General features: G+C 38.1%; 7 protein-coding genes and 1 pseudogene across 7 annotated transcripts in view; 1 reads left to right on the forward strand and 7 right to left on the reverse strand.

The window, feature by feature from the left end:
* The window catches only part of LOC131908312 (olfactory receptor 4P4-like), a 927-nt gene extending 532 nt beyond the window's left edge, over nt 1–395 (reverse strand). Inside the window, exon 1 of the mRNA XM_059259363.1 lies at nt 1–395. This exon is cut by the window's left edge and continues 532 nt beyond it. Coding sequence (XP_059115346.1) covers nt 1–395 — 395 coding nt within the window.
* An 11,398-nt stretch (nt 396–11,793) lies between these two features.
* Nucleotides 11,794–12,726, reverse strand: LOC131908313 (olfactory receptor 4C16-like). The gene has a single exon (XM_059259365.1). It carries the CDS (start codon nt 12,724–12,726, stop codon nt 11,794–11,796), a length of 933 nt encoding a protein of 310 aa, XP_059115348.1.
* Nucleotides 12,727–38,534: 25,808 nt separating this feature from the next.
* LOC131908314 (olfactory receptor 4C15-like) lies at nt 38,535–39,488 on the reverse strand. The gene has a single exon (XM_059259366.1). It carries the CDS (start codon nt 39,468–39,470, stop codon nt 38,535–38,537), a length of 936 nt encoding a protein of 311 aa, XP_059115349.1. The 5' UTR covers nt 39,471–39,488.
* Nucleotides 39,489–69,037: 29,549 nt separating this feature from the next.
* Nucleotides 69,038–69,961, forward strand: LOC131908315 (olfactory receptor 4C15-like). Its single transcript, XM_059259367.1, has one exon. The coding sequence runs from the start codon at nt 69,038–69,040 to the stop codon at nt 69,959–69,961; it is 924 nt and encodes a 307-aa protein (XP_059115350.1).
* A 14,399-nt stretch (nt 69,962–84,360) lies between these two features.
* Nucleotides 84,361–85,299, reverse strand: LOC131908316 (olfactory receptor 4C15-like). The gene has a single exon (XM_059259368.1). It carries the CDS (start codon nt 85,294–85,296, stop codon nt 84,361–84,363), a length of 936 nt encoding a protein of 311 aa, XP_059115351.1. The 5' UTR covers nt 85,297–85,299.
* Nucleotides 85,300–104,537: 19,238 nt separating this feature from the next.
* LOC131908317 (olfactory receptor 4C15-like) lies at nt 104,538–105,506 on the reverse strand. Its single transcript, XM_059259369.1, has one exon. The coding sequence runs from the start codon at nt 105,504–105,506 to the stop codon at nt 104,538–104,540; it is 969 nt and encodes a 322-aa protein (XP_059115352.1).
* A 27,835-nt stretch (nt 105,507–133,341) lies between these two features.
* Nucleotides 133,342–134,298, reverse strand: LOC131908318 (olfactory receptor 4C15-like). Its single transcript, XM_059259370.1, has one exon. It carries the CDS (start codon nt 134,272–134,274, stop codon nt 133,342–133,344), a length of 933 nt encoding a protein of 310 aa, XP_059115353.1. The 5' UTR covers nt 134,275–134,298.
* Nucleotides 134,299–143,070: 8,772 nt separating this feature from the next.
* The window catches only part of LOC131907799 (olfactory receptor 4C15-like), a 12,865-nt pseudogene continuing 11,756 nt past the window's right edge, over nt 143,071–144,179 (reverse strand).

Here is a 144,179-nt window from a genome sequence, read left to right on the forward strand (position 1 = left end):
GTGATCATGTAGTAAAGGGGTCTGCAAATGGCTACATAACGATCATAGGCCATAACCACCAAGATAAATATCTCAGTGGCACCAAATAAGTGGGCATAAAACATCTGGGCTATGCAGCCATTGTAGGATATAGTGTTACACTGTACCAATAAGTCTATAATCAATTTAGGGGCCACTGTGGAAGTGAAACATACATCCATGAAGGACAGGTAGCTGAGAAAAAAATACATTGGATACTCACGAAGGTTGCTGCCCCTGATGGTGAGAAGAACCACCAGGTTTCCAAAGAGAATTGCAATATAACAAAGTGAGAACAGAACAGAACACATTGTCTTGACCTCCTCATTATGGAAAAGTCCCAGTAAGATAAACTCTGTGATGTTTCCATACCCCATTGCTTCTATGAGCTGGATTATTTAGAGGGAAAAAATACTGTGCCTGAAGCACTGGTCTTTCAAGGCCTTTGTTTCATTTTCAAAGTCATGTTTTTAATCAGTAAGTATATGCATTGAGTGTTTAGGATAATTCAATTGTAAATCTGTTACTATGGATAGAACAGTAACTAAGATACATAGAAGGCTTGAAAGTATATTATCGTTCATGAGAACAAATGCACACAGTGATACTGTAAATAATAAATTAATGGTAGTTGTTGGAGATATTCCAAAACTTTACATACATTTAGTAGGAAGAACAAGGTAGATGTTTTAAAAATTAAATACATACTTGAAGTTCAAAATCAAGATGCAAGTTCACTATAGTAGTTTAAGAATAAATTTTTATATTATAGGTGTATATGTTAACAGCCATGGAATTATCCAATTTTATTCAATAATGAGTAGGTTATCGTTATTCTCAGCCCTTCATAATGACTAAAACTACTGATTTCCAAAAGTATGTGCTAGCACTCTACTTCAGAGGACTCACTATGTCACATTATTGAACCTCTTCACAGCAATCTCAGGAGTGCCATTGAAACTTATCATCAAATAAGTAATAAGGCAATAAAGAACACAAGCAAAATTTTAGAGAAGAAGGTAGATTTCTGCCCAGGTTCCAGAATGACTATGATGTCCTAGATTTCACCTAATTTTCAAGTTGATTTTCAGGTCTGTTCTGGAGGTTCTTGTTGTTGTCATCTAGGATCACCTTGGATGCTAGCACCTGCAGGGACACAAAGTGTATCTATAGGAATGTCCTCACATCACATATTTCAACAACTTGAGTTTCTAAATGAAACCACATGTTTTCACTTTACCAGACACTCTGCATGTGCATAATGACAAACCTTAACATATGTCAGTGAAAAAAGAGAAACTATAAAATATTTTCCTCATTTTCTTTTTATTTTCTATACCTATAGTAACCTGACCTAAAATATGTTACATAGATGCTCAATTCAATACAGTTTTATAAAAGTAAATCAATCAGCCTTATACAAGAATGAAAATGTCAGTATACTACAAAGAATTAGAACAGCAAGAAATCAATGCCCTTTGCACTGTATGGCTCCTGAGGTAAAGCTTCAGGAAAAGTACATTTTATACAAAAAAGAGATTATGAAAGGATTTTATAAATTGACTCAAATTCCACCCATTGATCTCAAGTTAACACATTCTTGTATAATTATTCCCCCAAACTCTGAAAGTGTCACATGAAAAAAAGGTCCATTTACAAATCTAAATCAGGGAAATGTAAATTAAGCAGCAATATAATATTACTCTGATTTGTCAGCATTATGAGCATAAAACTTAAAATATTTTTAAGACAACATTTAATGATGGATTAGGGAATAAGTATTTACCCTGCTAAAAGAACCCCACTAAGGATTCCAAAGAATAGTCATTGCAACCTAGTGAAAATTTGAAAATTGGAAAAGGTTTAAATACATAGTAGTAACAAAGCAGAAATAGAATATGGTACTTTTTTTTTAACTGTGGAGTACAAAGCAGAAGCTTCAGTAGCTTAACTGGATCTGTATGACAGTAAGGAGAACCACATACTGTAGGCATAAAACATAAGCAGTTAAAAAGTTGGCCTAAATGTAATGAGCACGTGTAAGAAGTCACATCCAACTAATTTCTATGAGTACCTGAGTGCTTATAAACGAATTAAGAAAGGTGTGGAATGGCATGATTACATTTGAGGAATAAAGAAGACGATGATCAAAAGATATTATAATCAAACTATATGTTGATTTCCTTACCAAAGATATTTTCCTTACTTCTTTAATTAAAAACATATGCCCATTATTTTAATATGGCTTTGGAAGAATTCATTATATATCAGATGGAATTTAGATCAATAAAGAAGAAATTATAATCTCTCATTAAAACTCTGCAAAAACTTGAAGGCCCTTTTCTTTATTATTTAACACTTCGTTTCCTCTTTTAATAAGGTAATGAAGTTGTAGAAGCATTAGAATCCTAAGCATTCAAATCCACAAATTGTCACACATGATGAAATATAAGTAAATACACTCTTGTCCCACACACAGACAGCCAAAGAAATAGTCCACAGAAGAAAACAAGGAACACATTAGGTGAGCACCTGCATTTACACATATATCCTTAATTCTACATTTGCTCTCAGAGTGAAGAAAACTAAATCCCCTTGTTCTTTAAAGTCAGTAGGATTTGACTAAAATTCATGAACTCTTAGATCTAAAGTTGATATTGTGGATGTAAAATGTAATGGAAAGGGAGAAATTACTCAACGTCAGATTTCCACAATGTGTTGGATTTCTTTTCTCTTTCATAAATTATTCTCTTTAGAAAGAGGTTTTGCCAATTACTCTTAAGATGCAATTGAAATCTTTCGTTGTGCCACAAGGAAGGCGGTCCATCACTGTTATTGCACTGGTTAATTTGCATGAAATTGTCTTTGGTCGTCTCTTAATCATTGCCTATCTTACATAACTCTGACCTTTGATTTTTCTCATGTAAAATGATATTATCTAATATTTTATACCACAGAGGATTCTTGTTAAAAACAAAAATATCCACATTAAACAACTAAGTGTAGACATAGCTCGCTAATATGTTGTAAGAACTAACTAAAGATTAGCCATTTTGTTATTATTTTCTTTTCATGAAACTGCATCTTCTTTAATTGGCTGATTTCTAAAAGGACAAAAATTCTGAATATTTCTGAGGCATTTGTGAGATAAGGAGAGCCCTGAGGGTATATTTTCTTCAGTGATTTTAATGCTTCCCCAAATATGGATTTCCATAGAAACTGTAAGCTGTTTTCACCACTACTTCCCTAGTGAAAGTCTTATATTAATAAGAATACAGAGAACATAACAAGATCTGACATCATGGATGAAGTGATCGAAATCAGCTAAAAAAAATTCTCAAGAAATCCTAATATAATGCCTGCAAAAAAAAATCCCCTTTATAAAGTGGAATAATCAGACAATACTTGCAGAAGATAACAATTTTCTTTCTGTATTAAGATGTTTTTTATTAGATTATATAAAGATTTGTGGGATTTATTATATATTTGTTTATTGTTCTTTTATTTCATTACTTATACTATTTTTAAATGTTTTAGTTTATCATCACTTTTCTATCTCAAGTAATTAAAAGCATATTCTCACTTCCTTTCACAGCCTATCCCACCAGCCTTTAACAGTCCCAAATTTAAAATTAAGACATAATAAAGTATTCCTGTGACTGGTTTTCTATTGTAATACATCCTCTAAAATATTCTAGCAAACTATTAAAATATAAAGTTAGGATATAAATGAAAAGAATTTAAGGTTATCCAAAACAGTTACCAAGCAGCTAAATTCAGAATACATAGTTCATGAAAATTACAATTATCCTGGAAAACAATTAAATAAAAATAGATTGATCTATGATTTTATTTAGACTCAGGGTTTTTAAAAAAGCAAAGGAAAGAAGAAAGAATGAAATAAGAAAGTAAAATAGCAAAGCTTACACTTTTGATTTTGGCCAATTCCTGTCAGCATTTGAAATAATATCTATAATTCATAAATTCATGACAATAATTTCAAAACATATTTTAACATGCAATAACAAGTAGATATTTCAAGAGGTAAAAATGAAGTAATATAATTCACATGCTTTGTGAACTGCTGTCAAATTGTAGTTAAAATCAATGGTGTCTCTAAAACTTACTCTGTGAGTACTAGGAATAAGAATGAGAGGACATCAGATTCATTTGAAAAATTTGAAATGCATCTGGGCTCTTTGCCCTTGTCTTCCTCCTTTGTGGTGATGAAATTCCAAGTCCAGCCCTGCAGGGCTCAAAGCTTTTTGAGAAGCTGCTGTTCAGTATGGGAGAATTTAAGGGCACTGGAGGGACTTGGATGCAACCCCACAGACAATCCCCAAGGAAATTCCTGAAGCAATCTGTCAAAACTAAATTCATATGATTTTAACTGTGTTTAGCTTTTCAGCTGGACTTTTAAAAATACTTGAGATTGTTTAGATATATGATGCACCATACCACATGATTTATGTTAAGTGGGAAAAAAAAACGTAAAAAAATTGCTACTGTCTACACTCGAAATAAATCTTTACACGTTCATTGTGTGTTGATTGTATTCATAACTATAAAGGCTTGAAATCTATTAATAATAAGCAAATTTGCCCTTTTCTAACTGAATTAAGGTCAACCTTAGATGCATTCATTTCAAATTTCTCATAAGACACACCTCTTATAACATCATTCCATGTTTCAAGTTATCTCATCAGGTTTACAATAACTATTTTATTTCAGATCACATGATTCATTTTTCCGTGTGATATCTTTTATTTTATCTCATTTAATGCTATTGTTTTCTTGAATTTTATTTTTAGTCATATCTTTTATTGTTTGAGATTATAATTTCATTATTTCCCCTTTCCCTTTCAACTCGCCAAACCCTCCCATATGCCCATTCTTGTTCCCTTTCAAGTTCTGGCTTCTTCTTCTTTTTTTTTTTTAATTCTCTTATACAATGTATCCTGAATACAGCTTCCCCTCCCTCCACTCCTCCCAGTCCCTCCAGCTTCCCTTTTCCCCAATTCCACTCCCCCACCATCCACCCCCACCCCATTCCCATCTTCCAACAGAAAAGGTTAGGCCTCCTAGGGATATCAACCAAACATGGCACAAAAAGATATAATAAGACATGGCACAAACCCTTACATCAAGTCTGATTGAGGCAACATGATAAGAGGAAAAGGATCCCAAAAGGAGGCAAAAGAGTCAGAGACATCTCAACTCTGTCAGAACTGTTGTAAATTACACACACACATACACACACACACACACACACACACACACACACACATATATATACATATATATATACATATACATATACATATATTTTCCTAAATACATAAATATAACCTGCTCAGTCTATGTAATGCTGCTTGAAATATGTTTTCAGATTGACCATTTAGTATTGGACAGCCAGTTGGTGCACTTTTCCTTGTAGAAAACTTTTTCTCACATTCTCACCATTCCCTAGTTGTCTGTAATTTTAACAAACATCATACTGGACAAAATTGTGGCTACTCTCACTTGTTTTTTAGGAAATTATTTAAATTATATGTTGGCAAAAGTGGAAGTTGTAATTTGAAACACTCATTACAACATAAAATTATGGTTAGATTTTAAAAGAAAATTTTACTTAATGTATATATTTTGATTCACTGAATGGCATGGTATTTAATGTTTCCACAGAGGTACCAGGAAGGAATTTGACCAGGCTAGGCAGATGATAAATAACAAAACTGGAACTTGGTCTCTATTAAAATATTTCATCATTAAGACTGTGTGAAACTGAGCTATAATAAAATCCATGTTGCTTTACTTTACCAAATTGCTATTTCTTTCTTTTAGTCAAATAGAAAAATTATATAACAGTACTCCTCTAGTGACTGTAAGAGCCATGTCTTAAGATCTCAAAAGAATATCCCTGATGAGTTTCCTAGGGTAGCCTTACATACCATAAATTGAGTAGCTTAGCTAATAGAAGTTTATTTTCTCATAGTTCTGAAGGCTCAAGTTTGAGATCACACTAGTAGTGGGATAAGTTACTGTGCAGGACTCGGAGGAGAATCCATGCCATGCACCTCCTAGAGCTTGGGAGTTTATTGGCACCTGTGGAAGTTCTTTGGTTTGTAAAAGCATCATTTCAATGGCATCAAATTTTTTTAAAAAGTCATCATTTGCATAATGCATGCCTTTCCGTGTGCCTATCTTTGTTCCTTACTTTCCCTTTATACAAGGGTTCAGATTAAGGAGTGTTTTAGCATTATTATCTCTGTAAGGTCTCTATTTCTAAACATAGTTGGTCTAAGGTACAGGGAATCAAGATTCATCCTATTGTTTTCTTAGGGACAAGTAACCAAATCACAGTAATATCCATTCTTAAGTCATAACTGGGTGTCTCCTGTCAAATGGTTTCTTACTCTCTCAACTTGTGTTCTGGCAAACATTATTAAACCTTTGGAACTCATTTTAATAGTGAAGTTGTCATCAGGTCTACTCCTGAACCTATTCACTAACTCCTAATATTTCCTGGTATGTCTCATATCTTTCTAAGATAAGTATGTACTTTCCTAGCCCAGGTTTTCCTAACATGTTTCACTGAGTTGCTCTTGTAAGCAAAAGGTGGTATAGGAAGATGCTTGAGTAGAAAGCAAACACGACTGAAGAACAGGTTCTTCTCATAGGCAACAGCCTTGTCTAGATGTGAAGAATATCTTTCTCTTTCAAAAGAGAGGAAGCTGTTAGTGACAGCCCAAGAGATGTAGTCTTTTTTTTTGGGGGGGGGCGGAGGTTTGAGACAGGGTTTCTCTGTGTAGTTTTGGTGCCTGTCTTGGACTTACTCTGTAGATCAGGCTGGCCTCAAACTCACAGAGATCCACCTGGCTCTGCCTCTCAAGTGCTGGGATAAAGGCATGCGTCACTGCCACCTGGCTCAGCCCAAGAGATGTAAAATAGTTCATCAGGTCATAGTCCTCATTTCCCCACACAGATGTTTCCATTTTACTACTCAGGTTTCCATCTTTTCCTCCACTAAAGTGTTTGCTTCAAGCTCAATACCTACTGGAGTTACACATTCAGTCTTATCTGCATCTTTATTGCAGATCCTTGAAATGGTTTAGTGTAGGGTCACAGTCTGCAGGAGATGCATGGCAGCAAACATGGGGGCTCTATGTTCACTGCATGTCCAGAAGTAATGTTAGATAGACCATGAAGAAGGTCTGATGATGGAAAAATGACCCATTGATTCTTGAAGAGTTTTTCTTGAAGAAAACCCAGGTCTAATTGTCAGCACCTGCACTGAGGTTCACAACCTGTTGTGGAATATTGTTTTAACTCGTCAAAGATGTGTTACATTTGTTTATGATGAAGAACATTACTTTAACTGTGTAAAGGAGTGTTACTTTTGTTTATGCTGCATTTATTAAATTATGTAAAGATGTGTTGCCTTGGTTTCACCATACTGGCCTAAGGCACCTGATTGGCCTAATGAAAAGCTGAACAGCCAATAGCATTCAAAACTAATAAGTCTCCCTGTCATGGTTTGGGAGCTTGGTGGTGGCCCAAAATAAAAAGCCTGTTACAAAACCCATTTACAACTCCAGCTCCAAGGTATCCAATTTTCTCTTCTGATATCTGTGAACACTAGGCACATGCATGCTGTACAGATATACATGAAACCTAAACACTCATATACATAAAGTAAAATAAATGAAAAGGATACATTTACATTCAATATGCATTATTTTCCTTGTCTTTTATTCTTCTCTCATATATTGCATCCCAACTGCAGTTGCCCCTCCTTCCTCTCTTTCCAGTCCCTCCCTCACCTTCCCTCTTCCCCAGATCTACTCTTCCTCCATTTCCCTTCAGAAAAGTGCAGGCCTCCCAGGGATCTCAACCAAACAAGGCATATTGAGTTACAATAAAAGTATGCAAATCCCCTCATACCAAGGTAGGATGGAAGCAACCCATTAGAAGGAAAAGGGTCTCAAAAGCAGACAAAAGAGTCAGAGACAGCCCCTGCTCCCACTGTTAGGAGTCCCACAGGAACACCAAGCTATAAAACCATAACATATGCAGAAGACCTCGGTCAGACCCATGAAGACTTGCTGATTGTCGGTTCAGTCTCTATTAGGACCTATGAGACCAGGTTAGTTGATTCTGTGGTTTTTCTTATCATGTCCTTGAACTTCTGGCTTCTACAATCCTTCCTCACCCTCTTCCACAGGATTCCTCCAGCACCTTCTAATATTTGGCTGTGTGTCTATGCATCTGCTCCTATCAGTTGCTGGATAAAGCCTCTGTAATAATGATTATGATAGGCTCCTATCTACCGGTAGACCAGAGTAATCATTAGGAATCATTTCATTGACCTTTGTTTTGCCAGTTGTGTTTGGTTCTATCTTAGGCCTCTAGGCTATCCAGCTTCTGGTTCCTGGCCATGCAGGCTGAATCAGTCATGGGTTCCCTCTCATGCCATGGGTCACTGTCTGGACCAGTTTGCCACTCCCACAAGTTCTGTGCCTTCTTTTTCAGAGCACATCTTGCAGTTAGAACAAATTGTAGGTTGAAGGTTTTGTGACTGAGTTGGTGTCACAATCTCTCCACTGGAAACCTTGCCTGGTTATAGAAGATGGCCAGTTAAGGTTCTATAACCCCCATTACTAAGAGGCTTAGCTAGTATCACCCTTAAAGATTCTAAAAAATTGGAAAATATAAAAGAAATGGACAGTTTTCTTGAGAAATACCACTTACCAAAGTTAAATCAAGATAAGATAAATGATTTAAATAGAGCTATAAACAATAAGGAAATAGAAGCAGTCATTAAAAGTCTCCCAACCAAAAACAAATCCCAGGCCAGGCAGTTTTAGAACAGAATTCTATCACATGTTCAAAGAAGAAATAATACCAACACTCCTCAAATTATATCACAAAATAGGAACAGATGGAACATCACTAGATTTATTTTGTGAGACCACAGTCATCCTGATATCAAATCACACAAAGACTTAACAAAGAAAGAGAAGTACAGACCAGCTTCCTTCAGGAATATTAATACAAAAATACTCAATGAAATACTCGCAAACAGAATCCAAGGACACATCAAAAAGATCATCTACTATGATCAAGTAGACTTCATTCCAGAGATGCTGGGAAGGTTCAGCATAGAAAAATCTGTCAATGCAATCCACCATGTAAACAAAATGAAAGAAAAAAGTCACCTGATCATCTCATTAGATGCAAAAAAAGCCTTAGACAAAAATCCAACACACTTCATGATAAAAGTCTTGGAGAGATCAAGGATATAAGTGATATACCTAAACATAGTAAAGGCAATTTACAGCAAGCTAATACCCAACTTCAAATTAAATGAAGAGACACTCAAAGCAATTCTACTAAAATCAGGACCAAGAAAAGACTGTCCACTCTCTCCATATCTATTCAATACAGTACTTGAAATTCTAGCTAAAGCAATAAGACAATTTTCCTTTTCTTCAGAAACAAGGTACCAAATATTATTCTGTCAACTGGAATTTAGAACTGAAAATCCTGTGATAACAGAGTCAAGATATAGGTATTACATACTGACAACATTCAGATTGACAGGAGACTGAAACTCACAGAATATACCAGGAAGTGGTGTACACTACATATACAAGTGTAGTTTATTGTAGACTTTACTGTCTTCTACAAAAAATATGATCATACTTTGAGCTAAAGAAATTATAAGATGGAGTTATTTCTCTGTCACAGAACCCATGACCTGCATGAGCAAGGACCTACATTTAATCCCAGGCACTCAAAAAGAAAGAAAGAAATAAGAAAGAAAGGGAAAATTTATGGTTTCTAATATAACAAAATTGATAAAATTTTGCTATACAATTAATGGTTTAAAAAAAGTAATAGAAATCTTAAGTAAAAAATAATACATGTTAAATTTTTTCTATTAAAAACCACACAAGAAAATATTAACATTAGCAATATTGTTCGCATTAATATTCTTTAGTACTAGAGTATTAATTAATAATGATAAAATTAACTCTAATGTAAAAATATCATCTAAATGTTGACTTTTCCTTTGCTAATATTATTTTCTTCTGGATTGGATACAAAATTCACTAAAATAATTTATATTTGCAACATGAAATTTCTGTTCCAAAACCTAAAATATTCCCTTGTGTCATCCTTTTTCTGTCTAATCTGTTAATATATCCAAATACGCTATCTTGAAGTGATTGTTCTTTTGGTACTAACCTGTATAGAAATCTCTACCTTAAACTATCTTATATATGCTGCACTAAATCTAATACTTTGCTATAAAGGAAATATTATAATTAGTATGCCCAAGAGAATTCTTAATATTTAAAGATGAAGAGATCAAGTCAGAAAAAGGGAATAAGGATTACAAAAGAATCATTGTGACTGCAGCCCTAACATTGACAGCAGAACATCCCAGAGTCTCAAGAGTGAATTTTTCTCTGTGTATCTTATTAGTGTTCTAGAACAATCTAAATAAACACATGACAAGAGTTTTGAGTCTTAGGGTGGTGTTAGCTCATGCCTTTAATCCCAGCACTTGGGAGGCAGAGCCAGGTAGATCTCTGTGAGTTCAAGGCCAGCCTTGTCTACAGAGTGAGATCCAGGACATGCACCAAAACTACACAGAGAAATCCTGTCTTGAAAAAAATGAAACAAAACAAACAAACAAAAAAAGAATTTTGAATCAATTTCCAAATAAAATAGATCCTTCAAGTGTATGCATTTTCACCTATACTCAAACTTGCTACAATTATTTGAACATAGCACAATTTACTGAGTCCAGAGAATAACTTAAGCTGATGATAAGACCAACGTGTCTTTATAAAAAAATAACTAATTGGAATATATACGCATATACATATACATATACATACATGCATGCAATAGCAAGTGGCGGGGGAGAGGTTACAATTCTTTTCTGGTTTTTTTTCCTTTTTTTAAAAATTTTTTATTTGTTTTATATACCAACCACAGATCCCCCTCTCAACCCTCCTCCTGCTCCTCTCACCCCTGCCTACTGCCCCCACCACTCTGACCCATCCCTCATCCCCTCCTCCAAAAGGATAAGTTCTCCCATCAAGGGACAGCAAAGCCTGGTACATTCAGTTGAGGAAGGATCCAGCCCCTCCCCCCTGCCTCTAGGCTGAGCTTGGTGTCCGACCATAGGTAATGGGATCCAGAAAGCTGGCTCATGCCCCAGGCATAGATCCTGATCACACTGCCAGGGGCCAAGAGGTTACAATTTTGAAGGAGAGCAGGAAGGTATATATGAGAGAGTTTTGAGGGAGGAAAGCAAAAAAAGAACTACTGTAATTATATTAAAATCTCAAAAAATAAAATGCTAAAAATGAGGAATCACTAATCGGGAAAGGTAAATCTTATCAGGCTTTGAACAGGAAATATGATTATGTAGATAGATATATATTAGGTGGAAACTTCAGAAATCTACAGGAAGGTGGGCAGAAAGTTACAAATACAGCCAAAAGTTGTTGAGACAGAAAGGCTGGAAAGGCAGAGAAAGAGGATCGAACATCAACAAATACAAAAGGTCTTCACACTTAATTTATGTTTCACAGTTTGTCCCTCTATGTAAATTGATTCAACACCATTTCACATTGTCTCTTTACTATATGAACTTATAATCTTATGCCCTAAGAAACTGATATATTAAACTAATAATGAAAATAATATTTATTAACTTCTAATTTGATGCTATGGAAAAAGATAGAAGACCTTCATTTATTTCCTATCATCTGAGATCAGTTTCTTCCTCCATAAATTTTTCATGGCATTTTTCACTTCTGCATTTCTCAATGTGTAAATCAGAGGGTTGAGCAAAGGTGTCCCAATTGAATAAAATGTAGCTATCATCTTGTCCATAGGAAATGTGGTTGCAGGGCGTGTGTAAATAAATATACAAGGTCCAAAGAACAGGATGACCACAATGATATGGGAGATGCAGGTGGACAGGGCTTTTCTCCTCCCTTCAGCACTGTGGTTTCTTAGGGAACGCAAGATGATGACATATGAGACCATCAGCATGAGGAAACTCACTGTACAAATGGCCCCACTGTTGGACACCAGAAGTAGGTTGATCATATATGTGTCTGAACAGGCAAGTTTCAGCAGTGGCTGCAAGTCACAGAAATAGTGATCGATCTTATTGGGACCACAGAAAGGTAAACTCAAAGCAAGAAATATCTGAACTAAAGAATGCACACAGGATCCCACCCAGGCCATGGCCACCAGCATCCCACAAACCCGGTGGCTCATGATGGTCATGTAGTGCAGAGGCTTACAGATGGCTACATAGCGGTCAACAGCCATGAGGATGAGGATGAAGATCTCCAGGCAGCCAAAGAAATGGAATGTAAAGACTTGTATTATGCACTCACTGAAAGAAATAGAGGCCTCCTTCATCAGAGAATCCACAATTGTTCTAGGGGCTATGGTTGTAGAGAAGCAGGTGTCAGATAAGGATAAGTAGAACAAGAAGAAGTACATTGGACTCCCAAGTGCCTGGCTTGTCTTGATGGTAGCAATGATCAGCAAGTTACCCAGTAACGTTCCCATATAAAAAAGCAAAAACACAACAAAGAGAATTTTCTTTCTAAATGGATCCTGTGTCAAACCAAGTAGAATGAACTCAGTCACATTGTTACTCAGCCACATTGTTTAGTGATCAGAAGTGGTAAATATGAAATACTTTATCTGAAAAAAAAAGACATTTATTTTGAGAGTGGTATGTGATTCTGTGGAGCACTTTATGCAAAAGTAAGTAATCATCATTAGTGATATTTTGTTATTTTTTTAATAAATGATTCAACACTTCTTCCTAAAATTTTGTGGCAATCTATTTGCATTATTATGTTCCCATAACACTCTGCAAACACAAATCCCTGTTATCACAATTATGGTTAATTTTATAACTTAATGATTATAAATTTAGAATATGTTATCTGTAATATTTTATCATTAACTTTATTTTTCATATGAAGTGGGAAGCCTATCATTACCTCACAATAAAGAATATCATATTTTAAAAATATTGTTATACATATTTTGCAGACATGATTATGTAATATTTCAGCACTCTACAAAACTTATTTCAGGCATTTTAGCCTAAACATGAGAACAATAAATATTTATAACTTCCAAATAATCTTAAAATATCTTGTGATACTTGTTACTTGACATAATCAATGGATCAGAATAAATGTTTTTGGTGACTAGAACTGTCATTAGGATTACAACTTTTAATTCTTGCTTATTGTATTAAAGGCATACTTTTGAGCATCCATAGCCCCAAGGATATAGTTGAATAAGATGAAAGTGGTGGGCATCATTCTTCAATTTTTTTCTTTTTTTTATAATTTGATTTAATTTTACATATTCACCACAGATTCCCTGTCCTCCCTCCTCCTGTTCCCCCACACTCCCCCTAGCCCACTCCCCATTCCCTTCTCCTCCAGGGCAAGGACTCCCCTGTGGATTCAGCTCAACCTGGTAGATTCAGTCCAGGCAGGTCCAATGCCCTCCTCCCAGGCTGAGCAAAGTGTCCCTGCATAGGCCCCAGGTTCCAAACAGCCAGCTCATGCACTAAGGACAGGTCTGGTTCCCACTGCCTGGGTGCCTCACAAACAGTTCAAGTTCATCAACTGTCTCACTTATCCAGAGGGCCTGATCCAGTTGGGGGCTCCTCAGCTATTGATTCATAGTTCGAGAGAAAAATCTGAACTGACCTACTCTAGTGATAGGATGGCCAAACACCCTAACTGTCGTGCTAGAAATCTCATCCAATGACTGATGGAAGCGGTTGCAGAGATCCACGGCCAGGCCCCAGGTGGAGCTCCAGGAATCCAATCGGCAAGAAAGAGGAGGGATTGTATGAGCCAGAATTGTTGAGACCAAGATTGGAAAAAGCATAGGGACAAATAGCCAAACTAGTGGAAACACATGAACTATTTCTTCAATTTTTAATGTTTTTGTGATAACAGTTTTATTTCACATGTGTTAGAATCAGCTGCCAGAAGACTAGAAGACAGATGCAATCCCTAGTAGTTTTAATATCAATATGTCTATAAACACTATGTTCTTGGAACAGGGAAGTAATACAGAAGAGAAAGGAAGCTGTGATTTTGCTGAGAAGGAATGTAAATAGTCAGTAATTGACTCTTTGTTCATTTTGTTTTGCCTTCAAACGTCAATAATTACACATTTTTAAATATCAACATGGAATATAATCTTTCAATAAATAATCAACATGGAATATTCTGTTATCGTGGTTTTTGCTTTTCAGAACAGAGCCTTTTTACTAACTAGTACTTGTCAAAATGATTCTGGATGATTAGATAGATCGATAGAAAATAGATAAATAGATAGATAGATAGATAGATAGATAGATAGATAGATAGATAGATATGTAGATAGATAGATAGTCAGGTAATACTAATATTGAAGTGGAATCTATTTACAAGCCATGTGGAAGACCTATGTATTACACTGTGCTCCTACCAATCTCACCAACTATTTGCTGCATGATGTTGAAAGCTGTTAGTCAAAACAAGGGATATGACAGACAAGACATACACAAAATTGTCATATTTATTTACTTTTCTCTCTCTGCAAATTTTCATCTTTATAATAGACTTGAGAAGCCTTTGCTTTCTATAAATAAAAAAAAATACTCATGGCAAATGTCAATCAAAGTTTCTCACCATAGGTTCTATGATCTTTGGCAAAGATGTTAGGCTGTAAGAGAACTGAGTTGCTCTATTAATTATCAAAATGGGCCTATTCATTCCTTATTTTTGCACTCAAATGGCATGTTTGTACATGAAAATAAAATATGCTGAGTGGACACTGTGATGGAAAAAATGCATTTACCTCAAATCAATTTAGTCACTTCTTGGAGAATACAGTGTTTTGAATGTTTGCTATGAATTCCATTAGCTTTTTTCGTTTCTAGAACAAGCTCATTAATCTCAAACACAAACATAGACTTTTTTTCATATAAAGAATTCAAAGTACTAGATTTAACAAACTTGGTAAAATTTATAGTTCTTGATCAAACATCTAATCATTATTTTCATCAATAGTCAAAGGCCATCATTCTCTCTGGAACTTATTAAATTTATACTTATTATAACCATCTAGACATTTGAAGACTCAGTTTTAAAGAAAACTCAAAGAAGCTTTTAATGATTGTTTTTTAATAAGGAAAATAATCCCTGATTTCTGAAAGACCTTTCCTCATAGGCTTTGTTGTACTAATGTAGGTATTTGATTCATTGCAATTATCTGAATGGCTCTTTAGTTTCCTTTCTTGAATAAATATGCAGGAAATCTATGCTCCCAAAATACCTCGCTCCACTATAACAAACTCAACGTCATATATATATATATATATATATATATATATATATATATATATATATCTCAACATCTTGATACCTAACAGTTTAAGTTGAGCATTGTCTCTTACTTCTTAAAATGCAATACTTCTCTTGTAGATCGAGAGATGTTTCAGTGGGCAAAGTGGTTGCTGAGTATGAGGACATGAATTCAAATCTCTACCATGTAAAATACAAGTCATGTTGGAATGCACTCATAACCCAAGAGCACAGTGCGAACAGCCCTGCAATTCTAGCCCAACTGAACTTCGTAATATTGGAAACAGCTGAAGAAAACATCCTGATGTCCACTTCTGGCTTCCACACATGGGCAAACACACCCTCACGCACATGTGCACACATGCACACCCACACTTCAAATTTAGTTTTTATCTGATTACTTTAGTGCCTTTCTGACTTTAAAATATATTCAAAATTTATTAGAGTTTCCATCTACTATGGATGGAAGGCAAGAAAATATTATCCTAATTTTTTTTTTAAAAAAGCCTCAGGATCTAAATAACTGGTGAAATAACAGCATGATCTGTAAAACAAAATGTTGTATTTTAAACCACTCTAATATTACTGGGGCTCTGACACTCACAAAATGAAAATTTTCAGAATCTGTTGGTGGTGTTTTACATGGGTAATCTTGACATTTTCACATCCTCTTGATACAAATCTGTTCTTCTTGGGTGTCTGTACATATAATCCTTTGTCTATTTTCCAACCGAAATTGTTACCTTTTTCAGCAGGTTCTGAAAGGAATCAGGTATGAAAACTCTATTGCACTAGTCTGAAAACATAGCAGTGCTGGAGAGACTCCAGGATGTGTAGAAGAGACCATCACAATAATAAACAGACATTGAGTTGATGTTGTAGGTGGTGGACAGTGCTGAATGAAAAGCAACCCAGAAAAGATGGAAAACAGAAGTGGACCAGAATGTATAGTGATTCTTCCCATGGCTCTATGCTGTACTTTGTAGTCCCCATGAAAAGCATCACTACTTCTTCATGTTCCTATCCTTGCTAATTCAGCTATAATGCTTGTCTCTCTTGTAGAGAATCTCTACATTCCCTTTATTCATGAGGAGGTTACCATTCTCACTGAAAAGAAATATAGCTTTTTCTTATCCGTAGAAAAACATATTATTTCTCTGGGAGTTCTAGTCCTTGCTAAAGACCAAAATAAAGAGTGATAATCTTCTGGTGGAATGGTACATGAAAAGTAGCTTGCCTAAGGACTCATTATATAATTGAAAGCTCCAACCTAGTTATTGCACAACAGGTTCCTTAAATAATTAATTTTTTCAAATATTACTAAGCAGAGGACATGATCCTTATATTTGGGCAATAGTAAATCATAATAGTGTACTTTTAGTTTAAAAAAAAAGAGTTAACTAGGGACAAAAACAGAGCAAAAAGAATATTTTTATCCCCAAATATTTTCAGGATTTCTCATGCTGACTTTATAGCATTCCTCTCTCACCTTTAGTAAATATCCATATTTATGTGTCATTAATTCATCCTATTATTAAATAGATTACATATTGCATATATTATGTTTAGAGTCTTTTTTATATTTGATCTGAAAAGTCTCTGAAATAAAGTCATTTACTTTCCAAATCTCAGATGTGAATAAATTACAAATTACAATCTCATGATATCATTGCAGAAACATGGGAAAAGTATAGTATTCTGCTCATTTGTAATTAAGAGGTGAAAAAAACTGACATCCTCCAGAAAACTAGGAAATGTCACTAATCTTTGTTCACCTTATTCTTATTGTTGATAAGGCACACAATCTCCTCTAATTTTTGGCACCTATAGCATATTAGTGATATCATGTATTATTCCATCACCTTGCAGGTAAAGTGTTTTGGAAATATTCTGCACTCTTCCATATCAATAGATTATGGTCAAGTTTAACATATGAAACACATCCTTGTTTTCCCCCTATAAATGTTCATCACAAACATAGTATTTATATAAAATTTTTGTCAACATCAAAGAATGTTTTCATCCAAATATTTATATTTCACTTGATTTATTTTCTTTATAATAGTAAGTGTTTTAAAGTGTAGGTTTTTTTATATAGCTTGCTCATAGGGTATCAGAAAAATGCAAATTTAAGACTGGACATATATTAAAATATACTTAATTAACCTGTGATAATGACAGTCAGACCTCAGAAAGCAAAATCTGTCACTTACCAGCTAGAGGGCTCAGGAAGTTAACATCATTGTCTGTCCATTGCCTTTTAAGACAGGTTTTCCATAGAGTACTGGACAAAATAAATTTATTTTTGCATCCCAGAGGGAATTTTTAACACATAATGCTATAATATATCAGTATTCTAAAATAAATTAGTCCCTAAAGTTATCATTATTTTACAGATGAGACACCTGAATGATACTGTAAGTTCAACTTTGAGTTCTATTTAGCCCACAAGAATACCAAGGTAACCCCCTATCTCACTTGAAAATCAGATGGAAACCAAGATGTGGGGTTAGAAGCTTCAGACACATCAACAAAACCCAAAGAAACACGAAATACAAGTGGATAATGAAGAGGATAGCAGAAAATAGGAAAAAAGTAATTTTATTAGTGAAAGAAGAAATGGAGAGTGAAAGAATGTTACTGCTCCCACCAGTGCCTGAAGCTAGAACTCAGGGTGTTAGTAGATAAGCCTTTGATCTCCTGTAATATAATGTGTTATGTTTTCTCGTTTTCTTTATTTTCTTTTTTCTTTAATATTTATACAATATACATTTGGCCATGTTTTCCCCTCCATAAACTCCTTCCAGAACCTCAACTCCCTACCCAGCCAGTTTCATCTGTGTCTGTCAACAATAAAAAAAAAAAAACCCCAAATCAATCAAACAATATAAAATTATACAAAATATCCAGTAATACTAAAATTGTCAAAAAAGCCAAAAAGTCCCTCAAAATACAGATTGTGTGTGTGTGTGTGTGTGTGTGTGTGTGTGTGTGTGTGTGTATGTGTGTGTATGTGTGTGCGCACTCGCCAACTATTCCTGGGAATGGGTTGTGTGACTGAAATATACAGTGACAATTTATTGGTGTAAATTGATTATCCATTTGTCATGTGGTATCAGTTGCATATAGCTTATTGATTAGAGGTGGGAACAAGTATCCATTCTCTCTTCTCAGTGCTGAGATATCATCTGACTTAAACCTGTACAGGTCTAATGTACTCTCATATAGTCTCTGTGAGTTCATATGAAGATCTCTCCTGTGGCTTCAGAAAGACACGGCTTCTTTGGATTCCTTGGCACCTCTGACACCTATGAGGAGAGATGTTTGATATTTGATGTTTGATGAAGGCATTCCATTTATGACTAAGTGCTCAAAAATTTTACTCTCTGAATTATTTTCAGTTTTGAGTCTCTGTGCTAATACCCATCCACTTCAAAATGTAGCCTCTCTGATGAGGGTTGAGCAAGGCACTATATGAGTATCATAGTATATAGGTCATCAAGAGTGATTTTATTGCTATGTTCCTTAAGCAGAATAACTGCAGTAGTTTTAACCCATGGTCCATGACCTATACAACCTCAGAATCTTAGTCACTTTACCAGTGTCAAACATGGGTTTCATTTCATGGACTGTGCTTTAAATCTATTATTTTTATTTTAAAAAGTGGTTGGTTACTCCAGTAACATATATGCCACTACTGCATCAATATTTCTTGCTTTCAAATTTAAATCATGGAAAACAAAGTGGTATAATGATAGTGTAATATGTTTCCTAGTTTATAGACTTATTTTTCAAGGATTCCAAGACTTATTCTTTAAATTATTCTGAAGGCTAACATGCACAATAAGGAAACATCTAATTTTGTACCTTTTCAATTTAATTTCATTTGTTTTAACAATTTATATCAGTAAAAATTACTTTTTCTTTTTTATTATTTTATTTTATTTTTCTATTTTCCCTCCCCTTCTCACATTCCCACCTACCTCCCCCAATCCCACTCCCCATTCACTTCTCATATGGAGTAAAGCCTTTCTTGGGTAGTCAACACTGTCTGGCACACCAAGTTGGGGCAGGACTAGGCCCCTCTCCCCTGCGTCAAGGCTGAGTAATGCATCCCACCATAAAGAATGGGATCTAAAAAGCCAGTTCATGTACCTGGGATAGGTCCTGGTCCCATTGCCAGAGGCCCCACAAATAGATCAAGCCACACAACTGTTACCCACATTCAGAGGACCTAGTTTGGTCTCATGCAGGCTCCCCAGCTGTTGATCCAAAGTCCTTGAGCTCCCACTAGCTCTGGTCAGCTCTCTCTGTGTTTTTTGCATCATGATCTTGGCCTGTTTTTCTTTTATAGACCCTCCTTCCTCTCTTCGACTGAACTTCAGGAGCTCAGATAAGTGCTTGGCTGTGTGTCTTTGCATATGCTGCTGGATGTAGGTTCTATGATGACAATTAGGGTTTTCACCACTCTGAGTACAAGGGAAGGATAGTTCAAGAACCCTATCCACCATAGCTAATAGTCTTAGCTGCAGACATCCTGTGGGTACCTGGTGATTTCCCTAGGACCAAGTTTCTCCCTAACCCCATACTGACTCACTCTGTCAACATATTTCTTCCATTGCTTTTTATCTCTCCCCAAACTTGGCCATCTCAATCTCTCATGTTCCCACCCCCATTTCCTCCCTCAATTCCCCCTCCCAGTTTACCTAGAAGATCTTAATTAACCCTTTCTCCTTCCTAGGCCAATCCATGCATGTCACTCTTAGGGTCCTCCTCTTTACCTAGCTTCTCTGAGGTTGTGAATTGTAGCCTGGTTATCTTTTGCTTTGCATTTAATATCCACTTATGAGTGAGTACAAACTGTGTTTGTCCTTCTAGGCCTGGGTTACCTCACTCAGGATGACTCTTTCTAGTTCTATCCATTTCACTACAAATTTCAAGATTTCATTTTTTTTTAACCACTGCTTAATATCCCATTGTATAAATATACCACATTTTCTTTATCCATTCTTCCATTGAGAAGCATCTAGTTTGCTTCCAGTTTCTGGCTGTTATGAATAATGTTGCTGTGAACATAGTTGAGTAAGTGTTCTTGTGGTGTGGTTGAACATCTTTTGGGTATATGACCAGGAGTGGCATTGCTGGGTCTTGAGGTAGGTTGATTCCCAATTTTCTGAGATAGAGACATACTGATTTCCAGAGAGGATGTACAAGATTGCACTCCCACCAGCAATGGATGAGTGTTCTCCTTTCTCTACATCCTCACTGGCATAAGCTGTCATCAGTATTTTTGATCTTAGCCATTCTGACATGTGTAAGATGATATCTCAGAGTTGTTTTGATTTGCATTCCCCTGATGGCTAATGATGGTGAGCATTTCCTTAGATGTCTTTCAGCCATTTGAGATACTTCTGTTGAGAATTTTCTGTTTAGCTCTATAGCCCATTTTTTTAAATGGATTGTTTGATATATTGATGTCTAGTTTCTTGAATTCTTTATATATTTTAGAGATCAGTCCTCTATCAGATGTGGGGTTGGTGAAGATCTTTTCCCATTCTGTAGGCTGCCATTTTGTCTTCTTTTTCCTTTGCCTTACAGAAGCTTCTCAGTTTCAGGAGATCCCATTTATTAATTGTTGCTCTCAGTGGCTGTGCTACTGGTGTTATATTAAGTAAATGGTCTTCTGTGCCAATGCGTTCAAGCCTGCTTCCAACTTTCTCTTCCATCAGGATCACAGTAAATGGATTTATCTTGGGGTCTTTGATACAATTGGACTTGAGTTTTGTGCATGGCAATACATATGGATCTATTTGTATTTTTCTACATGTTGACATCCAGTTATAATAGCACCATATGTTGAATATTCTTTCTTTTTTCCACTGTACAGTTTTGGCTTCTTTGTCAAAAATCAGGATTTCGTAGGTGTGTGGATTAATGTTAGCATCTTCAATTTGATTCCATTGATCCATGTGTCATTTTTTATGCCAATACCAAGCTGTTTTTATTACTAGATCTCTATAGCAGAGCTTGAAGTCAGGGATGGTGATGCTTCCAGAAGTTCTTTTATTGTATAAGATTGTTTTGACTATTCTGTGTTTTTTGATTTTTCCATATGAAGTTAAGTATTATTCTTTCAAGGCCTGTGAAGAATTATGTCGGAATGTTGATGGGAATTACATTGAGTCTGTAGATTGCTTTTGGGAAGATTGTCATTTGTATTATGTTTGTTCTACCTCTCTATGAGCATGGGAGATCATTCCATTTTCTGATAGCTTCTTCAATTTCTTTCTTCAAAGACTTAAAGTCCTTGTCATACAGGTCTTCCGCTTGTTTAGTTAGAGTTTCTTCAAGATATTTTATGTTACTTGTGGCTATTGTAAAGAGTGATGCCTCTCTAATTTTTTTCTTGGCATATTTATCATTTATATATAGGTGGACTACTGATTTTTTTAGTTAATCTTGTATCCTGCCACATTACTGAAGGTATTTATCACCTGCAGGAGTTCTTTGGCAGAATTTTTGGGGTCACTTATGTATGCTATCATATCATCTGCAAATAGTGAAAGTTTGACTTCTTCCTTTCCAATTTGTATCCATTTGATCACCTTTTGTTATCTTATTACTCTTGCTAGAACTTTGACTACTATACTGAATAGACATGGAGGGAATGGACAGTCTTGTCCTGTTCCTGATTCTAGTGGAATCATTTTTGAGTTCCTCTCCATTTAGTTTGATGTTGGCTATTGGCTTGCTGTATATTACCCTTATATATTTAGGTGTTCCTTGTATTCCTGATCTGTCCAAAACCTTTATCATGAAGGGGTGTTGGATATTGTCAAAAGGCTTTCAGCATCTAATGAGATGATCATGCTCTGTTTTCTTTCAGTTTGTTCATATGATGAATCACATTGACAGATTTTCCTATCTTGAACCATCCTTGCATCTCTGGGATGAAGCCTACTTGGTCATGGTGGATAATTTTTTGATGTGTTATTGGATTTGGTTTGCCAGTATTTTATCGAGTATTTTTGCGTCAATGTTCATGTGGAGATTGGTCTGTGATTCTCTTTCTTATTTACATCTTTGTGTGGTTTTGGTATCAGGGTGACTCCGACCTCATAAAAAGAGTTTGGCAAAGTTCTTTCTGTTTCTCTAGTGTTGAACAATTTGAAGAATATTGGTATTAGCTCTTGTTTGAAATTCTGGTAGAATTATGCACTGAAACCATCTGGCCCTAGGCTTTTTTGGGTTGGGAGACTTTTAATTATTGTTTCTATTTCCTTAGGGGTTGTTGGACTGTTTAAATAGTCTATCTGTGTAGAAGGCTGCAAATAGATCCACATCTGTCACCATGTACAAAACTTAAGTCCAAGTGGATCAAAGACCTCAACATAAATCAAGTTACTCTGGACCTGAGAGAAGAGAAAGTAGGAAGTAGTCTTGAATGTATTGGCATAGGAGATCACTTCCTAAATATAACACCAGTAGCACAGATACTGAGAGAAACAATCAATCAATGGGACCTCTTGAAACTGAGAAGCTTTTGTAGAGCAAAGGATATGGTCAACAAGGCAAAGTGACAGCCTACAGAATGGGAAAAGGTCTTCACCAACCCCACATCTGACAGAAGACTGATATCCAGAATATATAAAGAACTCAAGAAACTAGACATCAAATTGCCCAACAGTCCAATTAAGAAACGGGCTATAAAACTAAACAGAGAATTCTCAACAGAGGAAACTCAAATGGCTGAAAGACATTTAAGGAATTGCTCAACATCCCTAATTATCAGGGAAATGCAAATCAAAACAACTCTGAAATACCACCTTATGCCTGTCAGAATGGCTAAGATCAAAAACACTGAAGACACCTTATGCTGGAGAGGATGTGGAGCTAGGGGAACTCTCCTCCACTGCTGATGGGAATGCAAGCTTGTACAACCATTTGGAAATAAATATGGCACTTTCTTAGAAAATTGGGAATCAATTTCCCCCAAGATCCAGCTATACCACTCGGGCATATACCCACAGAATGCTCACTCAATCTTACACAAGGGCACTTGCTCAGCTATGTTCATATCAGCATTGTTTGTAATAGCCAGAACCTAGAAACAATCTAGATGCCCTTCAACTGAAGAATGGATAAATAAAATGTGGTACTTATACACAATGGAATACTGCTCAGCAGAGAAAAACAATGACATCATGAGGTTTGCAGGCAAATGGATAGATCTAGAAAAAATCATCCTGAGTGAGATAACTCAGACTCAGAAAGACAAACATGGTATGTACTCACTCATAGCAGGATACTAGATGTAAAACAAAGATGACTAGACTGCTACTCACATCTCCAGGGAGGCTACCTAGAAAACAGAACCCCAAGAAAGACACAGGGATCAGCCAATGACAGAGAAATGGATGACATCTACATGAACAACATGGACATGAGTGGGGGTAATGAAGGGCAAGGGTCAAGGGAAAGAGAGCTTAGGAAAGCAGGAGATCCCAGCTGGATCAAGAACAGAGAGGGAGAACAAGGAATAAGAGACCATGATAAATGAAGACCACATGAGAATAGGAAGAAGCAAAGTGCTGGAGAGGCCCACAGAAATCCACAAAGATACCCCCACAATACACTACTGGCAATGGTCGAGAGACAGCCCAAACTCACCTAGTCTGGTGATAGGATGACCTAACACCCTAATTGTCATGCTAGAAACCCCATCCAATGACTGAGGGAACCAGATGCAATGACTGAAAGAACCAGATGCAGAGATCCACGGCCAGGCCCCAGGTGGAGCTCCAGGAGTCCAACCGTTGTTGAGACCAAGGTTGGATAAAGCACAGGGACAAATTGCCAAATGAATGGAAACACATGAACTATGAACCAATAGCTGAGGAGCCCCCAACTGGATCAGGCTCTCTGGATAAGTGAGACAGTTGATTAGCTTGATCTGTTTGGGAGGCATCCAGGCAGTGGGACCGGGACCTGTCATTAGTGCATGAGCTGGCTGTTTGGAACCTGGGGCATATACAGGGACACTTGGCTCAGCCTGGAAGGAGGGGACTGGACCTGCCTGGACTGAATCTACAAGGTTGAAATCAATCCTCAGGGGAGTCTTTGCCCTGGAGGAGTTGGGAATGGAGGGTGGCCTGAGGGGAAGGTGGGGGGGGGGGCAGGACGGGGGAGAACAAGGGAATCAGTGGCTGATATGTAAAATTAAATTAAATTATAAAAGAAAAAAGAAATAAATAAAACCATATTTTAAATAAAACTGAGTAACATCTCTGAAAGAAGACAGTTATGGAATGAGTGAGCCAAAAATGATCTCTAAGCTTTCACCAATATTTAAAAGAATACTCAAAGGAGCACAAGAATCTTGTGTTAAAGAATCATGAAAAAGTCATGCTGGGTAATGTAAATGTTGGAATATCCCCATGACAGAGTATGATCTTCTTCATGATATAGTGTGGACAGCAGTATCCAAAAGGAAAATTTATTTAGTTCAATCTTCAAGGACATTTGCTGTTTTCCTATGCAGTATTTAAACATTTTTGTAGATATATCCAGACTGCTTAAGGATGCTGATAATATGATTTGATAGAATTGTCTCAATGGATCCTAATTGTTCACACCTAACACTTTCATCTCAGTTTGAATAAATGAAATACTTTAGGACTGTTTTCACTATTTACCTTATTACATTTTGATTCTTTCAAAGCAATTCACTCATAATCTGTCAGCAAACATTTGATTACTATGAACAATGCAATAATATGCATTTTAAAATATATCTGTTTGGAATGCAGTTCATAAACTGCAATACATGGCAATACTTAGCTGCCTATGATGACATCATATACTCTACACATAGTCAAGGAAATTCAGTCTGTGGGCCACAAAGAAAAACAGCTATTTGTAAACCAGTTTAGTAATTTGTGTACTATAAGGAAATGAGTGATTTGATGAATGCTCTGTTATGTCTTTGTTGTTCTAAATAGGTAAATAGATGAATTTAAAAACCATAACAATCTTGAATTTACATTTTTAGATCTATTTTTAAATGTCAACTGGTTCAGGTCATCACATTTGAAACATTTCTTAAGCACTAAAATAGATTAATATTCTTGAAAAAATACTTTATATGAGATGCAAAGCCTTACTATTATTCATAAAATATTAACATATCTGATCTAGAAATTTACACTTGATTATATGAGTATTATAATATGTAAATAAAAACATTTATTTGATAATTACTTTATATTCCTAAAAACATACATTAATTAAAGATGAGTTGCCAAGCCTACCAGAAGCACAAAAATGAAACTTTAAAACACTGTGTGAAGTGTTATAGTTCTTTCTTTCCTAGAATGTCACCTGGGAACATAAAATAGATTGGCCTCCCTAACCATATCTTTAATAGACCTTCTATAGTCAGATTCTGCATGCAAAGTCTTTGAAATATAAGAGAATTTTTGGATGTGAAATTATGACCTCCATAATAAAAGAATTATTTTCAGTATACATCATAATTTAAAAATTACTACTTCGCAGATAATCAGAGATGCATAGGCACATGCCTGTTACTTCTCAGTGTTATTATTAAATCTGGCTGGAAAAATATATGCACATGATGCTCAAAAAGATTCTTTTTTCAAAACAATCTCATGCACAGAATCCTTAGAATGTCATCTTCTGCTTCAGGCATATGCAGCTGGAAGAGGACAGAGCATCCCCAGAGATGCCTGGCACACTGTGGTCAGTATCTCCTGCCCACATGGTCTCTTGGTCTCCAAGGCTGATGCAATCTTTTAATTGTTTGCAGTGCTTGTTGCCAAAACCATTCCTACACTAACAGGCCTGTTGTTTATCAACTCCCCAATGATGGATTCTAGCAGTCAACAGTTTTTGGCAAGAAGCTTCAGAGTTGGGCTACTGAAAATAACTCTTGCAAACAGGGCCCAATTACCAAAGCATAGCAAAAGATTCTCTGAGCTCATTATGTTGGCAGCCTTGGGTGATGTTTTAGTCTCCAGTGCCCTACCTGATCAAGATCTGTCATTAATGCAGTTTACTTCTTTCCTTTCTCTCCATCTGTGAATCCATGCCAACTCTGCTTTTACAATATCTGCTTCTGGAGATGACTACCCCCCTCCTTTCATACAGAGCATGGCCACCCTCATTCAAAACCTAGGTGTTCCTAGGAAGTTCTTGTATTTATATTCAAGGTACCTAAGAACATTTTGTGATTTGTACACATTTTTTCTTAAACTTGAGATCTTATTGCACGCCTCTAAATAGGGATATCCTGAGGCTTAGCCTCAGCCAATTATTAATCTCGACTTCAACATTTGCCTCAGCTAATTACTAAACTTGACTTCAACATTTGACAGGTTGAAATTGAAATGCTTACATGACTGTCATTTCTTATATTTCTACACTTCAACAATACAACTGCACATGTTACTATCATTTCCAGGCTTCACAAATAGTACTATTACTACTAGTCACAGATATTTGATTTGTTGTCAGTCTATAAATATGTATTCTCCAATATTTATGAACAGCCTGCTTGTAATCAATGTGATTTTAAATCAAACATTAACTAGATTGATATCCTAGTAATAATAATAATAAACAACTTGCTTTCCAACATTTAAGTATAATCAAAACACACATAACTATACCTTACATTGAATCATATCAAGGTCAAACATGAACAGGGTCACCAGCAAACTAAAATTACACAAGCTTCCCTCACTTCAGTTTTAAAACAATGCCATGTTGAAAAGCAATGAATACAGTTTTATGCTCCTTTCACAAGCTAATTAATAAAATGTCCTAATGAGAGAAGGACAGTATTGTGATACTGGACTGTGTTAAAGTTTAGATCAGCAGTGTCCTCTAGAATGCCTGTGCTAAAGGTTAGTCATCAGCCTGTGAGACTAATGGGGAATGACAGAACTTTCAGGTGGTAAGTTTATGTTCTAGAAGGAATTTGGTTCATATATGTGTACCCTTGAGTAAATACTGGGTTCCTGCCTCTCTTCATGATCCAAGAATAAATAAACCCTTTCTATTCATGCTTTCAACATAATTTACTGTTCTGCTACATGCCCAAAGCAACTGATCCAAGGAAACATGAAGTGAAACCTATAAAACTATAAATCACTGTAAACCATTCTTTTGTTTAAATTGTTTACCTTGGGCATTTTGTGAATGTAATGTAAATTTTACTAACATATATCTTTACCCAATTATATGCATGTGCAGACACATAAAATTCCTTAAGGGATATAAAATTAATGCTGTATTGATAATTTTGATTTGCTTTAGGTAAAGAATGAGAGACTATTATTATATTAAATATTATATATTATTGTACTATAAGACTATTGAAAGGAGACTATTATTTCTCCAATAATATTATATAAAAATGTTTCCAGGGTGGGCTAGAAAAAGAAAGAAGATAAAGAAAAGTCTTGGGTCATTTCCTACTTCTACCCGGCAAACAAATGAAAAAAGTAAAACATGTGATCATCTCATTAGATGAAGAAAAGTCTTTTGACAAAAATCCAACACCCCTTCATGATAAAAGTCCTGGATAGATTACATATACAAGGGACATACCTAAACATAAAGAAGGCAGGCTACACCAAGCCTATAGCCTACATCAAATTAAATGGAGAAAAACTCAAAGGAATTCCACTGAAATCAGGAACAAGATAAGTTTGTCTACTCTCTACCCAGAAAGATAAATATGGTATGTATTTGATTACAAATGGATATTAGCCATTAAGTAAATGATAACCAAGTTTTTACAACCAAATGCATACTATCTGTGTACTTTATTTGAGGTTGACATTGGATAGCCTCACCACTTTGATATCTGGGAATGGCCTCAATTCAGGTGACATCACAAGTGCCAGTGGGGATGAATATATGGGATATACATTCACATTACAAGATAAAGATTTTTGAGTCATATGACATTCATATGACCTAAGAAGTTTTATTAGTTGGTGTCTTAGTTAGGGTTTCTATTGCTGTGAAGAGACACCATGACCATGTCAACTCTTATAAAGGAAAAACATTTCACTGAGGTGGCTTACATTTTCAGAGCTTTAGTCCACTATCATCATGGTGCAACATGGTGGTATGCAGGCAGACATGGTGCTAGAGAAAGAGCCCAGTGTCCTACATCCTGACTTGTAGGCAACAGGAAGGGGTCTTTATCACTGGGCATGGCTTGGTCATATATAAGACCTCAAAGTCTGCCTCCAAAGTGACACACTTCCTCCAACAAGACCACACCTACTCCAACAAGGCCATATCTCCTATTAATGCTAATCCCTTTGGGGGGCTATTTTCTTTCAAACTACCACATTCCACTCCTTGGTTTCCAAGGGCTTGTGTTGTTTATTATGCAGCACAATGTTATTCATTAAGCAGCACTGTTTACCATGTGAGAAAAGCCATGAGGCACAACAAAACACACTATAAGAGTTTATTAACAGAAGGGAATAGAAGGGGTGCTTAGGCCTATAGAAATGTTATGCAGGAAGAGGGGTAGGGGTATGTGGGACCCGCTTTTTTTGATTCTGCCGCACATGTGCATATGGGCTTACATAGCTACGCCATACATGCACCGTAGATTATGTGATCTGTAACGCACAGATTACACAGGATATAAGGCCCTGGGATGATTAATTGTCTTGCGAGTACATGTGCGGTCATGGGGGAGTGGTTAGAAATTCTATCATTCCAGACTCTTTGTTCTAGTAAAAATGACTGGTGAACAGGAATAGGGGTGCCATGTCTCCCAAAACTGCTTCCTGCTGATTCAGTGGGCATCAGTTAACTCTTGGGGGTAGGAAAGGAGAATGTTGAGGTAGCCAGACTTCCTAAGGTAGTGGGTTGTCCTCTGCTGCATTAGGAATCACTCATCCTCTTTTGCTGCTTAGGGCTCTGTGGCTGTTTGTGTCGGACAAGGTGCTGGCAAGGCAAAAGAGGAAGTTTAGAAAAAGTTTTATCTTGGGGGGGGGGTTCCCCAAAGTGTCCCAAAGTGAGGAAGTGGGGTCCCAGGACCAAGAAAGTTTAAATTATACTTGTCTGGAGTGGATCTGTCCTGTCCAGGTGGATTCAAGCTGGCTCTGGAGCTCTGGAGAATTTTTAATCATATTAAGAAGCAGCCACAGGGAAATGGCAAGGGAAAGGAAATGTCAGAGCTAGTAGGCTGGGTTACTAGGAGGAGGAGAAAAGGTATTGCTGATGAGTCTGGAGTGAGGCAAATGGGGGGGAACAAATTAAATAAAAACTCCTACCTTAGCTAGAAATTTTCTTCCCATTAGGGGTACAGGACAGGTTGGTACAACTAAAAATGTGTAGGTGAGAGGGATACCCCTGAAAATAAAATGAAGTATATTTTCAGGGGTCTGGTGAAGTGGGTAAGGCTGTCCTCCTACCCCAACAATAAGGAAACAAGAAGGAGAGGTCCCTTGGGACTGAGTAAGTGGCCCTGGTGTCCAAATGAAAGGAAATGGATCACCTTAATACTGTAATGGCTATCCTGGGCTCCCTGTGAGAGATGGCTGTGGTCAGGCTGGGAATAAGGCACCTTCAATCCTTGCCCAACACCAAGCCTAGGAGATCAGCTGGAGGGTGGTCTTCATTTGATGTCCCCATGCCACAAGGTTCATGGGGCCAGTCAGCTGACCAGTGTTCCTCTTGGTAGCACTTTAGACAAGGCCCAGTTTTTGGACCATGTTGCACAGCTTGCATGAACCCAGTGGCCTTCTCAACCACATTTAAAACAGGGACCTGGAAGCTTTTAGGATGCTGGTGGGATAATGTATGCCAGCATTTAGCAGTTCTGTTTAGTGGGTTTCTCATCTCTCCATGGTAAACCATAAATGCCACCACTAAGACTTCTGGCTTTGAGGTCGGAGGCACTCTCTCCAGATGCTTACGTTTATCCCCGATGTCGGGGAAGTTCTGCAAGACAAAGTGGGTCATAAGGAGCTGTCTGCCCTTTGGGCTCTCATGATCTCCTTATATTGATTTATGTTTTTTAGCTTTTCATAGTTTACTGCTTTGAGGGTAGCCTTATGAAAGCCTGCCAGGAGGCAGGTTATAAACCTGTCCTTAGCTAGAGAGCCATCCACAATATTATTATCCCAATGTAAGTCCTAATTGGGAACCACCTCAGACCCAGGTGGATGAGGAGCTCTAGTTTGATGAACCTCATCTGCATGTATCCTAGCCTGCTCCCAAACTCATCTGCACTCCTCAAGCAGTAGGTTATTAGAAAGTGTCAGAGCATGTGGGCAGGAAAGAAGGAATCAAGAAGGAAGGTTTAGAGCTTAGATAAAAGAAAGCTTGGATATAAGCTGGCAGAAGTTAGAAAATCCCCGTAAAATATTGAGGTCCAATGAGCTAGTAGGTGGCCATTTTTATTGTTATCTAAGGGTTATTTGGGCCATTTCTCAGAGGAGGAGTGGAACTGATAAGAGGAAGCCTTATTTCCCATGGCTGCAGCAGACAAGAAATAATAATAATAAAAAAAGATGTGATCCAGTCTAAAATCTCATGCATCCCAAGGTCAAGTGAGGATCAACGATTGGCACTAATCACCCAATGCTTTGTCAAGATAAAAGGGTGAGAGCCAGGGCTTACATAGCATGAGGACCCCCCCAGGGGTCTGACAGCATTTAATGCTTCATCAAGCAAGAGAATGAGGCAGGTCATATGCAGCCAAAAGATGCAGCCAGAGGATGGGGGTCTGACAGTGAGAACAATATCTCAGACTGTAGTCGTGATAATTATTTGGTGAAATATCATATTTTATTTGTATGTTAATAAAGTTTGCCTGGAGGTCAGAGGTCATAGCTATAAACAGAAGTCAGGTGGTGGTAGCACACACCCCTAATCCAATCACATGGCAAGCAGAGTCTCTGTGTTCAAGGACACAGCCAAGCATGGTGACAAGAGCCTTTAATCCTAATACCAACCATAGAGACCTGGAGGTCTGTATAGACAGGCAGTGACTAGGAAGTCATGTGGCTGGGCTTAGAGCCAATGAGAAGGCAGAACAGAAAGGCAATAAAAACACAGGTCAGACAGGAAGAAACTCTGTGGAAGCAACTGTGTGGTAGTAAGCTAAAGCTAGTCATGGCTATTCGCTCTGATATCTTTGGTTATTACCTCTGTATTTGGCTCTGTGTTTCTTATTTAATAAGACTGTTTAGAAATTTGTCTACACTTTTTCACAAATTTCCAATTTAGCTAGGTGAGATCTTGCCCTGAGGTCACCACTCCCTTTATTCCATGCTCCTACTAGTATGGCCCATTAAGCAGTACTTACAGTGTCCAACTGCTTTTCTAATCCGCAGTCCCAGGGATCACAGTCCTTCACACAAAAGCATGGTCAGGCCTATAACAACAATACCTCACTCCTGATACAATCTTCTGTCTTACTTAGTGTTTCTATTGTTGTAAAGAGACACCATGACCATGGCAACTCTTATAAAGGAAAAATATTTAACTGGAGTGCCTTATATTTTTGAAGGTTTTGTCCATTCTCACCGTGGTACAACATGGTAGTATTCAGGTAGATACAGTACTGGCAAAGTAGCTGGGTGTCCTGCATCTTGACTTGTGGGCAACAGAAAGTTGTTCATGTCACTGGGCATGGCTTGAGCATATATGAGGCATCAAAGCCCACCTCTACAGTGACACTTCCTCCAACAAGACCAAACCTATTCCAACAAAGTCATACCTTCCATTAATGATACTCCCTTTGGGGGGCATTTTCTTTCAAACCACCACAGTCAGTGTCTTAGTTGGGGTTTCTATTGCTATAATGAAACATCATAACCAAAAAGTAAGTTAGGAGGAAAGAGTTTAAATAAAGCATGCACTTATATAGCACTGTTTATCATCAAATGAAGTTAGGACAAGAGACAAAACTCAAACAAGGCAAGAACTTGAAGGTAGAAGCTGATGTAGAGGCCATGGAAGGGTGCTGCTTATTGGCTTGTTCCTCATGGCTTACTGATCCTGCTTAGTTATAGAACCTAGGATCACCATCCCAGGAATGGCACAAACAACAATGAGGTAGACCTTCCCCCATCAATCACTACATAAGGTAATGTTTTACAGGTATGCCTTGAGCCTGATATTATAGAGACAGTTTCTTAATTAAGTTTCTCTCCTCTTGGATGACTTTTTCTAGCTTCAAGCTGACAAAAAAATTATCTAGCCAGTCAGGTTTGCTCCTTTCCCAACAAAATACTCTATGGGATACAATTCATACTACAAGAACAAGGTCTTAATTCCAAGCCCAAAAACTATATAAAGAATCCAGAAATAATGGTATACTTATAATCACAGAGCTATGGAAACAGAGACAGGCTAATTCCTATGGCTCACTCACCAGCCAGCCTAGCTAATTGGAATGTTCTTCACAAATGAGAGACAATGGCTCAAGAAAACTAGGAGGATGACTCCTGAGATACAACACTGAATATTGACCTCTTCTCTTCATGAACACAAGCACACAGTGAATATGCACAACTGTAGATGTTTGTGCTTATGTGCAGGCACACACACACACACACACACACACACAAACACATACACACACACACACACACACACACCTCTTGGATTCCTTTCATAGATTTGATTTACTAATGTGTTTCAGATGGTTGAGTCCATGCCTGGCATATACAAGGTGCTGGATTATGTGCCAATGCTTCAAGAACAAGGCACAATGCCAAATGACTGAATCTTGGCACTTTGTAGATGGATGCAGGATATCCAATTAAGGGCATAGCTAACTAACTAAAAAGGAGAACCTGAGCTTTTGAAACATACTCTTGCTCTTTCTGTGTGTGTATGTATATGTACATGTACACACATACATAAATATTTAATATGTGTCGAATACATGCACATATATACTATATTCTAGAGATTTATATGTCCCTAGATTTTTTAAATTTACACTTTAACATTGGAAATCATTTATTTAAACTTATTTAAATACTTATAGTAACAAAAATGAGCTAATTTAGTGTGAGCTCAAGAGATGTATTGTCCAAGAGCTAAAAATATGAGAATGGTTTTCACCATGTGTATGGAAATTCAGCTTAGGAAACAAAATGAAAACCTAAATCAGCAATTGTTATAGAAAGAATTTTGTTAAACCATAAACTAAACACTTAAGAATGAAAAGTACTGAGTAACCCTCCCTCAGCATTTGTTTATTCCCAAGAAAAGTATTAGGAATTCCTCTCCTTGTGCATCACTGGCAGAGTCTACACAGAGTTGTGAGAGGATAAAACTATAAGCAAGTACTTGTTTTAAGTTTGAATTTGACATAAATCTGTATCCATCACTATACTCTGTCCTGAGTAAGGTTTTCTTGTTTTGTGTTTCAAAATGTGGATCCAAAGAATCATAAAACAATTAAACCAGAATTAGTTTTCCTCATTAGTACTCGTAAATAAAGGGACTGATCAAGAGTAAAAAATCGTTTTTTGAAGAGAAAAAGACATCAAGAATCAAACCCTGTTAGGAGGAAGAAAGATGATGGAGCACAGAAATGGAGAGAGGAGCCCTATCAAAGTCCCTGTGCTTCTGTTTCCCATGTGGTCATATGTAATACATAAGCATATTTCAGATGATTCTTTACACCCTAATCATAATCCCTCATGAAATCTTCCTTCCAAATATTGATGAAAACTTATGCCACATTCATTTTGAGGGAAAAATGTACTCTTTTACTTTGAACTGGCATGAAATATTAAGAAAAGAACAAATGGATTTTTCAGTATTGTTTCCATAATACATGTTTAATTGGCATTTCATCTTTATTGATATAACAAGAGAAATTCATTTTTTCCTGAAAAACACATTAATTTCAGAAACCACATGGCTGGCTGAGATTAATAAGAGGTTGATATGTAATATGTAGCTCAACTTTTTGTTTTTTGTTCTCTGGCTACCTTGTTACTATAGGAACTGGGGAAATCGGGTCCCTCCATTTTCATATGTTGCTAGTATGGGGTTGCTTAAGTGTTCTCATTCTTGATACTTGAATAAAAATATCTTCCCCAATCAATTCCTGTATCAATTCAGTACAAAAAGGTATCTCATCTGTCAGTAGAGGAACACACATGATTGATTTAATCAAATTACATATCTCAATAAATTAAAGATGGTGCTCACACTATGCAGTTGCTACTGATAATCCCACACTGAATGCTGGCATCCTATTACACAAAAACATCTACAACTGAGGTTGTGTGAGGTCTTTCCTATGTGCTTGTCTTGAGCCCTGGTTATTTCCAGGAGACACTGAAATCTATAAAATAATTTTAATTGTGCTTAGTGTAGAGTGAATGACAAATAACTAGATACATAAATTCTCTTTCAATTGTTCTAACATTACTACAACATAAGGAAGCACAAATTTCAAATCTCTATAATATATGCTTGAAAATAATGGGTTGCCAGCTAAGAACTGATACTTAAAATAAAATGAACACATCATTTCGGACCCTTTTAAGATTTTTTGCGAGTAACAGACATGACTTGTTTTGTACAAAGGAAAACCCAGAATGTTTTTTATTAAAATCATTTTGGCTTCTTTACTGATATGGTGATGCTAAGCATCTTGAAGGCACTGCCTGCCAAACCTCCAGTGACTGGATGGCTTGGACTGACCCTTCACTGCCCATGGTGGAATTTGCCATTCAACTCTTACCTGTGTCTTTTACATGTTTAATGTTTGAATTCCTTGTTGTTAAGGTTTAATGTTTGAATTACTTGTTGTTAAAGTTTGGTGTTTGAATTCCTTGTTGTTATGGGCCCTACACTGAAGGCTAGAACTGGGATAATGTAACAATTCCTATAGAAGCTGATGAAATAAGAATAAAACTTGCTATTATGAATAATGCTGATATGAACATAGTTGAGCATGTGTCCTTGTGGTAACATTGAGCATTCCTTGGGTATATGCCCAAGAGCGGTATAACTGGGTCATGAGGAAGACTTATTCCCAATTTTCTGAGAAACCAGCATACTGATTTCCAGAGTGGCTGTACAAGTTTGCATTCCCACCAACAGTGGAGGAGTGTTCCCCTTGTTCCACATCCTCTCCAACATAAGCTGTCTTCAGTGTTTTTGATCTTAGCCATTCTGATAGATGTAAGATGGTATCTCAGAGTTGTTTTGATTTGCATTTCCTTGGTGACCAAGGATGTTGAGCAGTTCCTTAAATGCCTTTCAGCCATTTGAGATTTTTCTGTTGAGAATTCTCTGTTAAGCTCTGTAGCCCATTTTTTAATTGGATTGTTCAGTATTTTGATGTCTAGTTTTTTTGAGTTCTTTATATATTTTGGAGATCAGCCCTCTGTCAGATGTGGGGTTGGTGAAGATCTTTTCCCATTCTGTAGGCTGTTGTTTTGTCTTATTGACTATGTCCTTTGCTCTACAAAAGCTTCTCAGTTTCAGGAGGTCCCATTTATTATCTGTAGCTCTCAGTATCTGTGCTACTGGTGTTATATTTAGGAAGTGGTTTTCTGTACCAATGTGTTCAAGACTACTTCCTACTTTCTCTTCTATCAAGTTCAGTGTAACTGGATTTATGTTGAAGTCTTTGATCCACTTGGAATTGAGTTTAGTGCATGGCGACAGATATGGATCTATTAGCAATCTTCTGTATTTTGACATCCAGTTATGCCAGCACCATTTGTTGAAGATGCTTTCATTTTTCCATGGTACAGTTTTGGCTTCTTTGTTGAAAATCATATGTTCATAGTTGTGTGGATTAATGTCAGGGTCTTCAATTTGATTCCATTGGCCCACATGTCAGTTTTTATGCCAGTACCTGGCTGTTTTTATTACTATAGCTCTATAGTAGTGCTTGAGGTCAGGGATCATGATGCCTACAGAGGCTGCTTTAATATACAGGATTCTTTTAGCTATCCTAACTCTGGGAATCCAATTGATGAGAGAGAGTAGAGATACTGCAGGCGAGGGACATTGAGATCATGATGGGAGGATGTGCAGAGATGATCGGCCACACTAGTGGAAGCCCATGAACTGTGGACTGATGGATGTAGAGTCCCCATGGGACTGGACTAGGCCCTCTGGATATAGAAGACGGTTGTTTGGCTTGCACTGTTTGGGGGGTACCCAGGCAAGGTGATCAGGATCTGTCCCTGGTCTATGGGCAGGCATCTAGAATCCGGTGCCTGCTGTGTGATACCTTGCACAGCCTTGGTGCAGTGAGAAGGGGCTTGGACCTGCCTAGACTCAGTGTGCTGGGCTCTGCTAACTCCCCATGGGAGACCTTGATTTGAGGGAAGTGGAGATGTGTGGTGGCTTGGGAAACAGGGAAGGGGGATGGGTGGAGGGAGGAGGGGGAATCTGTGGATAGTATGTGGAGTGAGTAGAAAATTTCTTAATAAAGAAAAATGGAAAAAAAAGGAATAAAACTTATGGTATTCCCTAGGAGAATCAGCTATGCAAAAAAAAATGAGTCTTCTACAGAAACTTTTACTTAAGTAGTATTAGTAAGCATGAGACATAGGATCCGAAAAATCATTAAAGAAGAAAAACTTAGGGAAATTTCAGAAGCTGCCAAACTGTAACTGAATCATTAGATTTTCATGTTCTGCCTCAGAAACACAGAACTAACATGGACAGGAAAAGCTTTTGATTATAAAACTAATGACAAGCCTTGGTATCCTCCTGAAGGCAAAGTAAGCAGTTTTAGGAATCTTATGTTTTTCTACTTTTTTCAGGGTTGTAATAAAGATAGGAACTATATTAAACAAGAGTTTATGACAAAGACACAAAGAGAAACATTCTGGCTGAGTTAACTGCCTGGCTTCCTGAGAGACTTACTGGATCAGGACTTTGCTGATATTGTAGAAAAAATAAAGGGCAGAGCACAGTACTTCAAAAGTCAAAAGAAAGTATGTTGGTCTCATGTCAGAGATGAAAGAAAATAGAAAAAGGAAAAGAAAAAATTAAACAAGGAACTGAGGGATTAGGTTTCCATAGAAAGGCCAGATATTCATTATAGTAGATTGACAGAAAATTACAAGAGAAGTTTAGTATAATAGGTAGTAGGAAATAACTTCTGTTAACTTGGTCAAACATTAATAGAGACATTATGTCTACTATTCTGTAACTGCAAGGCTTTACAACATTGATTTTAAGGAAAAAAGTCATTGAGTTTAAAAAGAAATGATTTTAGGTCAAGATCATGATGGAGAAACTCATAGAGACAGCTGACCCAAGCTAGTTGGAGCTCACTGACTCTGGAATGACAGCTGGGAAATCTGCATGGGACTGAACTAGTTCCTCTGAATGTGTGTGACAGTTGTGTGGCTTGGACAGTTTGTGGGACCCCTAGAAGTGGGGCCAGAATTTATCCTTAGGACATTCATTGACTTTTTGGAGCCTATTCCCTATGGAGGCATACCTTGCTCAAACTTGATGCAGAGGGGAGGGGCTTGGCCTTGCCTCAACTTGATGTGACAGACTTTGTTGATTCACCATGGGAGACCTTACTCTCTCTGAGGAATGCAGATGGGAGGTAGGGTGGGGGAATGTTGGAGGCAAATGGGATGAAGAGGGAACTGTGGTTGGTATGTACAAAAGCTTTTAAATTTAAAAAAGAAAAAATAATTTTATCATAATGTTTTATGAAATAAAATATAGATTTTAGTTCTCATGAAATTTGCTGTTTGTTCATTTGCTTCTTTTACTTTGATATGCTTACATAATCAAAGGAAACTTTAGGAAAAATATGTACCATTAGAAGGTCTTGTAATCAATGATTAAAATCTATGAGGAAATTTCACATATAAATAAAACCTGTAAGAGAGGCAGATTGTCAGAATAGGTCAAGCCATGCCAAGTTGTGCTTTTTCTCTGTCTATCTCTCATAAAACAAAACTGAAAGGTGTCCTGTGTCTGATTTCTCCATCTCCACTCTTGCATCCTCCAGCTTCAGACCCTGCCCTCATCAGGAGCTCATCTCCAGCACTGATAATGGTCTATCTCTCACTTCCCATGAGATACCACTATCAGTCTTTTCCACATTTTCTTCATGGCGCTTTTCATGTCTTTATTCCTAAAAGTGTAAATCACAGGATTGAGCAACGGAGTTAGAATAGTATAAAGGATTGCCACCATTTTGTCAAAATAGAATGTAGATGGAGGCCGTGCATATACAAATATGCATGGAACAAAGCACAAAACCACAACTGTAATGTGGGATCCACAGGTGAAGAGAGCTTTCCATCGTCCTTCAGAACTATGGGCTCTCAGAGAGAACAAGATGACACCATAGGATACTAGCAAAATAGAGAAGATTATTATGCAGATAGACCCACTGTTGGCAACCACCAAAAAGCCAAAGATATGTGTGTCAGTGCAGGCAAGTTCTAGTAATGGGAACAAGTCACACATGAAATGATCAATGACATTGGGTCCACAGAAGGGTAACTGCAAAGTGAAGATAATTTGTATGATAGAATGCAAGAATCCCCCTGTCCATGCTATCCCCATCAGTGTCCCACAGAGCTTCCAGTTCATGATGGAAGAGTAGTGCAAGGGCTTGCAAATGGCTACATAACGGTCATAGGCCATGGCTGTCAAGACAATCACTTCTACTGCTGCAAGAAAGTGTTCAGCAAAGAGCTGCGTCATGCATCCTTCAAAGGAGATGGTTTTCTTCTCATAGAGGGAGTCCACAACCATTTTTGGTGTGATGACAGAAGAGAAGCATGCATCCAGTAGTGACAAGAATGCCAAGAAGAAGTACATGGGGCAGTCTATCAGTGCTGGGCTACAGACAATGGTCACCACAATTATCATGTTGCCACCAACAGTTGCAATGTAGACAAACAAAAATACAATAAAAACTATTTTCTGGACTTTAGGGTTCTGTGAAAGTCCAAGGAATATAAACTCTGTTACAAAACTCTGGTTTTGCATAATTTCAAGGAGAATGAAGAAGTAAATCTGCAAATATTAGGAAAAATTGCCTCAATTAAGTATATATTATCATCAAAAGTTGGGGTAGTACTAAATAATTTTTTTTCCTGGAATTGAGAATAGAAAAACCAAGCACATTGCCCAACACATATACATACAATCAGCACTAAGTAAATTGAACAGAATACATATATATATGTATATAATAGACTGATAGATGATAGGTAGGTAGATAGATAGATAGATAGATAGATAGATAGATAGATAGATAGATAGATAGATAGAGAGATAGAGAGATAGGCATATACATGTACATATTTACATGTATATTAAAAATAAGTAAGGAAAAGACCATGAATCTTAAGGGAACATTACAATATTACAGTAAGAGTCTGAAAGGGAAGGAGAAAAGTAAGGGTAGATAACACAGACAAGGTATACATGTATGAATTTTTTTTTTTTTTTTAGTTTTTTCGAGACAGGGTTTCTCTGTGTAGCTTTGCGTCTTTCCTGGAACTCGCTTTGGAGACCAGGCTGGCCTCGAACTCACAGAGATCCGCCTGCCTCTGCCTCCCGAGTGCTGGGATTAAAGGCGTGCGCCACCACCACCCGGCATGAATTTGTTTTTAACAAAAAAAAAAAAGTCATTTCCTGAACGCAGTATTCAGAGATCATGTAGAATTAAAGTGATGGCTATTTTCATTCTGCAAAGCATTCACATGCAGTTTATCCTTGAAATGCTGACATTTATGATTCTCTAGTGGATTCCTGAAATAGAGTATCAAAAAGCGTTGTGAGATATTTACATGTTATACCCATAGAGAAAAGACTATGTATTAATCATATCTGCTATCTACTTGGAATGAGGCAGAGATGAATATTCTGTCATGTCTGATCAGAACATTTGTCCACCAACAGAAGAATGGGCAAAATCGAGTTTAGAATGTTATTGGAAATCGTCATCACATTTTAAATTATCTTGAACATCCTGAGGATAAATAGAATCTCAAATGAACTGATTTTTTTCTTAAAAGCATAAAGACCTACCAGAAATGTTTGTCACTAGTTATAATGTGCATGTTCAAAGTGTAGAGATTTTTCTTTTAATTCATTATTTTAAACTGTGCCCAGAGTGTGATATAATAATGCCTTTTGTCATGATAACTGATATATCACAAGTCGAGTAACTGCTTAGAACTTAGCTAACAAGAAGTGGTAGGTTTTTTACTACTATTTTTTATTTTATAATTAATTTAATTTTACATATCAGCCATGGATTCCCCTGTCCTCCATCCTCCCACCCCCCAGCTTCCCCCCCAATCCACTCCCCCTTCCCACCTCCCCCAAGGCAAGGTCTCCCCTGCAGATAGCAGCATTATTTGTAATAGCCAGAACCTGGAAACAACCTAGATGCCCTTCAACTAAAGAGTGGATAAATAAAATGTGGTACATATACACAATGGAGTACTACTCAGCAGAGAAAAACAATGACATCGTGAGGTTTGCATGCAAATGGATGGATTGATGCATGTTTATAGAACTACAGTACTCAGCAATGTACTTTTGCCTTAAAGCAACAATCCCATGTGTTCTCAACTCCAATCTTCACCAGTGTCTGTAACACAAGCTCCATCTCCACCCATGAGTTATACCTGAAGGAAGAATAGTATAAAACAAACTCTACAGGGTCATTAGATCAGATAATATTCATTTATAATAGTGTGAAAACATCAATATATAAATTAGCAGTGACCAGTATAGCTTCAGGCCAAAGATCAGAAAAAAAAAACCTTACAGGAAGTAAAAGATCATAGGACATTATTCATATTAATGTCAATAAAACTCATTATTATCTACAATGAACAGATACACAAACAAAAAACAAAACTAAACAACAACAAAACAACATTAGACTCTGGCAAACATGCTCAGAGTCTAACTCCTCTGTTTGTTATTTATCACATTACTTCAAGGCCTTGAAACCTGACAAGCCTCAGATTTCAGATCTGCAAATGGACATAATCATTAAAGCCATCACTAGTTGTCATGTGAGAATCACATAGACACCAATAGAGTCAGACGCTCCAGGAGAAGTGCATGTGAATGCTTAGGCCTAGCTGTCGCATATAGACACACAGAAAATACACTTTTAATTCAACTTCTTGTTTTTGTTTTTTGTTTTTTGTTTTGTTTTACAAGACAGGGTTTCTCTGTGTAGCTTTGTGCCTTTCCTGGAACTCGCTCTGTAGACCAGGCTGGCATGAACTCACAAAGATCCTCCTGCCTCTGCCTCCCGAGTGCTGGGATCAAAGGCGTGTGCCACCACCACCCGGGTACTTCTTGTTTTTGTATGTCCAAACCTTGTAAACAGATGTTTCCTGTCCTAGCTGCCTGTTCCCAAACACCTGGCAACTGCTTCCTAAATTATGATACAGAGGGTTATATCAATTATAAATACTCAACCAATAGCTGAGGCTTATTACTAACTAGCTCTTACAATTAAATTAACCCATAATTCTTATCTATGTTTAGCCATGTGGCTTGGTACCTTTTCTCAGTAAGGCAGTTTCATCTTGCTTCTCTGTGTTTGTCAGCAACTCTCTTCCTTGATTCTGCCCTTCCTCTTCCGAGAATTCTACAAGTCTGTCTCCTCCTGTCCAGCTATTGACCATTCCACTTTATTATTAACAATGAGCATAATCCACAGCAATGCCTGATGTGTGCTTTCCTTCATATTTATAAATAAATTAAAATATTTTTGTTACATAATTACAGTGAGATATGGCATTTTTAAATACAAATGTTTTATTTCCTTAGTAATTATCAAGTTCAGTGCTATATCGCCCACAGACCACCACATCTATCCCTATTTATCATAGCCTTATTTTGCAAAAGAAAGACAAATTGAGTAGGAAGCTAAAAGGAAATCAAATCTCAATATTAATCTAGAATAATGTAAATATTACCTTTCATTAATGCTTATCTTTTTTCTCCTAAGAGCAAGAAAATTTTAATATAAATATTCATTAGTTGTAGCCTACAGACATAGATTCTCAGCAAAGTGCCTGCAGCACAAGCGTGAAAACCTCAGAATCCAGATATACTCGAGGCATGGTGGCCCACTCCTTTATTCCCCATGCTTGACAGGCTGATCTTGCAGCTTCTTTACCAGCCAGGTGAGCTACAGATGAGCTTCAGGTTAAGTGAGAAATCCTGTTTCAAACACATATTAAAGTGAGGATCAAATATGGCAAACACCTGACATCAAACCAATGCCTCTACATATAGGTGCACACATGCATAGGCATACTTGCATACATATGAGGACATTCACACAAGGACATACAACTCAAACGCACGTGCGCATACACACACACACACACACACACACACACACACACACACACATAAACAGAACACATGAGAAAGAGAGAGATGAAAATAGGGAATAAATGAGGAAGCAAGGGGGATCAGCAGGAGTTAGAGGGAAGTAGGAGAGGGTAATGAGAATATTATCATAATACATTGTGTATAAATACTCATATGTATATATAAATCACTGTCAGTCACATAAATTGGTGAAAACAATGTTAAATTGAACAATTAATTAAGTAGGAAATTTAAGTAAAAAGCATAACAGTGGAAACTCAGTTAAATACAAAATTTTATATTTAGTTGGGAGAAATATATTTTTATCTCATAATCATGACAAACGCATCATAGTGATATATGATGACAATATCAACTGAAGTGAAGTGGAAATCTGTCGGAATGTTATCATACTCATGTTTCTCAAAATTAATAAAAATAAAACACTGAAGAGAAAAATGTCCTCATTTCCTATTATCAAAAAGATAGCAATAATTAATGAAATTGAAAGGAAGCACAGAGGAGTGGGTATGCAGAAGGCTTAGGAGTGATGAAAGATGGGGTGAAATGATACAATTATATTATAATATCCCAAAATATATTTTTTAAAGATAGCAAAATAATGATGTGGCCTTACATCCAGGTATCATTGAACAAATTATTCCCCCACAAACTCATTGGTTCACAAGAGGTTATGGACATAATTACTCATAATAACGTTCCAAAAGGAAGATGTAAATGCCTGCACACGCAAATTGATAGAAAACTTTAATCAATCCTAAAATGTCCTCATAAAAATCATACTCTAAGTATTATACTAATTATAAAATATGTGTCCATTCAAATATTCCTTTTAGAAAATGTATTTGTAAATAATTTCAAGATAAAAAACTTTGTATCTTTTACATTAGTAACCTGAGTTCTAAAATTTTATTCTACATTTAAAATGAGATGGGGAAATTCCATGTTATAATATGATGCTGTGTCACAAATATATTGAAAAATGAAAATATCTGAAGCCTTCAGTAACAGTGATATCTAATTAAATAAGAATTTCATTAAATTACATATCACTCATATAAGTAAAATACCCATAGTATGAAGATGGAATAATTAAACACTAATAGTACATGTAAGGAGGTAGAAAAAAACTAATACAGATATTTTCCACTTAATTTATAACCTAGAAGGGAGTATGTAATAACAGTGGAGACTATTTTCAGCATTTGTCATCTTACTAGTGACATAATATTTTGAGTATAAAATTCAGTTTTAAAATCCATAAAAATCAACTTTCCTTCTCTTAAAAAGTTGTGTGGGTAGAGGATCAGGGAGGATCTGGAACGAATTGGGAGAAATAGTATGATCAAAGTATATTGGATGAAAAACTCTTGAATAAAAACTGTAAATGCACAATCTATTTTTCTTAAGTTCAGAAAAAGAATGTGAGGTTTGCAGATCATTGATTAGCAGACATGAAAGTCAGGCTAGTACCACACAACTTATTTAATTAATATTTTAAAACTGTTACAAACTTTACATAAACAGCCATATCATAGACCAAAACCCTAACCGTGATGTGTTCTTTGATAAAGATTTCAAATACACATTCTCATATATGAAGCAACTTATTCTGTCCATGTCTCCAGAAATATTCCATGATTTTTGTTTGCTTAAGAACCTCAATATTATGCAAAATAAAGGAAAAATTAATTTAAAAAAACCCCACAATCTTGAATGCACTACAGCAGTACCTGGCCATGCTCAGGGACTCTTCACAAAAGGAAATGTGGCCACTGAGCTATCTCCTGGAGCGGTGACCTCTGGAATTATGCTTTCCTGTGCTCCACTATTTACATTAGGCACTATTTCCTTCCCATTAATTTTAACAAAAAATCTATTTGTAGCAACATTTGTTATTCCCCAAATAACAGAATTTCTTTATTAATGAAGAATTGTATGTAACATTCAAGATTATCAGAAGGATGAGTAGCACTTTCTCCGTATAAACACTATCTAAAGTATATAGTTCAAACAAATAAATATTGATTTTACTAAGAAAAAGAATAACTGAATATCTTGTTTGAAGTGGCTTTTATGTTAAATTCCTTAAACCTACCATATTTTGATCTAAGATTATCACTGAAAATAAATATTTCCTACGAACGCAGATAGTCACATTTTTCTGTGACTATCTGTGCTCCCTTCAGTTACTGTCAGTCTCTCTTCTTGTTGTTGCAGTTTAGATGCCCCTAAATGTCGCAGCCTTAGTGCTTTACAATTTATGAAATGTAGGAGAAGGTACCGTTCTCTAACTCCTTTATCTCCCTCCTAACAGGTACCTGAACTTCCTGTTCTTCTGCTCTTAATGATTTATATTTCTTTTAGAAGGAGAGCATGTGATGCCTAAAGCACTGACCTAGTTCAGAATATCAACCATTTCGCATTTTCCTGAGAAGTCCCGGGATACGGACCTGATAATAACTACAGAACCTACACACTGGGGGAAAATTAAGTAGATGTAGTTAACGCAGTAGTTTGAATCACTCTGATATTTAATGTTCTTCCCTGTGCTGTATGTTAATATGTGGTTGTAGGAAGAATACACTTTAATGACTATACAGGGTAGAGCATCACTTCAATCTCTGATACTGTGTCAGTATACTTTATATAGTCTCAAACCATACTCCATGCATTAAAAAGAAGCAAAATGATGAGAACATTTGTATACTAGACCAACATGACTGTGATTGCTAAAACCAAAGTCCTAATTAGAGAGAGAGTAGCAAATGTCCATTTAATCAATTTTTAGTTTTTCTGGTTGCAGGCTAAAAGTTCAATTTTGTGACAGATACAGAAGTTTTGGGACATGTGTTCAGAATTAAGAAAGGAAAGAAGGAAATATATAAGAAAGGAAAGAAGGAATGGAAGACTGAGGAAGGAAAGGGAGGAAAGGAAGAGGGAAGAACAGAATGAAGGAAGGGGTGGAAAATAATTAATGATGAAATTTTTATTCTAACAGCTGTTAGATATTTGACATTTACAAAATGCTGTTCTCTGGGCTCCACATGTTTATTTTAGTCTTGTATATGTCCTTTGTGCTTTGCCATGCAATCCACACTAAAGATGAAGAGTCTAAACTCCAGTTTCTGTAACTCAAGTTACAAAGTCAAAGGCCCACACTACATTAAACAGAGCAGCCTGCCCACACATTCAAACATTAAATAATTTTTCATAGCTTAAAAGCATCTCCAAAAATAAAAAAAAAAAGTATCTTACATTCCAACCCTGTGAAAATCTGAGGATAGTTTTCTCTTCTCTGTGGAGAAGTCCTTTTGGTGATGACCAGAACACTATATTTGGATCTTCCCCTTCCTTTTCCCCTCTAGGAGAGAGAAGGGCAGCTGTGGGATGCAGGTGGGGATGCTACTGTCCTATTCTAGTGCTGTCCCCAGCATAGCCTTAGATAAGAAAACACAAAGGAGCTAAACTTTCCTCCTTGATGCCAGCTGGAGTTTAAGGAAGTTTCCCTCAGAGATCATGAACCCGTGAGATTCATCCTTAGGTCCCCAGGGTTCAGAAGAGCTGGCAGCACTGGTTTCCAGACACAGTTTAGTCTGCCTTTTACCTGTTTGAGTGTTTATAATTATTTTGTATGCCATAGCCAAACTAGAGCTTAGTTTTTATTTTGTTTTAAATATTTTCTTGCGTTTGTATTTGATAATTCTTTAAAATCTCATATTGTTCAAGAATATAACACTTTTCATAGGGATTGAATAGAGTGTCTCTGAAAAATCATATGCATTCGTACACATACAATAGACAGATAGATAGATGATAGATGATATTTTTGTGGGGGAGAGGAAAGGTTTATTCAGTTCATACTTCCACATGTCAATCCATCATTGAAGGAATCCAAGACAGGAACTCAAACAGGCAGGAACCTGGAGGCAGGAGCTGATGCAGAGGCCACAGAGGGATGCGGCTTACATGGTTTGCTCAGCCTGTTTGCTTTTTTTTCTTTTTCTTTTTTTTATTTATTTTTCTGTTATTAGCTTGATACAGTATAAATTCTTATCCTAATAGTGAAATGTTTCATTGAGCCTTGCCCAGTAATTGAGTAAAACCAAAACTTATTATAAGCTACAGTCATCCTAGGATCCCTCCTGCTATATAGCCTCCCTGGTTCTGTGGGTTGCAATCTGACTGTTCTTTGCTTTATATCTAGTATCCATTTATGAGTGAGTACATACCATATTTGACCTTCTGGGTTTGGGTTACCTCACTCAGGATGATATTTTCTAATTCCATCCATTTGCCTATAAACCTCATGCTGACATTGTTTTTCTCTGCTGAGTAGTACTTTATTGTGTATATGTACCACATTTTCTTAATCCATTCTTCAGTTGATGGGCATCTAGGTTGTTTCTAGGTTCTGGCTACTACAAATAGTGCTGCTATGAACATAGTTGAGCATGTATCTTTGTGGTATGATTGAGCATTCATTTGGTATGTGCCCAAGAGTGGTATGGCTGGGTCTTGAGGTAGATCAATTCCCAATTTTCTGAGAAACCGCCATACTGATTTCCACAGTGATTGTACAAGCTTGCATTCCCGCCAACATAGAGGAGTGTTCCCTTTACTCCACATCCTCTCCAGCATAGACTGTCATTAGTGTTTTTGATCATAGCCATTCTGACAGGTGTAAGGTGGTATCTCAGAGTCATTTTGATTTGTATTTCTCTGATGATCAAGGATGTTGAGCAATTCCTTAAATGTCTTTCAGCCATTTGTAATTCTTCTTTTGGGAATTCTCTGTTTATCTCTGTAGTCCATTTTTAAGTTGGATTGTTCAGTATTTTGATGTTTAGTTTCTTGAGTTCTTTATATACTTTAGAGATCAGTCCTCTGTCAGATGGGGGTTGGTGAAGGTCTTTTCCCATTCTGTAGGCTGTCTTTTTGTCTTATTGACCATGTCTTTTACCTTACAAAAGCTTCTCAGTTTCAAGAGGTCCCATTTATTAAATGTTGTGCTCAGTGTCTGTGCTGCTGGTGTTATATTTAGGAAGTGATCTCCTGTGCCAATGCGTTCAAGAGTACTTTCTACTTTCTCTTCTATTAAGTTTAGTGTAACCGGATTTATGTTGAGGTCTTTGATCCACTTGGACTTGAGATGATAGATGATAGATAGAGAGACAGACAGATAGATAAATAGATAGATAGTTAGATAGATGATAGGTAAATAGGTAGATAGATAGATATATAGATGATAGATAGATAGATAGATAGATAGATAGATAGATAGATAGATAGATAAATAGATAGATGACAGGCAGATGAAAGATAGATAGGTTAATAGATGTTAGATAGGTAATATATTTTCAAAGCTAAATAAAAAGCAATGGATAGTTGAGGAAAATATTGGAAGTAGCCCCCCACAACCATTGAGAAAGATGCCAGATCAAACTATTTGTGTCTTTATGCAGTTTTATGCATTGCACCGTACATAGTTTTATATCTATTTAATTATCACTGAAATAATTGTAGATTTTTAAGTGATTCAAGGGAAAATTCATAAATAATAGTACCCAGAAGGACCTTTACATTATAGTCTTTAAATGGAAAATTTGGCTGTGTGTCTTGACATAGAAGAATCACCTGATTTGGTCATACTGTGAGTAGAACTGATATTTGTCAGACGATCTCTTCCCAATCAGATGCTAAAACACTCTGCATCCTGAATCTCAGTTCAAACTACCTTTAGTATCTTATATTTTATTTTTGTCCCACTTTATTTAATCCTCTGTTAATTGTATCTATTGAAAAAATAACAGAGTAAAATAATATATAAACAATATTGTAAAATGAGTTAAAGCCTATAAGAATTATTTTAAATGGGTATAAGATTTGGGGGGATATTTTAAGTTCACATAATTTTTTAAAGAGATAGAGGATGTCACAGCAAAAGAAATATAAGAAATATGGGGGATGAAATTATGGATGAAAATTAGTTTTTTCCAATGTATCAAGTACTGCTGCCTGGGGGGCCAGCCTCCACCATCAGCAGGACTAGAAGGGAATCCACAGAAATAGTGCTAATGTGACTTTTTGATCTGAGGGGATTAAGGAAAAAGACACTCATACACTCTCTTGATGATTTTCTTCAGACCTTTATTCTTCTTTTGAATTATCTTTATTTTTTATTTCCCTGCTGATTTCCTTCTCTCATTCTTGATGTTTTCCTTCTAACTCTATCTTTATTGTTGATGGTTTCCTTAGTCTATTTTTGTTCTTCCTTATTGTCCCATTCTTGATGTTTTCCTTCTCCTCCTTCTAACTCTCATCCTTGATGTTTTCCTTCTAACCTTTTCCTTCTATCTTTGTTCTTCCTTATTGTCCCATTTTGATGTTTTCCTTCTCCTCCCTCTAACTCTCTTATTCTCAATGATTTCCTTCTAACTTATTTTAACTCTATCTTTATACTTTCCTTTGAAGCTTATATATGCCCGCAAAATCTTTCAGACAATATAAAAATTACAATGTGGTTACATTCTGCTTTTCAAGTGAATGATTACAATGAACACAATTTTAAAAAAACATATTTTCCATATCCCTTACATGATGAAATATTTTGCATATTACAGCTGAAAAACAAATTATCTCAAGAATCCATATACACTCATACCCAAGCAACTTGTTATAGATTAAGAGAGTGTAATCAAGCAAGACATTCTCTTCTTGGCAGGCTGAACTTTGCAGTTACAAAGAAAGGACCATCACTTTATTATTTATCTTGAAAGGTAAACTTATAAGGAATCTTAAAGGAATCATAAATTTAAACTTTTATATATCAAAAAAATCAGTCAGCTCTACTTTAAATCTCTAGGGTACATATCCATTCATCAATAGTATTTTTTAATTTTTTTTTTCGAGACAGGGTTTCTCTGTGTAGCTTTGCACCTTTCCTGGGACTCACTTGATAGTCCAGGCTGGCCTCGAACTCACAGAGATCCGCCTGGCTCTGCCTCCCGAGTGCTGGGATTAAAGGCGTGCGCCACCACCGCCCGGCAATAGTATTTTTATATCAGGAGATTAAGGGCAAAAATGGGTACAAGGGAATTAATTATCATATTTGATCACCAAACCATTTTAGCAAGGAAAGTATATCAACTAGTAATAATTGGACTGCTTTGTATTTGTTCCCTGTCCTTAATGAGTTCCTCATTCAACTATGTGCCTTTCTAAAACTTTAGACCATCTTCATTGGTTTTTCACCTCAAAGCTCTTTGAAAAACGTCTTAGTCTAAATTTAAGTTAATTTCGAAGTTTTGTTTCAGCTATGATGCACTCAGAAACCTGTGAACACTTCTCCCAACATCATGATTAAACTAGCTAGGCTACTGCTGGGACTCAATTATCTTTCTTTCTTTCTTTCTTTTTTTTTTTTTTTTTTTTTTTTTTGCAGGCTTTGCACCTGTAGCTTTACACCTTTCCTGGAACTCACTCTGCTCACTCTGTAGCCCAGGCTGGCCTTGAACTCAGAAAGATCCACCTGTCTCTGCCTCCCAAGTGCTGGGATTAAAGGTGTGTGCCACCACTGCCCAGCTCAATTGTTTTTCTTAATCATTAACCTAAGCCATAGTCTACACAGATCCTCAATAGAAATGTGTTCTAGCTGTGTGACACTTTCTTGTTTTATTTTTTTTATCATCAAAACTCTATTTAAACTAACATTATTATTATTACCAATTAGGCAATACAGCTTAAGAAGAAACCACCTTCGTAATAATCTAAACATAAAAATGCCCAGTAGAACGGGATGCTTCCATGAGATGAATATGCTACATTACAGGCAGTGGGGATCTCCCCACACACATTCACACTCTACCAGATACCAGAGAAAGATGGCAGCAGCAAACATGAGAAGCGACAGCAGAAGCAAAAGACATTCTGGAGTCTGTGGTCTCAGGTCTTTGTCTATCTGAGATTTGACCATCATGGATTTTCCTCCTGGTGGTCTGACACCTTGAAGTCAGCTTCCATCTGCTGATCCTCAGACATGACTACCAGTAATCCAGGATCAGATGTGGTAGCTCACCAGGTAAAGGCATTTGTCACCAACCCTGATGATCTAGGATGCACATGATGGAAGCAAAGAACTAATTCCCCACAAGTTGTCCTCTGAATTCCATGGCACCCTGCAACACACACACACACACACACACACACACACACACACACACACACACGCAAACACAATATTTTATATATTTTAAATTAAAATATAACTTTAAAATGTAATTGAACATATCCAATTGAATATATTCTACATTGATTTGAAATCTTATTGTTATTTATTAAAGTTTATAATTAATAAAGTTTCCCAGAGACAGGAGGTTGTATTTCTTCTCAACTTCTAGTGAAAATACTGTAAAACTGACTGAAAGATATTGAAACCCACAAGAGAAAAATCATGTTATTCAGAGAAAACATAATTTAATAGCACACACATTATACATTTCCTTAGAAAGGCATTGAAAAGAAGGTGATCCGGTGTGGTAAGTCAGGAAAGATTTCTGCGAAGACAGATTGAAACTGGGTTCTATTTTCACACTGGATATGTGGATACTTGAGTAGAGGCAAGGTCATCAGCCTTTTTGCTATGAACAACCTGAGAGTGGGACTTTCCTAGTTTACAGGAACAGCAATTACTAGTCTGGGCTAGAGAATGGGTGAACAAGCTCCAAGAGAGTGATCAGGAGCCAGAATGTGACACAGGGTTAGAGAGCTTTGAGCATCCTGGTGAGTTTCTCAGCCATCACACCTGGGAAGCATAGTCGTCATTGTTTTATATTGTTGAATCATCACATTTATACATCAAATTTTCTTTTGATTTTATCAGTAGGAAACAGAAATTAGCTCTGAAAAACTAGTAGAAAGAAATAACTGATTTTGGGATCCATTCATCTCATGTAGAGACCCAAAACAGGATCACAATAAAGGTCTGTGAGGATATATTAAAGGATTCTAGCTTTTGGTAATGGCAATTATGAACCCTTAGCTGATTTTATTTTTGTCTTCACAAGCTGATAATTTTCACAAGGAGATCACATATGTATCTCATTTAAAGTAAGAAGATACTTTTTTTCTGTCACTCAAAGGAGTGAGACATTTCATTCAGAATTGTTAAACACTAAACACTGTGATAGACATGTTTCCTAAACTTGTAATAAAATAAACCAAGCTCCATAGCTGAAAAATGGCATTTACTTTTTATATAACCCACACTTGACATAAGCCCTTCTCAATCTTCTGTAAGAGACCAACTGATGTACGGATAAGGTGTCACATGCCTACATCCAAGCACTCAGGAAGACTAGGGAGGATGGTGGAGTAATTTAGGGCAGCCAGTGAGACCCTGCCTTAAACAAAACAAATTGGCATGTCTGAATTTCTATTTGGGGTGTCTTACAGGGCAAGCCTTGTTATATGTGAGCCACAGTGAGTCCCTTGTACACTTCATGCTGAGTCTCTACGTACAAGGACAGAAAAACAGTTGCCTTCAAAAAGCCTCTGTCATCCTCAAAAAGCTAAGTTCATTGTAACAATAATTCTAAAGTTCATTTGTATGTAATTCAGTCTAAAAAAGGAAGAGATGGCTAAATTCTGCTCATTTAACTCTGAGTGTTATTGTTCTTACATGACGAATTAATCTAATGAAAAGTTCTATTTTTATAACCAGAAATGTTTTACTGTAAAAGAGAACAGATGTCTACATTCCAAGTTCTGTTTTCATGGCCTTCAGCTAGAACACCTAGTTAATAAGATCCACTCATGCTCTTGAATCTGCCTAACTAGATGACTCAATCTGACATTATACTTGCACAATGAAACATATACCACCTAATTTCCATCAAATCTTTTCTTGGCTTTGCTCATCTCAAGTCACGTGTGATTAATTTTCATGTCTTTGGGTCCCAACATTTTTGTTGCTGAAGATCTGTTTTACTTATCATTTTTTTCTCATAATGGGCATTAGTATTTGTATGTCATGTGCTTTTTTATTTATTTTATGTTTTTATGTTTACTGAAGATATTTGGTGCTATCATTCCTACTTTTAAAGAAATTATGCATTGTTATAAGTCTCATCTGGGGATTTGAATGCATATTTTGATGCTCATTGTCTCCAACTCTAGTCTACAAAGTCTAGCACCCCATCTTGCTGTTCTCTCCCACTCACAAGCTGCCTTCCTCTTCCACAACACAAGCATGTTCCTGTGTTTCCCCCCCATAACCCTCCATTCTCCATCCATCTATATGCCTGCCAGCCATGAATAACAATTCCTCATCTCTCACGTCCTCATCAGCTTTTGTTTTCATTTGTCTCCTTGACAGCCACTCTGACTGCTCATCTATATGAACTGCAGTTTTCACAATATCTATGAAACAGATTTAGGAAATCCCTCCCAACCACTGAATAGATAATGAAAATGATGTGTAAAAAAGAGCCAGTGAGATGACTCAGCTGGTACATATGCTTTCCATGGTATCTGTTGCCCTGAGTTCAATCCCCAGATCCCCCAGAGCCAACACGGTAAAGAGAGAGAGAGAGAGAGAGAGAGAGAGAGAGAGAGAGAGAGAGAGAACTGACATGTGTAAGTTGACAAGTTTTCTTCTGACCTCCACACATACACCGTGGAATGCACATATACCCTTTCCCTCAATAGATAAATAGATGATAGATAGATAGATAGATAGATAGATAGATAGATAGATAGATAGATGATAGATAGATGGATGGATGGATAGATAGATAGATAGATAGATAGATAGATAGATAGATAGATAGGTAGATGGATGGATGTTAAAAAGAGAAAATAATCTGCAAAACCTGAAATTACACTTTTGAAGGGCAAATGATGAAAATAGAAATAATCTTAAGTGAATTATGCTAGTCTCAGAAAAAACAAACACCACATTTTCTTTTATATGCAGATTCTAGATTTTTTAAAAATAGGTTTATGTAGGTGTGTGTATATGGGAGGTGTGAGCCATGAAACTAAAAGGGGGACCAGTATCACCATGGTAGGACTTAGAAACTAGGAGAGGGATTAACACTTTCATTTTTCATTTAAAAAAAAAAAACCCACATTGATTTCCGTAGTGGCTGCACCCGTCTATGTGCCCGCCATTCAAGAATAACAATTCCTCATTTCTCACATCCTCATTAGCTTTTTTTTAAAATTTTCTTGTTGATTTTATTTGCTTTGTTCTTTCTAAGTATTATATTTAACAAACTAATTGTTTAAGTCTGACCAAGTGGGAAGATAGTGATTTTTAAAAAACATGATTAAAGTAAAAATATCCTGAGTGTCACAAAGTTGTCTCTATACAATCTGAGAAATATTTTAAATCTGTGGCTGGACTGAATTTCCATTTATGAATTGAATATAAGGATGGTTACAGATAATCCGTGTGTTTAAATGTTATATAAAATATCTGTGCTATCCCCATCCTTTCTCCAAAATAATACTTCAGTATAACCAGTGAAGAATAATTAGTAGCCTAGAAAATGAGCATGTCAAACTAGGACCTTTTATGACTTAAATATGCTTCTAAGGTTCATTTAAGCATTTGAAGATCAATATGTTTAAAAAATGTTTAACGGCAAACACTGTTTTCCAAAGCCTGAAGTTCTTTTCTGAGAAGACACAATTTCTTTTATATGTCTATCCACATTCTTTAATGTCATGTCGCTTTAAGGATTTTGGTGATATAATCATTTTAGTGTATCCATTAACAAAAATGTAAGAACCAACCATATAAATAAAAACAGCAAGCATTAGCTTCACTGAGCGTGGACAAGGTGGTGGTACAATTAGGCCCCTGAAAAAGAGGCTGTTGCTAGAACAGGGCAGCAAAGAGTGAAGGAAGCCACTGACCAAGAAGGAAAGAACCCAACAAGCAAAGTTTGCTATAACCATCATCTGATTTGGGGTCAATATTGTTGGTCCTGGTTGAGTACCTTTAGAATTAGGCTCCATGTTTTGTAAACATCAGGTAATAAAGAAGTGCCTTCCTTGTCTCAACAGTATATTGCCTTCTTTGGCCACAGGTAAACTATTATATATTTCATGAAAATATTTTAAGTACTAAAAGAGATAACCATCTACAAAGTTTTATAAGTGTTAACTACTTTCTTTTTTTAAATTTTCCTTTGCTTTGTGTTTTAATCCATAAACTAAGGTTACACTGCATTTTCTACACTGCTACTTGCAGTATGGTTTTTAAAGTCGGTATTACCTTGTGCCTCATGGAGGTCAAGAGTTGTTCTCCATGGGTTTTTGAGGATCCTAGTTTCTCCCTTGATGAGAAGAGTTGAAACTATGCTTCAGATTTTTGGACAAATGACCTGGAGACTCCACTTGTATGATGTTTCATAGATGAGGCATTCAAATTGGCTGTTCTGTCCTAATCTATTTTTTTTTAATTTAATTTTATTTTATTTTGCAATACAATTCAGTTCTACATATCAGCCACAGATTCCCTTGTTCTCCCCCCTCCTGCCCCCCTCCCCTTCACCCCAGCCTACCCCCTATTCCCACCTCCTCCAGGGCAAAGCCTCCTCCAAGGAATGAGATCACCTGGTAGACTCAGTCCAGGCAGGTCCAGTCCCCTCCTCCCAGGCCAAGCCAAGCGACCCTGTACAAGGCCCAGGTTTCAAACAGCCAACTCATGCAATGAGCACAGGACCGGGTCCCACTGCCTGGATGCCTCCCAAACAGATCAATCCAATCAACTATCTCACCCATTCAGAGGGCCTGATCCCGTTGGGGACCCCTCAGCCGTTGGTTCATAGTTCAAGTGTTTCAATTTTTTGGCTATTTGTCCCTGTGCTTTATCCAACCTTGATCTCAACAATTTTTGCTCATATAAACCCTCCTCTTTCTCGCTAATTGGACTCCTGGAGCTCCACCAGGGCCTAGCAATGGATCTCTGCATCTGGTTCCCTCAGTCATTGGATGGGGTTTCTAGCATGACAATTAGGGTGTTTGGCCATCCCATCACCAGAGTAGGTCAGTTTGGGCTGTCTCTCGAATATTGACAGCAGTCTATTGGGCGGTGGGGGGGGGGGATTTGTGGATTTCTGTGGGCCTCTCTAGCACTTTGCTTCTTCCTATTCTCATGTGGTCTTCATTTACCATGGTCTCTTCTTCCTTGTTCTCCCTCTCTGTTCTTGATCCAGCTGGGATCTCCGGCTCCCACAAGCTCTCTTTCCCTCAAGCCTTGCCCTTCATTACCCCCACTCATGTCCAGATTGTTTCTGTAGATCTCATCCATTTCTTTGTCACTGGGTGATCCCCATGTCTTTCTTGGGGTCCTGTTTTCCAGGTAGCCTCCCTGGAAATGATGTGAGTAGCAGTCCAGTCATCCTTGTTCCACATCTAGTATCCTATGAGTGTGTACATACCATGTTTGTCTTTCTGAGTCTGGGTTACCTCACTCAGGATGATTCTTTCTAGATCCATCAATTTGCCTGCAAACCTCATGATGTCAATGTTTTCCTCTGCTGAGTAGTATTCCATTGTGTATATGTACCACATTTTATTTATCCATCTTCAGTTGAAGTGCATCTAGGTTGTTTCCATGTTCTGGCTACTACAACAATGCTGATATGAACATAGCTGAGCAAGTGCTCTTGTGGTATGACAGAGCATTCCTTGGGTATATGCCCAAGAGTGGTATAGCTGGATCTTGGGGGAGATGGATTCCCAATTTTCTAAGAAAGTGCCATATTGATTTGCAAAGTGGTAGTACAAGCTTGCATTCCCACCAGCAGTGGAGGAGAGTTCCCCTAGCTCCACATCCTCTTTAGCATAAGGTGTCTTCAGTGTTTTTGATCTTAGCCATTCTGACAAGCGTAAGGTGGTATCTCAGAGTCGTTTTAATTTGCATTTCCCTGATGATTAGGTATATTGAGCAATTCCTTAAATGTCTTTCAGCCATTTGAGTTTCCTCTGTTGAGAATTCTCTGTTTAGTTCTATAGCCCATTTCTTAATTGGACTGTTGGACATTTTGATGTCTAATTTTTTGAGTTCCTTATATATTCTGGATATCAGTCCTCTGTCAGATGTGGGGTTGGTGAAGATCTTTTCCCATTCTGTAGGCTGTCACTTTGCCTTGTTGACATTATCCTTTGCTCTAAAAAATCTTCTCAGTTTCAAGAGGTCCCATTGATTGATTGTTTCTCTCAGTGTCTGTGCTACTGGTGTTATATTTAGGAAGTGATCTCCTATGCCAATGCGTTCAAGACTACTTCCTACTTTCTCTTCTAGCAGGTTCAGAGTAGCTGGATTTATGTTGAGGTCCTTGATCCACTTCGACTTAAGTTATGTGCACGGTGATAGATACAGATCTATTTGTAGCCTTCTACATGTTGATATCCAGTTATGCCAGCACTATTTGTTGAAGATGCTTTCTTTTTTCCATTGTACACTTTTGGCTTCTTTGCCAAAAATTATATGTTCATAGGTGTGCGGATTAATGTCAGGGACTTCTATTCAATTCCATTGGTCCACATGTCAGTTTTTATGCCAGTACCAAGCTGTTTTTATTACTGTAGCTCTATAGTAGAGCTTGAAGTCAGGCATCGTGATGCCTCCAGAGGTTGTTTTATTGTATAGGATTCTTTTGGCTATCCTGGGTTTGTTGTTTTTCCATATGAAGTTGAGTATTATTCTTTCCAGTTCTGTGAAGAATTGTGTTGGTATTTTGATGGGGATTGCATTGAATCTCTAGATTGCTTTTGGTAAAATTGCCATTTTTACTATGTTAGTCCTGCCTATAAATGAGCATGGGAGTCTTTCCATTTTCTGACATCTTCTTCAATTCTTTTTTCAGTGACTTAAAGCTCTTGTCCTATAGGTCCTTCACTTGCTTGGTTAGTGTTACCCCAAGGTATTTTATGTCATTTGTGGCTATTGTAACGGGTGATGTATCTCTGATTTCCTCTCAGCCTCTTTGTCAATTGTATACAGGAGGGCTATTGATTTTTTGAGTTGATCTTGTATCCTGCTATGTTGCTGAAGGTGTTTATAAGCTGTATCAGTTCCTTGGTGGAATCTTTGGGGTCACTCAAGTATACTATCATGTCATCTGCAAATAGGGAAAGCTTGACTTCTTCCTTTCTAATTTGTATCCCCTTAATCTCCTTATGTTGTCTTATTGCTCTGGCTAGAACTTCAAGTACTATATTGAATAAGTATGGGGAGAGCGGACAGCCTTACCTCGTCTCTGATTTTAGTGGAATTGCTTTCAGTTTCTCTCCATTCAATTTGATGTTGGCTATTGGCTTGCTATAAATTGCTTTTATTAAGTTTAGGTATGTTCCCTGTATTCCTGATCACTCCAAGACCTTTATCATGAAGGGGTGTTGGATTTTGTCAAATGCCTTTTCTGCATCTAGTGAGATGGTCATGTGGTTTTTTCTTTGAGTTTGTTTATATGGTGTATTACATTGACAGACTTTAGTATGTTGAACCACCCTTGCATCCCTGGGATGAAGCCTACTTCACCATGGTGGATAATTGTTTTGATGTGTTCTTGGAGTCTGTTTGCCAATATTTTATTGAGTTTTTTGCATCAATGTTCATGAGGGAGATCGGTCTGTAGTTCTCTTTCTTTGTTGTATCTTTGTTTGGTTTAGGTATCAAGGTAATTGTAGTCTCATAGAAGGAGTTTGGTAGTGTTCCTTCTGTTTCTATTGTCTGGAACAATTTAGAGAGTATTGGTATTAACACTTCTTTGAAAATCTGGTAGAATTCTGCACTGAAACCATCTGGTCCTGGGCTTTTATTGCTTGGGAGACTTTTAATGACTGTTTCTATTTCCTTAGGGGTTATTGGACTATTTAAATAGTTTATCTGGTCTTGATTTAACTTAGGTATGTGGTACCTATCCAGAAAATTATCCATTTCTTTTAGGTTTTCCAGTTTTGTGGAGTAGAGGTTTTTGAAGTATGACCTGATGATTCTCTCGATTTCCTCAATGTCTGTTGTTATGTCCCCCTTTTCATTTCTGATTTTGTTGATTTGGATGCTCTCTCTCCGTCTTTTGGTTAGTTTGGATAAGGGCTTGTCTATCTTGTTGATTTTCTCAAAGAATCGACTCCTTGTTTCATTAATTTTTTGTATTGTTCTTTGTTTCTGTTTTATTGAATTCAGCTCTCACTTTGGTAATTTCCTGGCGTCTATTCTTCCTGGGAGACTTTGCTTCTTGTTCTAGAGATTTCAGGTAATCTGTTAAGTCACTAGTGTGAGATTTCTCCAACTTCTTTATGTGGGCATTTAGTGCTATGAATTTCCCTCTTAGCACTGCTTTCATAGTGTCACATAAGTTTGTGTATGTGGTGTCTTCATTTTCATTGATCTCTAGGAAGTCTTTAATTTCTTTCTTTATTTCTTCCTTAACCCATTGGTGATTCAGTTGAGCATTATTCAGTTTCCATGAGATTGTAGGTTTTCTGTAGTTTTTGTTGTTGTTGAAATCTAACTTTAAATGATGGTGGTCTGATAGAACACAGGAGGTTATTCCAATTGTTTTGTATCTGTTGAGATGTGCTTTGTAGCCAAGTATGTGGTCGATTTTAGAGAAGGTTCCATGGGGTGCTAAGAAGAAGGTATATTCTTTTTTGTTAGGATGGAATGTTCTGTAGATATCCATTAAGTCCATTTGAGTCATAACATCAGTTAAATCCTTTATTTCTCTGTTAAGTTTCAATTTCAGAAATCTGTCCAGTGGTGAAAGTGGGGTGTTGAAGTCTTCCACTATTAATGTGTGGGGTTTTATATGTGGTTTAAGCTTTAGTAATGTTTCTTTTGCATATGTGTGTACCCTTGTGTTTGGGGCATAAATGTTCAGAATTGAAACTTCATCTTGGTGGATCTTTTCTTGTGATGAGTATGTAACGCCCTTCTTGATCTCTTTTGATTGATTTTAGTTTGAAATCTATTTTGCTGGATATCAGTGTGGCTAAACCCGCTTGTTTCTTAAGACTGTTTGATTGGAAAGCCTTTTCCCAGCCTTTTATTCTTAGGTAGTGTCTATCTTTGAATTTGAGGTGTGTTTCTTGTATGCAGCAGAAAGATGGGTCCTGCTTTCATATCCATTCTGTAAGCCTATGTCTTTTTATAGGTGAATTAGGTCCATTGATATTAAGGGATATTAATGACCAGTGATTGTTCATTCCTGTTATTTTTTGGTGGTAGTGTGTGTGTACTTCTCTTCTTTGGGGTTTACTCTGTGGTTTTATCTATTGCCTGTGTTTTCGAGGGTGTATCTGACTTTCTCAGGTTGGAATTTTCCTTCTAGTGCTTTCTGTAGGGCTGGGTTTGTGGATAAGTATTGTTTAAATCTGGCTGTCTTGGAATGTCTTGTTCACTCCATCTATGATGATTGAAAGTTTTGTGGGTATATTAGTCTAGGCTGGCATCCATGATCTCTTAGTGTCTGCATTACATCTCTTCAAGTCCTTCTGGCTTTCCGAGTCTCCATTGAGAAATCGGTGTTATTCTGATGGGTTTGCCTTTATAAGTCACTTGACCTTTTTCCTTAGCTGCTCTTAGTATTCTTTCTTTATTCTGTAGGTTTAGTTGTTTAATTATTATGTGGCGAGGGGACTTTTTTGGGGGGTTTTGTGTGTTTGGTGTTCTATAGGCTTCTTGTATCTTCATAGGCATTTCCTTCTTTAAGTTGGGAACGTTTTCTTCTAGGATCTTGTTGAATATATTTTCTGTGCCTTTGAGTTGGTATTCTTCTCCTTCTTCTATCCCTATTATTCGTAGGTTTGGTCTTTACAAAGTGTCCCAAATTTCTTGGACATTTTGGTTTATGACTTTGTTGGCTTTAGTGTTTTCTTTGACTGATGAATCTATTTCTTCTACTGTATCTTCAACGCCAGAGATCCTCTCTTCCATCTCTTGCATTTTGTTGGTTATACTTGCATCTGAAGTTCCTGATCGTTTACTCAGATTTTCTATTTCCAACATTCCCTCTGTTTGTGTCTTCTTCATTTTTTCTATTTCCCTTTCCAGGTCTTGGTCTGTTTCCTTCATTTGTTTCATTGCTTTTTCATGATTTTTTTCAGTGCTTTATTGTTTTCTTCTACTTTATTTGTCCTTTCCTCTAGTTTTTTATAGGATTCTTTCCATTTTTTTGTCTTTTCCTCTATATAAGCCTCTACCTTCTTCATGATGTTATTCATAAGGCTGTTTTCTTCTGCTTCTTCCAGTTTTTGATGTTCATGTCTAGATGTTGGAGAAGGGCTAGGTTCTGTTGATGCTATATTGCTCTTCATTTTGTTGTATGTACTTCTGCCTTGACGTCTGCCCATGTCCTTGTGGTTCTTTCTTGATCTTATAAGTGCACTTGGTTCAGACAGAGCTGACAGAATCAGGAAGTCTCTCTCTCTCTCTTGTCCAGATGGGAGCTCTCTTGTCCAAATGGGAACTCCAGAGCAGGATGGGAACTCTTGTCCAAACGGGAAGTCCAGGGCAGGATGGGAGCTCCTGTCCAGACAGGAAGTCCGGGGCAGGATGGGAGCTGGGGGCCAGTCTCTAAGTCTCAGGAAATGGCTGGGGTCTTGGAGGGATGGGTGTGGGGGCAGGGTGTGAAGATTGCAGGGTCTGCCGGGGGTCTCTGGTCCAGCAGGGAACTCTAGGGCAGGATAGCTTTTGTTTTTTATTTCTGTTCTTGATATCCACTCTGAATGAAGTGAAGAGGATTTTTTAATGCATTTTTAATTTTTTGTATGAGATTTTTTTATTTATTTTTTATTTTTTTATTTATTTTTTTTTTTTTTTTGTCGTCTGGGATCTCTTAGGACTTCCTCGCCTGCCTAGGATTCTTGCTTTCTTGGTTGCCATGTTGCCATGTCTTCTAACTAGGTTTACGCCTTAATTCTTCCAGAGCTCACTAAGACAGAGTACATGAGATGGCCAGACTGAGGGTTTTTTTTTTTTTTAATGTTTTTTTTTTTATTTTTATTTTGCAAGACAATTCAGTTCTACATATCAGCCGCGGATTCCCTTGTTCTCCCCCCTCCGGCCCCCCTCACCTTCCCCCTAGCCCACCCCCCAGTCCCACCTCCTCCAGGGCAAAGCCTCCCCCAAGGACTAAGATCAACCTGGTAGATTCAGTCCAGGTAGGTCCAGTCCCCTCCTCCAAGGCCGAGCCAAGCGATCCTGCATAGGCCCCAGGTTTTAAACAGCCAACTCATACAATGAGCACAGGACCCTGTCCCACTGCCTGGATACCTCCCAAACAGATCAAGCCAATCAACTGTCTCACCCATTCAGAGGGCCTGATCCAGTTGGTGACCCCTCAGATCTGGATGCAGAGATCCATGGCTAGGCCCCGGGTGGATCTCTGGGAGTCCAATTAGCGAGAATGAGGAGGGTTTATATGAGCAAGAATTGTTGAGACCAAGGTTGGATAAAGCACAGGGACAAGTACCCAAACAAAGGGAAACACATGAACTATGAACCAATGGCTGAGGGGTCACCAACTGGATCAGGCCCTTTGAATGGGTGAGACAGTTGTGTGAGATTTTTGACCTCATTGTATATATGTGTACCACATATATACAATGCTGTGCTCTTGGAAGCCAGAAAAGAGTAGTGGACCACTGGAGCTGTAGTGACAGTGATAGACTTTTGCAAGCCAACACGTGGGTGCTGGGAATTGAAACCTGGCCTCCTTTGCAAAAGCAGCAAGCATGCCTAACCACGTAGCCATCTCCTCAGCCCCGAGAAGTGGATTTAAAACAGCTTTAATTTGTTGGTCCCTGGTGGCTAAGAATGTAGAATATTTTTCATGCATGTATTGCTATTTGTATTTCTTCTTTAGGAAACTACTTAATTTATTGACCTATTTATTAATTGGGAGATTTAGTTTTGAAGGATAGAATTTTTATATTTCATTACATATTCTTGTTAATACTTTATCTACTATAGCTAGTAAAGGTTTTTCTTCTTTGATAATTCTCCTTACCATGCAGAAGCTACTTAGGTGTTTGTTTGGAGGCAGCATCTCAGTATATAACTTGTGACTCTGGCTGGCTTGGAACTTTTTATGTAGGCCAAGATGTCCTCAGCCACACAGGGATCCACATGAAATTAAAAGTGTGCACAATCATACCCAGCTGTAGAAGAATTTTCATTTACTCTGATTCCATTTGTCAATTACAGGGACAATTTCCTATGCTACCAACATCTTTTTCATAAAGTTCTTGCCTATATCTATAGCTTGAAGTTTCTACCAAAAGTCTTCCTCCAGTAGTTTCAGTGACTCAAATTTTATGTTAAATATTTTGATCCATTTCAAAATAATTTTGTGCAGATTTGGAGAACAGGTCTAATTTCATTCTACTTCAATTCATATCATATCCAGTTTGCTGAGCACCATTTATTTAAGAGGCTGTCATTTTTTCAACATATATGTTTGTTTTTACTCTCAAGAGTTAATTGGTTTTGGCTTTGCACGTTTATTTGTATATTCTAGTTTTGTTTATCATTGTGTTTCCTTTTTTAGGGAACAGTAACTTCACAGTTGACAGTTTGGGGAGGGGGTGGGAGTGGGAAAGGACTCTTTTCTTTAAGGGAATGGCCACTGTGAGTTTGACCATCCTCCAATCAGTATATGGGCAACACAAATTAGAGTTTGGTGGGTTTTTTTTCTTTTTCTTTTTGTGAGGGGGTGGCACAAAGGTGGGAGAATGGGCCTGGGAAGGATGGGAAGCAAGTGTGATCTGGTCACACTGCATAAAATTCCCAAATTATTAGTTAATATTATGTCAGGGAAAAAATAAAACAGTAGAAAATTCAGATAAGCCTAATTTATGTTCCAAATACCAAATTGATTACATTTTATTGGATGTGGTCCTCTTTTTTAAATAATTTGAACATAAAGCCCCTCTCCAATTTTTATAATTGTGCAAAAACAATCTTTTTCTGTTTTGACTCATTTTCACAATATCATTTCTTTGGTATTGCACTCTGCTTTTCTAGCACACACAGATAACTGAGGATGAAGTGAGGCAATGTAAAGAATAGAACATAAAATGGTTTCTGCCTCCTTAGAGCAGTAGGTAGAAGGTCAGTATCACAAAGAGGAAAATACTAAGCATAGTTTAAGTAAGACTCAGGGAGACAGAATGAAATCGGTATCAGGTTATTATGCTGTATCAGGACACATACTTAATATTTAAATCAAAAGAAAGTAATCTCTGTATGCTAAATTTATAGACTCTATATATGATGGTTCTTCTGGGCACATTTTAAATTATTTTTTCATGAATCACATAAATTCTGAATTTTCTTGTGATATATGAATTCATATAAAATGAGTGTGACATGATGCTTTAAAACTATATAGTATGAGGCTGGAGAGATTACTCAGAGTTTAAGAGCATGCACTGATCCTACAGATTACTCTGGAGTGATTTACAGCACCTGTGTCAGGCAGCTCACACTGCTTGTGACTCCAGCTTCAGATGACTGTGATACTTCTGGCCTCTCAAATCCTTGTACTCAGGTACACATACCCCATACACAGTCACACACTCACACACATAGTTAAAAATAAAATAATTCTTTAAATATATTTTAAAAACTGTATAACCTAACATAATATAGTTTCATATGGTAACATCTTTGAAAATGTCAGAGAAGTGATTTCCACGTTTTCCCTCAAGCTCCTTCTCAATGCTAGGTTCCCCTTATGTCAACCAGATCTTCCACATCACTCTCAATTTTCTTTGACCTATGCAGATCTTGTTTGTGGGACCTGGGATCTGAAGACCTAAAAGAATAAGGCAGAATATAGTCTAATGCTGTAGACAGCAATGCTATTTCAGTTTCAGTATACTATTATACAGGAATGAAACAAAGAAAGCAATTATCCAAGGAAGGTTGATTTCAGAAAACCATTTTCAGAAAACCATGTAAATAAATGTAAGCACATGCTTAATATTAACAGAGCAGCCTTTCCCAAAAACTTTCTCAGGACAGAGGAATTTAAATACATTTGTTTGGTACATGCTATAGATCGTATCTAGTAGAATGAAAGCAAGGCAAAAGGCCATGTCCAGTACACTGACCAGATTAGGTTCTATAGCTATGATCTGACATCCAAAAACAACAAGCATGTCTTATGAATTGAAAGTAAGTGTCTGTCTCAAGAGGAATAAAATTGCACCCAAGAACAATCCAGGGAACAAAATTCACCTGAGGTAAAAGGCTCCCTGCCTTTTGTCCTGGATCCTCTCTCAGTATTCCAAGGCATTGCTCACCATGTGTAATTTCTTTGACTGTATTCTGCTATGTCATTATCATGAAACATAAATAGAGGAAAATTCTTTCAACCTTTATCCAGAAATTTACACATACACACAAAATAAAATAAGTAAATAAATAACACCAATGAATTCACAAAATCAAGATTATTAAAGCAAATGAATAGCATTATAATTGATATACAGCTCTTAATATTTTTACTTATGATCTTTTCTACTATTTCCCCATAACAAAATATATGTTACTAATAGGTCAATGGATGGATTCCTTACAATAGAATCATGCTCTCTTATTTTCTAAGTATGCAAACCTTTTGCTTGAATGCTTGAATGAAACAAGACATTCCACCCATTATACAACAGTGAATATATGGACACATAATTAAATAGAAACTCATGAAAATTAAAAACAAGCAGTAATTTGGTTAGCACATCAAATTGTTATAATCACTCCAGTAATTCAAAAAGCATACAAAATCACCATTTAAAAACCCATGTGACAAGACACTCCCAAATCCTGGGAGACTAAGAATCAATGTCACAGCTGCATGAGCTCTAAGGGAGATCTCTTTAAATTCCACTTTCAGTCAAGCAGGAAACTTTGGCTCCTATATTTTTGTTTTAACTGGAGACCACATTGAGAGCAGGACTTGAATAGCAGCGGCAACGTTCCCCACCTCCACTGCCAGATTGTTCCTCTATCTTTGATGTAGAAGGAAGAGTTGGATATAAACTTTGTACTCTGATCATATTTTCTGCCATAGCAAACAGGGGATGTCAATGCAGATTTTTCACATACTGACACATGTGAGACTTGGAATTCACAATTTTGCCTGGTTATAACTCTAGAAAAATTTATTATATATAATTGTCCAAAGTATTACTTGTGTGAACCGATTTCACTGTAACTGGTATAACTTTGAAAGCGTGACTTTAAAAATACATTTATTCTTGTGACTATTTCCATTTTTATCTCAATCTCTGTATGTAGATACACTGTTACGTGATTCAGACATTAATCTTCATATGTTCCTTCTATCTTAGTTTTTGTACTATGTCAGTAGGAACTGTGGGTTTTGTTAGTTTGTTTTTGTTTTTCTCTTAGTGTGATGGTGCAGCTTGTTATTCCCACACTTGAGAGGCAGGAACATCAAGATCAAAAGTTCATGGACATCCTGAAAGCATGGTGAGTTCAAACTCAGAGAAATATCTGAGTCCCCTATACAAATGAAAATGGACTATCAGAGTTTCTATTGTAGACCAAAATCATTGATGTGAGGTAGATTCTTTGATGGCAAATGGGTATCACATATGAAGTTTTTTTTCTGCCTTTTCAAATGCAGACAACAATTTTGTTCTTTCCACTTAACATTTTAATTGTCCAATTTAAGATTAACAGAAATACTAGGGAAAAAGTTCCAGTATGTGTATGTTAGTTATTTGGTTTCACAGATATTGTCATACTATATTTAGATAAGAATAGAGTTGATGAGATCAGGATCTATCCCTGGTGCGTGACCCAGCTTTCTGGAACCCATTACCTATGGTTGGACACCTTGCTCACCCCTGATAAAGTGAGGAGGGCCTTGGTCCTGCCTCAACTGAGTGTACCAGGCTTAGCTGCTCCCTGTGATGGAAGAACTTACCCTGTAGGAGGAGGAGATGAGGGTGAAGGTTGCAGGGAGAGGGAGGAGGGATGAGAGGGAGATTTGTGGTTGGTATGTAAAATGAATAAAAAAAATTTAAAATATAGCACATTTGTGCTTATTTTAGAATGATGACAATGCATTACAGGGTTTTTATTCTGTTGTTTCCTTATCTGTAGTATATGAGCAGACACTGAGTTTATATTACAGATTCTGGTGAGGAACAGAAAAGAGAAGACATGGAAATGGTTGTTTTAAAGTATTAGACAACACTGCTTTGGGTTTCTTTTTTTGTACTTTCATAAACACGTAAAATTGTCTCTGTGTACACTAATTGACAATCATTACAATTAACTTATTCTTCCTCTTAGTACAAATACATTACTATTTTGTGCACAAATTTTAAGAACAATGTATCTATACATGCATACTATCATATACATAATTTATAATTTATAGACACATACATTGTATATACAGGAGAGGATATGGACATTTTGAAAGCTGTGCCTCCTTGAGAAAAATGAGCTTAAGGGCCAGATTATTTATCTTAATGATTCAAGAAAGAATTTCAGTGGATAAAGAAGTTGGTCTTTCAAGAGAATGAATTGAACTATAATTGGAAAAAGATGTCAAGAGCAACATTTTTAGCATTTTCAAATTTAACCTCCTTCATGAGCTTAGACTAAACAGGTAAGCTGTTTACAAACATTTCCCAAATACTAAATTCATGCAGATTTCAAAACATGTATCACAGAATTATACTTTTTAAAACCAGGTGTCATGGTGTGCAATGGATGATTAAGAAGTGTCAAGACTCTATATTATAGTACAACTGCTCCTTCTTTCCATTATACATTTAATTGGATGTAGTCAATTTGCACACAAAAGTGCTTGGCTATTGCCTTGTAAAAGTCTTTATTTTCAAGCCGGGCAGTGGTGGTGCACACCTTTAGTCCCAGCACTTGGGAGGCAGAGCCAGGCAGATCTCTGTGAGTTCTAGGCCAGCCTGGGCTACCAAGTGAGTTCCAGGAAAGGTGCAAAGGTACACAGAGAGACCCTGTCTTGAAAAACAAAAAAAAAGTCTTTATTTTTAATTTCACACATGCACAAAATTTATCTTCATCATATCCACCCCTCACACCCCTTCAGACCGCCATAGAGAACACCATTATATCATCCTTCCAACTTCATGTCCTCCTTTTATAATTTTTAAATTAGTTATTTATTGAGTAATAGCTTTCTTTGAATTATTTCATCTATCATGAGAACAAACCTTATTTTAATTAAGCTAGGGTCACATTTTAAAATGCTGAATTAAAGTTGATATCATATCTCTTTAAAAATATCTGTCATGTATAGAACTAGACACTTACCCACCAACATTTCTAGATTATAAGGAATGAGTTAGCCCAATATAAGTGTTAATGCATTGCAGACATCAAAGAGAATTTGAAATATATCCAGGATTTCCAAGTTCGTTTCCTACTGCTTCATCAACTGGTATAATAAAGTGTTTGGGTAGGCCCTAACAGACATGATTGATCAAGTGTGATCTTTCTGTCCATAAGTAGAATATAGTTTTAAGATGCCCTTTAATACTACACACCAGGAAGTCACTGGAGAATGAAAATAGCTGAAACTTGAAAGATTCACTATTTCTTTCTTTAGACCAATCAGGTAACTTTTATCACATAATATAAACAAGTCTGAGTTGAATATTCAGTAATTTATCTCCATCACAATTCTACTTGATTAACTGCTCCCTTCAATAAATTTCCAATTTTTGTTCTAAACATCAAGGCAATTAAGCAATATAAGTTTACATATCAATGCACATGCTTGTTTGTAATGTACTGTAAACTTGTTTGAAGCAATTTTTCTCATAATTGCAGATTTAAATGGCAGCAGTTTTTGCCAGAGAGAAGGCTCAGTGATAAAGATACTTGCTGGCAGGATTGACTACCTGAGTTCAAATTCCAGAACCTGCACAGTAGAAAGAGAGTTATTCCTGGTAACTGTTCTCTGAGTTCTTCAGAAAGACTAAAACACCTGCACATGTATGCATAAACACACACACACACACACACACACACACACACACACACACACCACAAAGTAAATAAGCACACATATACATAAATGACTAAATGCATGGATTAATAAAAGCAATTTTATGTGAAACTTGTCAGAAGAATCATGCCAAATCAGACTATTGTAGCTGAGTTCGTCCTCCTGGGACTTTCACAGAACCCAAAAGTTCAGAAAATAGTATTTGTTGTATTTTTGTTTGTCTACATAGCAACCATTGGAGGCAACATTATAATTGCAGTAACCATTCTCTGCAGTCCTGCACTGCTGGGATCACCCATGTACTTCTTTTTGGCATTTCTGTCCTTCCTGGATGCATGCATTACTTCAGTCATCACACCAAAAATGATTGCTGACTCCCTTGATGAGAGCAAAACCATCTCCTTTGAAGGCTGCATGACACAGATTTTTGCTGAACACTTCTTTGCTGCAGTGGAAGTGATTGTTCTCATAGCTATGGCCTATGACCGCTACGTAGCCATTTGTAAGCCCTTACATTACTCTTCCATCATGAACTGGAGGCTCTGTGGCACTCTGGTAGGGGTGGCATGGGCAGGGGGATTCTTGCATTCTATCATACAAATAATCTTCACTTTACAGTTACCCTTTTGTGGACCCAATGTGATTGATCACTTCATGTGTGACTTGTTCCCATTACTGGAGTTGGCCTGTACTGACACTTATGTTTATGGCCTGCTAGTGTTTGCCAACAGCGGGTCTATCTGCATCATAATCTTTTCTATGTTGTTAATCTCCTATGGTGTCATTTTGTTTTCTCTAAGAAATCACAGTTCTGAAGGGCGATGGAAAGCCCTCTCGACTTGTGGATCCCACATCGCTGTTGTCATTTCATTCTTTGTTCCATGCATATTTATATATGCACGATCTACATCTGCATCTTCTTTTGAGAAGAAGGTGGCTGTGTTTGATGCCATCATGACTCCATTGCTCAACCCCATGATTTACACTTTTAGAAATAAAGAAATGAAAAATGCTATTAAGAAAATGTGGAAGAGATTAAAGATGGTCTAATAAAATTTAAAAATTTACACTTACAAACTTTAGTGTAGAGAATAAAGAAGTCAATACTTACTTCAAGTACTTTATAGTTTGTTCATTATATAGAAAGAGATGACATCGTTCTATAGGGAAAGCATCAATATAATAGGCTGAAACACTGTCTTTAACTGGAAATTAACACTTGCACTATGAATTGACAACTCAGTTACAGTAGCCTGAATGAGGCACGATCTATAAGTGTTGGGCATTTGACTACTTGGTCTTCAGTTGTGGCTATTTGCAGAGAATTAGGAGATGTGGACTTACTGGAGGAAGTACGTCTCTGGGCTGGACTTGGAGGTTTCAAAAGATTCTTGCAATTTCAAGTTATTTCTCTCTGCTTCGTGTTTGTCGTTTAAAATATGATCTCATCCGGGCAGTGGTGGCACACACCTTTAATTCCAGCTCTCAGGAGGCAGAGCCAGGCTGATCTCTGTGAGCACAAAGACAGCCTGGTCTACAGAGTAAATTCCAGGACAGGCACCAAAACTACATAGAGAAACCTTGTCTCGAAAAACAAACAAATAAAATATGATCTCTCGGTTGTAGCACACATCTGCCACTTATTTCTTCTGCTCCTTCATCATGGACTCTAATCCTCTGGTACCATATGCCCCAAATAATCCCTTCCTACTGAAGGTTGTCTTGGTCATGATATTTTATCACAGCAATAGAAAGTAAATAATGCATCAATACTGTTATGTGAAAATCTAAGTTAGTTAATTTTATAGTTCTGTAACTAAAATGAAATGCTGCATGCAAGTTACCTATTAAAATGTTTGCATGTAACATGTAGCATTATGCTTTTTAAAACTCTTCTTGAAACTACAATGTGTTGAAATAAGAAAAGAAATATACTGAAGTCATCTCAAGTTAAAATGTGCATTTATGTGACATTGTCATTATATAAGGCCAAAAATCAGAAATGCAGAGAGAAGAGTACAATCAAGACTCACAGAGTAGATGTCCTTGTACCATTTGACTTAATGTATAAAGTGGATCCATTAATATCTAGTACACAATATGGTACTTTTTGGATATTTTGATAGATAAAATATGATTATCCCCACCTGCTTATGAATGAGTTTCTTTTGGGTCATGTAACTATCACACTCAAATCAGATATGAGTGCGGATTCCCTAGAGAAACATCTATTCACATCTCACATTCTAAAATAACCAAAAGCAGCTTCAAATTTAACTTTACTGGCAACACCAAGCTCAAGATGCTAGTACTTAACACAATTTGTCCACATCCACACAGAGGGAATAAAACTCATAGTAGCCAGTTAAAAGTACCTTGCAAGTGTATTACATTTCACTTAATGGTTGATTTCGGGTTTGTTTTTTTTTTTTTTTTTTTTTTTTTGTCTTAAGTGATTTATTTTATTCATTGACTTATGTATATTAAATAATTCCTGCATTTATTTATTTTTTGGTTTTTTTTAGAGTTTTCTGTGTCTTTTAGTAAATGTATCAAAAAAGTAAAGTTTTTATGATGGGTTAAAGGAATTATCATTCTCAGGAATACAATTCATAGATTATTATTTTTTTTTAAATTATACTGAATTCCATGGGGGTAGAAGAAAGAGAGGAGAAAAGAGAGGCATGCATTCTACTTCATAAGATATAGTACTGATAGTTTTTATACCTAAGAGCACTGAATAAAACATTTCTGTTATTGTTAGGATCATGACTTTGTTGTTGTTGTTGTTGTTAGAACTCTGACAGATAATGATGTCCATTCACAGTGGGCTGGTGCAGCATTCTTTTTTTTTTTTTTCACCCTAATTGTTGTGCTAGAAATCCCATCCAACTACTGAGGGATCTGGATGCAGAGATCCATGGCTAGGCCACGGGTGGATCTCTGGCAGTTCAATTAGCGAGAATGAGGAGGGTTTATATGAGCGAGAATTGTTGAGACCAAGGATGGATAAAACACAGGGAAAAATAACCAAACGAATGGAAACACATGAACTATGAACCAATGGCTGAGGGGTCACCAACTGGATCAGGCCCTCTGAGTGGGTGAGAGAGTTGATTGGCTTGATCTGTTTGGGAGGCATCCAGGCAGTGGGACAGGGTCCTGTGTGCTCATTGCATGAGTTGGCTGTTTGAAACCAGGGACCTATGCAGGATCACTTGCCTCGGCCTGGGAGGAGGGGACTGGACCTACCTGGACTGAGTCTACCAGGTTGATCTCAGTCCTTGGGGAAGGCTTTGCCCTGGAGGAGGTGGGAATGGGGGGTGGGCTGGGGGGAAGGTGAGGGGGTGGGAGGGGGAAGAACAAGGGAATCCGTGGCTGATATGTAGAACTGAATTGTATTGCAAAATAAAAAAAAAGCATTTATTTTTTTAATTTAATTTAATTTTTTAATTTTTTAATTTTATAATTTAATTTAATTTTACATATCAGCCACGTATTCCTCTGTTCTCCCTGCTCCCGCACCCCCCCTACATTCCCCCAAGCCCACCCCCCATTCACATATCCTCCAAGGCAAAGATTCCCCTGGGGATTTAGCTCAATCGGGTAGATTCAGTCCAGGCAGGTCCAGTCCCCTCCTCCCAGGCTGATCAAAGTGTCCCTGCATAGGCCCCAGGTTCCAAACAGCCAGCTCATGCACTAAGGACAGTTCCTGGTCCCACTGACTGGGTGCCTCCCAAACAGTTCAAGCTAATCAACTGTCTCACTTATCCAGAAAGCCTGATCCAGTTGGGGGCTCCTCAGCTATTGGTTCCAAGTTCATGTGTTTACATTCCTTTGGCTATTTGTCCCTGTGCTTTTTCCAATCTTGGTCTCAACAATTCATGCTCATACAAACCCTCCTGGGGCCCTCCACCTGGGGCCTAGCCATGGATCTCTGCATCTGGTTCCCTCAGTATTTGGATGAGATTTCTAGCACGACAATTAGGGTGTTTGGCCATCCTTTCACCAGAGTAGGTCATTTCGGGCTTTCTCTCGACCATTGCCAGTAGTCTATTGTGGAGGTATCTTTGTGGATTTCTGGGGACCTCTCTAGCACTTTGTGGTCTATTCTCATGTGGTCTTCATTTATCATGGTCTCTTATTCCTTGTTCTCCCTCTCTGTTCTTGATCCAGCTGGAATCTCCCACTCCCCTAAGCTCTCTTTCCCTCGACCCTTGCCCTTCATTATCCTCACTCATGTCCATGTTGCTCATGTAGATCTCATCCATTTCTCTGTCATTAGGCAATCCCTGTGTCTTTCTTGGGGTCCTGTTTTCTAGGTAGCCTCCCTGGAGTTGTGAGTAGCAGTCTAGTCATCTTTGTTTTACATCTAGTACCCTCCTATGAGTGAATACATACCATGTTTGTCTTTCTGAGGCTGGGTTACCTCACTCAGGATGATTTTTTCTAGATCCATCCATTTGCCTGCAAACCACATGATGTCATTGTTTTTCTCTGCTGAGTAGTATTCCATTGTGTATATGTACCACATTTTATTTATGCATCTTTAGTTGAAGGGCACCTAGGTTGTTTCCAGGTTCTGGCTATTACAAAAAATGCTGATATGAACATAGCTGAGCAAGTGCCCTTGTGGTATGATTGAGCATTCCTTGGGTATATGCCCAAGAGTGATACAGCTGGTCTTGGGGGAGATTGATTCCCAATTTTCTAAGAAAGCACCATATTGATTTCCAAAGTGGCTATACAAGCTTGCATTAACACCAGTATTGAAGGAGAGTACCCTTTGCTGCACATCCTCTCTAGCATAAGGTGTCTTCAGTGTTTTTGATCTTAGTCATTCTGACAGGCATAAGGTGGTTTCTCAAAGTCATTTTGATTTGCATTTCCCTGATGATTAGAGATGTTGAGCAATTCCTTAAATATCTTTCAGCCATTTGAGCTTCCTCTGTTGAGAATTCTCTGTTTAGTTCTATAGCTCATTTCTTAGTTGGACTGTTGGGCATTTTGATGTCTAATTTCTTGAGTTCTTTATATATTCTGGATATCAGTCCTCTGTCAGATGTGGGGTTGGTGAAGATCTTTCCCCATTCTGTAGGCTGTTGCTTTGTCTTGTTGACCTTATCCTTTGCTCTACAAAAGCTTCTCAGTTTCAAGCAGTCTCGTTGATTGATTGTTTCTCTCAGTGTCTGTGCTACTGAAGGAAATCAGAGATACATCACCCTTTACAATAGCCACAAATGATATAAAATACCTTGGGGTAACTCTAACTAAGCAAGTGAAGGACCTACATGACAAGAACTTTAAGTCCCTGAAAAAAGAAATTGAAGAAGATGTCAGAAAATGGAAAGATCTCCCGTGCTCATAGATAGGCAGAACTAACATAGTAAAAATGGCAATCTTACCTAAAGCAGTCTACAGACTAAATGCAATCCCCATCAAAATACTAACACAATTCTTCACAGACCTGGAAAGAATAATACTCAACTTCATATGGAAAAACAAAAAACCCAAGATAGCCAAAAGTATCCTGTACAATAAAACAACCTCTGGAGGCATCATGATCCCTGACCTCAAGCTTTATTATAGAGCTACAGTAATAAAAACAGCTTGGTACTGGCATAAAAACTGACATGTGGACCAATGGAATCGAATTGAAGACCCTGACATTAATCTGCACACCTATGAACATATAATTTTTGGCAAAGAAGCCAAAACTCTTTAATGGAAAAAAGAAAGCATCTTCAACAAATGGTGCTGGCGTAACTGGATGTCAATGTATAGAAGGCAGCAAATAGATCCATATCTGTCACCGTGCACAAAACTTAAGTCCAAGTGGATCAAAGACCTCAACATAAATCTAGTTACTCTGAACCTGATAGAAAAGAAAGTAGGAAGTAGTCTTGAACACATTGGCATAGGAGATCACTTCCTAAATTAATGGTTGATTTCTATATTCTTGACTTTGAATATGAAAGTGAAACATTATTATTTATAAATAACAATAGATATTATTTAATTTGATGTTACTTCTCTAATTATATTTTGTTAGCCTTGGGTGTCAATTGACTTCTACAGGAAATTTATTTAGAGTTATAAATCTGATCTGTTACAACTGCCAGCACTATAAAGGCCCATTGGAACTTTTAGGGACATATTTATGATTATGTTTGTCTCTGTCATTTTTACATGCCAGAAACAAAGTATGCAGGTAGGAGAAACCTAGATAAGAATGCATTGATCTCCTAGTGGAAAATGCATGAATACTTAGGATGTAACACATCTGAACAAGTGTATGCTTTACAAATGACCAAGTGTGTAAGAAGGGCTTGGACGTGTGAAAACGCTTTCTCCAGTCCTACCCCTTGCCTATTGTCTGTCACCTCCCAACAGTTTCTTCTTAACATCCTTTGCTTTCACAGTTTTTGACTGTTGAGTAATAAATTTAATCATAAGATTTAGCTTGAGGCATGAGAACTTAATGCCCTCTGCTCAATTATTTTATGAAGTTTGGGCTTCAATGCTTGAAACACAACTATGAAAAATATGTCCACTCTGGTCACAGTGTAGCAACCAACACAAATTCATTCTTCTCCATTATGTATAAAATTTATACATGCTTTTATTGTTTTAATCCCAAGTGTTTCTTTACACTGTGATGATGGTTTACAAAGGGAAAGAAACTTACAATATCTAACAAAGAAATAAATACTCCAAAATATTCACCAATTTCAATTCATATAAATTTAAAGATTAAGATTTTATAAGATTATCCTAATATAATGTGTTGCTTTAGATTTTTATTTTGCTTTTTTTTATTGATTCTTCTTTGGCATAGTCAATTCATGAAAGTATTATGAGGATATATAACTATTATTCTGATACTAAATTTGCTTATTGTAGCTACTATATTTATTTAAAGAATTTACAAAAACTCATTGTCAGTGTTAAAAGTGGATGTTAAAATGTGTATGGCTATCTGAAAGAAGGTAAGAGACATGCCTTCTAATGTAAGTATTAAAATGATTTAGAAAACTATTTTGCTACAGAATCAGCTCCAGAAGAACTGCTTTTCTTAAAATCTTAAAGTGATTCTCCTTTCCAAACTCTGCTTCCCCACCCTGGGTCCTGGCTCATTCTTATGCTCTGTGTATTACTTTGTCTCTTCCTCTAGTCTTCTGTTCTTCCATTGTTTGGCTTTTGGTTGAGATTTTATTATTTTCATTTATTCCTTATCTTTTAATTTTAGGAAATACAAAACAACCACATCACATAGCTTTAGCAAATATACAAAATAAGATTACATTTTATTTATTTTTTTTTTTTTTCCCGAGACAGGGTTTCTCTGTGTAGTTTTGCGCCTTTCCTGGAACTCACTTGGTAGTCCAGGCTGGCCTCGAACTCACAGAGATCCGCCTGGCTCTGCCTCCCGAGTGCTGGGACTAAAGGCGTGCGCCACCACCGCCCGGCAAGATTACATTTTAAATATCGTGTCCACAAGCAAACAGAAGAAAAACTGGTTTTTAGTAATCAAAAGATTTGTTTCCATAAACACAAAAAGCAATGTGTAGGGACTAGAGAGATAGCTCAGAAGTTAAGATCATGTACATACTGCACTATCAATTACTAGCACCCACATGGTGGTTCACAATCTCTGTAACTCCAGTGACAGAAGATTTGAAAATCTTCTGTGACTTCTAGAGGGTAATGCATGCATGTGATACATATACATATACCCAGTACACACACACACACACACACACACACACACACACACACACACATATATATATATATATATATATATATATATATATATATATATATATAAAATTTGAGAAGAAAATGCATTGTGTAAGGGCACTAATGATGAGAAATATTAAATCAAGTTGTAATGGGTTTGAGGATATTAGCAGAAAAGTGTGCGTTGTACAGCTATTAGAGCAAAATAAAATCACTTTTAGACACACATTTTTATTTTATAATTTAATTTAATTTTACATCTCAGCCAGGGATTCCCTTGCTCTCCCCCCTCCTGCTCCCCCGTACTTCCCCCCAGCCCTCCCCCCATTCCCATCTCCTCCAGGGCAAAGACTCCCCTGAGGATTGAGTTCAACCTGGTAGATTCAGTCCAGGAAGGTCCAGTCCTCTCCTCCCAGGCTGAGCCAATTGTCCCTGCATAAGCCCTAGGTTCCAAACAGCCAGCTCATGCACTGAGGACAGGACCCAGTCCCACTGCCTGGGTGCCTCCCAAACAGATCAAGCTAATCAGCTGTCTCACTTATCCAGAGGGCCTGATCCAGTTGGGGGCTCCTCAGCTATTGGTTCATAGGTCATGTGTTTCCATTCGTTTGGCTATTTGTCCCTGTGTTTTTTCCAACCTTGGTCTCAACAATTCTCACTCACACAAACCCTCCTCTTTCTCGCCAATTGGACTCCTGGAGCTCCACCTGGGGCCTAGCCATGGATCTGCATCCGGTTCCCTCAGTCATTGGATGGAGTTTCTAGCACGACAATTAGGGTGTTTGGCCATCCTATCACCAGAGTAGGTCATTTCGGGATTTCTCTCAACCATTGCTAGTAGTCTATTGTGGAGGTATCTTTGTGGATTTCTGTGGACATCTAGCACTTTGCTTCTTCCTATTCTCATGTGGTCTTCATTTACCATTGTCTTTTATTCCTTGTTCTCCCTCTCTGTTCTTGATCCAGCTGGGATCTCCCACTCCCCTAAGCTCTCTTTCCCTTGATCCTTGGCATTCATTAGCCTCACTCAGGTACATGTTGTTCATGTAGATCTCATCCATATTTCAGTTACAATGGAAAAAAGAAAGCATCTTCAACAAATGGTGCTGGCATAATTGGATATCAACATGTAGAAGGCTGCAAATAGATCCATATCTATCACCGTGCACAAAACTTAAGTCCAAGTGGATCAAAGACCTCAACATAAATCCAGCTACTCTGAACCTGCTAGAAGAGAAAGTAGGAAGTAGTCTTGAACCCATTGGCATAGGAGATCACTTCCTAAATATAACACCAGTAGCACAGACACTGAGAGAAACAATCAATCAATGGGACTGCTTGAAACTGAGAAGCTTTTGTACAGCAAAAGATAAGGTCAACAAGTCAAAGCGACAGCCTACAGAATGGGAAAAGATCTTCACCAACGCCACATCTGACAGAGGACTGATATCCAGAATATATAAGGAACTCAAGAAATTAGACATCAAAATGCCTAACAGTCCAATTAAGAAATGGGCTATAGAACTAAACAGAGAATTCTCAACAGAGGAAACTCAAATGGCTGAAAGACATTTAAAGAATTGCTCAACATCCCTAATCATCAGGGAAATGCAAATCAAAATGACTTTGAGATACCACCTTATGCCAGTCAGAATGACTAAGATAAAAAACACTGAAGACAGCTTATGCTAAAGAGGATGTGGAGCAAAGGGTACTCTCCTTCAATGCTGGTGGGAATGCAAGCTTATATAGCCACTTTGGAAATCAATATGGTGCTTTCTTAAAAAATTGGGAATCAATCTCCCCAAGACCAGCTATATCACTCTTGGGCATATACCCAAGGAATGCTTAATCATACCTCAAGGGCACTTACTCAGCTATGTTCATATCAGCATTGTTTGTAATAGCCAGAACCTGGAAACAACCTAGATGCCCTTCAACTGAAGAATGGATAAATAAAGTGTGATACATATACACAATGGAATACTACTCAGCAGAGAAAAATAATGACATCATGAGGTTTGCAGGCAAATGGATGGATCTAGAAAAAATCATCCTGAGTGAGGTAACCCAGCCTCAGAAAGACAAACATGGTATTACTCACTCATAGGAGGGTACTAGATGTAAAACAAAGATGACTAGACTGCTACTCACAACTCCAGGGAGGCTACCTAGAAAACAGGATCCCAAGATAGACACATTTTATGTCATCCATGAAAACTAAGAAACAAGGTATCATCCTAGCCAAATATCATGAAAAGCTTTGAATTGTAGACATCTTTTCAAGGTAAAGTATGTAAGTAGTAGAAATAAAAGCATAAAAGCAGAGCCAGGTGGTGGTGGCGCACGCCTTTAGTCCCAGCACTCGGGATGCACAGCCAGGTGGATCTCTGTGAGTTCGAGGCCAGCCTGGGCTACCAAGTGAGTTCCAGGAGAGGCACAAAGCTACACAGAGAAACCCTGTCTCGAAAAACAAAAACAAACAAACAAACAAAAAAAGCATAAAAGCAAATTTTTAGTAGAATTAATTTCTCATCTCAAAAAATCAGAGAAATAATTGACTTTAGCCATTATTTTTAAACTAAAATCCATACAAATGGATTTTTAGTGTATCTTGGTGAAAAACTTGCCTCCTTAAAGAGGTCAGAGACCTACTGAACCATTTGGTTTTTCTCTGCAGTTAAAATATCTGTAAAATACATAAGATGATCGTGCTTGTATAGGGGCTGCTGATGTTGTGGTGGATGGTTGACAAAGGGATAGGATTATGGGCTCAGTGAGTTTGGACAACGGAGTGGGCTGTAGATGTTACAGAGTCCAGTGGGTGTCAGGGATCGTAGTGCACCCTGCCCAAGGGTCTTTCACTTGTTGGTGGGCTACTGGAGACTGCTCCAGAGCAGTGGAAATCCACCAGAGTTGGGGGCAGGGTCCAGCTTCTAGCAATAGTGGAGAGGGTGCCTGAACTAGCCATCTATGGTAATCAGATTGGTGATTACTCTAATTATAATCAGAGATACTCTATCCAGTAACTGATAGAAGCAGATGCAGAGATCCATAGTTAAGCACTGAACTGAGCTCTGGGAGTCTTGCTGAAGAATGGGAGGAGAAATTGCACAAGCCAGGGCTTCGTGACCAGAGAACCCACAGAGACAGCTAACCTGAGCTCATGGGAACTCATGGACTTTGAACCAACACTTAGGGAGCCTGCATGGGACCGACCTAGGCCCTCTGCATTTGTATGACAGCTCTGTAGTTTGGTCTCTTTGTAAAGCTCCTATTAGTGAGATTAGGCTGTGTCCCTGGTGCTTAACCGGCTTTTGGAACCTGTTCCCTATGCTGGATTACTTTGCCCAACCATAACACAAGGAGAGGAACTTGGTCCTGCCTGAACTTGATATGCCATGTTTTGTTCAAGTCCAAGGGAGGACTGGTCCTTTCTGAATGGAGATGGTGGAGGAGTGGAAGAGGATGAGAATAGATGAGAAGTAGGGGTTGGTGGGGGAAGAGAGGAGAGGATGGGGACAAACTTCGGTCGGTATGTAAAATTAATGAAAAAATATTATTTAAATAAAATAAAATATAAAAAAATACATAAGGAGACTCAATGTGGTTCCTGAAACATAATAAATATTTACCTTTCAGGATACATTGAATATGGATTTAGATATGATAAATTGTTTGATTTATTTGTTTTATTATTTTCATTGGGGAAATTTCTTTCTATGCATAGCCCAGGCTGTCCTCAAAATCATCTTCTTTGGCCTTTATCTTCTAGGAATACAGGATGGGACTCTAGTCAGACATCTAGTTATCTCTTACAGAAAAGTCAGGAGAACTTACTATTACTAGGCATGAAAAATATCTTTATTCAACTGTAAGATGTCCATTTTTCATACTTTATACATAGAAAATAATTTTTTGTACAAGGTTTAGCACTCAAATTCTAAATAAAATCTTCACACGTTTCATTTGCAGAAGAAAATATCTTACTTTCATTCCCATCGCAAAAGTTTTTTGGTCATGCAGACCAACACATAAGGCTAAGATATCATAAATGCTGGTATTACCAATGGTTAGCACTAGAATTCTTGAAACAGACCCTCACAGGCCTTTACTGAAATCCTGTTCTGCTTCTCTACACAAAGAAAATAGGCCCAAAGTTGTTTCCTCTTGTCCTCAGATTTTAAATCCATTACTTTTTTTTCTTTCTATCATTTAAAAAGAAAAATTGACCATGTGAAATTATGATGATTCAAAAAAATAAGAAAATGATGACTATGATCCTTAAGTGCAGTGGTTGAGCAGTTGAACAAGACTTTCTAAGTCCCTAACATGTGCCACCTCTGGCTTCCATACTCCTCATAGTTCTGCATACCCATTTTCCAGCCATGCCTATCAAGCACATCAATATACCCAGAGAATCTCACTACCTGATCATTCCATGTCTCACAGTGGGGCTATTCATGTACTCTAACCTCCCTGAATCACATATACTATGATAACAAAAAGCAACCAAATGTCCTCTTCCCAGAACACCTTCCCACATTATCACACCCAAGTCACATTCTTGCCGCTCTCTTTCCACTATTTTAAATCTTTTTGTTTCTAAAATTAGGTAATCTCTAAATATATCTCCATATCTTCACTTTTGCTTTGACATCTTTTGCTAATTTAATGTTATGTTATTTTATTTTTGTCATTATTTTTTTAATTTTTTAAAAAAATTACACTCATTTATTTAGCACAATCAAGCTATAGCAACCAGGGTGATGGTCAGAAGGCAGCTTGAGAAAGTTAGCTATCTCTTTCTATTGTGTGAGTCCTGGGAATCAAACACAGGTCATTAGGCTTGGTAGCAAGTGCCTTTACACACACACACACACACACACACACACACACACACACACACACACACACACCCCGATAATATAACAAAAATTAATGCAGAAAATGCAACTAAGGATGAGAAGTCACCACAGTCTTAGGGTCATAATCTGTAGAGGGAAACTGGCTACTATTGTTTTGCTAAGTGGTCTTTTCAAACTGCCTTCTAAATATTCACAAGATCTGCATAAGATTGAGCCTCTAATCCATTTTGGGGATCCTACTCTTCTCTAAGAGACTATTGATAGTTAATAGTTGCTGGTGAGTTCCATCACTTTCTTCATGGTTGTAGTCATTGATAAATTGCTCCTGTAAATAACTTCTTACTCACACTCTAGCAGGAAACTCTGCTTATACTCAGTGAGTCACAGAGAAAAACAATATGAGAGATGTGAGAATAAGAGGGCAATTGGTTGGGAAGAAGGATTTGAGTGAGGGATAGAGGGAAGAAACCGGAGGATAGTATGTAAAATTGACTAAAATTTGTTGTATAAGTATAAGAAACTGTTAAACATTAAAAAGTTAAGGAAGTGAAATACAGTTTAATGATCTCTATTGATATTGCTTGAATGTAATTATTTTCAACTGTATATACATCATCATCATTAAGAATATTAAAATTAATTTCCCCTTCCCGGGGAGATACGAGCATCCACCCCAAACATGAATCCTTGGAAATGAAAGAGAGTGGGAGCCCACAGTGACTCCAGCTTGTGGCTTGATTCCATTTTGATTTAAGTTCAGAGAGTTCAAGCTTGTTATTGTTCCTCAAGGCTGAATAAATGATGATTGGCCAAAGGTGTGGTTACTAGATGTTTTGAGAATTAAGGAGGTGTTTGCACTTGTTTGTTCCTTGAACCATGGTAAGAAAATCTTTTGCCCCTCTACCTTTGAGTATAAAAATGTTATGAGAAATAAATTCTGAGCTGCTACAGTATTCACTGAGAGCCCTCCCAATTCTATCCTATGTCTCTGTCTTTTCTTTTATGTCTTGTTTTTTTCTGTCTATCTTTTCTTAATCCTCACTCCCCTATTCAAGTACTGTTCCACAGGTCAGCTAGTCCCAGCAGAAGAGGAGGAGTGGATGAGGGGGTGAGAACAGAGGAGAGTGGTGAAGGGACTGGGAGGAGAGGAGGGAGGGGCAGCTGCAGTCTGGCCGAGATGTAAAATAAGTAAATTTATTTTAAAAGAATATTAAAATCAACAGAAATTAAAATGAAAAGATTCTGTTGAAAGCTTTTTTCATTGGGATGTATTGCTACTGTACAGAGCAGGAGAAGTAGGCTCACTGTGTCAACATTCTAAGGCTGGTGGTGCTAACAAAGTGAACCCTGAGGTCTGCTTTAGATTGTACTAGATTAGGAGATGTGCATGGGTATTTTACTATAGAATCTGCTCTGTCATCTCATTTTAATTAGGTAGTCACATGATCCAACAGAAACTCAACCATAGGCAGGCCTAAGCTAATCACATTTTATCTGTAAACAATGCCAATAAATAACTCTCATTGTTTAATAGACAGTAATAGACTCAGTTTAAATAAAGTCAAAGGATAACAAGGCACGTAGTTTGGCTGGTAGATATGCTCTACTGTTTGTCTCTGTGGGCTCTGATGTCTCATAATTCTGAACAGAGACTTCAGAGAACAGTTTTACATATTTTAGTAAATATTTTTTTCAGTGGAGGTTTTATGAAGCATAGTGTGAATGACAAGTATTCTGATATATTAAATCTTTTCCAATACTTCATTAGACTTATAAAAGTACAAAACTGAAATGACCCATATGAAAAGACTAAGTATTCAACAAAAGCAAATGTGATTTCCCAGTTAAAGATACAATCTTCTCACCCACAAAATTAATACTTTATAAGTTACATCATATTTTTTACATAATGAGCAAATCATAAAGTAAGTAAATATTGACATCTCTATATTGTACATTAAATTTGGTTAAGTATGTTTTAAATTTTATCGAAAATCACTTTGAATCTCTTCCACATTTCCCAATGGCATTACAGATTCTGTTTTTTCCCTTTTATTTGTAATTCTAGGTTCTGATGATAACAATGGCTTAGGGAAAGATATTCAGTTTGACTTTTTTTCTAATTTCAAGCACATACACATGTTTTTTCAACAAATATTTTATTAAAACATAGTTTGAATGGTAAACATTCTCATAATTAAATCTTCTGATATTTCTTTACATATATGACAGTATTAAAGTTGAACTGATTTATTTTTCATACAACAATACTGAGTAGTCAATTCATAGTAAAAGTATGATCAGTTTTCCACCCTTGTCATTATTACATTCTCCATACAATGGTGCTGTCCCTTTCCAAAGAATGAACAAATCATTAATTTCTTACCATAGTAAATATGGACTCCTTTGTTCTTTATGTATTAACTTGCCTAAACGTGATTATATAATCCTGCTGTGTGTGTGTGTGTGTGTGTGTGTGTGTGTGTTCATGCGGGTATGTATGTACACTCACACACATGCCCAGTAGTAAAGGAGAATGTACATATCTGTAAACATGTGTGCAGATATGAAAGAAGAGAATTAAGTGTCCACATATAACCCTTACTACTTTATTTACTTGAGATAAGGTCTCTATCTCAACATTTAGATTATTTTATAAAATATCTGTCCAGTTAGCTCCTGGAACCTGACTGTCTCCACTTCACCAGCACAGGGTTTGAGTTGGGATGATGTGACTGGCTTTTGCCATGTTGCTGGGAATTTGAATCAGTTCCTAATCCTCACATAGGAAGTATTCTTACCAACTGAGCCATCTACCAAGTGTACTAACTTAATATTTTAAGATATACCATAAACCACTATCAATCTCTTCCACATTTTCCTAATGGCATTTTTCATTTCCTTATTCCTAAAAGTGTAAATCATAGGATTTAGCAATGGTGTCAGGATAGTGGCAAATAAAAACACGTTTTTTTCAGAGAAGAAAGCAGATGTAGGCCTTGCATATATTATTATGCATGGAACAAAAAACATAACCACAACAGTAATGTGGGATCCACAGGTGGATAGAGCTTTATGTCTTCCATCAGAGCTATGAGCTCTCAGAGAGAACAAGATGACACCATATGAAACAAGCAACAAGAAGAAGATGATAATGCAGAAAGATCCGCTGTTTGCAAACACCAAAATGACCAACCTATGAGTATCAGTGCAGGCAATCTTCATTAATGGGAATAAATCACACAAGAAGTGATCGATGACATTGGGTCCACAAAAGGGCAGTTGCGAAATGAAGATAATTTGTATGAGAGAATGCAAGAATCCCCCTGCCCAGGCTACCCCCACCAGAATGCCACAAATCCTCCTGTTCATGATAGAAGTGTAGTGCAAGGGTTTGCAAATGGCCACATAGCGGTCATAGGCCATAGATGTCAAAATAATCACCTCCACTCCAGTAAAGAAATGGACAGCAAAGACTTGTGTCATGCATCCTTCAAAGGAAATAGTTCTCTTCTCATAAAGCACGTCCACAGTTATTTTTGGTGTGATGACGGAGGAAGTGCATGCATCCAGGAAGGACAGGAATGCCAAGAAGAAGTACATGGGGGAGCCCAGCAGTGCAGGGCTGCACATTATGGTAACCACAATCATCATGTTACCCCCAACAGTTGCGATGTAGACAAACAAAAATACAAGAAATACTATTTTCTGAACCTTTGGATTCTGTGAAAGCCCCAGGAGTAAGAACTCTGTGACAAAGCTCTGATTTTGCATGATCCTCAAAAAGAGAGTGAAAGGAAAATCTATTCACGTAAATCTGTAATTGTGAAAAAAGAAGTGTTTCCTACAAGATTATACTATTAACACAAACCAGTTGGTGCATCCTTATATGAAATTGTCTTTATTTTATTGCCATTAAAACAGAACATTAGATGTATTTAGAAGGGTATAGTGATTATTACATAGAATTGAGTTAGAAACTAATTATTGAACACTTGAAATAGCCAGATTTTAAATATTGGGGCAAGAACACATCTAATTGGGTTATAGAATAGAAATAATTTGTCTACAAATTGTCAAACTCTAATGCATTTTTAAACTGAAACATTGAAATAAATTTTAAGTTCACATCCTAATTATAAACCAAAAACCACACTTCATTGCTCATGCCCTCCTTCTGCATGGACGAAGCTCAGATGTACAGTATACAGTGACTGATCACAGAACTGCCTTTTCTACCAACAAAAGAACAGATAAAATGTATTTTAGCATGTACTTGAAAATTTTGGCTACATTCAAAATTGTGTTTCAAAGAATGAAGGGAACTAGAACTTTAGAAGAATGAATCTATTTTTCATAAAACAGACAAGACTCTGGGAAATATTTAGCACTACATGAAATATCTGTTGAAAAAGCTGAAATTTAACTTTCAGTTCATCATTTTAAAATGTGACCAGAACTTCAGAATAAGTGTGATGTTTTCACGACAACTAAGTGAAAGAATATACAAAAAGCAATTCAACCTCTTTATCAATGTCAGAGATTAATGTTGCCGTTTATACAAAAGCTTAACTAGAGACTATACATTTAAAGAAATAAGGAAGTATAACTTGGGACTTTAAGAGACACTGAACCTTTTTGAGGATCAACAGGGTCAAAGTGAGAGTTTGTTTTCTCAATAAGGTAATAAACATGGTGGAGTATCCATGCAACAGTCTCCCTCTCTTTATAAAAGTACCACATTATATTATTTGTCTGTATGTGAATGACACGTATTGCTTTAAAGAATTTCAGTAAATGATGGAGAATCAGAAGAGAGTGAACTCACCACCTACATAGAATAATTGTAGAAAACCACTTAACTGAAGAAAAGAAATAGTTTGTTGATGATGATCTAGAGTCGGAGACTTATTTGACATTTATACAATACCACCTCATTTGAGTAAACATACTCCTATAAAATATATGGCTTGAAATTATATGAATTTACTACAAAACATTGGTAAACAACCTACCTGCTAATATCCAAGGATGATGTGGAGGGACAAATTTGAAAATTCCATGAATCCTCTAGATAAATATTACAGCTCAAGGATTCATTATCACAGGCAATCACAGCATCAAAATATGTCTGCATCTTCTGTATACACAACCAAAATGTATCAAAAAATAAAACTTTGTATGGAATTATGTACATATATATATATATATATATATATATATATACACACACACATATATTGGTATATATGAGTATGTTCATAGTTAAAATATGAATGTGAGTCAAAGGCTTAAGAGTATGCACAAAGAACTAAGCATAAGGCATTTTTATTGATTGCCACATACATGATCAAATACAACTGTACATCTTAAAATCTATCACAAGAAGGTGCATAAATTTACTGCATTTGTCTTGATGCTCTTAGGTCACTTCTTCACCAGCATCTGAACACTTTGTCAACTCCCAAATTAAAGCCAAGAAAACAGTGACATAAAATGAAACATACAGGGTCACTGTATAATTGTCATTTATAATAGACTAATGAGATCACTATATAATTCACCAGTTGTCCTTCAGAACTGAAGCAGGATGGTTGAAGAACTACCATGAGTAAGGAAATCACAGGGCATCATCCATGCACTAAATGCCATAATCAAACTCACCATTTCTTACAATGACTGTAGTTGGACAGGATTCTGTAAGATATGGAGTGTGTGTGTGGTGTGGGAAGCAGGGGCTGGGAAGAGTGGAGGGAGGTGAAACTTCTGTCAGGATGTATTGAACGAGAGAAGAATACATTTTTAAAAAGATGGTGGTTTCAGTGCACAATGCTTTCTAATGTTCTTTCGTTGTTGGTGGTGGTATTTCAAGACAGGGTTTCTCTGTGTAACAACACTGGCTGTCTCAGAACTCACTCTGTAGACCAGGCTGGCCTCAAACTCACAGAGATCCACCTGCCTCTGCCTCCTGAGTTCTGGGATTAAAGGAATGCGCTACCACATCTGGCTGTCTAGTGTTCTTAATAATCAATGGTGCAGTGTGAATCCCTCATACACACTCATAGGGACTCATGTATCAGATAGGTTTTCTGTACAAAGGAAACCAAACTGAGCAGGGTGCTGCCAAGAAGACAGGCCTTACGTTAATTTAAAAATTAAGTAAATCTTAGCTTCATATCCCTGTTCTATGTAACATGGCTATTAGTGATAAACAAAATGTCACCATTATTTTCCCAGGAAAGCAACTGCCAGATTTGCAGTGAAACATCCACAAGTCTGATTATGTTGAGATGTATCAGGTTGAATTGGGCATCCCACAATCAGTTGTTTGCTGCATTCTGACTAGCTGTGGATTTCTTTAGTTGCCTCCATCTGCTGTATAAAGAATTGTGATTCAATTTGGACTACAGTTTGAATTACATCAATTGAATCGCATAATTAATAGACCGAAAGCTCAGAGAGCATTGAAGAAAGCAGGGCAGAAAAATTGTAAGAGGCAGAGGGCCAGGACATTTACAAGAAGGTAGTTATCTTCCATAGAGTTGTAAGATAAGACAAATTAAGTAAAATTTGTTATATAGCTAAAATTAATATATCGAGTTATTTAATAATCCTTGTTAATGCATGCATAATAAAGCAGCATGACAATAGTAACAAAGTATATGTGTGATATCCTACAACTTTCAATAATATCTTAAGTGCATTAATTTAAACTTAGACCAAACAAATTGTGAAACAGAAATTTTAAGAAAATCATTCACTTTCTGCTTTTAAGTGGGTCTGGGTCTAGTTAGATGGCTGAGGACAAGAGATAGATATGACTAGAATATACTGTATACATATGTGGTGGCGCACGCCTTTAATCCCAGCACTCGGGAGGCAGAGCCAGGCGGATCTCTGCGAGTTCGAGGCCAGCCTGGGCTACCAGGAAAGGCGCAAAGCTACACATAGAAACCCTGTCTCAGAAAACCAAAAAAAAAAAAAAAAAAAAAAAAAAAACTCAAAGAATAATTAATGTATGCATAAGTTAGCAAAAAAGCTTTCTGTATAATAGGAATGAGAACAAAGTATTGGTCCATGGAAGAAAAGATGATAGTACACTGTTTTAGTGGGGGATTGACAAGGTCTGATATAGCCCAGCATAGCCTCAAACTCATCATGTAACCTAGAATAACTCTGAACTTCTGATCCCCTTATCTTTACCTCCAAGTGCTAGGATTCCTAACATATGTTACCATAGATCTCTATGAACATATTATATGAACTATAAATAAAAAAGAACATAAGAATACCAATGTTGGTATTATTTTAAACAGTGTCTCAACATTTAAACTTAGATGAAAAATTGAATCAGTAAAAAAAACTCTCCTCAAATGACATTTAAAAACTTAATTTAATAAAATTCTCCATTTAATATACTTAGAAAAAGATATTCTCCATACTTTTCAAATTCTTTAGTCAATATATTAAAAATATAATTATAGAAACATAACCATGTACCTCCAGTCACAAAATTTAATTCTGAAAATAAAATCATGTTAGGAAATTTTACCTTTGAATATGTCAAAATATTGAAAACTAGCTTGGAGATTTTTCTCAGAGGTTAATAGCACTGTTTTTACTCTTGCAGAGGATCTGGGTTTGACTCCCAGCACCCACCAGTGTATCACAATGGTCTTTAACTCCAGTTCCAAGAGTTCTCTTATGACCTCCTTGAGTACCAGGCATACACATGATATACACATACATATGTGCTTCCCACTCACTTATACATATAAAAATAAGCCAATCTTAAAAAATACTAAAAACTTAGAAATAGCTAAAAGATTAATAATGAGGATGATTATGTAAGACTATTGCAAGTTACTTTCACATGATACTATAAATAAAGCACTGGTAATATGGGGACATATAAGGAAGTATTTTAATACTATGTTTAGTAGAAAGGAGAAAATTGTTGTAACAAATAAATACCTTGTTATTAATGTCAAAATACTCAAAATTAGACATCTAGATTAAAATATACAAAATCAAATTTCCTTTAACATTCTTTAGAAGGTGGTAGGCTTTTCAGACCATTGATCAGATTACCCAAAGTAGAGTTAATAAGCTGAAATAACATAGGATCTTACATAAACAGTCTTAAATTCTTACAATCACTTCATAAAATGCCATACTGTGGAATCAAATTCTTACCCAACTCCATGCAATCTTTGATTTCAGATTCATACTACCTATAGGGACTAACATATTCTCCTTGTGTTTCCCCTGAAATATTCCATGGCCTTTTCTTCAATAACCATTCATTTGGATATTCTGAAGCTATTCCTGGTCTTCTATGGAGTCCCTTACAGTTGGAGCTGTGGTCATGGAGCCACTCCCTGAACAGTGGCCCTGGGAAGTATGCCTTTGTGCTCTCTAAAGATCACCTCCAATTTTTCTGAGACTTCTGAGGCAGACCCCCAATGCTTAGGTGAAATTAAGTAGACATGGTTAAATCAGAATATTTGACTCTGTGACTTGAGTCATGATTTCTAAACTTTCTTCTCTTTACCAGTGACATAAGTTAGTGTGTATTTGTAGAAATAGAACATTTTAAATTTACTCTCTAGATTTAAGGCACATCAACACTTCATTTTATCATGCTCCTATGTCAACATTCTTCACACAAGGAGAGTAGATACTGACACTATGTTTCAAGTAAGCTTCAGAAGGGTATGTAAACTAGTAGATTGAGCACATATGAAGTAAAACTGTTCTTGGAGAGATGTAAACTCATGTTACATTGCTAAATTATTTGGTTTCAACTTGATCATGAAACACTGAAAACGTGTTAAATTTCACTAAATTTGAAAAAGCATATGTTTAAAATGAATTAAGGAAAGGAACTGCCTAGAAAGAAAGGAAGGAAGGAAAGGGAACAGAAGGGAATGGAAGAGAAGCAGGGGACTTTGTACTCCAAGAACTCCTGTTGAGCACTTGAAGCACTTGAACCATTATTATACATGAAGTGCTACTCTTCAGACTCCTTGTGTATCAATTTATCTAGTTTTGTTTCCACCAACTTTCATCACACAAATCTACTAAGATAAGGAATCTGAGCACCACAGTTTATGAAACTCTCTTAGAGTACAGTTATGAAGCAAAAGATCCATACTTGCTTGATCATGACATTCAAATGTTAAGTCACTTTTTATCATAATTTAAAATCATCTACAAAGGTGAAAAACTATACCTTATGTGACTTACCATGTGTCAGTTGTGTGAAAAATTCTGGTGATAGCCATCTTTTAATCTCTATGGCAGAATGCCCATTCTGTGGTGACCAAAATATCCTGCTTGCATTCAGTTTCTACATCTGAAAAGAAGGAAAGTAAGTCTGGCAGTGAGGTTAGGGAATGCTGTCTCTGTTTTACAAGTGCTGTATTCATCATGGTCTTTGAATAATAGAAAATTCAATAATCCAAAATTTCTTCTTGACTGCTACTGGAATTTAAAGAGGTTTCTTTGAGATGTTGTGAATCTATGAGATTGACTATTCGTCCCCCAAGGGGGAAATTTTAGACCCCCTTGAGGTCCCAAGACACAGTTCTGTATACCTTTTTAAATTCCTCCTCCAGGGTTTAATAATGCTTATATGTGCTCTCAAAGTTAGGTTGCACTTTTTTTTTATAAGTTTTCTTTGGATTCTATTTGCTAATGGTCTTACTATGTTCAGAAACAGAATCCCGTTTAATGATGTAGGGAATATGGTGCTTAAGTGCTGAATTTTAGAAAATTTCCTTCTGTCACAATGAATTTTTCACTAAACCTGTAAGTTAAATGTATTATTTTGGGAAAAATCTAGAAAGGACTGTATGTACATTAAAGAATAGTTTATTGTAAATATGTAAAGAGGTGTGTATTAATGGGAATATTACTTATTTCCTCAAATATTTCCTTGTTTTCATATACTTTTAGACAATTTTATATGTGTATATGTAGTTTTACTATACCATTGACCACTCATAACTCTTTCTTATCCCCCTCTCAATTGGGCTGACTCTTTTCTCCCTAGCAACTAGTAAGCCTCATACACATGTCTTTTTTAACCCACTGCCTTTAATTAGAGTTGATTGAATGAAGATGAATAAGAATTATTTACTGAGAAAATTGCATGTAAAACTTACCTATGCTTATAAAATTGTAAAAAATGATACCCTTTACCCAGCAATCATTACCTGTCAATAGCATTCCAGGGAAAGTTGAGGCCCCACAAGTCCCTCTACTATCCTAGATAGACTGTTGAAGGCCTAATCTTGTACAGGTATTCACAATTAATGGGCTAAGCCATATTCAGAAGAAAAGATACCACTCCTGCCTCTCTACCAGGTCCTACCATCCATTTTTCCTTTCTAAGATACTCCCTAGTCTGTGAGATGATGATATAAAGCTGCTCCATTTAGGACTGAGCATTGAACTATCAATCTTCTTAGTCCTTTCTGCAATAACACCTATACATTGAAAAAAGAAGCTTCTCTATCCAAGGTTGACAGATGCAGTAGTTGATATGTATAAACAGGAATCATTAAGAGGCAGTTTGATTGGATGCCTTGTCCATTTAGCAAAACAGTAGCAGCAAATTCTTGCCAAGGGCCTGTGACTTGAAAAGTCATAGGCTTTCGACCAGGTTTGCAACACCAATATGTGTTAGCTCCTGTGGAACATACCTTGGATCCAATCTAAAAGTGGTTGGTCCCCCTGGTCTAAGCAGGCATGTCATTATTGTACCCGTGGCAAATCTTACAAGTTGGTTCAGCATTCTAGAATGCAAAGCTGACAGCTAAGCAACAGCTTTGAGAACTGTTCTTACCAATATCTTAGTCTGCAAGGCGTCTTCTGAGACTATAAACATTAGTCACCAGAGAAGAATTTTCTGAAGGAACTTTTTGTTTCTTTTTCTTTCTTTATTCATGTATTTATTTTTTACATCCTGACCACAGTAGTAATCCTAGTCCCTCTCCCCCCCACTCCCATCCACTCCTCCTCAGTTTCTACTCAGAAAAAGGGCAGGCCTCCCAAGAATATCAACCAGCCACAGCATATCAAGCTGCAGTGAGACTAGGCTGGAGGAGGCAACCCAGTAGGAGGAAAGGGTTCCAAAAGTAGGCAAGAATCAGGGACAGGCCCTGCTCCTACTGTTAGGAGTCCCAAAAGAAGACTGAAGGAACTTTTAAATGTGAGTTCCCATGAAATAAAAAAGATGTTATATATTTCATAAACACAAGGCACCAAATTCATATTATCATTCCAAAATGGAGGAATGAGGTGACAGCTAGAAATAAGAAGATTGAAGTAAGGCCCAAACTGAAAAAGGCAAATAGCAAATCTTGCAGATCAATGTTTTCTGTCATGTGATGGATCATCACAGATCTAAAACAGAAAAGGTGACCCCCACCATACATCTCTGCAGCCAGTAGAACAAGCAGCCTCTCTCTTCAGTAGGCTCCACTCCCTGCATGTAAGCTTCTTCAGTGGGTATCCCACGTCGTTGGTGTTTTCTAGCACCCTGGCATCTCTACTGAAAGTTCGGCTTCACATTCACAGCTTCACATAATGGCTCTACAGAGACTCTTTCATTGACCATGGTACTTGCATTTGTTGTGTGGCCTCAGCTTCTCTAAAAACCATGGAACAAGACTCCATAACCCCAGATGTCTTATACCTTTTATGCTTAGAAAACCAATATCATGTTCACAGCATTGCCAAAGTTTTCTGAAGCTTGAGATGTGGCCTGTCATCCTAAGAACTATAGCTGTGTTAACTTTGAAAAGGTAAAATCTTGCACTTAGGGCGGGTGTGCTCCAGTTTAGACCTAGATATTTTTGTAATAGTTCTACAGTCTTTTGCTAATATAAACTTTGATGAAAATTTTGTTTCCAGAGCTCTTTCCTTTTCCAAAACCACTATTTTGTTATATATTTCTGTCCCATATCTCTTTTGTAATGTACACACTGATAGATAAATGCCATAAAGTATATCCATAGGGCTGAAGAGATGGCTCAGTGGTGAAGAACACTCACTGTTTTTATAGAGGACCAGGGTCCAGTTCTCATCATCAATATTGTGGATCACAATTTTATTAATCAAGGTTCTCTAGTGGAACAGAGCTGATAGATTATGTATATGAATATGTATGTATGTATATATACATACATACATATTAATTCTACATACATTCATTTATTCTATTTATTAGAGTGCCCTATTGTAGCTAGAGTTTTTCTGCCTGGCCCCCAGTCAGGGCAAATCTCTCTCACCCGCCAGTCCCACAGCCGCTCAGACCCAACCAAGTAAACACAGAGACTTATATTGCTTACAAACTGTATGGCTGTACCAGGCTTCTTGCTAACTCTTCTTACAGCTTAAAATAATCCATTTCTATAAATCTATACCTTGCCACGTGGCTCGTGGCTTACCAGCATCTTCACATGCTGCTTGTCATCATGGCGGCTGGCAGTGTCTCTCTCTCAGCCTTCCACTTCCCAGCTTTATTCTCCTCCTTGTCCCACCTATACTTCCTCCCTGGCCACTGGCCAATCAGTGATTTATTTATTGACCAATCAGCAACACACTTGACATACAGACCATCCCACAGCACTACAGGTGTGGTCTAGCTAATCCAATAATGACTGTCTACCAAAAGAAAGCCTAAGAATCCAGTAGTTGTTCAATCCAAGAGGCTGGATGTCTCAGTCTTCAGTATAAGCTTGAGTCCCAAAGAAGTAGGATCTAATGCCAGTGAAGATGTCAACTTGCCAGAGAGGCAAAAAACAGGCACTAATTTCTTCCATGTCCTTTACATGGGCTGCCACCAGAAAGTGTAGCCCAGATTAAAGTTGGACCTTCCCACCTCAAAAGACCTAGATTAATGGTGGTTCTTCCCACTTAAAATAATTTAATTAGAAAAAAAATCAATCACATGTGTACCTGTCCACTTGGGATTTAGTTAATTCTAGATGATGCAGTCAAGGTGAAAACCAAGAATAACCATCACACAACCATTTGTAACTCAAGTTCCAAGGTATTTAAATATGACTTCTAATCTTGTGACCACTGCACACATATAAGCAGGAAAAACATTCATACATATAATAATGTAAATAAATGTAAAAATGTTCAGTGTATCCACATCACTGACTGAACATTCTCCTGTCTTGAAAGTTTCTCCATTCAATGAATTGGTTGGTCATATTTAAATACTATTTCATTATTATTCTCAGAACATGGTTTTGATGGCTATTTTTGGTTGCCAACTTGACTACAGCTAGAGTTAAATAAAGCTTCAGCAGCTGGGTATATCTGTGCAGGATTTTTCTTGATTAAATCATTAGGAGAGAAGACCTGCCTTGACTCTGGGCCACACCTAATGACTAATATAATGATAAATATGAAGCCAGATTCTGGAAAAATACATTATACAAATGGTTCCTACTGTTTCTCTTCATAGAGTCCTTCTATATACTAGGAAATTTTTTACTAATGTACCAGTCTCCCATATCCACCCCAAAAATCAGTTCCAAAGGCCTAAAAAACATGTAGTTATGTATATCAAAGCAAGAACCACACTCCTTGTACCAGTTCTATGTATCTGTTACTTTTTTTCCCTTCCTGCTACATCAGAAATTCAGATATCTGTAATCTAGTTAAGGAAATACTTCATGTGGCTCACAGTTCCATGGTGAATTCCATCACAGCTGGGGGTCATGACAACAGGTGCTGGATGGAGGTAGCTGATAACATTGCATCCACAATTAAGAATCATAGTGATAAATATACATGTTTGACAGCCAAGCTCAAAGAACAATGCTGCCCACTTTTCAGATGATTCTTCCATGTCAACAAATCAAGATATACCTAAGAAAGATAAATCCTCACAGGCATGTCCAGAGGCTATCCTAATCAAAAATTTCCTCACATGTGTATCTAGAGGCTTAGCAATGTGATGGTTCTATATCCTGTCCAGTTAATTGTCCACACTGACCATCATAATATTTACTTAAGTTACATTACTATATTGAATAAGAATAGAGAGTAGATACTCTTGTCTTATTCTTGAATTTAGTTGGAATGTCTCAACCTTTTCTCCACTTTCAATACCTTGTTCTCAGAATCCATAGCTCTCTTGATTTATGAGAAATTCCTGACTCTATGAACCATGTTAGCCTGGTAATTGCATCAATTTCAACTATCCAGCATTCTGGGTAGTGAAATTGATGACTCAAGAGAATTCATCAGTACCTAGTTAGGGTTTCTATTGCTTCAATAAAACAGCATGACCAAAAAGCAAGTTGAGGAGGAAAGGGTTTATTAGGCTTACCCTTCAACATTGTTATTCATTACTGAAGGAAGTCAGGACAGGAACTCAATCAGGGCAGGATCCCGGAGGCAGAAGCTGATGCAGAGGCCATGGAGGGGAACTGCTTACTGGCTTGCTTCTCATGGCTTGCTCAGCATGATTTTTTATAGAACCCAAGACCACCAGCCCAAGGATGGCACCACCTACCATGGGCTGGTTCCTCCCTCATTGATCACTAATTCAGAAATTGCCTTAAAGATGGATTTCATGGAGGCATTTCCTCAACTGAGGCTCCTTCCTCCCAGATGATTCTAGCTTGTGTCAAATTGACACATAAAACTAGCTAGTACAATAAGGCTTCAGTTTTGATTTTAAAACAGAAAATAAAGATTCCAAAGAGTGAAAGAAAATTTCTCTTTTAACGTATTTGGCAGATGATATTAAAGCATGATTAACGTTAGGGGGCAGAACATTGTGTGCACATCTTGAGGAAAAACCTGCACTTGCACATTAGACCCTACTCAGAGAAGGAACATACTAAACAGTTTGATACATTCAACAGTTTTCGCTGTTGTTTTGCTTTGTTTTTTGTTGGGGGGGGTTGTTTGTTTTGTTTATTTTTGTACTACAATAGTACTTATTTTTTCCTTGGCAAAAAGTCAGATGAAAACCTTTTTTTAAATAAATTTATGTATTTATTTATTTTACATTCCACCAGCTGTTTTCATTCCCTCCTCTCCTCCCAGTCCCTTCCCCAGCCCCCTTCTGTTCCCAACTGTCCAAACCATGCTCCCTCCACTTCTGTTTAGGAAAGGGCAGGTGTCCTATGAGTATCAACAAAATATAGCATATCAAGTTGCAGTAAGACTAAGCACCTCCCCATGTATTAAGGCTCAGCAAGGCAACCCAGTAGGAGTAGTAGGGTCCCAAAAGCTCACAAAAAAATCAGAGACAGCCCTTGTTCCCACTATATGGAGTCCCACAAGAAGACCAAGTTACACAACTGTATCATACATGCAGAGTGTCTAGGTCAGTTCCATGCAGGCTCCCTGGTTGTTGGTTCAGTCTCTGTGAGCCCCTGTGAACCCAGGTTAGTCGATTCTGTGAGTTTTCTTGTGGTGTCCTGGACACCTCTGGATCCTACAATCCTTTCTCCCCCTCTTTTGCAGTATTCCCCATTTCTTCAAACATTTCTTCATCTAATGTTTGGCTGTGGGGCTGCATCTGTTCCCATCAGTTGCTGTATGAAGCCTCTCTAAAGCTACATTTCTAAAAATAGAAAATCTCAAAGAAACACATCACAGAAGACAGTCTGGCCATGGCACAAAGCATTCTACTCAAGATTTTTGTTTTATTAAATATACAGGTCAGTTTAAAATGACAGAAGTTCTGTGAGAACTAAGAAATCTATGGTCTATATTTTAATAAAAGAAAATATTTCATATTAAAAGCTAAATAACACCAAATATTCCATGATGAATGGCTTCCTCTAGAAAAATATCTTGAAATTTCTAGTATAGCTTTAGTATACAGCTGAATCTCTATAATATATTCTTGTGGCCCACAAAAGCATGTCTTAAAGGAGGACTGGGGTGTGGAAAGTTTCCTTTCCACATGATGTATGAGGAGAACATCTGGCTTGACACTCAGTTGCATGCAAGTTAAAATGTCACAGACTAAATAGTTCAAAAGAAGAACAAGCTAAGTACAAATCTCATCTATGCTGTCACATGCAGTGATGCTGTCACAGCCACCTTGCCACTACCCCAGATATGAGCCAAAAGAGCAGGAGAGTGACTTGCAATGCTAAGCACCACTGCACCGAGAAAACAGATATCCCACACACAAAGCACTCACTACAAATCACACCTTTTGGGAAAGAACCCAGTCAGAAATTACCAGCAAAACACCAGGAATGGAGCAGTTCCTCCCAGGAGTCACAGGAGACTATGGATGGCAACCATGATGAGCTTGAGATTCCCTGCTCTTGACCAGATCAGACCCCAAGCAGAGGCAGAAGGAGACTGGGTAGATGATACTCTTTACCTAGACCAGAAAGCCTTCTGCAGTCCCAGAGATACACCTGATGTTTTAGTCAAGTGGCTTGTGCTAAGCAGATAGGAGGATAGGAAGCAGAAGTAACACATATACAGGCATTCTTACTTGAGGATACACAGGTGGGAAAGACAGGCACGGGTGGGTCACTGTGGAGTCCTGGCATGAAGCCTCCCCCCTACCCTCCAAGGCTGCTACTCTAACTCAAGTGTTTTCCTGGTGTTATTTGTTTCTTTAAGTTTTCACTTTCTATAATGTCAGACTTTCACAAAGATATAGGCTAGTCCCAAAGCTGAACTCCAAGTAAAATGGTTTCTTTTATAAATAGCCTAATACAGATAATCCTCACTCTGAATAGTATCAGTGACATAGTACCATCAAGCACCCAAGTTCACACGCACACAAGGCTCCCAAACTTTCACAGAAAGTCTGGCAGCTATATCAAAGACTATTGGGGTCTAGCCCCCTCACAGCCTTTTCCCGGGATCAGTGGAAGAATCTACAAGCAGCTGAGGAATCTTGTCTTAATGATATCAAATGAATCCATATCCACGGCATTCTTTAGCCCATACACTTTATTCTTCTGAGCAAAAATCTTTCTACACAGTTTCAATTCTGTTCTTACACTTAGCTCCTTTCTTGCCTGATATCTCTTTACATTTGTCTGCTATACTCTCTAAACACTATCTCAATTCTCCCATCTAGTTCTTTCTCATCTGTTGGTTCCCTTCCCATCTAGTTCTTCTCCATCTAGATCTTCCCCATCCTCCATCTCATCCCTCTAGTCCTCCCAAGTCTTTGAGGTTTTCATACATACATATATATATATATATATATATATATATATATATATATATATCAGGAATATTAACAAGTCTGTTTCCTCAGACTGGAAGTTTCTGTGTCCTCATCCAAATAGATCTCAGCTGAACTGCTGCTCAAAAGCCTAAAAGTTTAACCAGCTCTAGTTCCTGGTTCTCACACCTTATATACGTTTCTGCTTTCTGCCATCACTTTCTGGGATTAAAGGCTCTATTTACCATGCCTGGCTGTTTCCAATGTGGCCTTGAACTCACAGAGATCCAGGCAGATCTCTGCCTCTGGAATGCTAGGCTTAAAGGTGTGAGTGCCACCATTTTCTGGCCTCTATATCTAGTGGCTGTTCTGTTCTCTGACCCCAGAAAAGTTTATTAGGGTGCACAATATTTGGGGGAACACAATATTTGGGGGAACACAATATCACTATACACACACACACACACACACACACACACACACACACACACAGAAAAAATTGTGCCCAATGAATGATCAAACACACTGTAAGAAGTTCTTAGGAAAAAGAAACTATTGGGGAAGCACACATGAAATTCATAGCTGATATATACAAAAGTCAAACAACACAAATACTCCTTCATCCATCATCACCCACCTACACAGGATCTAATGTAGGCAGCCAACAGATGCCGAGACTGTTTAAGGTTGTTTCCTCCTGTGGCTAGGAGTGTTCTAGAAGGGCTCCGCTCAATTGCATGGATACCACAGCCCTGCTGAGTCACACTTCCAGATTCCAGGTCTTTCAGAACGGGAATCTTGGTGATTTGGCCTGTCTGGACATCCACTACAAAGAGCATATTGTATTTTGTGCCACAAACCACTTGCCTGTGATTCAACCACTGAAAAGCAAACACTTTATTAAAAGTCCTAAGGTGTCTGATCTGCAGCTTCTGTGTGTTGACCCCAAGGAAACACTTCCTGGGAAGTTTCTGCCTAAGTGATTCTGGTTTCTTTTTAATGACAGCTGATTCTCCTCTGCAGGTGACCAGAATTCATGGTCTCAGTAAAAAAAAAAATGTTTTACTCCAGTGGTGGTGCTGATCTCTTGTTAATTACAGCTGATTTTTCAGCTTCTGCTAATGAAATATTACAGTTTCTTTTTTTTTTCCTTTTTTTTTAAATTTTTATTTTGCAATACAATTCAGTTCTACATATCAGCCACAGATTCCCTTGTTCTCCCCCCTCCCGCCTCCCTCACCTTCCCCCCCAGCCCGCCCCCATTCCAATCTCCTCCAGGGCAAAGCCTTCCCCACAGACTGAGATCAACCTGGTGGACTCAGTCCAGGTAGGTCCAGTCCCCTCCTCCCAGGCTGAGCCAAGGGACCCTGCATAGGCCCCAGGTTTCAACCAGCCGACTCATGCAATGAGCACAGGACCCGGTACCACTGCCTGGATGCCTCCCAAACAGATCAGGCCAATCAACTGTCTCACCCACTCAGAGGGCCTGATCCAGTTGGTGACCCCTCAGCCATTGGTTCATATTTCATGTGTTTCCATTCGTTCGGCTATTTGTCTCTGTGCTTAATCCGACCATGGTCTCAACAATTCTCGCTCATATAAACCCTCCTCATTCTCGCTAATTGGACTCCCAGAGATCCACCTGGGGCCTAGTCATGGATCTCTGCATCCAGATCCCTCAGTAGTTGGATGAGGTTTCTAGGACGACAATTAGGGTGTTTGGCCATCCCATCACGAGAGTAGGTCAGTTCGGGCTGTCTCTCGACCATTGCCAGCAGTCTGTTGTGGGGGTATCTTTGTGGATTTCTGTGGGCCTCTCTAGCACTTTGTTTCTTCCTATTCTCATGTGGTCTTCATTTACCATGGTCTCCTATTCCTTGTTCTCCCTCTCTGTTGTTGATCCTGCTGGGATCTCCCACTCACCCAAGCTCTCTTTCCCTCGACCCTCGCCCTTCACTACCCCCACTCATGTCCAGGCTGTTCATGTAGATCTCATTCCATTTCTCTGTCATTGGGCGATCCCTGTGTCTTTCTTGGGGTCCTGCTTTCCAGGTAGCCTGCCTGGTGATGTGAGTAGCAGTCCAGTCATCCTTGTTCCACATCTAGTATCCTGTTATGAGTGAGTACATACCATGTTTGTCTTTCTGAGTCTGGGATACCTCACTCAGGATGGTTTTTTCTAGATCCATCCATTTGTCTGCAAACCTCATGATGTCATTGTTTTTCTCTGCTGAGTAGTATTCTATTGTGTATATGTACCACATTTTGTTTATCCATTCTTCAGTTGAAGGGCATCTAGGTTGTTTCCATGTTCTGGCTATTACAAACAATGCTGATATGAACATAGCTGAACAAGTGCTCTTGTGGTGTGGTTGAGCATTCCTTGGGTATATGCCCAAGAGTGATATAGCTGGATCTTGGGGGAGATGGATTCCCAATTTTCTAAGAAATCGCCATATTGATTTCCAAAGTGGTTGTACAAGCTTGTATTCTTCCCTCTCAAAGTAATAAAATATGTAAGTTTTTTAAATTTTACAGGAGCTCACAGTTAAGACACCTGGGATTTTTCAAATACTTTGCAACTTTTAAAGAGAGTTGGGAATTTTATAGAGACTTGGGATATTTTAAAGGCATTGGATATTTTAAAGAGACTGAAATTGTAAAATGAATGAAAACATTTTTCAATAAAAATAAAAATAATTTTAAATTAAAAAAAAAAAGAAAAAAAAAAGTCCTAAGGTGAAATTCTTTCTCCTTCAGAAGATCCAGAAGTTGTGCTGTGTAACCACATAACACCTAAGAGTAATAATGGTTTTCATTCTGCAGCCGCCTGACTTCCCAGTTCTTCAGGTAGTACACTACCTGAAGGATCTTTTCACTGCGGGGAATCTTTTCCTTTTGTGCAGTGAGTGATCCCAGCAAAACTGCAGAACCTGCTCATCACTCCAGCTCCAGAGCCGGCAGGCCCTTTCTGCTTTCTGCTAACAGCTTTCTGGGCTATAGTGGGCAGCTCCTCTTGGGCCAGACAGCCACATGGGGCCAAGGAAGCTGGGAGCATCAGGACAGCGGGTCTTATGTGGTCCATACCCTCCCACCCCAACTCCAGTGCACGCTTTCCTGTACCTGGCCCAGAAAAACAACCTGGACCCTGGGCCACAGACCATCAAAGAGAGGTGCATAAAGAGAAGGAGGGACAATCAGGGATGGAAAATGGAAGGAGAGGGGAAGGCAAAGAAGGCACAAAGGGCTTTCTTACCATCAGGTCTGGAAAACCATTAAACAATTTTAATGTACTGTTTCATGTACTCTTGTTCCATTAACACACTACAGGAAATGCCGAACTGAAGCGATTCATAAGAAAACAACAGCAACAAAACCTGCAAATACTACTTCTCAGTAACCCTGCTTCTAGAACAAAAGAATTCAAGACACATGGCTTGTTTTCTTTACATTTAAATTTTATACATGTTCCCCAACACAAAATCATCACGTGGCATGAATTATATCTCATATCAGGTAATATTTACTAGGTAATGGTCAACAGTCAGAAACTAATATTTCTGTATCCATGACTGTCATTTTAAACCATTCTTGGCATTTTTCTACCTGCTTTGCTTAGCTATCCATTACCTGCTTCTGTTAGAAACAGTATAGAAAAGCAAGATAACAACATATGAAAATGCCTTAGGAAAGAGAGTGTAAGAAATAGTTTTAAACAGTTTTAAAATTACTGAAAATTGCTCTCTCTCCCATTCTGCTCGGATCTCTCTCCCTCCATCCCACCATCTTTCTCTCTTGTTCCTCCCCAGGCCTGGTCCTTTTGTCCCTCCTCCTAATAAAGCTCTCTGCTACTAAGAAAAAAAAAAATTCTGAAAATTTTAAAATTAAAACAATTGAAAAGAGTCAGAGCTACTTACAAATAAGGGAATATACGCAATAGTGTTTGACCTGACAGTTATCCCTTCTAGAATAGATCCAACATCCCACAAATTTCTAATGATTTACAATCTCATCTCCTATGGGCATGTCCATGTGTAAATTTAATCCCTGAACTCCAAAAGCAGAGGCTGACAGATCCCTGTGAGTTTGAAGCCAGTTGGGTCTACAGAGCCAGCCAGGGATATATGGTGAGATGCCATGTGAAAAATAAATCCATCTTCACGCATTAAATTTGAAAAAAAAAATGTAAGATTTCTTTCTCTCTTTCTTTCTTTCTTTAAAAAGGTTTTTTTTTTCATTTTACATACCAATCTCAGTTCCCCCTCTCTCTCCTTCTTCTACCCCACATCCCCCAGTCCTACCCCATCCACTCCTTAGAGAGGGTAAGACCTCCCTTGGGGAGTCAATAAAGTCTGGCATACTAAGTTGATGCAGGACCAAATCCCTCCCCACTGTGTCAAGGCTGAACAAGGTATCCCACCCTAGGGAAAGTGTCCAAAAACAATCATTTTATGCATTTCATGGTTCCACTGCCAGGGACACCCCAAACAGATCTAGCCACATAACTATTACCCACATTCAGAGGGCCTAGTTCGGTTCCATGCATGTTCCCCAGCCGACAGGCCAGAGTCCATGAGCTCTTTCTGATTATGTATTTCTAGTTTATGTAATCTCAATGTCACTAAGAAACATATAATGCCCTAGAAAGTTCTCAGCATGAGTTTTTCTCCCAATTTCAAGACACATGTATTTCATAAATCATTTTAATAGATAGTCTAATAGCTAAATCTCTTTCATTATTTCGTTAGATTTATGAGAGTATAGACTTAACTCACTTTAATTTTTTGATTATTTTTTAAACATTATTGTTTGAAAATATTTGCAAAAAAATAAAAAACATTGCACTCCAAAATTAACCAGATCCCAAATCTATATAACTCATAAGAGTTTTGAAGAGGATATAGTACTATTTGTTTTTTATTTTTAGTTATAATTCTGTCACTTTTTGTTTTTATTGATGGATAAGTGCACAAAGTATCTTCAATACAGAAACTGTGAAATTTAATGTGAAGCTTCACAGCGTCCTTTCTGAATGCCATGTCTAACTTTGTATATACATTGAAACCAATTTTATCTTTCATAGGACAATCTGATTATTCAATTCCTAGTGAAAGTATGGTCTCACAAATGGATTTCTCACATACAGTGTTAATGCACTCTCTACAGAATGTGTCATGTATGTTCATATAAGAATAATCGCCGGGCGGTGGTGGCACAAGCCTTTAATCCCAGCGCTCAGGAGGCAGAGCCAGGCAGATCTCTGTGAGTTTGAGGCCAGCCTGGGCTACCAAGTGAGTTCCAGGAAAAGGCGCAAAGCTACACAGAGAAACCCTGTTTTGAAAAACCAGAAAAAAAAAAGAATAATCATGAAGGGCCTGTATAAGAAATATGAATTTTCTCTGTTCATTACATTAAGTTTGCTAAGTGAAATTATTTTATTTCTTTGTGTATGTTTACTTGAGTGCTTGTGGGGGGCAGTGTGTGTGTATGTGTGTTATATGTGCGAACTTGAAGAAAGTTCTCCTACCCAGGCATATGCCTGCAGAGCCTTGAGAAGGTGTTGACGGTACTTGTCTATTCCTCTCTATCTCAATTCCTTGAGAAAAGGTCTGTGAATGAGTCTTGAACTAGCTGTATTATTTAGAGAAGACTTGTCCAGTTTATCCCTGGGACCTGCCTGCTTCTGATTCAGCAATAGGACGTTAAGGACAATCTACCATATCTGGCTTTGAACATGACTGCTAAGGACCCAAACAAAGGTCCTCATTCTTACTCAGCAAGTATTTTATCCACTGAGCCATCTGCTCAGTCATGTAAGTGAAAAGTTTTAATATTTATCAGAAACCACTATCAGCCTCCTCCACATTTTTCTGATGGCATTTATCATTTCCTTATTCCTGAAAGTGTATACCATAGGATTGAGCAATGGTGTCAGGACATCTGTAAATACAAACACATTTTTCTCAAAAGAGAATGGAGATGTAGGTCGTGCATATATTAATATACAAGGAACAAAGAAAAAAACTACAACAGTAACATGGGATCCACAGGTGGACAGAGCCTTTCGTCGCCCTTCAGAGCTGTGACCTCTCAGAGAGAACAAAATGACACCATAAGAAACAAGCAAAAAGGAGAATATAATAATGCAGATAGACCCACTGTTGGCAAATACCAAAATGACAAAAATGTGTGTGTCAGTGCAGGCGAGCTTCAGCAATGGGAACAGGTCACATATGAAATGATCAATGACATTGGGTCCACAGAAGGGCAGCTGCAATGTGAAGGCAATTTGTATGATAGAATGTAAGAATCCTCCAGCCCAGGCTACCCCCACCAGAATACCACAGAGCCTCCTGTTCATGATGAAAGAGTAGTGTAAGGGCTTGCAAATGGCCACATAGCGGTCATAGGCCATGGCTGCCAGAATGATGACTTCCACTGCAGTAAGAAAGTGCACAGCAAAGACCTGTGTCATGCAACATTCAAAAGAGATGGTCTTCCTCTCATAAACCAAATCTGCAATCATCTTTGGTGTGACAACAGAAGAGACACATGCATCGAGGAAGGAGAGGAATGCCAAGAAGAAGTACATAGGGGAGCCCAGCAGTGTAGGACTGTAGACAATGGTCACCACAATTATCATGTTGCCAACAAGAGTTGCAAAATAGACCAATAGAAATATAACAAATGATATTTTCTCAATTTGAGGGTTCTGTGAAAGCCCCAGGAGTATGAACTCATTGACAAAGCTTTGGTTATGCATGATTCTCCTGAGGACTTTGAAAAGAAAGTGCATTCATAAAACTGCAATTATAAGGAAAATATATATCACACAAATTTACAGTATCAGCATTTTGAATAGGGTGCATCTTTATATAAAATTGTATTGATTGATTTTTATTACCATTTAGAAGAGAGTAGTCCAATTTTTTTGAAAATATCATTAGATATCACATAGAATTGAGTTAAAATTATTGAATAGTTTAAAATATCCACAATTTTTAATATTTTCATTGAAACCACATGTGTTAGAGAAACACATATTTAAATTTTCAGCTTTCATCAAATTCTAAAGTTTTCTTGCAGTAAAATATTGAAAGTCAGGTGGAAACTGTACCTTAATAATAAACCAAAGATTATACTTTATTAATCATGTCTGCTACCTGCATTGAACAAAGTATGCCCGAGCCATCTACAGTGGTGAGTCGAAGCTCCATCTACCAATAGAAGAAGAGATAAAATGTAATTTGAAAACCTTGACAACATTTTGAATTTTGTCTCAAAACATGAATATATTAGAATTCAAATCAACTAATCTGTTTTCTATAACACAGATAGTTCTGTACCACAGTAACTTCCATTAACATGAAGCTAATGGAAAAATTGTTGAATATTCACTTCAATTAAACAATGTACAGTGTGACTGGAGGTTATAAAAATGATGCTGTTGTCATAATGGCTAAGTATAGTGGAAAAATTAAACTGGACACGACTCAACCTCCTTGTCAAATATATGTGACAAGAGTAAAATTTTAACTAAAACTTTAAGTTCAAAAAACAAGATGTTTAAACTTGGATTTTAAGAGACACTATGTCCACCATCCATGACCTCTCCTGAGAATTAACAAGATAAAAGTGAGTTTTTTTTTTTTAAACAATGAGAATTTCAGAGTAGATATGGTCTTTGTAAGTCTCCTTCTGTCTATAAAGGTACTGCATCTTATTCCATTGTCATTTGTGAATTAGGCATTTTAATGAAAGCAATAAGGTAAATGATGGACCATTAAAAGATGATGAACCAATCACCTGTATGAAAATCTGTGAAAACGATATAACAGAAGAGAGGAAACTAATTGTTGAAAATATTTAGAGCCCTGAAATTTAAATATTTGCAAGATATTTATACAATTTTACCTTGTTTGGAAAAATATAATTCTATAAAAATGTGGTTTAAAATTTATATAAATTTAATATAAGCCATATTCATAAACAAATTACTTGCTCAACTCCAATGACTATAAGGAGAACCAAATTAGACAATATAAAAATATTTCTCATGGTATTGCCTTATAATGCTAGGAGGAATCTACTCACTTGTAAATTCAGCTGCTTCATGTGGATCATCTAGACAAATATTACAGCTCTTGAACTCAATTTCCACAGGAAGTCATGGCTTTAAAATGTATTTGTATCTTCTCCTGAATATAATAGAAACTTTTTATTAAATATATTTTTCTGTGTGAATATCTGTATGAATATACACACATACATATAAACACATATGTGTATATAGGTTAATGCATATCTGCAAGTAAAATATTAATATATTTATACAGAGAAGAAAAAGGTGGTGATTTTAATGACTTCTTTTTGCAAAGAACAGTCACATTTGCAATTGTAGTCATAGAACAAGAAGAAGAAGAAGAAGAAGAAGAAGAAGAAGAAGAAGAAGAAGAAGAAGAAGAAGAAGAAGCATACATCTACTTTAAAACAACCACTTCTGTAATGTTCTTAGTGCAGTTCTTCACTGGTATCTATAATGTGAACTCTGTTTCCACAAATAAGCTACACCTAAAGAAAATAGTAAAATAATAATAATAACCTAAAGGTCCCTGGGTCACTGGATCAGACAATAATCAGTTAAGATGATCACCACATCATTTATCAGTTGTCTTTCTGTGCTAAATCAAAATGAACAAAGAACTGCAGTGAGTAAGATCATGGAGGGTGGTGTCTTTGTAGGAAATGTCAGAATGAAACTCATCATTCCTTAAAATGACAATACATGGACATAAAAGAAAAACTGCTCCAGATTCTTGAGGTATTTTTTCCTCAGATTTAGACCTCCACCCTTTCCTGTAGGACAAGTCTCATTTGGATGTTTTGAAAATTTAATAAACCTACGGAAATTGAAAGCTTTTTGTGAAAAATCACATCAAAATAATGATGTAAGCAGAAGTATAAGAGGAGATGTTGAGTGCTAAAGTATAAAGGGAATTCAGTTAATGATGCAGAGCAAGGAAGATTATTTTATATGAGATTCTTGCTTTTCCAAACCAAAGCTTCCAAGAGTTTTTCTTCATATTTTTCCTGCAGTGTATAACATTTGGTTCAATGCATTTATATGAAATATGATGTTTTCAATGCAAAGCATGGTCTGATGTTCTTAATCAGTAGGGAAATGCTAAAGCTCTGTCCTCACTCACAGACACTCCTGTTTTAACAGCTTTCTTATACAACAAAACAGAACAACAAAACTGAGTGGAAGTTTTCAAGGGAAACAAAGGCCAATATTAACTTTAAAACGAAATAAATGCTAGCTTCAACTTTTATGTTTACTTAAGATGCACATCAGTTCTGATTGAAAGGATGACCCTGGCTTGGACTATTAGAAATAGTGGAGAGGGTGCCTGAACTGAACTGGCTTACCCCAGTGACCAGATCTGTGAATACCCTAACTGTTATCACAGAGCTGTTCTCCAGTGACTGATGGAAGCAGGTGCAGAGATCCACAGCCAAACACCAGGCAGAGCTCCAGGAGTCCAGGTAAAGAGAGGGAAGAGGGATTCTATGAGCAAGTGCATCGAGATCATAACAAAACAGCTTCATGTGTAAATAGTCACATGGTTGGACAAACTATCATATCTCGAGCATTATAGTCCATGAGTACAAATGTGAATTGACAAGATTTTTTACAGCTAATAAGGACGCAGCATCATTCAAGCTTACAATGACTTTGAGCTCTTGAGTCTCCAGTTTCGATTTTGGAGATCATGGGATCGCAATCTTGTGCCACCTTACACAACCAAATTCACTGTTTGTTCATATTCTAAAAACCATAATTAAAAGTAACTGTGACTGTTGATATCAACATAATATTTAGCAATGCCTACATAGCCACACTGGGATGAAATATTGAATCAGTCAAAAGAGAAATATTTTTATTATAATCACATCATAAAGTATTCCAATTGCAATGAAATATATTCACTCATTCAATACATTTAAAAAACATATTGGAAATTATTCCAGAATCCTATTTGTAATTCTGAAATATTATTTCAGTTTTCAAATTGTACTCTGAAAATAAAATGAGAGGAGGGAATTTCGCAAAAAAATTCTATATTGTCACAAAATGCAATGCTGTCAAATGTAAAATGTAAGGAATATGGAAAACATTCATGAGGTATATAACATGAAAATAAGAATCTAACAAGCCACTAACTCATGCTAGTATAAATAAAACATTAAAACATGAAAGATAAAGCATTTTAACAGTTTGTTAAGATATAAAAGCAGGCTAAAATTGATTGTCCATTTTTATAATTTAAAAACAATATGTTGTCTAGAAGACAACAATAATTATTATGTATTTCATTTGCAACCAAAACATCAACTAAATCCCACAAATCAGTTATTCTTTAAATTTATGACAAAAGGTGTGTGAGCTTTACAAACTATCCAACACATTAACAAAAGTGGAAGAATTGGGCTAGAATAACAGCATCACACAATTTTATGCTATGATCTTTCTATGAATGACCTTATCATTGACTCAACCCCTTCTCATTTCAAATGCCCTCTGATTTTAGACACATTTTCTTACGTGTGTACTAACTCATTTTCTTGTATTTCTCCTGAAATATTACCTTCTTTTCTCTAACAGCCATGCATTTGAAAATCCTATAACTATTTCTGATCTTGCTCAGGGACTCTCAGAGCAAGAACTATGGGCACTGAACCTTTTCCTGAGTAGTGATGCTGGGAAGAATTCTACCCAGCTCTACCAGCCACACAACCTACTATTTCCTTTCTATTCATTTTGTGAAGTGTACATAACTCTCAAAACTATAAAATATATGAGTAGAATGGTTATCATTATAAGTAAATTCTTATAAATATATCTTAAAAGAACTGTCATTTAAAACAGACATTAATAAATTAAAACCCTATTTGAAATTGCTTCAATGTTAAGTTCCATAAATACATCATATTATTGATCAAAGATTATTATGTGCAAAGCAAAGATTTATCTCTTGTGTTTGTAGCTAAGCAAATTCCTCTCTGTGACTGTGCAATACATGATTTTCAGATTTTTAATCATTTCTATTTCTCTTCAGTGTTGCTATGCTACATTCCCTAAATGTCTCAACTTTACTTACCTTTTATTTCTGGTATGTAGGGGAAGGGATTTTTCTCTGTTCCCTTCATGTTATTCCTGGTGGTTTTCTGAAACTTCTTGGATGTCTTGGTGATTCAGCTTTTCTTAAAAGGCAGGCCACACCAGAATTATCAATAATCAAGTCCAGAGCTTAAACCACTCAAGTTTCTGAATAGTTCTGAGGTAGAAAACTTATGCTTATTGGAACGTAGGTGGACACAGTCTCACTTTCTGACCTTTAGTGTCCTTCCTTATAGCACGTGCTAGTATGCATTCATGTAATGAGAGAGTTTTATACTTGATCTGAATAACAATCTGTGTTATGACAGCACTTCCATTCACCATGTTCCTAGTTTAAAAAAAATCTATAAAAACCACAGAGCATATTGTATTCCAAATTGAACATCACATTTTATATGTACTAGTACGTAAGTGACCACATATTTAGAAGAATAAAAAAAAAGTATTGGAGGGAGGGATGAAGGGAAGAAGGGAATTAAGAAAGGGACCACGGAAGAAAGGAATCAAAGAAGGAAGAGAGTTTGTCCTTCAGAAAGGGCTATTTGAGCACTGTGGACATTTGAGCAATTATTAATGTTGAAGTGTTGTTCTCTTGGCTCCTCATGTAGTGTTTTATTTGCTGCTGGAACCATGGTCTTTGGTCACATCTTGATGAATTTAAGGGATCTGGGCATTAGAATTTATCGAACTCTCTCAAAAACAAGTAGTTATGAAGCGAAAATTCCATTGTTGTATTAAACAGTAACCTGTCAACAATATTCTAAGATTTAAATCAATATCACAAGTTGGATTCAAATGTAGGCCCTCTGAGCCTCACCTTATGTCAGTGCTGGAAATATATGAAGATATATGTTTCCTATTCTCTATGGTTTAGTGTCCATCATTCTTGACTAAAATTCTCTGTTGTTTCCATCTCTTCCATGCACATCTAAGGGACAGCAAGAGAACAGCTCTGTCTGTGAGAGGAGAACATTACTTCTGCTTCTCAAATGCTGTGTTCATTGTGGTTGATGAGCAAAACCTAAATGAAGGAACCAAAACTCTTCCTTCACTGTATGCAGAACTTAAAGATGTTTCCTCGAGACATCATGAATTTGTGAGAGTGATTTTTAGTCCCCTAGGTGTTTCGAAATGCCTGGCCTCATGGGATTCTAAGACATACTTTTCTGCATAATTATATTTATAACAATATTCATAATGCTTTTATGTTCAAACTTATTTTGTGTGTTTTTAAAAATTATGTTACAGTTTTGTTTGATAATGTTTTGTACACAAACTTTTTCATATATAGAACACAATTTTATAATGGAGGCAATACAGTATCTCTCTGCAATATTTAAACAAAATTCCTTCTATCACAGGGAATGTTTTAATCTATCTGTCAGAAATATATTCACTGTTTTAGAAAAAAAACACTAACAGATTTTCTTTGAAGGAAAAAATCATATATATATATATATATATATATATATATATATATATATATATATGGTTATATATATGAAATACTACTAATAGAAATATTTTTATTTTATCTAAGAATTTTTTGGTTTATCTTTACTAATTTTTGGCAATGTCTTATGTGTAAACATGTATTATGATCATATTAACCACATAAATCTCTTCTTCCCATCTTGTATCTTTTGCATCTTCCCATCTGCTTCTTTTCAAGTAATCTCCTCCTATATTTATATGTCTTCATTGACCAATGAGTTATTTGTGGTTGTTCATATGAGCATGTATAGAAAGCTATGACTGAACCATTGGAAAGTTATTGGTGGTTACATACATGTTGACATCTTAAAAGCATCCATTAAATTCAGGAGGGGTGGAATGTCATGGGTCCTTCCCCTATTTATAATGGAATATTGAAGGATAAATTATATGCCATTGTTGTGCAGGTAACCACAACCTGATGTTTGTTAAGGATTAAAATGGCCATATCACACCTAACAGATATGTATCATAGCACACCTCCCCATCCCCTAGGTCTTATATTCTATATTGCCCTCTATTTTGAGCTATTTCTTGATCTGTGAAGAGTTGAAATAGCTGTCCAATTTCTGCATGAGCCATGAACATTTACTTATTCTCAGCATTTAGCTAAAAATCTCTGTGTTTATACTTACATACTACAAAAAAAGCTTATCTGTTTAATCCTGAAAATTGTTGAGTGATATAAATATGGTTATTTAGAAGACAGTCTGATGCTTTGTTCATTTAGAGGAATAATAGTTGTAGTTTCTTCATGAAGACCTGTGACCTCACTAGCCATAGGCATTTAACAGATTTTACATTACCAAGTATGTATTACCTCCTGCTGCACATGACTAAAATCCAATCTGAAAGTGATTGATGACCCTCGACACCAATAGGCATAGTTTACTTGACACCTCCATGTTGTATCACTTATACTCCACAGCTGAGGATGACATTGGATGCCTCTTCTCCTCTTAAAGCCCACATTGCACCTTCTGGACCTAGTCAGGAGAAAAGTTTTCTCTCAGGAGTTCTCAATTGTGAGCTCTTGTGAAATAAAATATGTCAATACATCATGCATACAATGACATGGAGCCCACCTTCCCATTCTATATGGGACATAGCAAGGAAAGAGATCACCAGAAAAAATAACAACTTATCAGAATAAGCACAAGATCCTGGGTACCCATATCTTGTGGCATCTGGAAAATGTGAAGGATAATCTGAGTCTAAAGATGTTATCTCCTACCCTGTCTGTAAGGTCCCTTTGCTCTGGAAGGTACAATACCCTAGTACTCTGTTGCAGATGTTGTGTGTAAAAAAAATCAATACCATATTGACAATTCTTTCAAAGTTTTCTGCCAGCTTGAAATATACCCTTACCCTTACACCCCAGTTCAGCTTCTTGAGATCTTCTGTATGCTACTCCAGTGGAAATATGTTGTCTTTTCTTTTTCTTTTTTTTTTTTTTTGCTTTTTTTTCATTTTTCTTTATTAAGAAATTTTCCACTCACTCTACATACCACCCACAGATCTCAACTCCTTCATTCTCCCATCCCCCAGCCCTCCCTCCCAAGCCACCTCACATCCACACATCCCCCAAATCAAGGCCTCCCATGAGGTGTCAACAGAGCTGGCTCACTGAGCCTAGGCAGGCCCAAGCCCATTCCAAGTGCACCAAGGTGTCACACCGCAGGCACTAGACTCCCAAAAGCCTGCCCAAGCACCTAGGACGAATCCCGATCTCCCTATCTGGATGCCCCCCAAACAGTTCAAGCCAAACAACCTTCTTTAGTATCCAGAGGGCCTAGTCCAGTCCCATGGGGGCTCCACAGCCACTAGTCTATAGTTCATCAGCTTCCACCAGTGTGGACAGTCATCTCTGCAAGGCTTCCCAACATAATCTCGATGGCCCCTGCCTACAGAATCCCTCCTCTCTCTCATCGATTAGATTCTTGGCACTGAGCCTGGTGCCTGGCCATGGATCTCTGCATCTGCCTCCATCAGTCACTGAACAAAGGCTCTATGATGGCGGTTAGGGCACTAGATCGGTCACCAGAGTAGACCAGTCAAGGCACCCTCAAGACTACTGCCCACACTCCCAGGTAGGGTCATCCTGGTGGATCCCTGAGAGCCTCCCCGGCACCCTACCTCTTCCTAGTCCCATGATGTCCTCATCTGTCATGGTATCTCTTTCCCTGCCCTCCCAAACTGTCCCTGTTCCAGCTCGACCCTCCCATTTCCCTATGTTATCATCTCCCACTCCTTGCCCTCTGCCGATCCCAACTCCCATTCTGCTCATGTAGATCTCATCCAATTCTTCGCTGGGCCATTCATGTGTCCCTCCTAGGGTCTTTCCCTGTTAGGTAGCCTCTGTGGAGCTTTGCAGTCTGGCCATCTCTTCCCTCACATCTAATATCCACTTATGAGTGAGTACATACCGTGTTTGTCCGTCTGAGTCTGAGTTACCTCACTCAGGATCATATTTTCTATTTGCCGGCAAGTTTCATGATATCATTTTTTTTACTGCTGAGTAATACTCCATTGTGTATATGTGCCACAATTTCTTTATCCATTCTTGAGTTGAGGGGCATCTAGGGTGTTTCCAGGTTCTTGCTATTCCGAATAATGCAGATATGAACATAGTTGAGCATGTGTCCTTGTGGTAAGATTGAGCATTCCTTGGGTATATATACCAAGAGTGGTATAGCTGGGTCTTGTAGAAGACTGATTCCCAGTTTTCTGAGAAACCACCATACTGATTTCCAGAGTGTCTGTACAAGTTTGTGAAAGACCCCCGAAGGCAGTCTTCCCTCAGGAGAGACCCTCGCCCAAGGAGCACACCGAGACCACGAATCAGATGCAAACAGCAAGAGGCTTTATTTGGGAACACGGGTACCCGGGGCGACACAGTCTCTCAAGAAGCTCAAGGGACTGGCGCGCCCACGGGCTGGAGCAGAGGGTTTTTATAGGGTCGGGCAGCCGAAGCTCGGGTACAGAAGCAAGAAGCCTGGTTACAGGGTTTTGATTGGATGATTCAAATGAGGCCAGGTTCAAACCCAGGACAGTTCGTGGTTTCTCCCCGAACTTGCCACGCCTAGCTTTTATCTAGGGTACAGGGTGTTTTTCTGACCTTTTAGTTCCTCGCTCTGGGGCCAGGTGGCTAACCACAAATGTTCTGTTTATTCCATGTCTGTTAACTGAACTCCTCAGTACCTCTCAGGCTTTATTCAAAAACAGCTGAGCTAAGCTATGTTAGGCGGGGAGGCTGGGGGTCTTTCATTCCTCCATTTTCTTATCTCAGGAATGGAATCCTCCATTCATGGGGAAGATTGGTGACGTGACTCGAGTTCCATCTGGTTGAGCCTTTGGTATTGCTGGGTTAATACCAAAGTCTGAACAATAGAGACGCGTTCCCTGATAAATTGGACAAGTCTGTTTAAGATACAGGGCCCAAGTGTCAGGAGGAGTAATAGAATCAGGAGGGGCCCCAGAAGGGTGGAGATGAGGGTGGTGAGCCAGGGGGACCTTCCGAACCATCCTTCAAACCATCCCTGTTGATCCTCAAAGAATTTTTGTCTCTGTTCTAGTCTCTTTCTTAATTTTGCCATACTATCTCGTACCACCCCAGTGTGGTCTGCATAGAAGCAGCATTCTTCCTTGAGGGCGGCGCATAATCCCCCTTCCTGTAAAAACAGAATGTCTAGGCCTCTTCTATTTTGTAGTACTACTTCAGAAAGGGAAGTTAAGGATTTTTCTAGAGCACTTACTGACTCCTCCAAGGCCTGTAAGTCTTGATTCATGGCCATTTGGAGCTGCCTAAATTGCTGGGTTTCCAGCAGGGCTGTGGTGCCGGTCCCTACTCCGGCCGCTATCCCTCCCATAGTCAGCCCTCCTAGTAATAATGCCAGGGTGAGGGATACCGGTTCTCTCTTATACCGGTAGGGTTTCATCTCAAAGTATGGGTAAATTTCCTCTGGGGTATGGTAAACAATCTTTGGATACAACTCGATGAGCACACAAAAATCAGAGGTAGCATTGAGGGCTGAGGCTGAAACGCAGGGGGTGAGCCCAGTATTACATGCCCAATAGGTACCATTAGGGCCGGTGACATAACCAGAGACAGCGCTTATGGATAGGGTGCGGTTACACAGGTGTTGGTGGGTGCGGGGGACGCTCCCTAGACATAGTCCTTGTCCTGACACCTCTGAGATTGTGAGCTTATGTTGGGCTGTCCCTAGACATTGGCTCGGAGGGGGACTGTGAGTGTTAGTATAATTACCCTGGGTTGCTATCCCCTCGTAGTAGGGAGGTTGGGAAACCAGACATAGCCAACATTCTTGCGTTCTATTTGGGTAGGTTACATTTAAGGCCTGGTAAGTCCCTGCTAGCAGACCCAAGAGCCGGTCTCCGGTTCCTGGCCGGGGCGGTTTGGTAGTGGCCGGAGTTATACCTGGGCTGGTAGTCGAACCGGGTCGAGGGGTAATCTTCGGGGGTGCTGGAACAGGTAAGGAGGGGCGCTTCTGGTCAGAGAGAACCTGATTGGGGCCTATAGGGGCGGAGGCCTCCTCAATCTTAAGTTTGATAGTGAATCTTACGCCCCGATCATATCCGGTTTCATATAACCTGAGCCCCCAAGTGCGCCCCCGTTGCCAGTTTCTATCAGCCTTCCCTGGGCCAGTGAAAGTTATATTTAGGGGGAGTGAGAGCCCGGGCTCGAATCGGCTGACCTCGGTGGACCCAGCTGAGCAAGACCCCCCGCCTGTAGTCTTCCTGAAACCTCTATTGGTCTGGATCAGGTCCCAGCTGGAGCTAGGACTCCAATATGCTGCGCCAGTGGTCTTGCAGCCCCATTGGGCGCAGAAGAAATCTCCTTCCCCCCCGCATTTCTTGGCGAGGGCCCAGCCCCTCCCATCCCCCGGACAGACATAAAAGTCCGACTGGGCGAATCTACATCTTGCTTGATGGTGACGGCATCCCGGATCCGGCCAATGCACCCCCCCCCCGGGTGGGTGGAGGAGTTTAAGGCATCAAGCTTAATGCCCTCAACCCCCCAGAGTCCCGAATTCAATGCCAACTGACAGAAGTCAGGGGTTAGGGGGGGCCACCATGTAAAGGGGGTATGAAGGGCGGTCGTCTGCCAGACCGTTTCCCCAGTTTGTGAGATGACCTGCCAAGTGAGTTTCTTGACTAGGTGCGGGCTCTCTGCCGCCCTAGTCCCCTGGGGGTAGACAGAGAGCAAGAAGAGGGGAAGGAAGAGGAGCCACGGGCCAACCTTATTTTTAGGGGGTTCTGTGTGCGGTACACTGTCCATGTTGATTCTCTGGATCCTGCTGAGTCGGTCTCCCCAGCAGCCTTCACATGAGAGGCGTGGATCCATGCAGCAATCCCGTCGACCTTGAGTGCAGTGGGGGTGGTCAGCAAGACAGTGTAGGGCCCCTTACACCGTGGCTCTAGATTCTTAGTCTGGTGGCGCCGGACCAAAACGGAGTCCCCAATCTGGAAAGGGTGGGGGACCACCGGCTTGTCCAGCTGCTCTTGGTAGGCTTTAGCCAAGGGTTTCCAGATCTCCTTCTGCACCAGCTGGAGGGCTTGAAGATGGGCCTCTAGAGTGGGGCTGGTGGCAAAAGATGAGATATCAGGATGGAGAAATTTCACGACTGGAGGTGGGGCCCCATATAGGATTTCAAAAGGGGTTAGGCCGTGGGGTCCGGGGGTATTACGGGCTCGGTAGAGGGCCAGGGGGAGCAGGAGCACCCAGTCTCTAGTGCCAGTTGCAAGCGTTAATTTGGTTAAAGTCTCCTTAATTGTCCTATTGGCTCTCTCTACCTGTCCTGAGCTTTGGGGGTGGTAAGCACAATGAAGTTTCCAGTCCATCCTCAACAGTTTGGCCACCTTCTGACTTACCTGGGAGACGAAGGCAGGCCCATTGTCTGACCCCAATATCTGAGGCATCCCATACCTTGGGAAGATTTCCTCCAACAGTTCCTTTGTGACCATATTAGCCGTCTCATTCTTGGTTGGAAATGCCTCAATCCATCCTGAAAAGGTGTCCACAAAGACCAGGAGGTACCAGTACCCATAGAGTCCGGGTTTTACTTCTGTAAAGTCTATCTCCCAGTGCACACCGGGACGGTGGCCCCTCAAACGGGCTCCTTTGGCTAGATGTGCTTTACCTGCATTGACCTGGGCACATGCGGGGCAGGTAGAGGCCACCCGTCGGAGCACCCGATTCTGGTTTAGCAGAATTGTCCTGGTGTTTTCTGTCTATCAGGGTCTTTATTTTTGTCTCACTTAGATGAGTTAAGGCATGGAGGAATTGTAACATATAGTGGGTGTGAGAGGTGGGCATCACTATCCGGTTCCCCAGTAGGTAGGCTTGTCTCTGTGGGTCCCAGTCCGCCCCCATTTTCTTTGCTAGCTCATGGTCTTCGGGGCTGTAGGGCATGGGCTCCCTCCCGGGTGGAGGAGGCTCTGGAGTGTCCTGTATAGCCATTAACTGGCTATTCCCTATTGGCTGGGATGCCACTGTCCGGGCAGTCAAATCCGCCAGCCGGTTTCCCTTGGCTATCTTGGAGTTGTCTTTTTGGTGCCCCGGGCAGTGGACAATGCTGAGCTGGAGTGGGAGAAACAGGGCCTTCAGGAGGTCCAGGATTTCCTTTTTGTTCTTGATCTCTTTACCTGCGGATGTGAGCAGGCCTCTCCGCCGGTAGATTTCACCATGGACATGTGCAGTGGCGAAGGCGTATCTGCTATCTGTATACACGGTGAGTTTCTTACCTTCTGCCATCCAAAGGGCCTGGGTGAGGGCGATCAGTTCCGCCCGCTGGGCCGAAGTTCCAGGCGGGAGGGCCGAGGCCCATACCACTTCGGACTCGGTGGTAACAGCTGCCCCGGCCCTGCGTTCTCCTCCGTCCAGGAAGCTGCTCCCATCTGTGTACCAGACGACGTCTGGGTTCTTAAGCGGCTGATCCGTCAGGTCAGGGTGGGTGCCATGTGCCTCGGCTAAAATCTGGAGGCAATCATGCTCTATGGATGGGCTAGGCAGCGGCAGCAAGGTGGCAGGGTTAAGGGAGACAACGGGTCCGAACGTAACCCGGTCTGAGTCCAAGAGTAAGGCCTGGTAATAAGTCATTCTGGCGTTGGAAAGCCATCTGTCTGGTGGTTGTCGGACCAAGGCCTCTACGGCATGGGAGGCCAGTACAGTCAGGGGCTGACCCAGGGTCAGTTTCCCGGCATCCTTGAGTAGAACTGCAATGGCTGCCACCATGCGGAGGCAGGGAGGCCATCCTGTGGCCACAGGGTCCAATTTCTTGGACAAGTATGCCACAGGTCTCCTCCAGGGTCCCAGTCTTTGCACCAGTACCCCTTTAGCAAAACCCGAGTTCTCGTCGACAAACAGTTCAAAGGGCTTGGTAATATCTGGCAGACCCAGAGCCGGGGCCTCAAGTAAGGCCTTCTTGATCCATTGGAATGCCTCCTGCTGCTCCTCTCCCCATTGGAACATTACCCCTGGTTTAGTGAGGGGATATAGGGGGGCGGCCAATTCAGCGAACCCGGGGATCCATAAGCGGCAGTACCCAGCCGTACCCAGGAATTCCCGAACCTGGCGGGGGCTGCGAGGAGGGGGAATGGAGAGTATTGTCTCTTTCCTGGCCTCCGTCAGCCATCTCTGTCCCCCGGTCAGGGTATAGCCCAGGTAAGTGACCTTGTCTCGGCAAATTTGTGCCTTTCTGGCCGAGGCCCTGTAGCCCTTCTGTCCAAGCCTGGCCAGTAAAGCCCGAGTGCCCTCTAGGCACTCGGCCCGACTCCTGGCTGCCAGGAGTAAGTCATCTACGTACTGGAGCAAGGTCAGGGTTGGATGCTCGACCCGGAACCCGGCCAGATCTGCATGCAGGGCCTCATCAAAGAGGGTTGGGCTATTTTTGAAGCCTTGAGGGAGCCGGGTCCAGGTCAGCTGTCCCGAGAGTCCCTGTTCTGGGTCTCTCCATTCAAAGGCAAACAGTAGTTGGCTTTTAGGGTGCAGTCTCAAGCAGAAGAAGGCATCTTTCAGGTCTAATACCGTGTACCAGACGTGCGTCGGTGGGAGGGTACTCAGGAGGTTGTAAGGGTTAGGCACCGTGGGGTGTATGTCCTCCACCCGCTTATTGACCTCTCTCAAATCCTGGACTGGCCTGTAGTCCCCTGTCCCCGGTTTCTTGACGGGCAAGAGAGGGGTATTCCATGGGGACTGACAGGGCTTTAGTACCCCTTGGTCCAGGAGCCTCCGGATATGGGGTTTAATTCCCTCATGAGCTTCCCGTGACATTGGATATTGTCTGATTGAGACGGGAGTCGCGGAGGCCTTTAATGAGATCATCAGCGGTGGCTGATCGCGTGCCAACCCCAGACCCCCAGTCTCTGCCCAGGCTCGAGGAAACTCTTCTAACCAGTTCTGTAATTCCTCAGGGGACTTTTTCGGGGGTTCTGACTCAAACAAACGGTATTCTTCTTCTAGATTGAGGGCCAGGATTTGTAGAGGGCCCCCTCTAGGACCCGTGACCCTCGGTCCCTTTTCATCAAAATAGATTTGTGCTTTTAGCTTGGTTAATAGATCCCGTCCTAACAGCGGATGGGGGCATTCAGGTATGTGCAGAAAGGAATGAGTTACTTGCCCTGAAGCCAGTTGAACTTTTCTCTCGGTAGTCCAATAATATCTCTTGTTTCCAGTTGCCCCCTGTACCAGTGCAGAATGCCGGCTAAGGGGCACTCCGGCATGGGTTAGGACTGAATGTTCAGCACCAGTGTCAACCAGGAAGGTCACGGGCTGCCCCCCGATCTTGAGGGTTATCCTAGGCTCAGGGGGGGGCTCCTGGCCTCGACCCCCCTAGTCCTCCAGACTAAGGAGGTCCACGGTCTTGGGCTTGGGCCGGCGGGGTCCTTGTGGCTTCTTGGGGCATTCTCGGGCCCAGTGTCCCTTCTCCTTGCAGTAAGCACATTGATCTTTATCTAGGGGTGGTCTCCTTCGTTCTCCCGACCTATCTCCCTCTCTCCGCTGTCCCTGAGACACAACGGCGGCCAGAACCTTCTTCATCTCCCTATGTTGTTTCTTATCCCTTTCCTCTTGTTTCTGCCATCTCCTTCCCTCACGCTCCTCAGGAGTTTCTCTCTTATTGAATACTTTCTCTGCTTCCTTCAATAGGTCTGGCAACCCTAGCACCTGTAAACCCTCTAACCGCTGCAATTTGGTTCTGATATCTGAGCTAGACTGATAGATAAATGATAGGATGACACCTGGTGCTTGACCTGGGTCTTCTGGATCATACGGAGTGTACATCCTATAAGCGTCCTTCAACCTTTCTAGAAATGCAGCGGGTGTCTCTTCCTTTCCCTGTATCACATTCCTTACCTGAGCCAAATTGGTAGGCCTTCTAGCGGCCGCTCGGAGACCCGCTAAGAGCAACTGGCGATAGAGACGTAGATGCTCCCTACCTTCAGGTGTACTGAAGTCCCAGTTAGGGCGGGTCAAAGGAAAAGCTGCATCGATGATGTTCGGGAGTTGGGTTGGCCTCCCGTCGTCGCCCGGAACCTGCTTCCGGGCCTCCAGGAAAACTCTCTGCTTTTCCTCTACTGTTAAGAGGGTCTGCAGGAGCTGCTGACAGTCATCCCAAGTCGGCCTGTGGGTCATTAGGATGGATTCAATCAAGTTAGTTAACGCAACAGGGTCTCTGGAAAAAGGGGGGTTATGTTGCTTCCAGTTGTAGAGATCAGAAGCAGAGAAGGGCCAGTATTGGAGCTGATGGTTCGGCCCCTCCCTGAGCGGGAAGGCTTGGGACTCTGTAGGGGGTTCCTCCCGGTGGCCGCGGAGGCGGCCGGCAATGGGGGATGACGCCGGACCATCTCCATCCTCCTCTGGGGCCCTATTGGTCGAGGAGACCTTAGCATCTGCCAGTGGCTGCATCGCGGCCGCCAAAGCGGCCGCCGCCGCCATTCCGGGGCGCCGGGGGGGGGGGGGTCTGGCCTGGTAGGGAGGAGGTTCCTCTGTCAGGAGGTCTATGAGAGGAGAATTAGGGTCCGGGGGAAGAACAGGGGGCTTAGGGGCCTCCTTGTGAGGGAGTAAGGGGTAGAGGGAAGACTCCGGTTTGGGTGGAGCAGAGGGTCCACAGTCTGGGGGGGGCTGTGGAAGGAAGGGCTTGACCCATGGAAATGGATTCTCGACCAGGGATCTCCAGATGGCGATGTATGGGACCTGGTCGGGGTGTCCATAAGGATTAGGGGCAAAAACCTTGCCCTCCACCTGTGAAATAAGAGAGAGGTTAAAGGATCCTTCTCGCGGCCAGCCAGCATTCATCATGACCCATTCGGCCTCGCAGAGGGTGATCCATTTTTTCTTTTTGACAATGACACCTTCATTGTTTCCTCGGGCCTTAACATCGGATCAGTGGTCCGTGGTTAGGCTCAGTGGGGTGGTGACGGTCTGTCCCATGGTGGTCTCTAGATAAAGAAGTGTTAGACAAGTAACGATAAACAAAAAGACAAGAGAGACGACAGAAATTCGCGCTGCGCGGCTTCGGCGTAAAATCGAAAGCAGAAACTCAGACGGGGATGTGGAGGAACCTCGATCTCCGTCCCCTGCCAATACCACGTATCCTTCTGACACGGGAGAGGCCCCGAAAAACCGTGCCCCAGAGGGGACTTCAGTGACCCGTGGAACGTCTTCCAGGGTTTCGGTGGGCGAAGTCCGAGCTCGTCAGCTCCTTCAGCCCCCACCAACTCAGACCTGAATTAGGGCGCCCGACGAAAACGGAAGACAAGTAGACAGACTGGGACAAGACAGATAGTGGCTGGCCAACTTACCTCCTGACAGTGGGTCGGTGGTCCCGAGGCAGGGGGTCTCTAATCCCGGACGAGCCCCCAAATGAAAGACCCTCGAAGGCAGTCTTCCCTCAGGAGAGACCCTCGCCCAAGGAGCACACCGAGACCACGAATCAGATGCAAACAGCAAGAGGCTTTATTTGGGAACACGGGTACCCGGGGCGACACAGTCTCTCAAGAAGCTCAAGGGACTGGCGCGCCCACGGGCTGGAGCAGAGGGTTTTTATAGGGTCGGGCAGCCGAAGCTCGGGTACAGAAGCAAGAAGCCTGGTTACAGGGTTTTGATTGGATGATTCAAATGAGGCCAGGTTCAAACCCAGGACAGTTCGTGGTTTCTCCCCGAACTTGCCACGCCTAGCTTTTATCTAGGGTACAGGGTGTTTTTCTGACCTTTTAGTTCCTCGCTCTGGGGCCAGGTGGCTAACCACAAATGTTCTGTTTATTCCATGTCCGTTAACTGAACTCCTCAGTACCTCTCAGGCTTTATTCAAAAACAGCTGAGCTACGCTATGTTAGGCGGGGAGGCTGGGGGTCTTTCATTTGCATTCCCACCAACAGCGGAGGAATGTTTCTCTTACTCCACATTCTCTCCAACATAAGCTGTCTTCAGTGTTTTTTATCTTAGCCATTCTGACTAGTGTAAGATGGTATCTCAGAGTTGTTTTGATTTGCATTTTCCTGATGAGTAAGGATGTTGAGTAATTCCTTAAATGTCTTTCAGCCATTTGAGATTCTTCTGTTGAGAATTCTCAGTTTAGCTCTGTATCCCATTTTTTAATTGGATTGTTCAGTATTTTGAAGTCTAGCTTTTTGAGTTCTTTATATATTTTGGAGATCGGCCCTCTGTCATATGTGGGGTTGGTGAAGATCTTTTCCCATTCTGTAGGCTATTGTTTTGTCTTATTCACTGTATCCTTTGTTCTACAAACGCTTCTCAGTGTCAGGAGGTCCGATTTATTAATTGTTGCTATCAGTGTCTGTGCTACTGGTGTTATATTTAGGAAGTGGTTTCCTGTGCCAATGTGTTCAAGACTACTTTCTACTTTGTCTTCTATCAAGTTCAGCGTAACTGGACTTATGTTGAGGTCTTTGATTCACTTGGACTTGAGTTTTGTGCATGGTGACAGATATGGATCTCTTTGCAATCTTCAGCATTTTGATATCCAGTTATTCCAACAACATTTGTTGAAGATGCTTTCTTTTTTCCAAGGTACAGTTTTGGCGTTTTTGTCGAAAATCATATGTTCATAGGTGTGTGGATTAATGTCAGGGTCTTCAATTCAATTCCATTGGTCCATATGCTGGTTTTTATGCCAGTACCGAGCTGTTTTTATTACTATAGCTCTATAGTAGAGCTTGAAGTCAGGGATCATGATGCCTCCAGAGGTTGCTTAATTATACAGAATTCTTTTAGCAATTCTAGATTTTTTTTGTTTTTCCATACAAAATAAAGTATTGTTCTTTCCAAGTCTGTGAAGAATTGTGTTGGGATTTTGATGGGGATTGCACTGAATCTGTAGATTGCTTTTGGTAAGATTGCCATTTTTACTATGTTAATTCTACCTATCCATGAGCATTGGAGATCTTTCCATTTCTGATATCTTCTTAGATTTCTTTCTTCAGAGACTTAAAGTTTTTATCATACAGGTCTTTCACTTGCTTAGTTAGTTACCCCAAGGTATTTTATATTATTTGTGGCTATTGTAAAGGGTGATGTATCTCTGATTTCTTTCTCAGTCTGTTTATCATTTGTATATAGGAAGGTTACTGATTTTTTTAATTAATCTTGTATCCTGCAACCTTCCTGGAGGAGTTTATCAGCTGTAGGAGTTCCCTGGTAGAATTTTTAGGGTCACTTATTTATACTATCATATCATCTGCAAAATAGTGAAAGTTTGACTTGTTCCTTTCCAATCTGTATCCCCTTGATCTCTTTTTGTTGTCTGATTGCTCTAGCTAGAACTTCAAGTAATATGTTGAATAAGTATGGGGAGAGTGGACATCCTTGTCTTGTTCCTGATTTTAGTGGAATCACTTTGAGTTTCTCTCCATTTAATTTGATGTTGGCTGTCGGCTTACTATAAATTACCTTTATTATGTTTAGGTTTGTTCCTTGTATTCCTTATCTCTCTAGAACCTTTATCATGAAGGGGTGTTGGATTTGTCAAAGACTTTTTCAGCATCTAATGAGATGATCATATGTTTTTTTTTTCAGTTTGTTTATGTGGTGTATTACATTGACAGATTTTCTTATGTTGAACCATCCATGCATCCCTGGGATGAAGCCTACTTGGTCATGGTGGATAATTTTTTGATGTGCTTTTGGATTTGTTTAGCCAATATTTTATTGAGTTTTTTTTCATCAATGTTCATGAGGGAGATTTATCTGTAATTCTCTTTATTTGTTGCATCTTTGTGTGGTTTGGGTATCAGGGTAACTGTGGCCTCAAAAAAAGAGTTTGGTAATGTTCCTTCTGTTTCATTTGTGTGGAACAATTTGGTATTAGCTCTTCTATGAACATCTGGTAGAATTCTGTGCTGAAATCATCTGGTCATGGGCTTTTTTGTGTTGGGAGACTTTTAAGGACTATTTCTATTTCCTTAGGGGTTATTGGTCTATTTAGATAGTTTATCTGGTCTTTGGTATGTGGTACCTATCCAGAAAATCATCCATTTCTTTCAGATTTTCCAATTTTGTGGAGTACAGGTTTTTGAAGTATGACTTGATGATTCTCTGGATTTCCTCTTTGTTAGTTGTTATGTCTCCCTTTTTAAATCTGATTTTGCTAATTTGGATGCTCTCTCTCTTCTTTTTGGTTAAATTGGATAACGGCTTGTCTATCTTGTTGATTTTCTCAAAGAACCAACTCTTTGTTTCATTGATTCTTTGTATTGTTCTCTTTGTTTCTATTTTATTGACTTCAGCCCTCAATTTGATTATTGCCTGATGTCTGTTTCCCGTGGGTGAGTTTGCTTCTTCTTGTTCTAGAGTTTTCAGGTGTGCTCTTAAGTCACTAGTGTCAGATTTCTCCAAGTTCTTTATGTGGGCATTTAGTGCTATGAATTTTCCTGTTAGCACTGCTTTCATAGTGTCTCAGAAGTTTGGGTAGGTTGTACATTTGTTTTCATTGAATTCTAGGAAATCTTTAATTTCTTTCTTTACTTTTTCCTTGACCCATTGGTGATTCAACTGGGCATTATTCAGTTTCCATGAGCTTGTAGGCTTTCTGTAATTTTTGTTCTTGTTGAAATCTAACATTAAGCCATAATGGTCAGATAAGATACAGCAGGTTATTTCAAATTTTTTGTATCTGTTGATATTTGCTTTGTGACCAAACCTGTGGTCAATTTTAGAGAAGGTTCCATGTAATGTCCTTCCTGATCTCTTTCAATTGATTTTAGTTTGAAGTCTATTTTATTAGATATTAGGATAGCTACACCAGCTTGCTTCTTAAATCCATTTGATTGGAAAGTCTTTTCCCAGCCTTTTATTCTGATGTAGTCTCTGTCTTTGAAGTTGAGATGTGTTTCTTACATGCAGCAAATGGATGGATCTTATTTTCATATCCATTCTATTAGCATGTATCTTTTTATAGGTGAATTGAGACCATTGATGTTAATGGATATTAATGGCCAGTGATTGTTAATTCCTTTTATTTTTTTGGTTGTAGTGCCGTATGTTTCCCTTCTTTTGTATTTGTTGGTGTGGGACTGTCTATTGTCTGTGTTTTTATGGGTGTATCTAACTTCCTTACTTTGGATTTTTTTTTCTAGTGCTTTCTGTAGGGCTGGATTCATAGAAAGATATTGATTAAATCTGGTTTTATCATGGAATATTTTGTTTACTCCATCTGTGTTGATTGAGAATTTTGCTGGGTATAATAGTCTGGATTGGCATCCATGGTCTCTTAGTGTCTGCATAAAGTCTGTCCAGGACCTTCTGGCTTTTAGAGTCTCCATTGAGAAATCAAGTGCTGTTTTTATGGGCCTGCTTTTATATGTTACTTGGCCTTTTTCCTTTGCAGCTCTTAATTTTTTTTCTTTATTCTCTATGTTTAGTGGTTTGATTATTATGTGGCAAGGGGACTTTATTTTGGATCCAGTCTATTTGGTGTTCTGTAACCTTCTTGTATTTTTATAAGCATTTCCTTCTTTAGGTTGAGAAAGTTTTCTTCTATGAATTTGTTGAATGTATTTTCTGTGCCTTTGAGTTGGTATTCTTCTCCTTCTATCCCTATTATTCTTATGTTTGGTCTTTTCATGGTGTCCCAAATCTCCTAGACATTTTGGGTCATGACTTCATTGGCTTTAGTGTTTTCTTTGACTGATTAATCTATTTCCTCTATCGTATCTTCAATTTCAGAGATCTGCTCTTCCATCTCTTGCATACAGTTGGTTATGCTTGCATCTGTAGTTCCTGTTCATTTACTCAGATTTTCCCCTTCCATCACTACCTCATTTTGTGTCTTCTTTATTATCTTGATTTCAGTTTTCAATCTTGAACTCTTTCCCTCACTTATTTAATTATTTTCTCTTGGGTTTCTTTAAGGGGTTTACTGATTTCTTCCCATTTTTTGTTTGACTTTTCCTCGAATTCCTTAATGGAATTTTTCATTTCCTCTTTAAAGATCTCTATCATCATCTTAAGGTCATTTTTAAGATCAATTTCTTCTGTTTCTTCTATGTTGGGATGTTCAGGTCTTGCTGATATAGGTTCTGATGGAGCTATATTGGTTTTTATGTTGTTGACTGTATATTTGCACTGGCGTCTACCCATCTCTTTCTCCACTTGATGCAAGCAGTGTCTGTGTCTGAGGGAGCCTCTCTTAGTCTGATCCATACTCTTGGTGTAGTGGGAGCTCTTGGTCTAATTGATGCTGATGGACTCTTTGTCTCAGGGAACAGCTCTTAGTCCAATTGGAACTCCTGGGCTCTGTCTCAGGGAGTAGCTGCAATTTTGGTGTGAGGGTGGGTTGGGAGGGGTGGGGTCTGTGTGTTAAGGGATGGTGGATGATGGTGGTAGTCAGATCTGTCTGCAGTAGGCCTGCCTATTGGCTTGAGACTGGGACTGCAATGGGTCTTGGTGTGGGGGTGCAGGGCTGTGCCCCTTGGCCCCACCTAGACAAAGACTCACCTCTTAGTCCAATCAGGCACTGGCAGGCTCTGTCTCAGGGAACACTTGCAGTGCGGGAGGGTGGGTGGGATTTGGCAGAGGTGGGGCTTGTGGATTATAGGGTCTGATGAGGGATGGTGGTAGTCTGACCTGTCCATTGACTGGCCTGAAACTGAGACAGCAATGAGTGGTGGTGTAGGGGCACAGGGTTGTGCCCCTGGGCCCAAAGCCTGGGGGCTGGGGTGTTCAGGTATGAGGATAGACTCACCTCTTAGTCCAATCTGGTGCTGGCAGGTTCTGTCTCAGGGAATAGTTGCAGTCTCTGGAAATATGTTTCTAAGCAGTTATTTCTTAGAAAAGTGATTCCTTCAGCTACATTCTCAGTTCATGTTCTCTCCCAACAGATAATTTCACATTTCATAAGGCAAATCATTTGATGGCTGATATTTTGCCCTCAGGACTTGTTTTTTATTATCCTAGTGCAGAGCAGAGTTTTTCTTTGGAAGAGAATTTTTTTTTTCTACACACACCTTGTCAGCCAAATTTAACTTGCTGATAGGATATTTTAACATAATTTTTCTGCCCGTAGCTTTCCTTACTTTTAATACTTAGGAAATGGAAAGATGCAATAAGAAGTAATCACAGAGAAGATGCAATGTTCCCATATAATGAAGTTTCCTCCACTGAACAAACTAAACCATCATCTTAAATTTCTACTTCATTGAAGTTCTCAGGACACAAGCACAAGAAAGTCAGATTCTTGAACAATGTGTCACACAAATGGGCACCAATACAGTTTCTGACTGCACTTCTTTATGACTATGGAAGCCAGTCTACCACTATCCACACTTCTTTCTACATTCCTGTTGTTTAAGCTTCCACAAGAATGTTCCACTAAACACTGCCTCCATCATGTTAATGTTTGTCTAGGAAAATATACCAAACTCTTCCATGTTGAAGCCACAATTCTATTTGAAATGTTGAAGCCCACATTGTTTATTTTTATGAGAACAATAGCCCCACTTCTTGTATCAATTTTATCTGTTCCTTGTTTCATTGCTGCAACAGGATTCTTGAAAACAACATTTCTTAATCAGTCAAGGGTTTATTTTAGCACAGCCTCATCAACGAAATAAATCAAGAAAAGTGCTTACTGGCCTTCTTGAGCCTGATCTCATCAACAAAATTCCTCACATGAGATTTTGAAGGCTTGTCTCCTAAGTGACCCCAGATCATATTAAATTGACAGTCAAGAATATCTGTCACTCTTCATACACAATTATTTGCCTTGCCTCGTTGCTTTAGCTGAAACATCAAGCACTGTATTGAATCAAAGTGTAAAGAGTGGACTACACTATTTTTGACAAGATTTTGATCTGGATGCTTAACATTTTCACTCCTTGAAGAAGCTTCATGTGGAGAATCTATAACACTTTTGCCATTTTTTAGAAATGGTTCACTTTCACACAGACTTGCCTGAAACTTGCAGTGATCTTCCCAGACTGGCCTGTTAGTTATTCAGATTGAAATCAAAGTATCTGTTCATATTTTGAATAATAATTTAAATACTAAAAATGCAGAATTTAGACACTGAAGAAAAATTTCACCTTTTATCTTATCTGTTAGTTGATATGAATGCGTATTTAATGTGTTAGAACACATCTATATAATGTAACATGCACATGAGCAACCTGTAGAAGCCACAGATCAATGTGATTTGTTTGTTTCATTTTGTATTGTTGTTTGTTCACTTTTTTTGTTTTTATGTATCAACCAAAGTTCCCCCTTCTTCCTCTTTACCCTTTCCTCCTCATCTCTCTTCACATCCACTCCTCCTCCACTGTTTCTCTTCAGATACAGGTTGATGTCCCATGTATATCAGCCAGCCAGGGTGTATAAAGTTACAATCTAGACTCTTCTATTAAGGCTGGATGAGGCAATCTGGTTTTAAAGAACTTATTCCTGCTCATCTTGGACCTAGTAACATACATAAAAAAAATATAGAATTTAAGTTACCCCAGTAATAGATTACAAATAATAGTACCCAGACACACCAAGAATTCTATTGTTAATGGGTTCAAGATACAAGGGCTATTTCCTTTTCATTCAAACTTTACACATTTGTCCCAACACAGATGAATCAACTAATATGTTTCATACTCTATTCTCTATCAGGTGACATTTATTAAATAGCTGTCAGCAATTGTTACTAACAATATGTGTGTCTCAAACTCTCAGTTTCAGCTTTTCTGAGCATCTCCTATTTTACGCCTTGCCTTTCTTTGTATAATTCTCCATATCTGTTTCTGCTAGTAATACAGGATAGAATACCAAGAGCATTAGCAAAGATAATATAATGAATATATTTATATTTAATGCATGTATATATGTATACTAGTACTTCTGCAATGGAGTCATGTTAATAAAAGTTGATATAATTTTTCATACCTTCATATTATGTGATTTTCAAAATAAAATGATCTAAGACTCAAATTTTGGATTTGTGGTTTTCTGTCAGGAGGAAAATTTCTTTCCAGTTGTCATGGATGACTTTGAGTGTGAGTACCTAGTGGTTTCACATTTATGAAACCTATCCATATTGTAGCAGCTTTCTTCTAATTTCCATTGAAACTTGGTTTAATTGTCTTCATCATAAGTACACTCACAACTCTCATTTTCATATTTTTTAATCCATTTTCATTAGTAAAGAGTATGTGCTTTGATTTCCTTTTCATCATGTACTCCAAAAACTATTTATTTATTTTTATGTATGTATGTGATGTAGTCATGAGTTTCCTTGTGTGTGCATATGAGTATACATGCAGATGTAAGAGGTCACCAATATGGTCTTTTCTTCTATTCCTCTTCAGCATCCTTTTTGAGATAAGAGATGTCCCTGAACCTCAACCTCAACTATTCAGTTAGGCTCTCTGGGCAGTGAGATTTGAGAATACTCATGCCTCCATCACCCTAACACTAAGATTACAAGCATTCTACACCATTCCTGGATTTTTACATGGGATCTAGGTATCTGAACTCAAATTCTCACACTTTGCAGTGAGATCTTAATCAAAGGAACTATCCCCAAAGTCCAAAATTTATTTTGCATATTTACTGAAGTTATTTGTGCTATTATCTTTTATAGTTTTTACATTTACTGATTGTAGAGGATGAGGAAGAAAGTAAAACAGCACCATTTTAAGCAAGAGACAGTTATGGAAGTGTTACAGGATAAGAGAGGTTATGGGTGTGGGGATGACTCAAGACCCACTGTAATAGCAAGAATATCCTGAGAGATAACTACCACAGGTTCTTAGCACTGTTTTAATCTAATTTATATTTTAAGGAAGTATTTTCTAAAGCACTTTATTATTTTAATTAGAAAGCATCTCTTTATGGCCTTTTTTGATCTCTATACATATTTTCATACTCATATTATCACTCACAATGTATTTCCAAAAATTATGTTAATACAGCCAGACATTTTGGCTCATGCCTTTAAACTCACCACTAAAGAGGCACAGGCTGGTCCATCTCTGTGAGGTCTAGACCATGTGGACTATGCAAGTGTCAAGGCCTGCCAAGGCTATATAAGTGAGCCTGCCTCAAAAAAAATTCTTTAAATAACTACATCATCTAAAATAAGCAAATTAAATATTCACAAACAGTCATACTGTTGCAATACTAAAACTATTTTAATGATTCTGAGAACACCTAAACAAAATCAAATAGAGAATAAAATGGAAAGTCAAAACAACAAAATCTTAGCTAAAATTTAATCTTTAAACTGCTATGAATAAAGAGATAAAAAATGGCTTTCAGTAATTATTTCTCAGCTAAAAATTTAATTTTTTTAAATATCATTATCAATGTCTATAATTGGACATTTGGAGTTAAGATTACTGAATAATGTTTCAATTCAATGTATGATTGAAAAGAGTGGATCTGTTTGCTTCCTATGTAGTAGTCAGAGTAATATTTTATCTTGAGGCTTAATTTCCTACATTGGAATCAAAGTTTCATAAGGCATTGAACAATCAGTATCAAACCTTTATTTCTTAAGTTAATTTTTAGGATCTTAATGATAAGAACATTTATGTGTAGGGCACTGTAGCAGGAATCTTAAAAGTTCTTATTAATAAAAGCAAACTTGGAGCCAGGTATTGGGGTGAATGCTGGAAGTTCAGAGAAGCAGAACAAGCCACAGCTTCCTCACCTCAGCAGTTCCTCAGCTAATCCTGTTTTCTTAGACTGGAAGCTTCTGAGTCCTCATCCAAAATGAATCTCAGCTGAACTGCTGCTCAAAACCTAAATGCTTAACCAGCCAAATGCTTCTTGTTTCTGGTCTTCACGTCTTATATATCTTTCTGCTTTCTTCCATCACTCCTTGGGATTAAAGGCTCACTTTCTGGGATTAAAGGTGTGTGTACCCATGCTTGGCTGTATCCTCGTGGCCTTGAACTCACAGAGATCTAGACAAATTTCAGCCTCTGGAATGCTAGAATTAAAGGCATGTGCCTAACCTCTATGTTTAATATTGTGGCTGTTCTGTCTCTGACCCCAGATAAGTTTATTAGAGTGCACAATATTTTGGGGAATACAATACCACCACAGGGCACCAGCATGACTGTCCAAATGTGAACTGAACAAGGATAGCACCAATGAACAAGCCAAACTGGATCCATAAAACCCACAAGGCTTCAACCCTACACAAAGAACCACAGGCAGCAGAGGAAAGCTGGAAGCAGAAGTAGTCTTCCCAGGGAAGAACACACCAATTGTTTGACTAGTGACAGTCAACATTAAAAATATGCATACAAGTAGACTATGGTGACTGAACAGTTTATATTTAGCAATATAAATATATTACATATATGCATGCAAGAACAATTAGTTTTTTTTAAAGAGACCATAAACTTGTAGGAGAATCAGGAGGGATATTGAAGGGTTTGGAGGGAGGAAAAGGGAAGGATAAAGTCTGTAATCAAATTATAATCTCAAAATAAAATGAAAAATGGAAGTGTACCTGCTATGGGTCATGCACCAGGGATAGATCCGCATTCCACTGTCAGGGGCCCCTAAAAACATTAAACAATTTAACACAATGTGTCATGTGCTTCTGCTCTATTAACACACCACAGGAAATGCAGAACTCTAGTGAATCATAAAAACAACAACAGCAGCAGCAATAACAAAAAACAGCTATGAATATTAGTCCTCAAAAACAGCAGTTCTGTAATAAAAGAAGTCAAGACACAATGTTTACTTTCTTTTTATTTAAATTTTATTCCTGCATTCCAATAGAAATAAACACATACCATGAATTATATTCCATTTCAGGTAACATTTATTAGATAATGGTCAGCAATCAGAAACTAACATTTTTGTATCCATGACTGTCATTTTAAACCATTCTTGACATTTTGAATGGGCTTTGCTCAGTTATCTATTATTTATGTTAGAAACAGTATAGAATAGCAAGCTAACAATGATATGTGAAAATGCCTTAGGAAAGAGAGTGTAAGAAAGAGTGCTAAATTTACTGAAAAATTTATGAAGAGCTTGCATAAGTGAGTGTGGATTTTCTATTCTTTACATTAAGCTTGTGAAGTGTAATAATTTGATTGGTATGTGTATGTTTATTGGGTGCATGTATGTGTTTAATGTGTGAGAACATGTAGGAAATGCTGGTACCAATGCACATGCCTGCAAGGCACTCAGGAGGCACTGAACATTGTTTTCTATCACTCTCTACCTCATTTCCTTGAGAAAGTGTTGGTGACTGAGGCTTGAGCTAAGTGTGTTATTCAGAGATTCAATCTGTTGTTCAGTTCATCCCGGGGACCTGTATGGTTCTGATTTAGCAACAACGGGTAAAAGATGATCTACCATACCTGACTTTGGACATGACTGCTAAGAATCCAAACAAAGGTCCTCATTATTAAACAGTAAGTACTTTTATCCACTGAGCCATCTCCTCAGTCATGAAAGCACAATATTTTATTATTTATCAGAAACCACTATCAGCCTCCTCCACATTTTCCTGATGGCATTTATCATTTCCTTATTCCTGAAAGTGTACACCATAGGATTGAGCAATGGTGTCAGGACATCTGTAAATACAAACACATTTTTCTCAAAAGAGAATGGAGATGTAGGTCGTGCATATATTAATATACAAGGAATAAAGAAAAAAGCTACAACAGTAACATGGGATCCACAGGTTGATAAAGCTTTACGTCGCCCTTCAGAGCTGTGACCTCTCAGAGAGAACAAAATGACACCATAAGAAACAAGCAAAAAGGAGAATATAATGATGCAGATAGACCCACTGTTGGCAAATACCAAAATGACAAAAATGTGTGTGTCAGTGCAGGCGAGCTTCAGCAATGGGAACAGGTCACATATGAAATGATCAATGACATTGGGTCCACAGAAGGGCAGCTGCAATGTGAAGGCAATTTGTATGATAGAATGCAAGAATCCTCCAGCCCAGGCCACGCCCATCAGAATACCACAGAGCCTCCTGTTCATGATGAAAGAGTAGTGTAAGGGCTTGCAAATGGCCACATAGCGGTCATAGGCCATGGCTGCCAGAATGATGACTTCCACTGCAGCAAAAAAGTGCACAGCAAAGAGCTGTGTCATGCAACATTCAAAAGAGATGGTCTTCCTCTCATAAACCAAATCTGCAATCATCTTTGGTGTGACAGCAGAAGAGACACATGCATCGAGGAAGGAGAGGAATGCCAAAAAGAAGTACATAGGGGAGCCCAGCAGTGCAGGGCTGTAGACAATGGTCACCACAATCATCACATTACCCACAATGGTTGCAAGATAGACCAATAAAAATATAACAAATGATATTTTCTCAATTTGAGGGTTCTGTGAAAGTCCCAGGAGTATAAACTCATTGACAAAGCTCTGGTTATGCATGATTGTCCTGAGGACTTTTAAAGAAAAATATATGAAATTTGCAATTATAAGAAAAATATTTCTTATAAATTTACAATAAAGCTTCAATAATATGGTGCATATTTATGTAAAATTATCTTCATTAATTTTATTACCATTCAGAACAGAGTAGCAGAAAGTTTTTTATAAGTATTATTAGATATCATATAGATTTAACATAGAAATAATTGAATAATTTAAACAATAATCACAATTTTAATATTTTGGGATAAAACCATCTGTGTTAGAGAAACCCATATTGAACTTTCAGTTTGTGTCAATCTCTAAATGCTTCTTGTAGTAAAATATTGCATACCTTAACAATAAACCAAAGAATATAATTTATTAATCACGTTTACCACCTGCATTGAACAAGGAAGGTATGGCTGAGTCATCTTCAGTGATGAATTGAAGCTCCATCTACCAATAGAAGAAGAGGTAAAATGTATTTGAAGTTCATGACAACATTTTAAGTTTTGTTTCAAAGCACAAAGTGTACTAGAATTCAAATCAAGTAATCTGTTCTTCATAACACAGAAAATTTTGTATAGAGTAACTGCCATTAACATTATGCTAATGTAGAACTTGTTGAAACTTCATTTAAATCCATCAATTTACAGTGTGTCCAAAACTTATAAAAATGCTGTTACTGTCTATAATGACTAAACAGAGTCAAAATGAGCCTGGGCAGGACTAGGCCTCCTAGTAAAATATGTGACAAGGTAAAACTTTTAATTACAGTTTTAAGTTCAAGGAAACAAGATGTTTAAACTTGGATTTTAAGAGACTCTAGGTCCACATCCATGACCTCTCCTGAGAATTAACAAGGTAAAGACTGAGATTTTTTATTAAACGATGAGAATTTCAGAATACATGTGGTCTTTGTACAGTCTCCCTCTGTCTATAAAGGTACCACATCTTATTCCATTGTCATGTGTGAATTAGGCATTTTAATAAAAATAACAAGTTAAAGGATTGAGAATTAAAAGATGATCAACAAATCACCTGTATGAAAATTATATAGCTAAAGAGGAGAAATTAATTGTTGAATATATTTTAGAGTTCTGAGATTTAATTGCCTACAAGATCTTTATACAATTTGACCTTGCTTGGAAAGATACAATTCTACAAAAATATTGTTTCATATTCATATAAATTAAGTATAAAGCATGTTCATAAACATATTACTTACTCATTTCTAATGACTAGTAGAAGAAACAAGTTTGACAATGTTAAAATGTTACTCATGATATTCCCCTTACAATGCTAAGAGTAATCTACTCACTTGTAAACTCAGCTGCATCATGTGGATTCATCTAGACAAATACTCCAGCTCTTGAACATAATTTCCCCAGGAGGTCAAGGCTTTAAAATGTATTTGTATCTTCTCCTGAATATAATAGGCACATTGTACTAAATATACATTTCTATGAGACTAGCTGTATGAATATACACACAAAGATATAAATGCATATGTATATATGTTTATGCATATCTGCAAGTAAAATACTAATGTATTTATACAGAGAAGAAAATGGTGGTGATTTTAATGACTTGTATTTGCAAAGAACAGACACTGTTGCAATTGTAGTCATAGTAGAAGAAGAAGTAGCATACATCTACTTTGAAACAACCACTTCCATAACCACTTCCGTGATGTTCCTAGTGTAGTTCTTCACTAGTATCTATAATGTGAACTCTGTTTCCATTAATAAGCTACAGCCAAAGAAAACAGTAATAAATAAATAAATAAATAAATAAATAAATAAATAAATAAATAAATAACCTAAAGGTCCCTGGGTCACTGGATCAGGCAGTAATCAGTTAAGATGATCACCTCATAATTTATCAGTTGTCATTCTGTGCTAAATCAAAATGAACAAAGAACTGCAGTGAGTAAGGAGATCATGGAGGGTGGTGTCTATGAAGGAAATAGAATGAAACTCATCATCCCTTAAAATGACAACACATGGACATAAAAGAAAAACTGCTTCAAATTCTTGAGATTTTTTTTCCCTCAGATTTAGACCTCTACCCTTTCTTGTAGGGCAGGTCTGGTTAATTGATGTTTTGAAAATTTAATAAACCTAGGGACATTGAAATCTTCTTGTGAAAACCACATCAAATTAATGGTGTAAGTGGAAGTGTAAGAGGAGGTGTTGAGTGTTAAAGATATTCTCCAATGGAATCTCATTGAGTATATTAACCACACTTAAGGGCAGGCCCCATGTCCAACAGTAGATAACCAACATGAAATGAACTCAGTGTTGTTTTATGAACGTTTTGTCTCATATTGGTGTTTGGGTATTTTTTAACTTACTAGTCTTTTGTTTGTATATTATGGTTTCTGCTTTTATGTTTTTATGGGTGTGTATATGTGTTTCTTGTATATTATTTTGTGCTTTTTTTCTTTTTTTTAATTCTTGTTTAGTTGATTTAAAAAAAAGGATAAGGGGAATTCAGATAATGATGCAGAGCAAGGAAGATTATTTTATATGAGATTCTTGCTTTTCCAAACCAAAGTTTCTAAGTGTTTTTCTTCAAATTTTTTCACACAGTGTATAATATTTGGTTCTATAGGTTTATATGAAATATGATGCTTTTGATGGTTTCAGTGCAAAGCATGGTCTGATGTTCTTAATCAGTAGGGAAATGCTAAAGCTCTGTCCTCACTCACAGACACTCCTGTTTTAACAGCTTTCTTATACAACAAAACAGAGCAACAAAACTGAATGGAAGTTTTCAAGGGAATCAAAGGCCTATATTAACTTTAAAATGAAATAAATGCTAGCTTCAACTTTTATGTTTACTTAAGATGCACATCAGTTCTGATTGAAAGGATGACCCCGGCTTGGACTACTAGAAATAGTGGAGAGGGTGCCTGAACTGAACTGGCTTACCCCAGTGACCAGATCTGTGAATACCCTGTCATCACAGAGCTGTTCTCCAGTGACTGATGGAAGCAGGTGCAGAGATCCACAGCCAAACACCAGGCAGAGCTCCAGGTGTTTATAAAGAGGTAAAGAGAGGGAAGAGGGATTCTATGAGCAAGTGCATCAAGATCATGATGGGAAAACCTGCAGAGACGATCAAACCAAACTAGTGGAAACTTATGAAAGTTGGATCAAAACTGTGGAGCCTGCATGGGACTGGGGTAGGGCCTTTTGCTTGACAAGACAGTTGTGTAACCTGATCTGCTTGGGGGCCCCCTGGCGGTAGGATCAGAATTCATCCCTGGTCCATGAGCTGGCTCTTTGGAGTCCACTGTCTGTGATGGGAACCTCTTGCAGCCTTGAGGCCGAGGGAGGGACTTGGACTTGCCTCTATGTGCCTCCTCATGGGAAGCCTTCGCTTCTTGTGGAGAGGAATGGGGGGGGGAGGTTCGGAGGGGGAGAATGGAAGGGTGGGAGGATGGAAGAGGGGGATTTTTGATTGGTGTGTAAAATGAATGGAAAATTTTTCTTAAAGAGAGAGAGAGAGAGAGAGAGAGAGAGAGAGAGAGAGAGAGAGAGAGAGAGAGAGAGAGGACGTGGTCATTCTTCAGATAGTAATTTTCAGATAGTAATTTTCTAAATTTGTAGTCACTATGGTTTGTGAACACAAGTTATGATTTATATTATTTTGAAGCTGATATGCCTAAACAGAAGCTGTAGTTTAAATTTATACCTATAAGATAAAAGACTAAGAGTTGAAAATTGAGCTAAAACACATAAAAATCTCTTATTTGGTTAAGATTGATATATATTTGTTTATTTCATAGTCTTGCAAAATAAACTCTTATTAAAGCACTATGTCAGTGTCAACTGAAACTCAAAAATTAATAAACCCAAACCTTCTGTTCTACTTATTTATATTCATGTAAAATGAGAATAAACACAATGTTAAGTAGAAATTTAAAGTTTTTAACTCAGCTATGGGAGGACCAAGTCGGAATGGGAAGGGGATGGATATGAACAAAGTACGTTGTACACATGAAATTCTCAAATAGTGAATAAAATATTTAAAAAATTAACAAAACAGTTTTATGTGTAAATAGTCACATGATTGGACAAACTATTGTATCTCAAGCATTATAGTCCATGAGTACAAATGGGAATTAACAAGTTTTTTTTTTTTTTTACAGCCAAGATGGACACAACATCATTCAAGATTACAATGACTTTGAGCTCTTCAGCCTCCAGTTTCAATCTTAGGGATCATAGGATAGCAATCTTGTGTCACCTTACACAAGCAAATTCATTGTGTTTAGTCATATTTTAAAAACCATAATAAAAAGTAACTGCAACTACTGATATCAATATTATACTTAGCAGTTCCTACAAAGCCACATTGGGATGAAATATTGAATCAGTCTAAAGAGAAATGTTTCTTATTATAATCACATCATAAAGTATTCCAATTGCAGTGAAATTATTCACTCATTCAATACATTTAAAAAACATATTGGAAATTATTCCAGAATCCTATTTGTAATTCTGAAATATTATTTCAGTTTTCAAATTGTACTCTGAAAATAAAATGAGAGGAGAGAATTTCACAAAAAATCTATATTGTCCAAAATGCAATGCTGTCAAATGTAAAATGTAAGGAATATGGAAAACATTCATGAGGTATATAACATGAAAATAAGAATCTAACAAGCCACTAACTCATGCTAGTATAAACATAACATTAAAACATGAAAGATAAAGCATTTTAACAGTTTGTTAAGATATAAAAGTAGCCAAAAATTGATTGTCCATTTTTAGAATTTAAAAACAATATGTTGTCTAGAAGACAACAGTAACTTTTTTTTTTTTGGTTTTTCGAGACAGGGTTTCTGTGTAGCTTTGAGCCTTTCCTGGAACTCACTTGGTAGTCCAGGCTGGCCTCGAACTCACAGAGATCCACCTGGCTCTGCCTCCTGAGTGCTGGGATTAAAGGTGTGCGCCACCACCGCCCGGCTGACAACAGTAATTATTATGTATTTCATTTGCAACAAAACCATCAACTAAATCCCACAAAACAGTTTTTCTTTAAATTTATGACAAAAGGTGTGTGAGCTTTACAAACTATCCAACACATTAACAAAAGTGGAAGTATTGGGTTAGCGTAACAGCATCACACAATTTTATGCTATGATCTTTTATGAATGACCTTACCATTGTCTCAACGCATTTTCATTTCAAATTCTCTTTGATTTTAGACCAATATTCTTATGTGTGAACTAGCTCATTTTCTTTGTACTTCTCCTGAAATATTCTATTACCTAATTTTCTCTAACAGCCATGCATTTGAAAATTCTATAACTATTTCTGATCTTGCTCAGGGACCCTCAGAGCAAGAACTATAGCACTGAGCCGAGTCCTGAGCAGTGGTGTTGGGAAGGGTTCTCACCAGCTCTACCAGCCACACAACCTACTATTTTCTTTCTATTCATTTTGTCAAGAAGCAACAATGTATCTACAAATAATAAATGTTCTTTGTTAACTGTGAAGTGTACATAACTCTCAAAACTATAAAATATATGAGCAGAATGGTTATCATTATAAGTAAATACTTCTAAATGTATCTTTAAAGAACGGTCATTTAAAACAGACATTAATAAATTAAAACCCTATTTGAAATTGCTTCAATGTTAAGTTCCATAAATACATCATACTATTGATCAAAGATTATTATGTGCAAAGCAAAGATTTATCTCTTGTGTTTGTAGCGAAGCAAATTCCTCTCTGTGACTGTGAAATACATGCTTTCTAGATTATTAATGATTTCTATCTCTCCTCAGTGTTGCTCTGCTGTATTCTCTAAATGTCTCGATTGTACTTACCTTTTGTTTCTGGTATGTAGGGGAAGGGATTTTTCTAGGTTTCCTTCATGTTATTCCTATTGGGTTTCTGAAACTTCTTGGATGTCTTGATGATTCAGTTCATCTTAAAAGACAGGCCGCACCAGAATTATCATCAATATTCAAGTTCAGAGCTTAAACCACTCAAGTTTCTGGGCAGTTCTGAGGTAGAGAACTCATGCTTATTGACACTTGGATGGACACAGTCTCACTTTCTGACCTTTAGTGTCCTTCCTTATAGCATGTGCTAGTATGCATTCATGTAAAGAGAGAGTTTTATACTTGATCTGAATAACAGTCTGTGCTATGACAGCACTTCCATTCACCATGTTCCTAGTTTAAAAAAATCTATAAAAACCACAGAGCATACTGTATTCCAAATTGAACATCACGTTTTATATGTACTAGTACATAAGTAACCACATATTTAGAAGAATAAAAAAAAAGTATTGGAGGGAGGGATGGAGGGAAGAAGGGAATTAAGAAAGGGACCACGGAAGAAAGGAATCAAAGAAGGAAGAGAGTTTGTCCTTCAGAAAGGGCTATTTGAGCACTGTGGACATTTGAGCAATTATTAATGTTGAAGTGTTGTTCTCTTGGCTCCTCATGTATTGTTTTATTTGCTGCTGGAACCATGGACTTTGGTCACATCTTGATGAATTTAAGGGATCTGGGAATTAGAATTTATTGAACTCTCTCAAAAACAAGTAGTTATGAAGTGAAAATTCCATTGTTGTATTAAACAGTAACCTGCCAACAGTATTCTAAGGTTTACATCAATATCACAAGTTGGATTCATTTCTGAAATTACAAATGTGGGCCCTATGAGTCTCACCTTATATCAGTGCTGGAAATATATGAAGATATATGTTTCCTATTCTCTATGGTTTAGTGTCCATCATTCTTGACTAAAACTGTTGCTTCCATCTCTTCTATCCACATCCAAGGGGGAACAAGAGAACAGCTCTGTCTGTGAGAGGAGAACATTACCTCTGCTTCACAAACGCTGTGTTCATCGTGGTTGATGAGCAAAACCTAAAGAAAGGAACCAAAACTCTTCCTTCACTGTACGCAGAACTTAAAGATGTTTCCTCGAGACATCATGAATTTGTGAGAGTGATTTTAATCCCTTAGGTATTTTGAAAATGCCTGGCCTCATGGGATCTAAGACATACTCTTTGCATAATTATAATGATAACAATATTCATAATGCTTTTATGTTCATCCAAACTTATTTTGAGTGTTTTTTAAAAATTACATTTTGGTTTTGTTTGATAATGCTTTTCTAGACAAAGTTTTTCAGATATAGAACACAATTTTATAATGGAGGGAATACTGTATCTCTCTGCAATATTTAACCAAAATTCCTTGTATCACAGGAATGTTTTAATATATCTGTCAAGAAAATAATCAAGGTTTTGGGAAACACTAACAGAGATTTTCTTTGAAGGAAAAAAAATCATATATATATTTATGTAATATGTGATTATATATATGAAATACTACTGATGGAAATATTTTTAATTTCTCTAAGATTTTTTGTTTTATTTTTACTAATTTTTGACAATGACATATGTGTAAACATGTATTATGATCATATTGATCACATAACTGTCTCTTCTTCCTATCTTGTAGATCTGCTTCTTTTCAAGTAATCTCTCCTACATTTATATGTCTTCATTGACCAATGAGTTATTTGTGGTTGCTCATATGAGCATGGATATAAAACTATGACTGAACCTTTGGAAAGTTACTGGTGGCTACACACATGTTGACATCTTTATCAGTATCCATTAAATTCAGGAGAGGTAGAATTTCATGAGTCCTTCCCCAATTTATAATGTAATATTGAAGGATAAATTATGTGCCATTGTTGTGTAGGTAACCACAACCTTGTAGCAGGAATCTTAAAAGTTCTTATTAATAAAATCAAACCCAAGGTCAGGTATTGGGGTCAATGCTGGTAGATCAGAGAGACAGAACAAGTCACAGCTATCTCACCTTACCAGTTCCTCAGCTGGTCCTGTTTCCTCAGACTGGAAGCCTCTGAGTCCTCATCCCAATGGCTCTCAGCTGAACTGCTGCTCGAAATCCTGAACGCTTAACCAGCCAAATGCTTAACCAGCCAAATGCTTAACCAGGCCAAATGCTTCTAGTTTCTGGTCCTCACGCCTTATAAACCTTTCTGCTTTCTACCACCACTCCCTGGGATTAAAGGCTGCTTTCTGGGATTAAAGGCTGCTTTCTGGGATTAAAGGCATTAGTCACCATGCCTGGCTGTTTCCAATGCGGCCTTGAACTCACAGAGATCCAGAAGGATTTCTGTCTCTGAAATTAAAGGCATGTGCTAACATTTTCTAGCCTAAGTATCTTGTGGCTTTTCTGTTCTCTGACCCCAGATAAGTTTATTAAGGTATACAATATTTTGGAGAACACAATACCACCACACAACCTGATGTTTGTTAAGGATTAAAATGGCCATATCGCATCTAAAGGCCATGTATCATAGCACACCTCCCCAACCTCTAGGTCTTATATTCTATATTGCCCTCTATTTTGAGCTATTTCTTGATCTGTGAAGAGTTGAAATAGCTGTCCAATTTCTGCATGAACATTGAACATTTACTTATTCTCAGCACTTAGCTGAAAAATCTCTGTATTTATACTTACATACTACAAAAAGAAGCTTATCTGTCTAATCCTGAAAATAGTTGAGTGATATAAATATGGTTATTTAGAAGGCAGTTTAATGCTTTGTTCATTTAGAGGAATAATAGTTGTAGTTTCTTCATGAAGGCCTGTGACCTCACTAGCCATAGGCATTTGACAAATTTTACATTACCAAGTATGTATTACCTCCTGTTGCACATGATTCAAATCCAATCTGGAAGTGATTGATGACCCTCCACACTAATAGGCATAGTTTACTTGAAACCTCCATGTTTTAGCACTTATAGGCCACAGATGAGGATGACATTGGATGCCTCTTCTCCTCTTAAAGCCCACATTGCACCTTCTGGAAAGTTTTTCCCTTGTGAGTTCTCAATTGTGAGCCCCTGTGAAATAAAATATGTCACATACATCACACATACAATGACATAGAGCCCACCTTCCCATTCTATGTGGGACATAGCAAGGAAAGAGATCACCAGACAAAATAACAACTTATCAGAATAAGGACAAGATCCTGGGTACCCATATCTTGTGGCATCTGGAAAATGTGAAGGATAATCTGAGTCTAAAGATGTTATCTCCTACCCTGTCAGTAAGGTCCCTTTGCTCTGACAGGTACAATACTCTAGTACTCTGTTGCAGTCCTCATGTGTAAAAAAAAAAAAAAATCAATACCATATTGACAATTCTTTCAAAGTTTTCTGCCAGCTTGAAATATACCCTTACACCCCAGTTCTACTACTTGAGATCTCTGTATGCTACTCCAGTGGAAATATGTTTCTAAGCAGTTCTTTCTTAGAAAGTGATTCCTTCAGCTACATTCTCAGTTCATGTTCTCTCCTATCAAATAGGATTCAAACTTTATAAGGCAGGTCGTTTGATGGGTGGTATTTTGCCCTCAGGATTTGTTTTCTATTATCCTAGTGCATATCAGAGTTTTTCTTTGGAAGAGAGAATTTTTTTTCCCTAAACACACCTTGTCAGCCAAATTTAACTGCTCAAATTCTCCCCAACACCCTTGACAATCAGGATATTTTAAAATAATCTTTCTGCCCATAGTTTTCTTTTTTAAAATAATTAGGAAATGGAAAGATGCAGTAAAAAGTAACTATAGCAAAGATGCAATGTTCCACTATACTGAAATTTCCTCCACTGAACAAACTAAAGCATTATCTTAAATATTAACTTCACTGAAGTTCTCAGGACATAGGCACAAGGAAGTCAAATTCTTGAACAATGTGTCACACAAATGGATACCAGTACAGTTTCTGACTTCATTCCTTTATGACTATGGAAGCCAGTCTACCACTATCCACACTTCTTTCTACATTCCTGTTGTTTAAGCTTCCACAAGAATGTTCCACTAAACACTGCCTCCATCATGCTA

The sequence above is a fragment of the Peromyscus eremicus genome, chromosome 4, assembly GCF_949786415.1.
Source record: "Peromyscus eremicus chromosome 4, PerEre_H2_v1, whole genome shotgun sequence".
NCBI classification, from domain to species: Eukaryota; Metazoa; Chordata; class Mammalia; order Rodentia; family Cricetidae; genus Peromyscus; species Peromyscus eremicus.

Excerpts from the sequence above, each read along its gene's own strand:
- LOC131908313 (XM_059259365.1), bottom strand. The coding sequence starts at position 12,726 with ATGTGGCTGAGTAACAATGTGACTGAGTTCATTCTACTTGGTTTGACA.
- LOC131908314 (XM_059259366.1), bottom strand. The coding sequence starts at position 39,470 with ATGCAAAACCAGAGTTTTGTAACAGAGTTTATATTCCTTGGACTTTCA.
- LOC131908315 (XM_059259367.1), top strand. The coding sequence starts at position 69,038 with ATGCCAAATCAGACTATTGTAGCTGAGTTCGTCCTCCTGGGACTTTCA.
- LOC131908316 (XM_059259368.1), bottom strand. The coding sequence starts at position 85,296 with ATGCAAAATCAGAGCTTTGTCACAGAGTTCTTACTCCTGGGGCTTTCA.
- LOC131908317 (XM_059259369.1), bottom strand. The coding sequence starts at position 105,506 with ATGCACTTTCTTTTCAAAGTCCTCAGGAGAATCATGCATAACCAAAGC.
- LOC131908318 (XM_059259370.1), bottom strand. The coding sequence starts at position 134,274 with ATGCATAACCAGAGCTTTGTCAATGAGTTTATACTCCTGGGACTTTCA.